Consider the following 144,179-nt stretch of genomic DNA (forward strand, 5'->3'; position numbering starts at 1 on the left):
TGTGTTGAGCGCTCAGTGGATCTGCGTTCGACTACTCCGCCTAGGCTCGACAGTGCAGCCTAGGCGGAGTAGTCCAACGCAGATTCACTGAGCGCTCAACACAGACAGCATCAGAAGGAAGAGCGCAGGGCAAGCTAGCAAGACAGAAGTTAAGCTCTCCTTGCAACATGGACCTCCCCCACCCTCATTCAGATCTGGCGTTTGGAATTATTTTGGTTTTCATGTGACGTATGACCCTGAAGGTAAGCGAGTCATGGACTAAAGTAAAACAGTATGTTGGATGTGCCATACAATGCTCAATTACATGGGTGGGAGCTAGTGTGTTAGCGCAGTTAGCTCGTTAACGTGTTGGCTGTCTAGCCCCATGCACGGGGCGATCGGCGGTAGCTCGTTAACGGAGATTTGCCATGTTGTGGCGTTAAGGTCATTTCAACGAGATTAACCTGAAAGCACTAGTGGGAACACAACGAATATGACTGCACATTTACTCCGACATCATCCTAGTGCAAAGACAAAAACAACAAGCATGCTACTAACTTTAGCCGAGTCATTTAGACAGCTGTTAGCACATGATTCTCCTTATGCTGCTGAGAATATAGCCCAGAAGAAGCGGATAGTATAGCTTTTATTTTGGAAAGAGACATTTCTCTGTAATAAACTCTCTTTTCCAAAGATGAGTGATTCCTCAATCAGATACAGGGCTTGCAATATCGCTAGCCCGACGTCCTGGAGCTAGCGATTTTTTCAGTCGAGCTACCAAAATCTATCTCTGCCCTGCCCGTCGGGCTATTGTAGGAAGGAAAAATATATGTCAATGCTTTTGCATTCTTTCGGAAATGTAGCTGGGTAATTATGTCATTGGCATCGGTGAGCCACTGTCAATATGTGACATATTGAAATCGAGTTTGAATTTGCGCTTGTTTTTTTGCTTTCACTTTGCAATCGTGCGAACTGTGTATAGAGAGCAACAGCACTGATCTGTGAGTGATGATAATTTGTGCACCAATTCCTCTGACATCGTCTTATTAATCGTTAGCTTACTATGCAAACATGACAAGTGAAATCTTCCGCAGCTTAAACATGTGAGAGGTTGATCGCGCAGAGAATCGCTGAGCTTATGTGAGTGCGCGCGTGTAAAAGCAGCAGGATTTATATTTGACTATGATGACCTGGATGACTGAGAACCTTCACAGACAGATATATATTTTAGTTCTGCTGAGCCAAATAAGACAGGTCAGGGTGAAGAAGTGACAGCCAAAGAAAAGCTTACCACAAAACGGAGAAGTTATGACAAATCAGACTATAAGGCAAAAAGAAAGTGCAGCTTTATGGTTTTATGGACAAAATAATTTCTGTGGCTGCAATATGACGAGCTAAATAACCAGGGCTGCACATAAGTGGTCCGCAGGTGCGCATTCGCTGTCAAAATAAAAAACACGCACAAGGGTTAGGGTTAAATTTAAAAACTGTACTTTTGTGTTAAAATATATATTTATAATTTTAATAAATGACAAATTAAAAAGGCATGAACATTTTTTTTGTATCGAAAAAATATCGAACCGTGACACCAAAGTATCGAACCGAACCGAACCGTGAATTTTGTGTATCGTTGCACCCCTAGTATGTATGTATGTATGTATGTATATGTATGTATGTATGTATGTATGTATGTATATATATGTATATAGTCATCAAAAAACTAAATATAATGCAGTTATGCTCTGGATGAAGAGGTTTAGAAAGGATTGAATATTTAAATATTCTTTCATACAGACAATTTAAAAACATCACAACAAGCCTTAATAATGTTTATTTAACAAAAAGATTTTTAGTGTCATTGCAGCTCGAACACCAACATAAGTTGCTCTTTATGTTTAATAATTTCATTTAAACTACAGCAGAAGCCCCCTTTTATGCACCGTCAACAAATAAAAGTGCAATAATGTGCAAATGCAAAATAACTATTACAAAAAAACCTTCATTTGGTTTCCTTCAATCAGTACTATAAGCACTACTTCAGCTATACAAACATGTCTACTAATAACTAAAATATGGCTTTAAATTTCTACATAAATTCATACACAGAACTGTACCAGTACCTTCAGACTTAGACAGATGAACATAAAGCACAATCAAATGAATTAGTGGGTCAATATGTAAGGATAATAAAAATATATAAAAGCAAACAAAAAGTTATGTCAAAAAAGATCCCTTAGACTGCCAGTAGTCGGTGTGCGAGAACGTCAAATGACACCAAACCTAAAGCTTTTCCTAAAATATGTGTTGTGAGCAGCTGACCGATGGTGATGATACACGGAGTCATGAGCGGGGGAGAATCCAGCAGTTTTTTCCCATCCACAGAACACTTGTCCACGCACTTGTGATCGTTTGCTAACGTTGCGCTGAATGTTTCAGGCACAACACATTTTTCCTTTTGTTTCCTTACGAACTGCGTCAGTAGGATTAATCTGTCAAATACGCAGCATTAGCTTCCTGTGAAACTTATTTCTTTGTGTTTCTGGCAGCAAAGAAATTAAGAGGTGACTGTTTTGTTAATAATTGGTTTGCCACTGGGCGCAGACAGGTGGTAAAATATTTGATATTTAAAAAATCAATAATATCCTCTGAGCAGCAAAAATTGGTTCAATCTAAAGAAAACTGGGCAATGTTTTGCTATGGTTTACAGATTGAACGTCGTGTTTCAGTCTTATAATGTGCAACAGTGCGCATCAGACTTATGGAGTATGTTTTTCTTTCAACTTTTTTGGGCTTGTTGCCCAATCTGTAGTGGCGTCTATGCAAGCCCTGCTGATTTAAAAAGCAGTGCATGCAATTAGTCCGTTGCCACTGATGTAATGCTTAGCTATTATATCAGGGAGCTTAATACAACACTGTTTAAAAAAAAAAGAGAGAGAGAAAAAGTTTGGTATGTTTGGTATTGGGGCTGAAAGCTCGTTTCCGCCACTGAAAAAAAAAACCCTGATTGGCAGAGCTCATTCGATGTTTCGTTATCTCAAAATTAACTGTATTTTTTATTTTGTAGACCAAAATTTTGGAGATAGTAACTCTAATTTTCCATTTGTGGATGCCAGAAACTGTTTTTGACAGAGACGAGCTTCCGTAAAACGCAGCGTAGGCTTGCAGCAGGTTTAAGTCACACCTCAGAAACAGTGGCCTCTAGAGGAGTTAAGGTGATGTGAACAGGACACAGATGTAAACAGTACAAAAAGATGGGCGTGCCTTCTGCGTCTGATGAAATCTGTATTGTCGTTTCGTGGCCAGCAGGGGGCTGGCCATTAAACTCATGTCTGAGAAAAAATATAGATGGCATTGCAGGGTTAGGGCTTGTACAGATGATGTAAGAAAATGTCGCTAGTTTCAGATTTCATAAATGATCCTCTTTATTAGACTCAGTCAGAAGCTGTTAGCCAATGACTGTGCGGTTTCTCGAGCCTCGAGGCTTCACCTTGAGACATCACAGTGGCCATGTCCACCGTTTACACCGTCTGTGACTCAAACTGGATTCACTTCATGTAGCTTTGACCTAAACCCAAACTGCAGCTAAGCTGGCATCAGAGCAGCACTCTCATTAAGTTTGTGCACATTACTGTGCAAGTACAGTAACAACTGCAAAGTCTTTAAATATGGAAACAGTAACAGCCAAAAAACCACCCCTGATTTTATAACCACACTTCCACTTCTAGCTTCTAGTTTACGAATCTACAAAAACAGTAGGCAGTTAAGTAAAAACAGGTGAATTCATAACAGAGATCAACTTGTGTCAAACTTTCTGTTCCTGTAACAGCCTGAGAGGACTCCAGGATACAAAACTCCTAACGAAGTTGTTTAAAACATGACCCATGGCTGAAAACTGCGTGTGAGTAACAGTTTGCTGACAGAAGTAGCCAACGCAGTCCGTGACAAATCCTAAACTATGTGGAAATCACCGTGGCAGCTTCTGTCTTTGTGAGGCAGTTGTCTATTTGAGATGTAGATGTAAAAATACTGTTTGCCCTCTTTTATAACTGAGGAACACCACAGGAAGTAGTTTCAAGTCTCAGTTCCCTTCTGCCTTGCACCAATGCTCACTCGCTGCTGCTGGTGATGATGTTACTGGTTCGGCCGCTCTAAATCTTCTCATACTGCCACCTCTGAGGTGATCTGCAGCCGATGATACTGGAGGGAGTAGACAGAGGAGATGAGACAATGAGACTCTGAAAGGCGGGCACGTTAGTCTGAAGTGATGGGCACACATACCTGATGGGTGTCATTCCCAGTACTGTGAAAATACTGGCTAGTGTGAACACAAAGCCTGGGAACCAGTCCAGGGTTCCCTGATAGATCTTGGTGAAAGCGGGAATGTACGCCAGGCTGGCAAACTTCAGAGCGAGTTGCAGGAAGGTGAGGGTCATGCCTGAGGAGAAGGGGATGGAAGACAAAGGGAATGAAGAGAGAAGAGCTTGCTGTTTGTTTAATCTATACAAGATATTGCTGCTGTGTGTGTGTGTGTGTGTTTGCATTTCTGACGTTTCAAGCAGATGACGGGAGAAAAAGCCCTGGCAGTAAATTGATCTGATCCTGTAATCACCTGGAAACTGTGTGTTCATGTGTGACAGAGAGGGAGGAAGCCTTCTCTGGCTAGTTGCAGAGCAGGCTCTTATAATATGCAGGTCATTGTTTATCGTGAAGCAGCCTTAAAGGGATCACATGGAGGACTTGCTTATGCACAGATCCTCTCACATGCATCCAAAACTCCCTCAAACTCAGTGCACGCACACTGAAACACAAGACTTAAAATGGTGGCAGCTTTATTAAGGCTTAAATATCACAAGACTCCAAGGCAACCACATTTCAAAATAAAATTAAAATGTCTTCAGTTTTACAGGGAAGATTATGTTTAACCTAAAAACTCCAACTGCTTTCGGCACACGGGTCTTCATCAGGGAGTAAAACAGAGTCAATGAATCGTTTCTAGTGGCATTCCAACAATCGGGCCCTTTCACCTGAGGTCTTCCTTTATTAAGATGTTTAAAAAATATAATAAAACCTCACAGTATAATACTATTGAAGGAGAGCACTTCGCAATCAAGCTGCACTTGTGGTTCCAAGATTTACTAAAAGTAAAATGGGAGGCAGAGCCCTCAGCTATCAGGCCCCTCTCCTGTGGAAACAGCTCCCAGTTTGGCTTCAGGGGAGTATAGTTTTAAAATTAGGCTTTAAACCTTCTTTTGTTTATGTTTTGAAAAAGCTTATAGTTAGAGCTGGATCCGCTTTAGTGATGCTGCTATAAGCTCAGACTGCTGCGAGGCTTCACAAAACAATCCTTCTATTCTCCACTAATAGCTAGGTTTCATTTGACGTAGACGTGACGTCGACGTAAAGCGCGAAATTTGACTGGCGGTTGGAAGTGAAAAAGATAAGCGCAAAATCACAGACAGACAGTACGCAAAATGCCTATGTCCTGTTGTGTTTACGAATGCTCCAGTAGGTCGACCAGAGAAACTGATAAACGGTATTTTAGGGTACCAAAAATAGCCCAACGAAGAGGAGAAAAATGGAAAATTCTAACCAAAAAACGTAGGAAAAAATGGATTTTAAATTTACGTTTACAGTCGGGAGGAGCAGAGTCTGCCAATGCCCGTGTCTGCAGCGACCACTTCGTCAGAGGTAATGTTATGTTTGCAAACGAACTTATTAGCATTAGGTTGTCGTTAAATTCTCGTTTACTTAGTGCTTTTAAGTTAGTAGTCTAATATTGACTTGATTGGGACTATAGGCTGCCCAAGTGCTTTGGATGACGAAGAGTCGGAGGACTGGGCTCCGACGGTCAATCTCGGCTACGAACGAAAACCCAGATCGGAATCAGTTCTCAAACGAGAGAAAAGAATGAAGCTTAAGGCAGAACAGCATCGATGTGCAGAGGCGATTTTGGATATGCAACAGACGGCTGAGAGCCCGGATTTGAGCCTAGTGACAGTGGAGAACAGGCTACTAACCCTGCCATACAATTGCAATGAGCTGCAATCACTTCTCCATCATCCTTTGCAATTACCCAAGTCTTCAGAGGTGTCTCGTTAGACCGCTGAGAATGGTTTACCTTGAAACAAACAACTGTCACTCTAACGAAGTCCTAAGGATGTGGCATGTTTGTTGACGTTAAAGCCGCTACCGCTAACTGTTAGCGTGTTTAAGATAAAGCAATATAAGAACAAACACTCACCCTTGCAAACACCAAACTGTATCCATCACGGAGACGTTTTGTTCCAAGGTTGTGGACCCACCCGCTGACAAAAAAATTGTACGCCTCCAGACTCTTGAAAGCTTTCATTTGCTGCCTAGTGTAGTAAGAAGTCTGGAGGACCAAGTAGTTGGTGATATCCACAGCCTCGATAGTAGGCAAATCCTTTACTTCTGTGGTGTATTCGGACATTTTCAAAGAATACGGATCACGTCCGATATATTTTTTAACTATCTGTTTATATCTCTCCCGAGAAACGGGGTCTAAAGTTGCACAATAGCTGCTCTCCTGACTCTCCACAGTGTCCTCCATGTTTACTTCCGCCCTCCACTCAAAAATCGCGCTGCCTCCGCACGTCATCAGAACCACGTGACCGCAACCCAACTATTGAGGAATAATGCTCCCATCCCTCAACCGGTCATGGCAGATGGCTGCCCCTCCCCGAGTCTCTTCCTGTTAAAAGGCAGTTCTTCCTTACCACTCTCACCAAGTGCTTCCTTGTGGAGGATCATGTGACTATGTGCTAAATTTTAAAAAAGAAAGAAAAGAAACCGTGTCTGACAGCTATACGGGAAATTCTGCGATTACATAATGACTGAATAATAAATGAAGTCCTCAGCGTTGTGCCACCTGCGTGCACATCTGAATCCTATAAAGCAGTAAAAAAAACCAAACAGCTGGAACAAGAAACAGCTCCTGCTAACGTCTGGCTTATAAAATCTTCTTGCTTATGCTGAAAAGTGTAAAAATGTGACAGCTAATACTAAACAAGCTTAAATCATACATGGTCTTTTCATTAATTAGTAAGTTGTTTGGGCCTCGCTCTTTCATGGGGCAGTGTAATCCATGTGACATGAACTTTAATGCGTCAGAGTTGACAAACCTGTTTAAGAGTCATGAAACTGGTGGCACAGCAGCCTATAACGACAATGCTTTGCTGACACAGTATTTTCTCACGAGCATTAAAAATAAACAGGACTGGTGAGTCTTTTTCCCCCTCTAACGTATCAATGACCTTCAGACAGCAAACACAACTCGCAGGAAAAGTCATGTTGTCGTTGCTTTAATGCAACCACAGATCACTCCAGCCTACTCTCAACCCGCTCTGCTCCTCGAACTCTGAAGCCATCGTTGATTTTTATGCTGCAGTCAGTAAATATGTGTCGAGTTTATTATGAATGACCAGACTGGGTTTTCATCCATTGTGTTCAGGCACCAATATTATACATTCATTCACGTGCTCAAATGACAGCCTCCAATATTCTCACTTTTTTAAGATGAAATACAAAGTGTGTGTTAAGTGCTCAAAAATCTTTCCTGCGTACTCACCACATGAAGAAGCTGGGACCTGTTGTGAGAGCAGAGATCTGATTGTGGTCATCGGGATGAGAGCAAACAGGGTGAGTGCACGAGCTGCAGAAAAAGTTCATGATTAACATTTTGTTCCATAATGAATTCTTCAAATCCGCCAAACCCGACCACAGCTATGCAGCTACTGCTGCCCATTCTGGGTAAGAATGGTCGCACCTGGTGTTTAAACAAGTATAATTTTTAATCCGGCAGTGCTTGCTTTAAAACAATGTCCCAATTCAGAGGCTAAATCCTTTGAGGGAAACAGGTCAGGCCTTCACAGGTAGCATTGACCCACCAAATATCTCCCTGCTGAATAACTGCCAGCTGGTGGTCTGGTCACTGAGATATAGTTATTGAGATATGAACATACAAAGCATATGTCAGAGGTAAGATTTAGAAAAATCAGCACATGTATCAGAATAAAAACACAAAGCGGTCAACTCCCTGTTTCGTAAACATCCCAAGTTTCAATGACCATGTCCATCAATGCCTCATCAGGGAGTTTGTAGTACAGGTTTTTACCTGACTAAGAAATACTGAGACTAAGGATTTTTAGTCTATTTTTAGTCTTTGCACACACACACACACACACACACACACACACACATATAAAAACTAACACCCAGCACGCCCCTGCGGGCGGTTTATCCTTCAAGCTCGGGTCCTCTACCAGAGGCCTGGGAGCTTGAGGGTCCTGCGCAGTATCTTAGCTGTTCCCAGGACTGCGCTCTTCTGGACAGAGATCTCCGATGTTGTTCCTGGGATCTGCTGGAGCCACTCACCTAGCTTGGGAGTCACCGCACCTAGTGCTCCGATTACCACGGGGACCACCACTAACTATATATATATATATATATATACATATGTATATACATATGTATATGTATATATGTGTGTGTAGTAGCATTCCAACAACGCCCTGTTTTCGTCTCTTGCCCACCGATGCCTTCCAGTTCCGTAGCCCACTTTTCGTCAGGGTGCCCTGGTTCCTCAACACCTGACGCGGCCCTTGTTGATCCGGGCGACGTCCGAGCCGGCATGCCTTCATATTTATCTGTCTCGCTCATGTCTGCGGTAGGCTTGCTTAGCATAGGGGGTCTAGCCTTAGGACCCTTACTGGATACAGACGCCCCAGGCAGGAATCGAACTTGCGATCCTCTGTTCCAAAGGCGTGTAATCTAACCACTACGCTATCCAGCTGCTGTTATATATACATATATACATAACATTTTTTGAAAATATTGCATATTATGGTTTTTTACCCCCCAAAGAAAATAAACAGAGGTCTTTATGACAATAAAGCCATAAAAACCTAAAAAAATATTAAGAAAATTATGAAAAACTTTACATCAGTGGATAGGTCTGAAGTTGTTTAAAAGATCTGATGTGAAAAAAACTGAAAAAAAAATTCATAAAATTCATTCCTATATCACCTTTTGGATGGGGACCATTTTGGGTCCCGAGGACCATAAAAGGGTGTAAATTTGAAAAACTCTTATTGCTCCAAAAATAATAAAGTATCCAAATCAATTCTGTTCTGAATTTTTTACCTATCCAAGGCTCTAATAACCTCATGCCAAGTAGTTCCATTTGCAACTCATTTTTTAAAAATATTGCATATTATGATTTTTACCCCCAAAAAACAGGGTTTTTTATGACAATAAGGCCATAGAAACATAAAAAATATTTAAAAAAATTATGAAAAACTTTATATCAGTGGATAGGTCTGAAGTTGTTTAAAAGATCTGATGTGAAAAAAAAAGAAAAAAAAATTCATAAAATCCATTGCTATATCACCTTTTGGATGGGGACCATTTTGGGTCCCGAGGACCATAAAAGGGTGTAAATTTTGACGGCTATCCAAGGGTTAAACCTACACCATCCTCCCTATTCTGGTATTTTAAAGAGTACTTAGCAGAAATATTAAGCAATCTAACTAATAGGGTTCCAACTCCCAGCAAAAAAAAAAAAAAAAAAATAGGGAACCACCCCCCACCTCATGATGCTTAATCGACATAATTAACTTTAATTTGATGCAGTTTGAAAAAATGCACAGAAATCAATTATTTTTCAAGAGTAATTAAATAGATTCAACATCTTTCTTCAACAGAATTGCAGACTGCACAGATGGTACCTTCCCAACGGAAAAAGTAGTATAGCTTACTAGGGTATATTAGACTTAACAGTTACTATATACAGTAATGGGCTTCTATACATTTTACATCAGATTAAAACTTTGAGTGTAAGATTCAAATAATTATTTATTAAAAGCTAGACATTTTAAATGAGAATAAGAAAGAAAAGTATGTCTTTGTGCCCCCTTTTCCCTGTTCATGCCCTATCGGCCCCCCTGGCTAAACTTTGCTAGATCCGCCCCTGCACAGTTACCAGCGTCAGCTACGTAGAAAAAGATCCTCGAGTAGAATGTAATATTAAATAAATTCTAACAACAGCTTAACAAGCTTAAACATGCTGCTGTTGTTCATCCGCTGGTGTCCTCTTTCTGGCGCGAAGTGGGCAATAAACAAACAAGAGAGACGAACTCACGACAGAAAAGCTGATCAGCTGATCATTGATCAGTTTCACGACTGAAGTAGCAGCAGGAGAGGGAGGGAGAGAAGAGGCAGTCGCTCCATATATCGTTTGTTAAGCTTAATGCTGGAATGCTTTACAAACATTCAGAGATGAACTTACACACTTGCTTCATTTCTCTCTGGGATAACTTCCTCGGAGATGAAATGCCGGATTGGTAGCGAGGCTCCAAATACTGAACCAGACCGCAGACAGGTCTCCCACGCCACAGCCGCTCTATCACGTGATGCATACTACTCCGACTGCTAAGGTTATGGGCCGAGTTACGCCATGTTGCAAGTTTTGTGAGGTGTTCTTTTGATATTTAATGGATCGGATTATATATATATATATATATATATATATATATATATATGTATATATATATATATATATATATATGTATATATATATGTATATATATATTTGTCCAAGTTCAGAAGTGAAGTATGATAAATAGCAAATAAAAAACATCCTAGTGGTGCCAATCCCGCCCAAACAATAATTAAGACAAAGTATCTCATTTGTTTATAACCAGAAAATAGACCAGACCACAACTGCTGAGAAATGTCCCTTTTTACATTTCCACATGTTTATCCGTGAGCTTCAGCTGAGTAGCTGTTTGCTGGGTGTACATATTGAGTATTGAATGTCTTAGCCTTCAGTAAGAATGCAGATCTCTTATAGTGGTCACTACAGTGGACAGCTATTCAAAGGCTGTTTTCTTGTATTTGTGTCAGTGTTGATAGCATATTTGCACATAAACCACCACATTGGACACTGATGTGTGACTCCATACCCTGCCACCCACTGGCCAGCCAGTGGACTAAGTGGACTAAGTGGATGTAAAAAACTCTTTGCAAAGTACATGTTTAAAAAAATGAAGTTCAAAAATCTTTTTTTCATGCCTAAAGATGAATAAAAATACTTAAGAAAAAAATCCTGATTGAGGTCATAATTCATGCATGAAAGGGTTAAATAAACCTTATCAAACTTAATTGGTTGAAACTAACTCCTGGCTGATTTGGTAATTAAATGTAATGTTCTTGTTGACTGCCTGTGTGCATATAACATGCTTCCTGCAGCACAGCACTCTTAGACTAAGGGGGAAAAAGTGTTTATGGCTTATAATCACTCCTAGTTCCTTATTTTGGTTCCTACTTTTTTATGATTCATGGTGGTGTTTTAGGTCTGACGTAAACTCAAATAAACAGCTTGAATTTTAGCACACAAACTTATTTTGCTTGCTGAGTCAAACTTTCTAATCCATCAAAGCATAAACACACATTTTTTTCCCATTTGCTGTTTGCTGTGCGAACCACTTGGCAAAGTAAAAATAAAAGCAACGATTGGAATCTGAACACGCAGCTCTTCTGGGAACTAAACCTGATCTGTTTTTTAGACAATACCAAGTGTCACATGAAGAACAGGTTAGGAGCAGTCACACAACTGGGCCTTTGTTGCTTTCAGTGTCTAATTTTTTTTATTTTCTCACTTAAAAACACATTATTTTAGGACAGCTTTTCATCTTTATTTGACATGACTGAGAAGAATACTGGAAAGTGGGGGAAAACACACAGCAAAGGGTCCTAGGTTAGGCATGCATTGAGCCTGATCAACCAGGGGCGCTAAACTGGGGGCCTATTTACTCTGTTTAAAGGTCATAGGAGAAAATGAAGGATGTGGCCTGTGCGTGTGGCATGAGCTCTAAACCCGCCTCAAATCTTCTGGATGAAGTGTCTCTATTAGCTGCTAATCCACCACAAATTTACTATAAAATCTGTGTAACATGTTTGTTCTTACCGAGGTAGAAAGTGAGGGTCGTCGTTACAAAGGACATGAAGTAAATCCCGACAGCGAAGGACACCATGCCGATCAGAATGAGCGAGGTGTCGCTGCAGCAGCGTCGAAACCCGATGACACCTATGTAACTGGTGAGGAAGATCACACAGCCTGCTGCATTTCCGTACCCCACCTGAAGAAAGAGGAAAAGAAATGAGAAAAAAAGAAGGGAGAGATGTTCAGCGATAGAGAGGCAATAATAAACAGACTATGCAACTAGAACAGATGGCATTAATGCTTAAGTGCCTTAAATCTGCATTATTTTTAATGACCATCAGGGGGCGACTCCTCTGGTTGCAGAAACACTCCTGGCTGTATAGACATTTGTGGGAAAACACGCCTCAGTTCCCTCAGTCTGTTCAGAAGACTACAGTCATACAGTCAGAAAGGAGGATGAACAAGGGTGTGCTCATTAGCTAACAACATACCAATCACCAACCAACCGATGGCTAAGCTTAGACACTAATATTTAGAATTGTCCCGTCTGCTTAAAATAGAGTTAAAACTAGCAGTGTTACTTTTATCCCATCTTTTTTGCATCAAATCACAAAAATGGGGTAAAAAAACTTACTAGAGTGGCGTTCCAGCTGAGTGGTGCTCTCAGCACAAAGGCGCCCAGTACTTCAATGGCTCCGCCCACTGCAAAGTCGTACAGGATGGCAGCCACAAACAACAGAGCCACATTCACTCTGTTTATCTCAACAGGAGCCTCGACAACTGAAGAGTTAGTGGAGGCGCGTAACAGTAGGTGGCGGTTCTCCTCCGGCTCTCCATCGCTTACACCTTTCACCTTTAATAAAGACGGACATGCGTGGTATATGAGCTCGGCGAGGTGGTAGAGCGAGCACGTGTGGCTAAAACTGAAGGCAGAACATGAATAAAGATGGTTCTAGTTATAAGACACATAATTACAGATTAATGTAATTATTCACATTATTATTACAGCAGCATGTTTAATGATCGACAATTTAGCTTGCTGTTCTTTATTTTATGTCATAGATGTACTTTTAGGTCATTAGGTCATGGTGAGGTCACCAAAAAGAAAGAAGTTTTTTTTTTTCTACTTTTGGCTCTGTATGATGTCAGTAGGATCAGATCCTCTGAATGTGGTTATCTCTACCTGGTGTTCAGAGCCCTTTTGTTTTGAAGGGGCAGCTAATCAGAAAAAACTTACCTTTAAGGGGGGAGGAGCTAGAAGCAAAGTGGATGAAGGGCCATTATAAAATATACTGTGAATCATGCAAAGCTGATTCACAGTATATTTTTTGATTCCAAGAATAAAAATAAAAATAAACAATTAGAAATACACAAAAAACACATGGCTACACTGGACCCCCGCCCCCTCTGAACCCTCTCACATGCACACACTGACCTGCAGCAGGAAAATGGAGTGTAAGAGGCAGAGCAGATGCAGCAGTGTGCTGATGATAAGCAGGATGGTCCCATGTCCCAAACTGGAGCTGTACAGGTGGAACAGATGGCCAGAAGCGAGGCTGCCCACCACGCCTGCTAACCCATACATGAACTCCACCCTCATCAACACCTGCAAGGGGGCACAGGGTTATTTCTTTTAATATAAATCAGTTAAGTCTGTGAAGGTTCTCAGTCAGGAGAGACCAAACAGCCACTTCACAAGAGCATGGCACAACACAGAAGAGCCACCTCCACAGGACAAGACTCAGCAGTCCATCTGCATCTTAAGGATAAAGGACACTCTTTCGAGGATGCCAATGTTCACATTTTGGACAGAGAGGACAGATGGTTTGAAAGAGGAGTGAAAGAAGCCATCTATGTCCACTGTGAGCGACCATCTTTGAACAGAGGCGGAGGTTTACGACACCAACTCTCTGCCATCTATAATCCAGTTTTGAGATCCCTTCCCAGACGCCTTAACGCCCACTCACATCCTGGGCCATCTGACCTCAGGAATTCGCATGATAAGGTGGGGCCAGGTTTCACAATGAACACACCCGAAACTCTGGCTGATTGGGACCCACACCCAGTTTCACACCTTGGCTCAGGCGATTAGAGGATCATCAGGGGGTCCTTTTGTCCCTCTGTGGGGGGATACTCCCACTAGGTTTATATCTGGGACTCTCCACCATTTGACCTTAGAACTGAAGAAGCTTCTCGGATGAGAGGTGAAACGTCTTCAAGCAACTTAAAGAAGTCCAGACGCTTTTCTCTGCAAGCTCCTTTTAATAAATCAGTTAAAGGAAACTGTTTTGCTTTTGTTTGGGGTTTTTTTTTTCCAGTTCAATTCAGCTGAATCATGGAGTAAAAGCCATCTGTCACAACGGGTTTGGGGGTGAAGGGAGGCAAACAGGACAAAGAAACACTGTGGAAGAGGGCAAGAGTAGTAATAATAACTTAATAATAACTAATGACTACATGCAGATTGGTGTATTAACACAGGGAGTGAAGATGAAACGGTGCATCATGGGAAGCTCCCAGCTTTCTAGGCCTATTGCAGCACAACTAAGGAAGGATTCAGGGTCACTTGATCTAGAACTATCATCATGCTTTATCAAAAAGGAAAGTCTTACGTTTAATCTTAAAAGTAGAGAGGGAATCCAGACTGGGAGCTGGCTCCACAGCAGAGGGGGCTAACCCCTGGGTGATTTGGTAATTAAATGTAATTTTCTTTTTGACCGCCTGTGTGCATATAACATGCTTCCTGAAGCACAGTACTCTCAGACTAAGAGGGGGAAAGTGTTTATGGCTTTATGTTAAAAGTTTAAGCTTACTTTTTTTTTTAAGTTCACTGAATATATATTTGAGTTGTATTGTGTTTCTTTTAGGTACAACATCTGTATTGCATAGATTTTAGTTAAAAGAGGTGACGCAGACTCGTATATCGACCAATTGTGCTCACATGAGCAATAAAACCTAAAGGCCATTTTTAAATAAGGGAAATCCCTGAAAACAATAATAGCGAAAGACTGAAAAATCTGGAAAAAAAAAAAGAGAGAGAGAGAGAAAGAAAGAAAGAAACGGTCTTCTTTAATGGCCCAACTTATTCGTTTATATCCTTGTAATTCTTAGTTTTTGCACATTATCATCAGTTTTACAGTCAAACACAAAGTTTTGTGATTGAAAGTAAGTTATTTTGAGGCTCCTCTCGGCGCTCCTTCCACGGCTTTGCAGCTGCAGCACGCCTGTAACTCACCTTGGAGCGGTCGGCCGCCGTGGAGCCGAGTGAAGCTAGAGTCATTACACCGGGCCAATATGCGGTGAACCCGCCGGAGAGCCCGAGGACAGTCCCCGCCGCGAACATCACCTGCAGCGGCAGTTTTAGAACGACTACCAGGAGCAGGATGACCCTAGACAACAGGTAGCCGGTGAGGGGGGACACGATGGGGGCTTTCCTCCGGCCGCGGTCGCTCAGTCTTGCCAGGAACAGCGCAGGAAAGATGGGAGTCAGCTGGATAATGAGGTTGTTGATCATGTAGAAGTCGGTCATGGCTTTCTGCTGGGCATCCTCACTGGAGTGGCCCGGGTCGGTAGCGTTGGCACAGCGGTCCCAGACCACCATCTGCAGCGCGGTATCAAAGAGAGTGCTGCCCAGCTGCTCGAGCACGATGATCGGCTCGATCTGCCGAAGCATCGCGAAGGCTGCTTGACACAAGTTCGGTACCACCATGATCTGGATTGTTGTAGCTTTGTAAAAAAAATAAAGATGACCGTCTTCTAGGACTGCTTCCGTCAGTAGTAAGTGAAGGGTGTGTGCGCGTGTGCTTCAAACTAAGCAGCCTCACCGAGGAAACACGCCCACTTCCTCATCCCCTGCTGCTGATCTGCTGGCTTCAGTGCACTCTGTCAGATTTTAGGAAACCACCTTCTTTCATCAGGCTCTGGGCCACTATTTACATTTTCATCATTACCATTTCTCTGTGCTCCCTATTATATCTCCACACAAATCATCTCTCGTTGCATTTATCTAGGTTTGAGATATAAAACTGAAACACAACTGAGCTGCAGTCCAAAACATGGCATTAGATATGAGCCCATTGAAGGCAGTTAATCCATCTCAGCTGGTATACTTTCATTTTCATTTACACTTTTAAATAAATTATCAGTGTGTGACTTTAAAATGTGAAAAATGCTGATAAAAGACCCAGCACGCACCACCCATGTAATTACACAGGTATTGCAAAGCCAAATCAAATATGCAGTTCCTGTAAATTTCTATGAAGAGCTGTAGGCGAAGTAGATATCGCATGCATACAACAGCACATATACAGGCATTACCGCCAGCTCATTTCAAGGTAAACCAGAAAGCAGGTAATCCTCTAACAGGAGAAGCCTGAAACAGGAAACATTTAATTTCCTTCCAATAAACAGCAGTGACTGCAGTCTTTGTGGATAGGCTTCTGCTAGAGTGGTCTCTGTTGTATGTTGATAGAAATAATTTGAACTGAAAAAAAGCACATTCACAATGGGTTCCCACAAGCTCAACAATGCACTAACCACAAGGTACTTTCAAAAGCTGCTGCTTACAGCTTACAAATAGAACTCAAGGAAGTGTCTGTGAAGGTTCTCAGTCATCCAGGTCATCGTAGTCAAAGGAGCTTACAAAGAAAAGCGTCTGGACTTCTTTAAGTTGCTTGAAGACGTTTCACCTCTCATCCGAGAAGCTTCTTCAGTTCTAAGGTCAAATGGTGGAGAGTCCCAGATATAAACCTAGTGGGAGTAACCCCCCCCCCCCAGAGGGACAAAAGGACCCCCTGATGATCCTCTAATCGCCTGAGCCAAGGTGTGAAACTGGGTGTGGGTCCCAATCAGCCAGAGTTTCGGGTGTGTTCATTGTGAAACCTGGCCCCACCTTATCATGCGAATTCCTGAGGTCAGATGGCCCAGGATGTGAGTGGGCGTTAAGGCGTCTGGGAAGGGATCTCAAAACTGGATTATAGATGGCAGAGAGTTGGTGTCGTAAACCCCCGCCTCTGTTCAAAGATGGTCGCTCACAGTGGACATAGATGGCTTCTTTCACTCCTCTTTCAAACCATCTGTCCTCTCTGTCCAAAATGTGAACATTGGCATCCTCAAAAGAGTGTCCTTTATCCTTAAGATGCAGATGGACTGCTGAGTCTTGTCCTGTGGAGGTGGCTCTCAGGCGATTAGAGGATCATCAGGGGGTCCTTTTGTCCCTCTGGGGGGGGGATACTCCCACTAGGTTTATATCTGGGACTCTCCACCATTTGACCTTAGAACTGAAGAAGCTTCTCGGATGAGAGGTGAAACGTCTTCAAGCAACTTAAAGAAGTCCAGACGCTTTTCTTTGCAAGCTCCTTTGACAACTCAAGGAAGTGTTTGCTTGTTCAGTTCTGGTCCGATAATGAGACATACCTCCTTCAAAATGTTTGTAATGTAAAGTGTACTCTATGTATACTCCCTGGCCAAGTCAGTGGGTAGCTGTTCAACTGCTCCTTCATCATTCAATCATATGGAGACACAAGTTTTTAGGCAGGTAGACACAGTCAAAAAGACATAAATTCAAACTGTGCATCACAGTTAGGAAGATATGATCTAAGTGACTTTAAACACAGCATGGTTGTTGATGTCAGATAGACTTGTCTTAATATTTCACAAACTGCTCGTCTGTTTACAGAGAAGGATCCAAAAAGAGAGAAAACATCCAGTAAGTGGCAGTTCTCTGGATGAAAATGCCCTGTTGATGTCAGAGAATGCGCAGAATGCTTTGAGCTGATAGGATGGCAACAGTAATTCAGTTAACCACAGAAGCAGATGGGCTACAGGAGCAGATCACACCAGGTGCCACTCCTGTCAGCTTAGAACAGGAAACGGAGACTGAAATTCTATTGTACACCAAAACGGGACAATATCCATCCATTCGTCCATTTTCAACTGCTTATCCAGATCACGGGTGCAGCAGTCTCTAACGTGAAGCCTAAATGTCCCTCTAACCAACTGCCTCATTCAGCTCTTCAGTAGGGGACACCGAGGCGTTTCCTGGGTATTCCTCTGGGCCTTATCCTGGTGGGACATCAGTCAGAACGCCTGGACAATAGAAGATTAGAAAAACTCAATCTCTGCTGCCACATTCAGAGGATAGGGTCACAGCAAAGTGTGAATGAAGTGTCCCTTTGGTTAGTGTATGTATATGGACAATGAAATGATCCCCCCACCTCCGCTTCCAGTATTAACACTGAAAACACATGCAAATGAACCACTCAGGAAACCCACATGTACAGGTTTTTGGCTTTAATGAGAAAATATTCATAATATGTATAGTGGGTGTGTAACTGTGAGCCTTACATGTGCTATAAAATAACAAAGCAGAGTATGAGCATACAAGTGGTTAACATAGGAACAGGGGTTATACTGTGTTTATATTGTAGTAATAAGATTGCTTTATCACACACACAGACAGTGAGTTCCACACTGGAGAAGCTCTGTAGGCCGAAAACAAGCTACCAGCATTTAAAATGATAAATAAAATCATCTCTGCACCATAAATTCAAACATCAAAATCATAATAATAATAATTATAATAATAATAATAGATCACACCATTCAATAATTCCTCTGTGTGTACGTTTCATAAGCGACTCTAATGAGAACTTTGATTGGTTCCCACAAGGATGAAAACCTTTTCCGTCCTGTTGTCTTTTAGCCTTTAAGTCAAAAATAATCTCATACCAGCGTTAAAGACACTTCACCTCTGCTGCACCACAGAAGACCCTGAAAGGAGAACTTGGATGATTCTCTGGAACATATGTGTGGGTTTTAATATTATTTGTTCTGGGTTTGGTGGAAGTGGACACCGCAGAGGAATGAGTCCTTGATTTTCACTTTTGGTTTATGGCGTTTGTGCCACGCTTTCTTGACAAAGCATATCACAAGACAGTCGAGTGGAATAAGTTGCAAAGGGTGGCTTGACTTGATAGGTTAGTAGATGTCCAGCAATTACATCTGTGGTTTAGCTCAGCGTACATTCAGTGTGTTTGGAAGCAAAGAGAGAAGTTGCTGCCTTGCTGAAGGGCACTTGGACAGGTCAAAACTGTGACTTTTGGTTTACAAAAACGATGTTGTTTCTCCTCACATCTGGACGCAGAAACGAATCTCAAAGGCTACGACAGAGGAATACAATCAAAAGTTGTCCAGAAATACCGTTTCCACAGCCAGTTTGACACATTTCTACTTTTCATTTTAAATTAAAGACAGTCTGTTATACTCCAGGGAGAAGTGTGGTTGTGTTAAAGTGTATTTACTGTTTTACTCTTGAAGCTGAATCCTGTTTTTCCTCGTCACTTTGTATGATTTCAACACTTCAAAACACAAAATCAATGTCATTCTGCAAAATTCAGTCACAATACAGTTAGTAAAAAAACAAAAAAACCCTTACAAGCCCAACTTACAGCACAGCTCAGCGTCTCGAAAGACCTTTATTGCCTTCTTTTTGCCACTGCACTTTTTTTTCAGCTGTGCTTGTTTCAGGTTAGGAAAGGAGTGTGAATCCATTCGCACACTTGTACGCCTTAAAAAGGACGTGGAGAGCTCAGGCTGGTGGGTTTTCTCTAAATAACATTCTGTTTTGGTATAACGACTTCTTATAAAAACCTTTTTTGATTATTTTTTTCATCAAACTTTATCCTCGGCTAGCAAGTAGATACAGACGTTCATAGGTCAAATACACAGTCCTACCTCAGTATAATACATGAAACAACTGCTTACATCATCAGAAAGCACAGGTCAACAAAGCAACGTAGCCAACAAAAGTAAAATAAGTGATTTTTTTATATAAAACCCCTGACCCAGCCCTTTAATTAACACACAAATTCACTCAAATGGTGTAAGCACTACCAGCAGGTAGCCCCCCCCCCCCCCCCTTTCTGTTTGCACTGGAAAAGAAGCGATTACAGGCAAATTTTCTATCTAAGGTGGTTGCTTATTTTCCCTAAGGTCTACCGACAGTGTAGTAATGCAGGATAGGAGAGGATACAATACATACCGTTCACCGACAAGCACTGGCGGTCTAAGGCAAGTTTAGTTTTGCTAGTTTTGCTAATTTCTTGACTAGCATTTAACACAAAAAGGATGCTGACTGCTCAAAATTCAGTAAAGATGCTTGACAAGAAGGCAAAAGCTCCTGGCAAGCGTGTCAAACTTGTGTCATATCTGCACTGTGCCATTATGGGCTCTGAAAGTGACGCTTTGGGGAACCTTTCGGTTCGGTTCTTGGAAAACACAGCAGCTTTCCAGTAGTAAATCCAGGTAAAAGTATTTCTGAAATTACAAAAACTAAGAGGGTGATCTGGCCTCTCCTTGTCTACTTCCTCTCAGAACTTTCTTTTTTTGAATAGCTGCATCTGCCTATCTTTTATATCGTCCTCTTGATTAAAAGCGTTCCACACTTTCAGAAGATGACTGTGGTTATTATATAGCACGCGCAGATGAAACCACCATCAGAGAGTCTCAGGCAACCAGTCAAAATAAAAGCTTTAGATCTTATTTGAATAATAGCATAAAGGTGAAAAATCCTAAGAATATTTCAGTCATTTAGCATCTACCAGCTATTAAAAACACTAAACGTTGCTCTAAAACCACCATCAAACACCTTTGAAGTGTCTCTTTTATTGCTGACCACCTTCACATATTTCCCACATCCTCAGCCCCTTAACATGCTAATATACCTTCAGTTTTCAGGTCCAAAAAGCCCCACTGGTTCACACTGCTGGGGTCATGTGATCTTCAGATACTCTTAATAAAATAAATAGTTTTCCTTCCTGCTTTCTCACTTTTCCTTCAGTCTTTCTCTTCCTTCATTCTCTCCAATTGGCTTGTTAGTTGTCTCTGAAGGGAGTTTTTTACTCCTCCTCCTCCTCCTCCTCTTCTTCCTCCTCTTCCTCTTCTTCCTTGCCTTCCTCATTGGCATAGATGCCGGCTTCCCACTTCAGCGCCATGTCGCTTTTCCTCCTGGTCACACGAGTGGCCTCCAGAACCTGATGATTACAAAGCAACCAATCAGATGCAAGTGCGACCAGGAGCAATGTAATTGTTACAAACATAAAAAACAACAACAACAAAAACCCCAAAACACGCACGCCACAGTGACTTTAACATGACATGCAGTGTATGTCAAACACTGAGGGCGCGCACATCTAATCACTTTAATTAAATGACAAAAATAAAGAGCACCTGCAGTGTTTGACAGCAACAACAAAAGTAACTTTACTCCATTTCAGGGAAAATTCATGCTTGAACACCACATTAAACGTGTCCAGTCATTATTCCTCTCCCACACCCATGCTGATACTCACAATCACCTTCAAGCAGACAGACAAGGACAAGGGGAAAAGATTTCTTTGTCAACTGGAATCCAGGGTAGATCAGGACAGGGTGTAGGTGAAGTGGATTGTGGGTAGTGGCAGAGGGCTGACAGCAGTCATGATGATAGAAAAGTATGGACATGAGCTTCTCAAAGCTTAGGCCAATTACGTAGTGTCAGATTGAAGCACACCCAAGTACCGTATCTTTTAACGACTACACACTTTTGAATATCATTTACAAACATATTTATCATATATAGCTATATGGCACCATTAAAATGGCTCCTTCTGTTTTAAATATTGAAAGAAACTTTTTAAATCAACACTCTATACAGCATGTACATAAATTGGAATGTGTGGATTAAAGGTTCACACCAAATCCACGGACAAGCACATGCAGCACCAACACCACAGAGCAGAACAAGGAAATGAGAGTACAACCAGACCTGGGAGCAGACATAAAAACACATGTGGGTTTTGTTCAGAAAGTGCCCTGTCTATGGTTTCCAATCTACCATCTACATTTTCAGCACTGGTTTCATTTCTAAAAGACTGACTGAAGGACAATTAGAAGATGAAAACAACAAAGTGGAAGTGGAACTCTTCTCATTCTGACTCTGTAACTGGACTCGGGAAGTCAAAATCACTGTGAATAGGCAGTTTCTTCAGGTAATACTGATACATGCTACACTTCTGTGCAAAGGTTTTAGGTAATAAACACATTTAGATTCTTATTATTAATAACTGAATGTAATGAGGGACCCAAAGTCCAATTAATAAATTATGATCCCAACGATCCAATGAGACACACACAAGTAATGCAAATTTAAACTCACTCTGATTATTTTAATAGAGCTCTTTTTTTATAAAAAGGTTTTTATTACAGGAGCTTCATGTTTATTGCTCAGCTGGGAGTTTGATGATGTTCAAAACATAACAGCAGGTTATGGTATTAAAGGAAACCACATTCATAACTGTAACTTCTTTTCTTTCATAGAGGATAATCCAGTATATTCTCAGCTAACGGGGTGGAAGCACTGAAGCACTTTTCCTGAGTCTTTAGAGAATCCAGCCAACTCTTAGTATGGCTCCCATGGGCCACTTAGTCCAAATACTCTTCCTAAACAAAACTGACTATTCAAGCTCACCCTAGTATCAACACTGACTCAGAAATAGCTTATTTTGAATCCAGAGAGGCCATGATGCTGTAAAGGGAAAGGGTCCTCACACTAAATATTAACCAGATTTCTTTTTATTGTACCCTGAAGAAAGCTTTATGGAAGTGGATCTAAATCCATCCTTAGTTCACGTTTAGTACCTGAAACTTTTGCACAGCACTGCATAAAGCTGATTTTTGCCATCTACTTGGACTCTGTTGTATATGAATCTAATGTGTATGGTCTGACCCAGGTCTGTCAGTAAAGGCAGTTACAGGAGGGAAGAGATTCCTCAGGTACCTCAGTGGTTACCTCGTTAGCCAGCAACAAACGGGCATACTGATCAAGAAGCAGGAGAGAAGCAACAGTACACGAAGTCAACACATGTGATGCCATCATGGATAAACAAAAGCACAATTAGCAACAACATCAGCATCTAACAACTGCGCAGCAGAGATGTTTGTGTGGAATAAATTCAGTGAAGTAACTTGAAGTATGTGATCTTACAGCAGCTGGAATGAAATGTTCCCTCCCAGTGGATCTGCTGTGTGTGAATATGAATTTGAGCGTGCGGTGCTCATGAACTGAAAAGTGAAACTTCTGTCTGTCATTTCTGATTACGCAACATTTCCAACAATTTCTTTGTGTTTGCGTGCCAAACCTTTCACCTTTTCGTGAGACCCCATTTTGAATACATAAGCGTTCTGGTGTCGAATTACATTTATTACAAAACATTAAAAAAAAGACAAAAACATGGGGCCAGGACAGAAAGCCCCTCTTACTTTCACTCTGACTGTTTGACTCTCTTCTCTTCCAGGCTGGGAATTACCCTTTGGTGATGTACAGTATGTGCTCATACCAGGTCACGGGCGTTGACATTTAGGGGAGGTGATTTAACCAAAGCCCGGCTGAACAAATACGTATTATGTGACAAACTGGGTCATCTCTTGGCACTTTCACAGAGATCAGGGGATTTATAATAACTGATGCTCACAACTACTACATTAGTTTGTGGTGCTTTGTATTACGCGTTTTCTGCAACAGAAAGCTTTTGATTTTGCAGTGAAAAGCACCTCAGTCTCTTTCTCTTATTCTGTGTCTAGTCATTTATCTTTCCCTGGGTTGAAATACTTACACTGTTGTCCTCAATTTTCTCTCTCCTCTTCACTTTGTGTGTTTCGTAGTCTTCCATAAGAGTCTGCATGAAGTTTTTGGGTCGTGATCCTCCAGAGTCCTCGCTGCCAGCATCAGACAGGGCTCCTTCAGAGGTCGAGGGGGAGACAGGTGGCGCAGGTCGAACTTTCTCAATCTTTCCTGCAAACCCCAAAAATAAAAAAAATCAAAAAAATCCATACTATGGGTTATTTAAACATTTTTTTAGTTCTTTTCTTTTTAAAAATTGTTACATTTACATCGTTTGGAGCCAAAGCTATTGTTCTTAGATATACATAAGACACAGAAAACCTGTGCTCTGCCTGCTATGACTGAGGAAAGAGCATGCAAGCAGTCATTTTGTGGGTGGTTGGACTGACTGATTCTTATACAGCACTTTTTTACTTGAGCACTCAAAATCTAGCTTTATACAACATGCCTCATTCACACCCATTCACACAAGCACTTTTTCTATACCGTACTTAAGTGCTTTCTATCTAACATTCACACACATAGATACTCGGATGGATGCATTAAAGAGCATTTTAATCTTCAGTATCTTGCCTAAGAATACTTTGACACACAGACTGGAGCAGTCGGGGATCTGACCAACTTCCAATTAGTAGATGACCTTTTCTACCTCATGAGCTACTTTTAGACCATTTCTAACATAGGGCTTTTCCTCCTTTACCACTCTAGAATAATACAGCATGAACTTTTCCTTGTGCTGCTGGCTGCATGGCTCTCTTCTGTTAAAAAAAGAAGCTAAAAAAACCTCTTTCTTTTAGTCACAGGAATTCATAAACAGCAAATTTACATGCTAATATTTACCCATTAGCTTTCCAACTGAGTAATGTTGAAGTTGATGGGTTGATTCTGGCATTTAAAATAAACTAATAAGCTTGTTAACTGTATGACTGTATGACCCTTGTGAGGACCTGCAGTACTAACTGACCTGGCGCTGTCCGTGCTGTCAATGTGAGTCTAGTTGGCAAACTGTTGCTCTTCATCTTATCTGTGGGGGAAATAGTGGCGTGCCGCATCCCCGTCCTCACAGGTCCATGACTACTGCTGGAAGTGCCGCTGGGCCGGACAACAACGGTAGGCTGCACCTCCCTCTGCTTCTTCAGTTCTTCCTCTCTCTGCTGAGCTGCTCGGATCTCCTCTTCAATCATGGACAGAGTTCGCTGCTTCTTGGAGCGCAGGCGGAACGGGCCGCTAGCCGCCTCCACCTCTGGCCCTCGCGCTGCTGTCGCCGTGCTACGCAGTTCAGCCGCCTCTGAGTATTTACTGAAGTAGCTGAACTCTGGTTTCTCTGGGCTTGGAGGAGACGGGGGACGGTATACAGGGGTTGGCCTAGAGACAGGAGCTGTTGTGGCAGGAGCAGGCACAGGAGCTGGCGCAGGAGCTGATGAAGCAAGCGCTCTGGTGTAGGAGGACTGGATTTTAATCCTGGGACCTCCGTCTCTGGGCCTCTGTGGTGGTGAGACAGGCTGAGACGGTGGAGGAGAAGGCGTCTGGAGCTGTGATTGTGCTGGTCTTGGGGACTGCTGTTGCTTCTGAGCCTCTTGTGATTCTGATGGCTTCTCTTGGGAAACAACTCTCACCACTGGCTGCCTGTCTGGCTGTGGGGATGAGTTGGATGGCGCAGGACTGGAGGACACAAGTGACTGGAAACTGGGGGCTCCACCAGAAGACACAGGGGAGGAAGAAACTGGCACTGGGCTGCTTGTGGATACAGAGCATGGAGATGCAGGGGTACTCAGCTGTGAAGAATTCAAGTCAGCTTGCTGCCAGTCTTCTACGTTTTCAGCTGCTAGGGCATTTTGGATGGCATTTTGAACAAGAACCCCAGCGTGGTACTCCAGCTCATCTTCTGTTGGACTGCCACTCATCTGCCCGTTGACTGGAGTAGTTGGCTGAGGGGTAGGTGGTGACACAGGGGTAAGTGGCAATGGGGTAGGGGGTAGCGAAGCCCCGCTGTCAGAAACGTTATCCAAGCTAAATATAGTAGTGTCCTGAGAGCGGACTGATAACTCGTCCAGTCCTGAGTCAGACTCCTCTGGGTGAAAAGCTGGATGAAAATGACCTTTTGCTTCCTCTTCCTCAGGTAGGATTGTCATCACAGCTAGCGCACATGTGAATTCATCTTTAGTTCTTTCATCAGACCAGGTCACGTGCGTCTCCCCAGTTTCTGCAACAATGTCACTGCTCCCGTGGCTGCCCCTGGCTGTGGATTTCGAGAAGGGTTTGGCAGAGTATATTTGAGGAGCTACATCCTTCTTGGTAGCCTCCCCTTGCAAAAACTGCTTCCTAGCAGAGGAGAAGTTGATCTGCTCCTCCACGATGTCCTCCTTCCTGGTTAGCTCCGAATCAAGGGTTACCACTGTGGGAGGGCCTGACACCTGAGGCTGCAAAACAGATGAGAGTACAGAATACAAAAGAGTCAATTAGAAAACTGCACAGCAATGAGGCTTAAGACATCTTTATTTAATCTATTACAGTCCAAATTTATCATGCTTCCTCAAAGTCAAAGAACATGTTTGAGTGTGTGAGCTTGAGCTCCTTTGTTTTGTGCATGTGTTTGTGTGTCTTACCTGTGTGTATGCATAAGTGTGATTATGTCGCTGCTGTTTCCTCTCCTGGTACTTCCTGAGAGACTCGAGCTTATCTGCCTCTAGCTGTTCTTCCAAAGGGATCTTGAATGATTTGAAACAACAAAATGGCAAATCAATCAATTTGTCATTAGGACAACACAGTTTAAATGAAAAACGAAAACTACCAGAGATTAAATGGTGATCTACCTCCTGAGGAGGGTTCCACCAGCGCTGAGCAATCGAAGGGTTTTTCTTCACTGCCTGGTCTCTGATCAGCTCCTGACGCTCACGCTCCAATTCCTGAACCTGACATGGAAAAACAAACCAGGAGAAGAAGAGTGTGAAAATGTACAAAGAGAATTTCCAATAAACTAGTGCACCAACAAGGAAACAAAGAAAGTTTTTATTGTGTATTGTGTACTGGTTAATGCCATCTTACAAGTAATGCTAACAGCTTTTCAAGCAACGTCAGTGTCACACAATCGTGTTGCGGTAAAATCACAGCAGTTGTGTCTCGATCATTCAGTGTAAGGTGCTCATAAATCTCAGTCAGAGCTGTCTTTTTTTCAGAACAAACCACTAAAGCTCTTTCTGTGTCTGTTCCATTACTCAGCAGTTTTTCTTCCTTGGAAATCTGCAGCATGACGGGAACAATTTCTCAAGGAATTAAGTTGTACTCCTTGCAAATAGTAACCTTGCAAAATCCCGAGTCTTTGCCAAATCTTTTAGTGTATGAGTAAGTGTAACTATTGTGGGAAAGTGTCGCAGTTTCAGGCTTCTCCTGAGGCCTGTGGGAGGTTACATTTTGGACTGTGGTCTTAGTATGACGCTTTAATATTACTTAGGATCAAAAACAGTGTTTTGAGCCCCTTCTGTTGATAGAATTTCAGGGGATTGCCATTGTTTCTATTTATGTTACCACATATGTCTTTTTGAGCTTTGATGTCATATCATGAGTCACTGACAGTTGCCACACACTTTCAATTTCAAAATTCCTTCCTTCAAGCCTGTATTTCACAATTCAATATGAAGTCTTATGTGGCAGTAAGATTACAGTGATCTCAGTCATGACCTTTCTACTTACGTAGTTTGTACATTAAAAAATGTTTCCAGGTGTTTTATATTTTGTATAGTAATAATGATGGAACACTGGTCTTTAAGAGTAGGCCTCTGGTATTAAAATAGAGCAACTGAAAGCAAGTACATTTTTTGCATTAAGTACTAATCATTTCATTTTATTTTGTTGTTTTTCGTGTTAGAATGGTTATTTATCATTATAAACAAAAGCATGCTAGTGAATGGGGTAAACCTACCCCAAGTAACTCATCTTTGCTTGTTTTACATCATTTTTGTTTTCATAAGACATGATTTGATAAAACAAACCGTGGTCTCCTGTGGCTGTGTTTCTGAATAGCGTATTTGTTACAGTCTGATACATTATCCAGCAGCCTTTTACCTCCTCTGAGGGACGTCTCCTCGTCACCCTGACCTGCTGCTCCTCTCCAGGGGTGAACAGCTTGGCCGGGCGTTTCTCCTCCTGAAATGCTCGCAGCTCAAACTTTGCCCTGCTGCCCCCAGACTCGTCTCCCTGCGCGTGCCCGTTGGTTTTAACGGCAGACTCGTCCTGGTGGAGAAACGTGGTTTGTTTTTGTCCCTCCACAACGATCGAGTGGTGATTGACAGGGGAGGAGGGTGACACACACACAGAAGGAGAAGTTCCATCTATGCTGATGGGTTTGGTGTGACGTGACAGAGAGGAGTTCCCATTTGTGGGTGTGTCTGAGGCTGCATCTAACACCTGGTCCAGGTAGCAGATCTCCTGTGGAAACAACAGTCATATTTCAAAATACTGTGACAGAATGTGCCGCCAATTTCAAATAATAAAACAAGAAGTTAAAACCTTTTAGTTAACTTGTTTTGATCTGCATACCTGCACTACCTCACAGTCAGGAGTCTCTACTTTCATTCCAACTGGACTGTGGGCTCTGTTACTGGGACTGCTGAGACAGTCGTGCTGGATCTGCTGGCTCTCCAGTTCCATGGCTGCAGGCCTGTCAGTGATAACGCTGACTGACTCCTGGAAACTGACAGTTTTCAGGGCTCGCTCTCTCGGGACTGAGTCACTGACATCCTCTGCTTGCCATGATTTCTGTCAACAAAGAAACATTGGTGTTTCAGAAGCTCTGCCGGCTGAAGCTGACTGATAGTTGGTTTAATAAAGACAATGTGGACATTTAATAACTTTAGATATTATTTTGAAAGGTCAGCCGCTTCTAACCACTATCATTTAGACACATCAATTCACACATGAATGTTCTTTGGTCTGCATTGCAGCAGAACACTGTGTTCTGACTGGTTCCCACCACTAAGGGGCGACAAAATACACACAGTTGCTCTGTATGACAGAAGACTGCTACAACAGTCAAAGCACTCAGGCGTTCTGTTTGCTATGTCAGCTTTGAAGACATTTCAGGTTGAAGATACACCTTTACACACATTCACTCGTCTTTTCTAGGAGGAGCTGCACTTAAGTGTTTCAGATTAAGCACCAGGCTCAGGGCCATGTTGTCAGTAGCTATTTTGAGAAGAATGAATGCCGTCTAAACACAAAAGATTTTCCTAATGTGGTGCACGTTGGGCCAGTTCCAACTAATTGTCTGACTGATAGACAACTGCTACATATCATGGAATTTAATATGTACAGCACACTATTATAAAAATACACAGGTGACCTCAGGTCAGCTAACACGGCTACATCATACTTATTATACCATGGTTTGAAAGTATGTCACATTATGAAGCACATATCACCAGATAAGGCAAAATGGTGATGTTCTATCATAAGACCTTTTTTTTTTTTTTTTTTTTTAATATATTATGTTTCATTCTATAAATACACTTTTTAAACTTACATATCACTTGTAGTCATTCAAGGAAGAATGATACAGGCAGTAGCTGAGTCTTGTAAGGTCCATATTGATTGAAGCATTAGTATGGACAGATCAGATCCTCAACCTGGTTTAATGAATCATCCTTCACATTCCAGATAAACCATTAATAAGAAGCTAAATTTACACAGTTCAGCCTCTCTTTTCCTGGACATTACTCTCTAAAAATGTTGGTTTCCTTCTTTACTGCCTTGTAGCCATTATAATTCATCCTTAAGCATGTGCGTATCTCTAACAGGAGCTTAATGAGGAGTTGTTGACCCCTCTTTTTTAATATTTCAGTCTGTGTGAGGGGATTTAATGAGAATAACTTTAGTAAACTAGTCTGCTGATAAATTAACCATTAACCAACAGGTTATTAGAGAGAAAAGTAGCTTTCAACTTCACATACGAGTAGAAGTACTAGTAGTACTAGTAGAAAATATGTCACCAGGATTACAAATCTGAAAATGTGGGTGTTTTCAACATTTTGTCAGACATATCAAACACTTCATGAGGTCATCCTGAGCACTGGGATTTTATGAGGATATTTTTCTTTTCTTTTTTTTTAAAATCATAAACAACAAATAAAGAAAATAGTAATCATTTGACACAGCTCTGCAAAAGTGAGCGGCTTTTTCTTCTCTTCCACCTCAGGCCTCAGACAAACTACCAGACTGTCATATTGTACCATTTGGGAACATTCCTTCTTCTTACTATCCACAGGACGGGGTTTTGGACAATCAGTGGCATAATTCAGCTGGATTTATTGTCAACATGAAAATTAAGCCTGGATCACTTTCTTTTCCTCACGTACCACTCCCTCTTTTTGCTCCCTTTCAGTTTCTTGATCTACACTTCCTCTTCACCGCCCCTTTTGAGCTTTTTCCTTCCTCTCTGCTCTCTGAGATTGCTCAAATGCTGAAACAGTGGCCAGTGAAGTCTCTTGGAGGATTTGACCAGCTCTATTTAAAAAGCTTTGTGAAGGGACAGTTTCCTCTACATTCCCTTCACCTCCCTAGTCATCTTTTCTTTATTGCTCTCTTCCACCTCCCTTTTAATAAAAATGTTGTCTGAGGGCATCTTGGTCATCTCTTTGCTTCCATACTCTCTCTCTTTATCGATCTATTAACACATTCTCTAATGTGCCTCTGTAAAATCTAGTGTAAAATAACAATAGACCTCAAAAAACCAAAACACTGTCTAATGGATTTGTGAGTCTTCAGGGACAGTGTTTTTTTGTCCTAATTACTAACATCAGCATGCTTAAAATGCCAGTTCAATCAGGATTTCAGTGGAAACCCCCCCCCCCCCCCCCATATGGGTTTAACATACAAATGTTGGCTAATTACGACACAAGACACCTAAAATTAATGGAGATTTACTTTGTTTTGTAGGTTTTAAGGCATCAACATGAATAATATTTTTACTGGAAGATGGGGCTCAAAAAGCAGCTTACAGAATTTATAACAAGCCACCCAATAGTTGGGGGATTTTACCAGAAACCACAAATGTCAGTCTCATACTGGTGCTAAAGGAAAAGGGAGGAGAGCATGGAGTTTATTGACATTTATCCTCTGGGAAATTACTGTCTTTACAAATGTTAACAGAAATCTGCTAATAACTTGTTGTGAGAACAGGTTTGGCAATATATTAACATCCTCCAACCAAAGTTTTAAGCTTTTACATTTAATTAAAACTAAACTAAAAATTAAAACTGTATATGAAAAAAACTTGACTTTTGATAAAATATAAGACAAAACAAAAAAAACCCTTTGAAAATTAAAGAAAAATATATAGGAAATCTGCTTAGCTTTAGTGTTTGTTAGTTTGGAAAAAATCTATTATCACAGTGTCCCTGATGAAGCTTTGATGGATATGTTTATTGAGACTGTGGATGTCCACAAGACAGTAAGTCAGCTGCTTTGAAAAGGTTGTGTTTTTATAGCAATTCTTGTAATGGTTTCCCTAAATCCTGCCCATCTGTTACACCTTTCATACAATAATAATTTAAAAGGCATAAACCAAAATGAAACCAACAACAACAAAACTGAAACTAAACTTTTCAAACACAAACTAAACTGAAACAAACAAACCAACTAACTTGGGAATGAAAATGAAACTGAACTAAATTAAAAACAAAAAGTAAAAATGACATAAAAAAGAATTCAAAAATACAATTCACAACAAGAGTCACCTCACAGTGCTTTATATTGTAAGAACCTACAGTATTCTGGGAAAAACCCCAACACTCAAGTGACCCCCTGTGAGCAAGCAAGCTGTGGGAAGGAAAAACTCCCTTTTAAGAGGAAGAAACCTCCAGCCGAACCAGGTCCAGACAGGGGCAGCTATCCACTGTGACCGATGGTATGGTTAGAGGAAACAGAAAAGAAAAAGAGAGCATATGGGGACAGGAAATTACACAGGCTAAGGGAGAGAGGAGACCAACATTAATGACATGTTGCAGTGGTGCAGAAACATGTGAGGAGTGAAACGAGGTGAGTGAAGAAGAAATGCTCAGTGCAGCATAACTAGGGGATGGTTCAGAGTCACGTGATCCAGGAGAGCAAGTTCTTAAAAGCAGAGAGTGCCTATTTCTCAAATCCAAACTGGGAGCTGATTCCACAGAAGAGGGGCCTGACACTTGAAGGCTCTGCTTCCAATTCTACTTTTAAAAACTCTAGGAACCCCAAATAAGCCAAGGAAGAATAGCTAATATGTAACTCTTTCTCGTCTCTAGTGCTCTCACTGCAGTTTTGGATTAACTGGGGCCTTTTTAGACAACTTTTAGAACAGCCTGATATTAATGAGTCCAGCCTAGAAGACTTTATTGCATGAACTATGTTTTTCAGCATAACTCTGAGACATGTTTAGAATTTTAGAGATATTTATTTAAGGTTTGCAATGAAGGCTATATCATGATAAAAAAGGACTTCTTCACATGTCACTGAGGTCAAGGTCATGCCATCCCAAGTAAGTATCTGATTTCCAAGATTTGTAGAGTCAAATATAAGGAATAATTATCCAAGCGTATAATAACTCTTCTTCCCAATCCAGCTTCCCGCTGCCTGCCAGAAAAAAAGCATTTCCTCGTGTATTTGTGAAGGTGTATGTATGCAACCCACACAGCACAGTACATAACAACAACCTCACAATACCCAATATCTTAAGCACTATGTCTGCTAATGACAAATGAAAACAATATGTGTGCAACTCTTAACTCTTGCTCAAATCAACGATAAGGAATGAGCCTCCACCTTGTGTTGCAATTCAGCAGCTGGCCTTTAAAGTGAATTCTTTACAGAATCAAATTCTCAAAGAGGGAGATCAGGGAAATAAAAAGTTATGCCAAAGAAACGCATTCATGGACTCAAAAATATTTACTCAATCCTGCAGACAAAAGAAATGTACTGATACAGTGAGCGAGACTGATACAGTCTCTAGAGACATTTGGACAGCTAACAAAAACACCACTTCCAAGAAGCGCTTTAGTTTTGACTAAGACCAATTTTATAATTACTTTCTCTGTACAGTGATTGGTTAAACTATCATAAAACTAATCGCAGGCTGTCTTATTACTTTTACTACAGGCAAGTCTCTAAATTTCACAGACATGATGAAATGACTCAGGGCATGTATTTGGGCAACTATTTTGAAGCTTTACCTGGTTTAATTTAAATTTCATAAAAACTGAACAAATCATAACTCAAATCTAATAAAAACTGCACAAGAAGTTGTTTGACTTTCCCCCATATTAGTTAAAGACCTTTTTTATAATCCTGGAAGTTATTTTTCTACCACCATTTTTGCTGTTGTGGAATAGATTTCAATTAGTGATTCCCGGAGTGCCGAGTCTTCGACTTATAATGCCTCTGCTACTACTTTATCATTTCAGCAAAAGGAATTCGAGGTTCTTTTTTCCCTTTCTCCATCTCTCATACATTCACACTCTACCTTCAACAAGTCAAAAGATTTTTCACCCAGTTAATTATATTCGGGATCATGTGAGGACCAGATGTCCCTGCTTTTTACACACACTCATGCCCAGATAAGCTCCTCTGTCTACTTATTTGACCTGCTGCAAATATTACACACATTTATATGTGTGTGTGTGTGTGTGTGTGTGTTTTTATGTGCAGGAATGTGTGTGTAGGAGTCCATGTCCAGCAGGCAGGACAGTACAGAGGGGGAGGATATCCTGTTACTGGCCCAGGAAAACAGTACTACAGTACAGGAATGTTTCATATGCAGTGCTATTCTGCTGCACACACACAAAAGGAGTGTGTATGTGACTGTAGCTGTGCATCGGTGCATGCATGCAAGAGTGCGTTCTTTCAAGGGTGTGTATTTGTATAGCAGGTGTGCATGCGTGTATGCGTTTGTGTGTTTCTGACTCCAATAGAGGTGAACTGACATTCCAGGCATAGCTGCCTGTCCTCAAGGCTCAGGCTCTAATACCTGTGATGAAGGACACTGTACACCTTCCCTGTCTGGCTAAAGGAGCAAGCTGTCTGCATGCATCTGTTTGTGAGTGTGAAAAGAAACCATCTGTCTATGGAAAAGAGACACAGCTCATAATGTGCTTGAATGTTTGAAAACTTCAGACATGTGCCCAATAGCTGTTACATTTCCAAAAGCAGTCAAATATACATGAAGGATAAATAGCATTGTTTTGGCTGTAAGAGTAACATGAGTGTAAAACATGATATTAGGAGTCTAAATAGCCCTGCACCCATCTTACTATAACTTATTCAATTACATTGGGTGTATTATGATTTCATATTGGGTGGGAATTCAGTGGAATACAATCTTGACTCTATATGAGTCAGCTAGAGTCGCATGTTCTGCCTCCGTCTCTGCCTGTCTCCAGCTATCACATCTGGAAATGCTTAGGCTCTGGCTGTGATACCCAAAAATCACAAATAGACACACATACTCTGTATCTGAGCACACATACTAAGCTGCATGCTGGAGATGTTGGATGGTGGTAGTGGGGAACACACTCAATAAGATGAGAATTTACCCAAATACATGGACACACACTTCATGACTCACAGGCTGTACACACACACACGCGCACATACACACATTTTCCATAACTTTAATATCACGTCATGGTCTTTCGCTAGAGCACGCAAATCCACCAAAACACATGGCAAACATGAAGTGAAAGTATGATGACGCAGTCACACAACACTCACACTACACTTCTGTGTAACCCAGTACAGCTGGTGTTGTCGTATCTGCTTCCTGACTGAATATGATCCTGAGTGGTAACCAGAGCCTGGTGCTGGTTTAGCCCTGTGTTCTCATACCCAAACACCCTGGATTGGGGACCCAGGCCAAACAGTGCTATTCACCACATCTTCTTTGTTTAATCACTATTCACGCTAGACAATTTGAAATTCCATGGCATAAATCAGTGTTTTAACTAATCCACGATGAGTAATAGGTTGGGAATGACAGCAGCCAGACAGGTGGACTGAGTAAGGGGGATACACAGCTGGGGTTAAACAGCCCAAAGTGCGCAGTTTAACATGACATTCAAACATCTGGACAAGCAAATCAACAGTATTTCAACTTTGGCATACATAACTTACAAAAATCTGTTAGGGTGTGTGCCTTGGATTGGATTTCTCTCCCTCCTCTATCACTTTCCCTTCTTCTCTGTTACAATATTCAAGTTCACAGTTACCTGCTCTAGATGACAATTCACAGGATTTTTCTTTCTTACAAATATATTTGAACATTTTTGAGGAAAACTAAGAAAACGTGAACAGAATATTTTACCATGTCTCTCCCAAATAAAAGTACAATCTAATGAACTAAATAACTAGATGTAAAGAAATGTCATAAAATGAATTTGTCAAACAAAAATTACTAGTTACTACTCACCTAATGGTGTCTTCAAGTACAACTGGATTAATCTATTTTTGAGATATCTGTACTTCCATGGTGTAATGTTTAAAAGCTGCACTGTATAACATCCGTAGATCTTCTTTCCTTAAGCTTTATCCGCTTTCCTATTTAGCTCTGTCCAGCCCTGGCCCGTCTCGTTCCCAATAGTGGGAGTGCCGGACTTTTCCCTAGCCAAGCCTTTTCCTCCTCTTCTTCTCCTCCTTTTCCTCCCCTCCCATCTCTTTTCCTCTCCTCCACAAAGCTTCTCCTTTCTCAATCACATTCCTGCCGGGCTGCAACGGTAAGCTGTGATGTCATGGGCAAACTGTGTGCATGTGTATGTCTTTCCCCGCATGCACGTGCTCATGCACAAAGACCCCTTCTGTGCAAGCCCTCATATAAGCACAGGCAACAAAACATCCATCCTGTGCCTCCTCCCTTCCTGCACAAACTCTCTCTTTCCCCAGTGCATGCTGCTTGCTTACTTTCCCTTTAACCTATAACTCTTGTCGGAATGGAGCTGACAGCGAGAAGCAGGCGATGATGAAGAGATGATGACTGAAGAAAATAGGAGGGGCTGATAAGAGAGTAATGATATTTTCTTCTGTCATCATAGCATAGGACTGTTGACTCAGGCTCATATTAAGGTTAGACTGATTCACTGTCTGTATTCACCTTTTAATAAAATGAATTTAACCATGTCACCTCAAAGTATTTTACTATTAGTGCTTTCAGTAGAGAAATCTAAACCTGCAAGTTAGTGTTCATGTTGTTTGATGGGCTTGTCCCCCTTGTTAAAGATAAAGCACAGGCACAAATGGCAAATACCAGCATTAACTATCTAATTATACGAATCAGTCTTTGTATTCAAGCGTTACTCTAACGCTGTTTGCATGTCTCATTCTGTGTGTTTGCTGGGTCATAGGATCAGGCTCCTAGAAATTAGAGCTGATCTTGGTCACGGTTCACTTTCTCTGCTCACAAACACTACATAAGGACACAGCTGAAGTGGAAAGACTTTTGTCCAGTTTACAAGAGCAATTAGTCCGATTGTGTTAGTGGCTCCTAAAACAAAGGAGGATGGTGCTACAAACAGCTAAATACCAGTAAATGAAGATAAGAAGATTCCCTTTTTTGGCTCCACTGCCACATGGATAGACACAGGAAATCTTTCCTACGTCATACAATGATAGTTTTTTATTTTTCTTAGAAATGTCTTAATTACATGACATTTATATGAATATTTGTGGAAATTGTAGACTTTTTTTTTAAAAATCGAATTATACTCTAATTAGAATTATGTAATTGTACAATTATCTAATTGTATATTTTGGTTAATTTTTACTTCAATAAGCAGTTTTATCCTTATATATTGTATTTATTTTAATCAGCTATTTCACCCTATGTAAACTATATTCCTCCTTTTTACTGGTAACTTGCGATACTGTACTGAAAAGAAGCGCAGCCAGATGCGATACACCCGAAGAGGCATAAAGTGCACTCACTAATCTTGTTTTCTTTGACTATCAGGAGTGAAATGTCATCTTTCACACCTTTTAATTTTAGTATTAACAAGTATGTTTTTTCAGATCTTATTAAAACTGAAAGAAATCAGTATGAATATGTGGAAAACAGAGGTAAGAGAGGTTATTCTAATCTAAGGGAAAGAAAGCCCAGAAAAAGTTGTACTTGAGCGTGACAGGAGATAGCCTCACTGTGAATTCAGTCCTGACCACAATGAAAAACGACTTAAATCTTAAATTAAATGTGAGCTGTGCCACTCCTGCCCCTTTTAAGTGCCCCTGTTTGAACTGACAAATCAGAAGCCATCAGTGAGTTCCCAGGCTCGAAATAACTCTGGGCCATATGATGAAGGGAAACTGGTCACAGAAAAGTGGGACACTAACCCAATTATCGCATATGCACCGGGGAGATTAATTTCAGGGAGGGGTGTAATGAACAAAGAAACTTGTGATGGTCATTTGTGTATGCCAGTGCTAGTAATTTAGTGATAAGCTAATTTCTGCAAACTTAGTACTGGATGTATTAGAGGAACCGTGAAAGATGAGAAAACAAAGAGAGTCACAGACTGAGGAACACAGCAGCAGTGTGAGTGATTGTGTAGTCATGTGTGTATTTCTATGTGTGAATCCATGCAACTGGGTCAACACTATTGATGCCCGGAGCAATCTTATGTCATGGAAGTAGATCATGATTGATTAAAAACACAGCAAATGACACATTTACTTATTACAGCATGGCAGAAAGACACAGCTCTACCCCCACCACAATACTTATCCATAAAGTTACAAGTAACTTTTTCACATATTGTACCGCCAAAACAACAAACCCCCAAAAAACACAGTGTGAGGTTCCTAATATGCGAAGGGTTAATTTGACAAAGTTCAACATGGGAGCCCAACTGCTGCGAAATCTGGATTCCTTGAGGCAAGTTCTCAATGAGTGACATATTTTTTTACAGGTCACGGGAGACCACAAAGCCTGCAGGCAAGCAGCAACCTCTGGGACTGTAAAATGAAGTCAAGCTTCAAATTGCAGTTATGCCAATGGCTACTTGAAACTGGCTCCAAAACTGAATCAGTCCCCACAGACTGCCATGTTAAAATGCCCAACTAAAGCATATTTGCAGCCAGGAGCAAAATATGTTTTGTTTCTCTATGGATAGTTTAACTCTCAATAACAACAAATTTGCATGCTAACAAAACCTTTGAATCCTAGCTGAATGTTACATTCAATGTATAGTCATAATTCATTTAGATCTGCAAACAGTAAGTTTGTATTTTCTGCATTATCCCAGCTAAAATGAACATCAGATTAAAACTCCTTAGTATTGTTAACAATTCTATTTTATATAACAAATAAGGACAGAGCTAGTTTCATAAGTGGTCACCACAGCGATTAGCACTGCATGTTTGAATTGCCAGATTGCCAGATGCCCTTCTTGATGCAACCCTAAAAAGATTTGTGTCTCCTCCCGAGACAAATAAAGGCATAGCTGGAAATTAAAATGCTTCATTCTCCTTTGGAATTTGTAAAAGTATTGCTTTTACACATTTATAGGAAGTTTGAAGAGGGTTAAACCATGAAAATGAACCAATCTATTTTCTAAATGACCTAAAAACAATTTTAATGAAGATTTAGGAAATATTATCTATTTCCAAAAAAAGGCTGGCTTCATAACATCTGGTTGAGGTGAAATGTGTCAGTCATCTATTGTGCAGTCTAACTGATACAATGTCTGTCAAAGCAAATTCTCCAGGCTACAACATCCTATCAAAAGTAGCCCCTTTCAGAGGGGTCCTGGCTAATACTGAGTAAAGTTAGAGTCTGCAATGAAATGTTGCCATCCTTCAATCTCAGAACAGTCCTGCTAAATGAAGACATAAACAACATAAAAGATGGGCGGTGAACACATCAGTCTTCCAAAAGTCAAACAAAACGATCCGGCAAACTAAAGGAAACAACTGATTGGATATAAGCCTATCACTGCTCACAGGGTCATCTCAACAGGAAACCAGGAAGCTGTGGTAAATTGTGTCCATGGAAATGGCACTCAACACAGGAAATACATCCAAAAATACATGCCACCTGCACAAAAACAGACACACAAATGCAGACTACTATCGATGATGTGGTCAGTTGGGTCAACTTAAATAACTCGAAAGACAACAAGCTGATTATCCAATTGTTTTTGTCCAGTTGCTGATTGTTAATGAAATAAATAAATGATTAAAACATGATAATATGTCCAAGTAACACATTTTTGTTGGACAAGTGGACTGTTCAGTTGCTGTTTCACCTGTGAAATAAACTGGCTGAAGCAAACCCTCTTAAATAACTACTTTGGTTTTTTCTTTCTTTTCTTGCATAAGCTACTGGTCTTTGTGGCACTAAAAACACAAATGAAGATTAAGCTCAAGAAGCCTCTGTTTTTTCTCAAAAAGGTTGACAGCATTAAAGATGGGGCTGTCATCTAGCTACTGCCTCTGCTCTCTAACAAACAGAGCAAGCAGCACTGTGACAGCCACCTGCTCAGGAAGCTTAAATGTGAAGAAAAGTGTTGGTTTGTTTTAGCACAGTGCCAAAGCTACAGAATAAATAACAAGTTAAAATAAAAGCAGTCAGAATGCAAATAAGCTGCGATAAATTCCATCTATACATCCACCCATTTTCCTCCACTTATCCAATTCAGGTTGCGGTGGGGCTGGAGCCTATCCCAGCTGTCACAGATATAACACGTAAAGACACACTGACGCACACATTTACAACTACAAATTATTTAGAATCACCAATTAACCCAACTGGTGGGAACCTAACCAGAGTACCTGGAGAGAACAGAGGCAGGCACATGGAGAATATGCACACCGACAGGCACCAGCTGGCTGAAACATCATGTCAGTCAACTGCAGGCTGACTGCCTGACAGCATCCAGGTTGCCAGTCATTCATTTGTTCCCGAAAACCTCAGGATGAGCGATTTCGCTGTTGCCAACTTGATGTTTTGAAACAAATTGTGATGAGAGAGACTCAGGTCTGACTGTGAAAATTCTCAACTTGTCAGTCACAAACCAGTGAGCAAAGCCTGGATAATCCTGTACTATGAAACACAGCATGACCAAAATTTATGATATGTTTTATTCAATCTGGCCTAAATAGAGTGACACAAATGTGTTTACAGAGGTTATGTCAGAAAGCTGTTTTCCCAAAGACTCCTGCAGGACTGGAAGGTTTTTGGAGTTACTTTCAATTTCTGGTGGTCAGCAAAAAAAAAAGATGTCTTTCTTAAAACTCATCATTTATTTATTTACGCTATTAATAGAAAATATAAGTCTACCAATATATATTATAAATAAAAGGCTTAGTAAAACTTTGATCTACTCGCCTGTGGGGCCAGTGGGTGGGGGTTACTGTGGATACAGATTGATGGATGTAACAGCTTTCATTTGCAGTCCATGCAACCCCCACATTAAACAATTCACAGCCAAGCAGCACAGCAGAAATAAAGCAGAGCCCATCCTGTTCTATTAGGACTAAAATAACAAGTCTGTCTATTATTTATCTCTACTAAGCTACAGACATAAGCCACAGACATACACACAGAATGACAGCTTATTGCAGCACTGCAAAATAATATTCACCTACCCACTGCCAGAGAGCCTGAAACAACAATCAGACAGAAATCATGTTAAGGTCCCTTTTCAAAGCTTGAGTGGTACACAGAAATGCAATGCATGTCTGGAGTCATATCACTCGTATTCCTTTAAATACCTCTCTTGACACAACTCACACTCAAACCCAGAACCCCCAAGACCCCTTCATGGAGCAACAACAAAGGGCCTGACAGCAGATTCAGTGAGATTTTCCAGGCTGAATACTAATGCTACACACGCACATACAAACACACACACACACTTTCATGCTCACCGATGAGGGCTCTTAAGCAGAAAGGTCTGTAGTCAGAGAGTGTGACCAGTCGTTTACACAGGCTCTCCAAGCATAGAACAGACAGCCAGATTAACACTCACAGCACAAGCACAGAGCTAACTGGAAGAAAAAGCAGTCTGAACACAGTAACACTAGACAGCTGTCCCAATATTACTAACAGTATGTCTTTAAAGACCATGACTCCATTGCTTTAATATAGATCTCTGTGTGTTTAATAATATTTCATACTGTGAAAGCAAAACAAACAGTATTGGGCTACTTGCCCAGTGAACTGGTGCAATATGCACAGTATGTATTATGTGGCAGTAGAGGCACAGTGAGTCAGTTGCTGGTGTAGAATATTTTCAAAACCCCTTTTTTAAAGTCAGGTCATGTTGATTACCCTAAACAGCAACAGTGTCAACAAAACCTATCACAGGATTCCCAGGAGAGATTTAAAAGAAACAATTAGGAATAATGGGCTGGTGCCCAGCCATGCAGATTTGGGGTTCCACCAAAATGAAAAACCTGTGACAAAAGTATTTTAACCACAGCTTTATTATTATTATTTTTGAAATTTACCCTGTCAAATGACCTAACCAAGACAACAAAAACTATCTGCTTAATTTTATATATATAGTCAACCCCAAAGGCCCATTTTGAGCCAGGAAAACCATGAATACCCTACAAAACTTTTTTTTTAACAAAACAGTCAAGGACCAACTTTAAAAACAGAATATGTGCATAAAAGTTAAATCAAGCATTACCACAGCATCACCCGAAAAAGTCATTAATCATATGACACAAATTGCAGATTAAATTAATGTAGGCACTAATTTCTGCCAGCAGGAACCGAGACACAGACATGAAATTAGGTGTAATAGGTTAATTTGATTAGTAACCAATCAGTAAAATGGACCAGACATCTTAAACTAGAGTTAATATATATATATATGACATTAGGAAGATATACCCAGTGTGTGATCGTATGTATTTATCTGTTTTTAATAGTGAGACCCATGTAATATATATTTTCATAGTTTACTGTGGAACAGTTTACTGCTGAGCTCCACTACTGTGTATTGTTCACGGATAGCCTCCTCCTCCACTGGTTATGTAACAGTCCAGCTCTCCCCTGCTGTTAATCCAGCAGGCCGCAGTGTGTGCAGTCAATTATCATTCCCTTTGTTTCATCACATTGCACACATCCATAAAGTGAACACAAAATTTGTTGGACAATGACAAACCGTTTGTTATAGAATAAGTAACCTCCAAGATACACTGGGCAGACAAATATAGACTGTATAGTATCAGATCATGAGAATGAAAACCTACAGGTTAGATGAGAAATATAAAGTAAGAACAGACACGAAGGAGCAAACCTTCACTTGAGCCGGAGACACATGGATGGCTGAGATTGATTGTTTCGAGGATGTGGTTTTGCACATGTGTGTGTGAAGAAAAAGCCACCAAGCATATAATTCTAATCCTTTCCCAGCGTGATTTAGCCCACCTTACCATTTTGTCCCAAAGTACCCTTGGTGCAGAGACCACACAGCGAAGCTAACAGGCAAATGGGCAAAGGTTTGCAATAAAATTAAGATATGTGGTCAGAGAAGCTAGCGTGCCAATTTTTTTGTGGATTTTATGCAGAGTCAAAAGAAGCCATTAGGAAGTGGTGTACAATAAAAGCAACGTGGCTTTTAGCAGTTCAACCACAAATTGCTGGATCGGTTGCTGAATTAAAATTTGTTTCCCATCAAGATATAAATCACAGATGCGTGCCGTTGCTTTTGTTGCCAGTTTTTAATGCAAGACTACAGTCAATCAGTCAGCAACTAATCAAATTAGCACAGCTATGAGTGTCACATGTTTGACATCAATGGAGGCTAAAGATTAGATCAACACCTCAGTTCAAATTTAGCATTGTTTGGGTCAAAGAGTAAAGAAAGACTTACAGCACCACACACACAAAAAGACTGTTTGATAAACAAAGCTAGGTTTTTAGTTGGCTTCATGACGGCATCACTAAAACTGTCCTAAAAACAGACAAAATGAACGTTTGATGATTAAGTGACCATCCAGTAAATAGTAAGAGTCTCCAAACAAAGCTGGTGTCAATACTAAAACTATAAAGCTACAATAAATTATGTAACGACACTAGATCAATAGAAATTTATCTAGATTTGAGTCTAACCTCATCATCCATCATCAGTGCACGCTTCCTCTGTGTGAGTTGATCAATTTAGATAAAGCATTCCCATCTCTATACTTATATGTCACATACCCATAGCCGCCCAGCGAAAGTAGCACATGCAGGTTTGTTCCTAACCATGAGACAGAGCATAATAACACTGCTGTCCTAAGAGAGTGAACGGTTTCCTGCTGTTAGCTTATAGCATTAACTACTTCTGCTCTGCCTCACACTGGGAAGGAGCAGTGTGTTAATCACCAGTCTATTTCCGGAAGCTACCTCATTAGCCTCAAGTATTTAGAAGGAAGGAGGATTCGCAAAGGACGAAAACAGCAAGTGACAGCAAACATGTCTGAGCCTGACAGTCACTGCGTTATCCATTTAGATTCAGATATTCCATTTATCTGAATACTGTTTTTTCCATCCATGTTGATTTTTGTTTTTTTTTTAAGGAAGAATGCAAACTAAAAGCACTGGGAAGAGAATACGTCAAAATGTAGCAGCACTCATTTAGTTTTTAACATGATTCAAATAATGATATTTATATTAGAGATTATGCACCAGTATGAACTTTTAGGTCCTCAAGAAAAGTTTTTTTTAAAACATTCCAGCACCACACCTGAAAACTAGAGGAGGGAGAGCGTTTACAGTCAGTGCCCTGAGTCCCTAAAATGGTCTGGCCAAGGAAATCAGATGGGTGGAGTCATCTACATCTCAAAACAGACTTTTATAGATAAGCGTTTCCATTTTTGCTAAAGTTTTATTAAATTAAATTAATTTTATTACATTTATTAAATTAAATTTAAACTTTTCAATTCCTGTGAACTTCCTGTAGTTGGTCTCAATGGTTTGTTTTATTTTGTTGTTCCTCTGAAGCACTTTATAAACACAGATTTTAAAATTTGCGATATATCTACAGTGAATTATTATTAATATTATTATGCAGCAAACACAATATAAATTATTCCTGTTTGGTACATGTGTACCACATGTGTGTGTGGAGAAGACCTGGTGGTTTGACAAATGGCAGCTTTGTTTTAGAGCTGTTATGAATTATAGAAAGAAACTGAGCGATGAGTGATAGGAGAGAACAGAAAATTAATGATGTGCAAAACATAAAAATGCACGAGGGGTGAAAGAAACAGCTGACCTCCAAACTCCCTATGTCCCAGTCTAATCAAGCATCTGCAGGAAGTCAAGAACAAGGACATAGAGGGTCCAGGTGTCAGACACCACGGAACATCACCAGAGATCGAGTGTCCATTTCCTGACAAGTCCGATCTAGAGTGGACGGCTGGTGCTAATATTGTGGCTGTTTGCTGTAACACTGCAAAAATGTCTCAGCTGGCTCACTACCAGTACATTCCTGAAATGCGCATCAATGAAATGTTAACCGTAAGTGTCCCGAGTTTTGCTTCCAAATACCATAACCTTGGGTAACCTTTACAGGAAACTCCCTCCAGGACTGTACAACAGAATCAGTCATTACGCACAAACACACACACTCACACATCTCAGAGAGAAATTGTAAAAATTACAGCATCAGCAACTGCGAATCCTGCCCAACTGATTGCAACTCTGCCTGGCTGAACCCAAAGGAAAAATAAGGCGTTCTTGTTGTTAGTAACCAGATGGCTGGACATCAGCTTCTACCTTTCTGGCTCAACTTCACAACACACAGCCTGTAAAATTTAAAGCCTACATGATACCCCAGTCTAAAGCTGAAGTACGATAAGCTTGTAGCCCTGGCAATAGAGGTCAACATCCCTCCTGACTTCCATGCAACACTGATTATTCTTCTGCTTCAGTTTTGGGCCAAACTATCCCATCTACTGGCAATTCAGCTCTCTGTTTCCTGACCATGTCAGTATAAAAGTGTTATGTCTAAGAGCAGTTCTCTTGTGCTGCGTCCTCTGCATTTTTGTAATGCACTTTCATTGTCTATGTTTGTGTGTTGTTGTAAACAGCATTTGTGATAGCAGGTGGCTTGATCTTGCTTTGTGTTAAATGAATGGCTTCTATTGCTCAGTACAACAATACTTGGTGGATGTTGCAGACAATAGCGGGTAGTGGAGTTTGTGTACTGGCAGCCATTACATAGCTGGATTGTATTGTTGTATTTCCTGCATCCCACTAGCTCTCTTCCTCCCTCGAGCACAAATAGCAATACACTGGATGACATTTTTTCTAAGCTGGAATGTGGCAATTCTGGCTTGTTTTAGAAGCTGGATTCAAACTTTCTTTTATTCACTACTGGATATATTAGTGTATTACCTGGCTCCAGACAATTAAAATAATGCAAACAACATTTAATATTTAAATTAAACTGTTTATAACAGCAGTTTAATTTAGTGTTTATCCAACTAAAGAAACACTATTCCCACATTTTAAAAAGTCCAAATCAGAATTTTTTTGTCCTTCATAAAGATATTTTTCAAAATCCCCTTAATCCTTCCAATGAAATTCACATTAATTGCTTTCACTTAAAGTGAAGCAGTTGCTCCAGTGTGGCGATTTGACTGCAAAATAACACTCAGCAGCCTGGCTTTTATATAGTAATATAACCAGTAGACAACCAGCTAGCAAAAAACTGAGTCAAGTTCCCTACTTAAAAGAGACTTGTCGCAGACAAGTAGCACTCTTCAATACACATTCTGACTGAGATTGATTGCAATGTGTTGCCAACCTGTCTATGCTTATATATTAGACTGCAATTATTTACAACCCCATGTTAATATGTCTGACAGGGAGTGCTGTCTCTCCAAAGATCCTCAGGATTTTCTATACAGGCGCTGTGGAGAGCATCCTCACACAGAACATGACATTGTGGTTCGGGAACAGCTGTGTGAAGGACCAAAAAGCTCTCCAGAGAGTGATCCGTACAGCAGAACGCTGCTGCAGGATTGCTCTCCCCCCGCTTCAGGACACCTACACCAGGAGATGCCGGACTAGAGCAGCGCAGATACTGAAGGACCCGTCCCATCCTGGCAACAAACTGTTCCAACTTCTGCAATCTGGTAGAAGGTTCCGCATCTTCCGGGCAAGGACAGAGAGACTCAAGAGGAGCTTCTATCCCCAAGCCATCCGTGCCCTAAACACACACACCCGCCCTCTCACATCATCTATAATTGACTGAGTCAGGACTCTTCCAGACACTAAACCAAGGCACAATGTACATTTCAATTCCTTTAATTTTAAATATGTTTATATTGTCTATCCTGTAAAATAGTCAGATGTCTATTCATATTAATGTACAGAATTCACCTGCTTGCTGCTACTACTGCACATTCACCCAATGTGTGTATGTATGTATATATATATATATATACATATATACATATATACATATATACATATATATATATATTAGGGGTGCAACGATATTCGTATCGATATTGAACCGTTCGATACAGTGCTTTCGGTTCGGTACGCATATGTATCGAGCAATACAACATTTGTAATTTATTTTATCAACTTTCCTTCTGACGATGCTGTCTGTGTTGAGCGCTCAGTGAATCTGTGTTCGACTACTCCGCCTAGGCTGCACTGTCGAGCGCAGATCCACTGAGCGCTCCACACAGACAGCATAGTCAGGAGGAAGAGCACAGGGCAAGCTAGCGAGACAGAAGTTAAGCTCTCCTTACAACATGGACCTCCCCCACTCTCATTCAGATCTGGCGTTTGGAATTATTTTGGTTTTCATGTGACGTATGACCCTGAAGGTAAGCGAGTCATGGACTAAAGTAAAACAGTATGTTGAATGTGCCATGCAATGCTCAATTACATTGGTGTGAACTAGTGTGTTAGCGCAGTTAGCTCGTTAACGTGTTGGCCGTCTAGCCCCATGCACGGAGCGATCGGCGGTAGCTCGTTAACGGAGATTTGCCATGTTGTGGCGTTAAGGTCATTTCAACGAGATTAACCTGAAAGCACTAGTGGGAACACAACGAATATGACTGCACATTTACGCCGACATCATCCTAGTGCAAAGACAAATAAAACAAGCATGCTACTAACTTTAGCCGAGTCATTTAGACAGCTGTTAGCACGTGATTCTCCTTATGCTGCTGAGAATATAGCCCAGAAGAAGCGGATAGTATAGCTTTTATTTTGGAAAGAGCCATTTCTCTGTAATAAACTCTCTTTTCCAAAGATGAGTGATTCCTCAATCAGATACAGGGCTTGCAATATCGCTAGCCCGACGTCCCGGAGCTAGCGATTTTTTCAGTCGGGCTACCAAAATCTATCTCTTCCCTGCCCGTCGGGCTATTGTAGGAAAAATATATGTCAATGCTTTTGCATTCTTTCAGAAATGTAGCTGGGTAATTATGTCATTGGCATCGGTGAGCCACTGTCAATATGTGACATATTGAAGTCGCGTTTGAATTTGTGCTTGTTTTTTTGCTTTCACTTTGCAATCGTGCGAACTGTGTATAGAGAGTGACAGTACTGATCTGTGAGTGATGATAATTTGTGCACCAATTCCTCTGACATCGTCTTATTAATCGTTAGCTTACTATGCAAACATGACAAGTGAAATCTCCTGCAGCAAGCTTAAACATGTGAGAGGTTGATCGCGCAGAGAATCGCTGAGCTTATGTGAGTGCGCGTGTAAAAGCAGCAGGAGAAGTTATGACAAATCAGACTATAAGGCAAAAAGAAAGTGCAGCTTTATGGTTTCATGGACAAAAGAATTTCTGTGGCTGCGATATGACGAGCTAAATAACCAGGCTGCACATAAGTGGTCCGCAGGTGCGCATTCGCTGTCAAAATAAAAAACGCGCACAAGGGTTAGGGTTAAATTTTAAAAACTGTACTTTTGAGTTAAAATATATATTTATAATTTTAATAAATGACAAATTAAAAAGGCATGAACATACTGCGCAGACCCTCAAGCTTCCCAGGGCCTCTTGTAGACGACCCGAGCTTGAAGGAAAACCCCCATATATATATATATATATATATATATATACATATATATATATATATACATATATATATATATATATATATATATATATATATATATATAATGTTCTTCCTCTACACCCCCTTCCCCCCCCCCAATTGTTTTGCACATGTCGAGGAGCGTGTCAGGCTACATTTCACTGTGTGTTATACTTGTATAACTATGCATGTGACAAATAAAGAACCTTGAACCTTGAACCTTGTCAGAGGTGTTGTATGTTCAACGTCTGGGGGACCACTACTTCCACAAGACAACTACTTCCAGCTACTTGCAAATGCTCACTAAATTCAATATCATCCCAGGGCAACAACTGATTTTTTTCTAGTTGCCATCCTATTTTTACTCTCATGTGACTGAGGCATAATTTGGGTTGCAGTCACTGATGCTTAATCAAGTATTGTTTGTGAAATGGTATGAAATAACAGAAAAATGCATAGATTTCTTTTAAATAAGCTACCAGACTCTTTAGAGTAGGTGGAAGGACCATTCTCAATCACCTCCCCCAAGGGGCAGTTCTTTTGGGGGGGGGGTTTCCAAATAGTTCTTTAGAGATTTGGTGAATCCAAATATTTTCGGGACCTATGCCCACAGTTTTAGAAAAAATGGGTGGGTTTATAAGGGTAGGTATCACCCGTATGCTCTGTTGCATTACTTTGCTGTGTGTTGCTAAATTTCACTGTACATATAATCAAAGCTGTGGAAACTCTTGACAGCCCCTGTAATTGATTTCATTTGCATACACTTTAAATAAAAAAAAGACCATTATATTTTGAAAACCTACATCAAAACTGACAAAAGCACCTTGGCCTTTCAGCTCTTCAACTCTGCTCTCTTCATACAGTGTCATGGTGACTTATTTTGCATTATTTGCTGAAAATAAAATTTTTTTTAAATAAAACAGAATCATAAAGACACCAATGTGACCCTTAGTCACTTTTAGCTGTCATCAAGTCCTATGAGCTAAACAAAAATAGCAACAGAATGTTATTCACACCCCAAAGAACTACTTAAAATTCCAAGTACTTGAGACATGCACAGAAATGAAGAGGCTTTGTTTATATGCTGGGAAAAAAATAATTTTCAAGGCTTAGTCCATTAACTGGCCTGAGGAGCTTTCACATGACATGCTTTCCATCACAAACACCCAAGCCACATGTTGCCTTTCCTATTCATGTCATCCAGTCATTGTCAGCTGATAATACACTCAATATTTGTGTACAAAGAGGTCACAGTCGACTGTATTGCCACAATGTGTTGTATCCGTTGAGCACTACTCACTGTATTATTTGGACTTTGTCTTCGGAAACAGCTACTGAAGACCCATCAAAAAAATCAGACGGTAAAAGGCGATTGGCCAGTTAATGTCAACAACACTTCAAGAACTTTGAAGTTAGCCAGGCTTCTTAACAGCATCCTCCACCTCCTTTCTCATGTTTTCTTCATTCTTTTTCCATCCAGTGTTCCAACTAACACCATCACTAACCTCTCCATCCTTTATCCCTCTCCATATCTATTATCCTTTGTCAACCTGTCGGCCTCTCTCATCCCATCCCTCCTGCAGGACCCTATTTCTATTTCCACCTCCTGTGTACTCTTGGCTCAGCAAGCCTCAGCATTATCAAACACACAGCTGTTACATAACCTGTGATTGTGCGTGTGTGTGTGTGTGTTTCCTGGAAGTAGGAGAGATTTGAGGTAGACATCACTGATAACTTTGTTGTTCCTGTCAATGTCCTTGCACTATCCATAGTGCTGAGAGGGGTGTGGATTGAAAATGTGCTTTTCTAATAGCCACTGACTGTCTCAATGTCAGTCTATGTCTCAATGTATGTGGTAGATACATCCTGTCATCAACTATAGAATCGAATTGGAGAGCTTGCTGTGATTTTTTCTGTCACTGGGCCTAACAGAGGTATTGGCAAACAGTCTGCCTGAATTGGCAGTTTGCTGTGTGGCTTCGTTATTTCCAGAACCAGCTAGCGATTTCAAATGATGACCTAACAAAATAGTCAACACGCATGAACAGCTATTCTAAATGGAGTCTGGGTGATAAAACAGACTTGAATCTCTACCATAACCCTGTTTACCTCTAAACTTTGAACTTTACTCAATAGACAAGGGCCAAAATCTCACAATGGGCTTGATTGAGATATTTGTCTGTGTTTTACAAAGATGCAGTTCTGCAGCAAAAGGGATGGTTTGTCACTCTATGTGAGAGTTATAGGCCATCAGGAGACCCAGCTTTTTGGAAAGTAAAGTGACCTTGTGACATCATATTTGACCCCATTATATTTTACACAGGTGTGCTGGGATGGTGGGTACAATTTTATGCTTCACAAAGAGAATATTTTGATACGCACAGTGGTCATTTTTTAAATCAGTTATGGTTTTTGATTATTACTTTTTTTTTTAGGACTATACTACTATAAAACAATGGTTCTCCGGCTACGGGATGGGCCTGACTCATAGACCAGAGAGCAACTGCAGGAGGTGTGAGGGTGTGCATTTCTTTTAGATTTTGAAGTGGGACATGCCAGGTAAACTTTGAAAAAATATATCATCATCAAAAATCCCCCCCCCCCCCCCAAAAAAAAATAAGCCTCTAAATACTATAATAAAAGTGACTCTGGATGCAAAAAGTTTTACTTTAAGTTTGGCAATACTAGCGTACAAATAGGGTGGCAACATCCTTGCTACTAGGAATAATTACTGGTTGCCTGGTGATTTCATTACATTTTTTGTCAGAGAGTGATTATATGTAGCTGAATTAACCAACTGGTTGCTTAAGTTTGAGTGTGCAACATCCTTAACCTCTGGGCAACAATTCTTAATGGAAGGCACTTGCACAGGTCGCCTGGTGGGAGGCAACCTGTATCCAAACAATCGAGATCTGACTCAGACTGACTGCAATCACTCTCAGACAGTTTGGCGAAGGTTTGCAAATATTTGCTGCAAATACTGCACTCAACCTGGGTCAGTCTGTACTGACAGACTAAACCCAACTCCTCCGCAACTCATTTCTTTGCATCAGTGGACTGGACTCAACTCAACTGTTTGCCATTGGTCATATTCTGGTTATAGTCCTAAATAAAAACAATGTTACAGTTCATCTCTGTCCTTCTGGAGTTAAATCATCAACCTGCACCAACTACATCTCTATTTGTGGAGGAATTTTGTAATTTCAGTTTCAAATCTATAAGGTCCTGGCTTGATAGACCTGGTCCTTATCTTTGAAGCAACCATTTCAAAGGCAGCAAGATCGCAAGTTGATTGCATACAGTTGCAAAGGTTTTGCACACACCACAATTTTTGCCAGTTTTTCCTAATGTGATAGTTCCTGGTGACTTTATGTGCTCATCTCTTGCTACTTTCAGGCCATACTGTACACAACATTTAAAAAAGTAAATTTTATAAATTATAGCCATTAAAGTCAGAAAGAAGTATTATCCAAGGTGACAACAGCTTCATAACAGGACTTAAAAAACCAATGTGTCTATGCATCAGCCCCAAAGATTTCACTCCTGGTTGGGTTAAAATTCCATGATTATACTGCTTTGGTGATGTCTTGGCCTCTTTACTTCCTCTTCCCAGTTGGCTGTTTGCGCCTGTATTCCTGAAACTGCTTTGTAAACCAAGTGAAAAGTAAATACATGCTGTTAAATGGGGGGAGGAGGGGGGGGGGGGGGGGAGAATCTCTTTACAAGATGACTGGAAGAATGTTCAAAGCCTCCATCGTGCCTTTGGCATTGTACCAGCAAGCTGTACTCAAGGAAAATCTACCATGAAGTAAAATCAATCAATGAGATCAAAACCAATCAGCAAAACTGGAAGTGATGAGAAAACAGGGTCAAGTTAAGTTGTTTATTTACTTTCAGCTGCAACATCAGTAATATATGCTTCTATTGAAAACTGAAAACGGCATGGCGATAATTGAACATTTCCAGAATCAAGTCAAGTCATTCATTGATTAGATTACAAAAAAAAAGAGAAAAGAAATCCACCTTAGCAATGTCCACTCACCAGTGAGCAAGAAGATTTTCAAAGTAAAGAATTTCAAGTTGCTTGGCAACAGCTATGAGCAAAGAAAAGAATGAAAAAAAAATCTCCAGCAAACAAATGAAGTCTGGCTTCATTTGGCAGCTCTTTCTCTAGCTTCCCTTATTACTATAATCCCCTATTACTCTGTAACTACCTTTAAAATAAAATGTTAACGTAACATACTTAGTCTTCAAAAATGTTTTTGTTTGGGCAGGGGCGTGGCAGAAACTGTGTATACGGCAACTTGACCAAGATGTTTTTCACAATAGCAGGACCTTTATTTAACTGCACATCCATCAATTTTCTTAGCTGCTCCTCCAGCTCAGGGTCAAGGTGACCTAACCGAAGAAACCCTTGAAAAATGAGCCATTAAGATACAAGAAAAGAGAAGCTACAATAATGGAACACAGAAAAAAAAACCCAAATACTGATAGCAGCATTAATAAAACGTCCCTCTGGTTCTGCCCAGTCATTCAGTATGCTGGATGGGGGATGGAAACCAGGTTAAGGTCATTCCTATATCTAGGTTAAAGTGATGCAGAGGAGGCGGAGGAGGTGCACAAAGAGAAAGAGAGATAGACATGTAGAGACTACTGCAGCAAGCAGTCTGGTCCACTGACCTCCTTTGCTTGTCCCTCTCTTTTTCTCTCAGTAGAGGAGAGTGCAGTATCCTGTGTCCTCCCACTCTAAAGATAATCAGTGTAATTACAGGCTCTGTTTCTATTAACCAGAAGCACATACATGCACACACACATGCACAGCTGACAACATTTTCAGCATGCTAACAAACCCCAGAGGACACCCCCCAGTCCAGCTGACACACACGCCATTCACCCAAAGCAACCGTTTTACTTTCACTGAATGAGTTCCCATCATAAACTTATGCTCAGACACATTTCCGCTATGTTTTAGAAACTACTTATGTTATAATTTAATCTACCTGAGTGGAGATTGATGTGCAGCAAATCGCTGATTTCCGGAGCTCCTTAAGACCGGCCAATTAGCGGATAATAACCGGGATTAGTTTTTGGTTTTTACCGGCGGAGGAAACGGACTAACCGCTACTTCTTCTTTTTCTCCCTACGTTTTCTTCTTCTTCAGCGTTCACCTCAGTTCAAACTGCGGCACCAACCGCCGGTGGGACGTTAAATAAAACAAACGAACAAGAGAAGTAGCCTAACGGTTGTTCACGTGCTCCCAGGGGCGGTAATAACGGTAACAGTGGCTTCTGACTGAGATGGTACTGAGCTCCTTTTACGCGCCAGCTTTTCCAACTAGCGGTCTCCTCCTCTTTTTTTCTCTCCCCCTTCACCGCTTGCCCCTTTTCTCTCTCTCACTCTCCCTAGCTCTACCTTTTTTTTAGGCACGCGCGCTGAATAATGTAGGGCTCGCGAGGTCCTGGGAGTGTTTTCTGTCCCGTTCCAGAGACAATCGGAGAGCGACCAGCCAGCGCGAGCTCCAGCCAAGCACAATGAGGCCGACCCGCGCGGATCAGGTTACCACCATGCTGCCTTTCATTCATTCATTTATTCCGCCGCAAAACAATCTGACTGCAGCCCGGCCAGGCCCCACTCTCTCCCCTGCCTCTCTACCCCACCTCTCAGCCCCTACACCTTCTGCTCTGATAACCCCCCAAACACCTCCCTCTCAAATGTGCTCGTGTGGCATTTTCTGAGGAACAACAACTTGGAACAGTCTAGAACAGTGGTTCTCAAACTTTTCACAATGAGTACCACCTCATAAAATATATGGCTCTTGAAGTACCACCCTTATGACCAACATTAAAGTACAGTAGTATAGGCATATTTAAAACCACATACAGTTTACAGAGACAATTTTATTTCTTATGTGAGTGTTATTTATTGTAACTGTCATAAACAGGATGTGACATAATGATAAAAATAACACCTGTACTGCATTAAAACATTTACAGCAGGTGGGATATCCAATCTTTAAGTCAGAGCTTCCCAAAGTGTGTGTTCCGCCCCCTAGGTGGGGGGGGGGGACACTGCTAGCACGGGGGCTCCCACACAAACGCAAAGCGGGAGATGAAGCATAGCTGAATATGTTTCCAAACCAACTTCATTCTAAGCCAAAGACTAGAAAATATGGTGAAACATATCTTTGTTCCCCCTGTCTAAATGATGGACAAACAGTATCCCACAGTTGTTTATGTTTTTGGACCCATTTTGCACAGATCAATACAATACATATTGATCTGTGCAATGCTATCAATACATTTTTTGAAAAATGTATTGATAGCAATGTTGAATATTATTACAAAGGAAAAAAAACAACTACACGTAAAATAATTACACCGTGATGCCTCTGACTTTGTAAATGGAAGGACAGTAACTGCGTGTGTATATGTAAGCATGTAAAACCTGAAGATAGTAAGATTGACAGTAACAGTATTTTGTCTGTATCTGCCATTCTGCAATTCATCTCATGTAAACAATAACGTGGCGCAAAGCGTGAAGTGTTTTTATAATGTGCTAACCATAGCTGTGTAGCTAGCCACCACACAGCACATCATTATATACCGCTAGCCCAACTTCAGTAACCCTACAAACGCCACTGCTGTTTTGTTTTCTGTCTTCATTTATGTCAGAAGTGATAGCAGAGCTGTATGTTTTCATTTTTGCTTCGGTGGTTAAGCTGCCGGATTTTTGGCTTCACAACCCTCCTTCTTGATTCATGCACGTTGAAGCTCAGTTTGCTCTTCGTAGCGTTTCAGCCAACGACACGAAATACCATCGTGTGGTGGCTTTGCTGGTTCCGCTGTCCACCTGTCGTGTGATGACCCTTCTCCGGGATGCCCCCACCCAAGGGAAATACACCGCTCTCAAGGCGCTGCTGCTGTTGCAGTGCTACTCCCTCTCAGATGCAGAGCGGGTCAAGAAACTCCTCTCTCTCTTGGGCCGTGTGATGGTACCGCTCTCGAGCTCATGGAGAGCATGCTGTCCTTGCTAGGAATGGATGACAGTGGATTCCTCTTCACTCACGTCTTCTTCCGACAGATGCTGGCCTCGCCAACTCCCCGCTGCTGGCCATGAAGGATTACCGCTCACTCACAGAAGAAGTGGATCGCATTCTCCTGGCTACCAGGAGCTTCGGCATCCGGGCGATAGTTCCCGATTCACTGATGGCATCTCCTGCGCCCCCATTCTCCTGGGGGCCTCCGACTCATCGATGGTGGCTGGGATGGCAGCAGTTTTGGCCAGCTTGAAGCTGGCCAAATCTCCTTCATCTCAATGATGCATTTGCAGTTTTAAGGCTCAGGGAAACGAGGTCGCCAGCACTCTGTAGCGGCTGCAACTGCTGCAGATAAGCAAAGGCTGCTCTTCATAGAGGACTCACGCTCAGGGAGACGTTTTCTGGTTGACTCCAGCTCCCAGAAGAGCCTCGGGAACTCTCGTGTCATCTTTGCATACCTCCACAATGGTATATTATTTAATCTTAAAAAAAATTGGAAATTTCCTGCGTACCACCAGAGAGAGCGCAAGTACCACTAGTGGTACACGTAACACAGTTTGAGAAACACTGCTCTAGAACTCTAAAGGATTCTGAAGTTAGAATATTTACAGTTACATTCTAGAATAGTCTAGTTATATTTATATCAGTGAATGGTCTAGTCCAGTTTTATGCCATGTCATCTACTGAGCTAAAGTTTTTACTGGTTTTTATTTAATAATTTTAGTTATATTTTATTCATATTTTTTACATTTAATTTACATTTTGACTCATTTTAACCATTGGTGTAATTTAATGCAGAGTGATGTAAATGATTGTAGTCCTGTGAGAAAGTAAGTGCACCCTTAACGCTAGGACTTAAGAGGGTTATCCCGTCTTTAAGTCTGACGTCATTAGCCGTTTCCAGGTCCAAACTCCGCTTCTGGTCCCAAAGTCAAATGAACACTGATCAGTACGGATGCTTTACACAGGTGTAACAATGTAACAATCTGACTGAGGGCTTTCAGAAGAATTGAAACATACAGCTCTGCTATCACTTCCAAATGAAGGCAGAATTTAAAATACAAAATATGAGTAACTGTATTCCGTTACAGTTACCATTTAAAAATGTGGTATTCAGAATACAGTTACTTTGTTGAAATAAATGGATTACACATCGGTCTTTTCCTGTTTCATATGTTAGGCTATGCCCTCTCTATTTTTGGTAAATCCACGCCGGTGGAAACTCAAACAAAACACGCATTAAGAGGCTCTAATACCTGTGTCTCAATCTTGCGGCCCATTGCACCTCTACTTGCGGCCCGCATAATGACGTAAAGAAATATTTTTTAAAAAATTTGTTCAAAAAATTATTTAATATGAAGGCAATAGGCAGAGTGTTACAGGCATAGCCCTAAAGAATGTAGCCTCATGGGCAGCGTAGCCCAGTTGTAAGTGAGCTATTAAGACTCGACTGTACACTGTTTTCCTCCGAAACAATAAGTTCCGTTGGAGCAGCCTTTCAACACCTCTCTCTGTCTCTTGCTAGCAAAGTTGACCCAGACAACAAAGTAAAGCTAGTTTTCGGCTACGAGCCCGACACGGAACCGACGTATTAGCAAGAGGTCCCTTTACTACCATTTGGACCTGTTTTATATATGCACGGAATAGTTTTCTATACGAGATCGCTGCAAAAAGTGCAGCCTTACCTAATGTCCACCCTACTGTTACTAATTTTATATTAAGATTTAAAAATCTTGTTTGTATTGGTATGGCGAGTATCCTTCAGTAATAGTAATAAATCACACAGCAATAGTACATTCATGTAGTTGTAAAACTGCTGATAATATATTAAGTAATCCAAAGTATTCAGAATACGTTACAAAATACATTTTGGGGCATCTATTCTGTAATCTGTAGTGTAATACATTTTAAAAGTAACCTTCCCAACACTGGTAGCTAGCTACACAGCTATGGTTAGTATAATATAAACACAGTGAAGCTGGAGGATAAATGCTAGCTTTTTTGTACTAAATAAAAGTTAATGTGAGGATTCACTATGGTTAGGGACACGTGCAGTTGCATGACAAGTGCAACCCAAACACCTCAGACCAACTGTCAAACATGGTAGTGCATGGGTGATGATTTTGGCTTGTTTTGCAGCCATAGGACGAGGGCACCTTGCAAACCATGAGTTGACTGAAATTGAGAGAGCTATCTGGGGTAGTCCTTTCCTCTTTATATATCAAACCAAGGTTTCTGACTAATGTTTGAACACATTATGTGAATAATACTGTGAGGTAACACTTGCCCTTTTTCTAGATGCAATATGAAGTTTTAAATTAAACTTGCTTGACTTCTGTATACATGTCACTCACCATAGCTGTGTGAAGATTTGTGTTTGCAGTTGGAGATTGACATCCATTTGCCGTTGTCAAAGTAACTCCAAATGTCTGATTGTAGACTGGAAAACAAACAAACAGGAAGTTATTGGTACCAAATTTTAGATTAATTTTCACCTCTGGAAGACCTGCACTGTGGAGCTATAATCAGATCAAAACTAACACAATTATTACATGCTTCAATACTTAGAAATGCTTCAAAACCAAACCTCTGATGACACTTCCAAACACAAAACACAGGACAATGATTAATCCCAGGTTTGACTTCTTGAGAACATATCAGTCAGTATAAACTATGAGCGTTTCACTTACTGAATACCGTCTTTATATTTCTTATGAAGTAAATAAATAACCCTCTTTTAGCCTAATATTCTACATGCAGATCTATACTGATACTCTAAAAGTTTATCAGATGAAGCATCTAATGTATTCCTTTGGGAATATGTATGGGTCGGATTCATATGCCTCTGCATATGCCTTTGTGGTCTGTTGTTAATTTTTAAAAATTCTCTAATCTGCACTAGCATTACGCTGACAGTAAATCTTTATGCTTCATCACACGCTGTGGCTGTAGTTTCTTTTGATCAGGTTCTTTGCCCATTTATTGACCCTCTTCCTTATTGGGACTACATCTGATTTCATATCTTACACCCATGCTCACTGCAAATGAAGAAGCAACACTGCTGTAGGAGTAGAAAATATCAGCATGGATCTGTCAAAATAGATTCATTCTGAAACTACTTCTACTGGGCTTCTACAGGACAATCATTGATAGTACGGGCTAAACTCCTGCTACTACTATGCCTGTCACAACTATGCTAATTTTGCCACTGCTGAAGCTACAGTAGTTAGCAGTTAGCAGCAGCAATTTTACTGTTGTTCTAAAATAAAAGACTTAAATTTAGAGTTCTTTAAGGTTTGATTACAAGTTTGATTGATTAACATTCTATTATTGCTGCTTTTTAGATGGTGTAGCTTTTGCACATATTACTGTTAATATCTGTAAAATATAATGTCATTTCTAAAGCATTATAGATGAAACTATTCAATACTAAACTCTGCTACACCATGAAAATACCCTACACTTCAGTGAGTGCTTTTGCTTATTAATCTGATATCACTTTACACCCCACAACTACATTCTGGCAAGGAGTAACTAAAAAGAACAATAAGAAGGACAGCTGTGAAATTAATGAAAGTGGTGTTAGTAAAGGTGGCATGCAGTGGTAGCAGTAGCAGAATTAGTAGCATCAGCACCAGTAGTGGTAGACCTGTAATAAACCTTGTAGTATAAAAGGAAATAATACTTGACACTCTGTTAAAACTCAGGATGACTGCGTTGTACATTAGTTGCATCTGTCGTATGATTTCTCTTTTGAATTCGTTTCCATTTTTGCTGTTTTTTTTAATGATTTTATGCCATGTGCACTCTTAGTTCCACCTTTTTAATTTCCATCATTACTCTGTTTCTTGTGCTTTAGCGTGACTTAACTTCTGTTCAGGTGATATAAGAGGAACTTCTGTGAATAAGGGGGCTTGAAGCTGGCCAAATCTCCTTCATCTCAATGATGCATGCTCGTATAGTGGAGTAGCTCTTGGCACATGTATTATTATCCTGTCGTGTGTGAGTATGCCTGTGTGTGCAATAATTATAGCAGTCCTGGTTTCTGTTAAAGGCACTAGGCTGCCATTGGCTAAAGATAAGTCAATTACTGTTGATTATCACACAATACACACCCATCCTGTGCACTGAGAGTGTGTATGCAACCTGATTGCTATTTCAAGATACTGGTTGTCACGACTTCCCTAAGAGAATCATTTATCACCCTGAATTATATCTTATGGAAAAGATTTGCAAACCAATATAAACACAAACTATTAGGAAAGATGATACAGCACAACTGCTGTGTAAAATCTCTAGAGTCCTACAGGAGTTTGCTTTATGAGCACTATTTGTCCATGTTTCTGTAGTGCAAAATTCATAGTGTGACAGGTTCTTTTTCTCTACCTCACCCTTTTCTTTTACTGTTGTGAAGTTGTGAGTTGTCAATAAAATCAGATGAGTGGACAAGTGATTCTGTTTATTAGTGTACTGTTTAGTGTACTTGTACTTCCTTGTAACTGCCCGCTACTTTCCTAAAAGTAAATTCGCTTGTCAGTCATTCTGCCCTCCTTCCTACATTCCTTCTTATCTACCTTCTCAAATACTTACCTTCCTGAGGTTGTGCCCAATGGTGGAATGTAGCTGTGCTCAGCTTGCACAGTATCATGCTTTGTTATAGATTGAACTACCCCAAATCGTATACATGTGAAACAGAAATTTTCATTTGTTACAATTTATTGGTTTGAACTTTTGCTTGGAGAAAGTATTGTGCCTGATGATGGATGTTTGTCAGTAGTGTTATTTCTTTCCAGTTAAAAAAAAGATGATTAGTGTGACTTGCAAGCACATATTTAGAGCACCAGTAAATAAAATGATTAATGATTAGCTCCAACCTACACCGACTGTTGTAGAACTGAGATGCTAAATATATACCAGTGTTTTTCTTTCTCTTGTAGCTATAAATACACTGTCCCATTTATAGTTTTACCTGTAATGTAGTACTTTTAGAGTGTAAAATTAGTACTTTTACTCACGGAATCTGAATGCTTTCTTAACACTTGTCTTATCAACCTTTTCTTTTGAATCATATCATTTTATTAGATATCACATACTCCCAGTATCTCTCCCTGTAGGACTGTTGCAGCACTACTAGAGCAGATTTTCATAAACAGTGATAAGTCATACTGTAAAAGAAATCCATAAAAAAAACTTGCACAGCATCTTATATTAATATGCTGATATTTTTTGTAGGAACAGACTCACACCATGTTACAGTGTCTGTGTTAGGCCAGTTACTGTGTCTCAGTTAGGCCACTTCAAAATTCAAACCATTTCACATTAAAAAAAATGTTGTAAATGATGCATTTTGTGCATTCAGTTAATCCATATTTTCAAGATTTTGTTGTATTTTGTAATAGTTGTGTATAGAATATTTGTAACTAATACTATGCAATTATTCTAATGTGCATCTACACAGTGACTCTAATTTCTAACTTATTGAAACTGTTTTTAAAATTCTTTGTATGAATTATAGGCAACCATACACCTTCCTCTCCTTCACACTGACCGACTGCATTTTAAATGTATTTATATTCAGTATAGTTTAAAGGGATGCTATTAAAAACCCATCACAACTGAGATATATATACTGGTCTGTAAAGTGTCTTAGGCGACCACTGAAAACACAATGTGCGTGCTCGTTAGTGGCAGTGGGTATTATAACAGCTGGGTGCAGTAAGGACAGCTTGTACTCTCATTGTCAGCAGCCAATAAAAAAGTGAATGTTAGTTATAGATGGAAAGAACAACAAGCGAGAGACAGCAGGGGGGAACTGGAGAAACTCAGCTTTATTGACCAAAGATAGAGAGAAGATACAGACATCAGAAAAGACAGAGCGAGAGAGTGAGAGTGAAGACTGGAGTACGGTGTGAAGTCATAACCAGAGAGAGAGAGAGAGAGAGAAGTGTGAACAATAGAAAATGGCTCCTTTCTGTTTTAACAGTGCATACAATCATGAGGGCAGGCAGACAGGAAAACAGAGACCCCTACAGAGTCAGAGGAGTACTGCAGGCGTGGCAGTGGGGCTGGTAAACTCAACAGATTTGTTGTCCATACACTGTATACCTCTTTGCACTACATAAAAAACACAGGCACATTCCCAAACAAGCAAACTGGATCAGTCAGGTTCTGATATCAAGATCCGTCTTGCTATTTTGGGGTTTGTATTTTCATTTATAGGTGTTTCTTTCTTTTCTTTGCTCTGCTTTACTCCCTATCACCTTCACACTTTAGTGAAACTAACATTATACTTTCCTTAAAACCCTTCTCTGCATAGTGTCCTCACTATTTAAAAACAAATAGCTATAGGTAATTGTTCATGTTTCAGTAAATCTGAACAGGCAAATGTCTCCAGCCTTCACGCTTGTCCTGTGCAGATAAATAAAATAATTATGTCTAGTACATCTGGCTATTTTATTGTTGGCCAAAAAAAGCTTGTGGTGGTCATAAGATGGGTGCTGTTAATAATACACACAGCAGTGAAGTGAGAGAATGAAATTATACAAAGCTCTCGTGTGTGCACTCATACAGTCATTATATGGTATCACAGGACATTCTAACAATGCCTAGTACCATAATAACTATAATTATCTCTTGATCTCTATATAGATGTGGAAAATAAAATCATCACTAAATAGAATATAGAGCATATTTACATTCTGTATCTACACTGGAAACCAGACGAGCCAATCACACAGCCAGCTGGACTGACTGACACCAGCGGTGGCCAATCACACTGAAGCATGTTTATTAAAAGGATGTATGGCTGTGCACAGAGCCACATAAGAAAATAAGCAATTATTGAAATCTGCTAGTTTTTGTTAAATACTATTTTGTTTCTTATTTGTGATGATCAGAGTTGGTACACAGTGTGGAAAAAAAACCACTATGTTCTTCAGTAGAATCAGGATGAGTAAAGCAAAAAAAAAAGAAAGAAAGAAAAATAGTGCACTCAAAAAAAAAAAGATTGTTTAGCATCCTGTGTCCAATTTATTCCCTTTAGTTAAATAGTTTAGGTTCCGTTCTGTGTTTTAGATTTAGTTATATTCATGATGTTTATAGTTCCTATATCAAGGGGCACACCTGAGCCACAGAATACCCCTAAATCTAATTATCTGGGTCATAAGAACCTTCCAACATGGCCGAAAAAGCGCAGTCATTTCCTTCAATCACGTGCTTCATCTGGTCCCTATAGCTTCAGTGACCTCATTCATTTGTCTCTCTGCAGGGTACAATGGCAAAGTGTAATCATTAACTCTCCAAAAATCTTTTCAAAAGATCTATATTGAGCACCACCATCCTCCCTGTTCTACCCAACATGAAAGACACTTGAAATGAAGTAAAGTCGTTCCAGAGCATCCATTATCATTCAACTGAATGAGCACAATTGCTGCTTTTGAGAGATTTTTCTGAAAACAAGCCTATGCAGTGTAACATATACTATGTTATAATGACAACCAGGCCTTGATAATTTGTAGCACCCTTGTAAACGAGGGCCTGGTTGACGGCTATAGCAACAGCTGGCAGTGTTTTCAGTCTCTTTGCACTTGAAAGAGTATAATGGATCTCTGGTGGAGACAATGAAGTGAATTTAATGGACAAAAAAACGCTGATTGTAATTTGCACATGATCACTGTCTAAAAGCTCATTTGAGCACAGCTATTATAGTTGTAATTTAGTAGTGGTAGTGCTCGTTAATATTCATTATTCACATGTTTGTGCCCAGGCTGTTAGTGGTTGTTTCTATAGGTATAAATGCGTGTTCCCTCACTGCCAGAGTGTTTGTTAAGCTGCCCTTAGCTTCCTGTGCTCTGTAGTGTTTTGAAACACTGGAAAATTGACTGTGCAGATCCTAATGGCTGCCAAAAGGTGTTCCACAGCTTCTCATTGGCTGTTGAGTTAGGAAGTGCCAGAATCAGAGGAAATGACCTCAGCAGTGGAATAGCTGAAGTCGATGGAGGAAACACCAGAGAGAACGAGCGACAGAGAGAGAGGAAGATGGAGACAGATGGATGAGAGAAAGAGAGAGAAATTAACTACAGCATCAAAGACTCGCTTTCCCATTGGAGGAAAACATTGTCTCAACAATTCAGAGTCCTTTAAGTTTCAAAAAACAAAAAAAAATTTAGCTAGCTAATTAAAAAAAGAAATTAATATCTAATTACTTCTAATCTCTGTTAGGACTATCAGTGTGGTAGAATGAAAGAGGCACATAAAGAAACCAAGGCAACGAGTACCCACCTTTCCTTCCTCATCAGTGAGAGACTGCGCAAGGAAAGGAGTTGGTTGTTTGAGTTTGTATGTCGCGTGTGTGGTTGTTTATGTGTCTTATGTGTTAAAACAACAGCAGGAGGGTTGTGAATGAGTAAAGAAGTAAAAAAAATATATATAACTGAGGCTGTGTTTGTCTTTTTTAATATTTTAAGAACTGGCTTAGTAAAGGAGATGAGCTGTTTGATTGTCCTTAGAACCAGACATACTGTTTGGTTAGAGAGCATATCAATGTGAGTTGATTGTCCATAAAGTCTTACTGACCGCTGAGATTGGCTTTGTATGACCCTCTTTAAGCTGTTTGTCAACCGGTATCAATTTTGTCCATCTCTCTGTCTGATTTCACCACAAGTATAGCAGCAATACAGCAGCTTGCTTCCTGCATGAATTTCCAAAATATTCTGTGTTGTCTAAGGAGACGGCAGATGGAAAGAAAGAGCCTCCGTGTTGACAGAGAGGATAATGAAAGAGAAGAGATGTAGAGGTGGTAATGCAACTGAGTAAAAAGTCAACAGTCAGACAAGAGCGTGTATGCGTGTATGAGTGTGCCAGCCGATCAGAGTCCAGAGGTGGAGGAGGAGGAAGGCAGGGCTTCTGTTAGTAATCATCCAAAGACAGAGGAGAAGAGGGTAATAATAAAAGGGTGGAAGAAGGGAGAAGATTCAGTCACATGAGGATGCAGCACTGGCAGCGTTTCCTCTTGTCTGTACCTGTAGCAGGGGTGAGGCCGGGTGGGGGGACCGTGTTGGCTTCTGGATTTGCAGGGGGCGAGGAGGTACTGTCAGGCTCACGGCCATCAGAAGACAGTTCGGTGCTGACAGCTTCAGACGTGACTGGCCGGCCCGACACGAGGTCTGCTGCTGTGCCGTCGATGACGGAGATGTCGGTGACTGTTTTCTCTCTCAGTGATTTCTCATCATCTTCATCGATGAGAACAACCTCAGCCTTCACAGCGCCGTCGAATCCCAACAGTTGTCTGCTCTCGCTCATGTCTTCAACGTCCTGGTAGCCGAGGAACACCATGGTGACTGGGTGCTCCACGCTCGCCTGGGGCGGGGAAGTGAGCTCGGTGCCCGGGTGGCCTGAGGATGTTGGTTGGGTCGTGACGGCAGCAGAGGAGGGGGGCATCATGCCCAGACGGCTTTCCCTCTGGAGTGTAACCTGGGCTGGTGGGCTAGAAGGGATGGATGGCGGGGCACAGGAGGGTGGGGACAGATCATCAACATCTGCTGGAGAAACATATGCCTGTGGGGCAGCTGGAGTCACTGTCACCTGACCCCTCCCGCCGTCCCCGCCTCGTACTACAGGTCTGGCAGCTCTCTGGATCAGCTGGTCAACCTGCTCAGAGCTCCAGCCATTCTCTACGGTGGTGGTGGACACGCCCCCAGAGGAAGTGACCTCATAGACCACTTTTCTGCCATCGTCGTAGACTTTGACCCCACGTGAAGCTGCATCCAACGGGTTCACGCGGTTGGCCGAGAGGATGCGCTGCTCACCAGTCTGCGGGTCGTGCTGCACGTTGATCTCCATGGCAAACATGGCTGTTAAGGAGGGAAGGGAGAAGGGAAGATTTGATGCAGAAAGGGAGTGGGGAACAAGGAAGGAAGAGTGAAGGGGTGGGGGACCAGTGGAGGGGTTTGGGATTGGAGTGAGGAAAGGGAAGGGGGGATGATGGGAGGGAAAAAAGTGGATGAAGTGAGGCGTGAGGACAGGGACATAGTGTTTTCTGTTTACTGCTAAATGTGCAATTAGTAAAAAACACATAACCAGGATTTTATTTTATTCTCAAAAATGAATCAAACTATAAAAGGAAAATATCTCGATCAAAGCCTGAACAAATGGTTTGGCATTCTACAAATATGGATCTTTCCTTACCTCAAAATCTGCAGCATTGTGAAGCATAGTAGTGAAACTTATGTTTCCCCCTACTTTTTTTTTTAAAGGTGATAAGTAAAAAGCTATGTTAATAGTTTCCCCATGCTCTCAGTATCTTCCCTGTGTAAAGAATAATGTGGCTTCCGCAACCGATACAAAGCTGACCTTGTGTTAGAACCTACTAATACATAATCCATTACATTATTATAATTAAATTTCCACGTTTTCTAATACAGACAATCATGAAAAGCACCGAAGCCCATGTGCTTCCATACATGTGGTTAAGTTAACTTAAAAAAGTTTATGAGATTTGATTAGTTTAGAGAAAACGTATCGGTGCCGCTTCAGACTCCGTGTGAGTTTATGCAGGTTATAATCCAACTTGGCTGAGGCCCAGAACTGTCCTGTCCTGTCCTCCCTTCCTCCCTCCCTCACTCTTCTCTTCTCTTCTCCACCCCCTCCCCCTCCCTTACCCTCCTCTCCTCCCTTAGTCTTACCAGGTCTTGGTCTGGCGTTGTCGCCCAGGGCAGGTGGGCCAGTCTGGTGCTGCGTGGCCAGGGCGAGGTGGTTGGGATCGGGGTCCATGCGGTCCGAGAGAGGAGCAGACATGCAGCCAGTGGCATCTAGTGAGCAGGAGCACAGGAGGGGAAATGACAATGAGATGAAGCTGTGAGGCTGTGAGTCACACACACACACTTACATTAGCTACATGCCAATACACACAAACACACACCGGGTATTCACGCATACACACACCTCAATGATGTGGAGTCCACCCTGATACAAAAACACACAAACAGTCCGGCCTCACAACAGGGTAACTAACCACACCCATGTGTGACCCTGCCCGCCTCTATTCAACACATCCACCCGCCCATACACACCATCTAACTCTCCTCAGCTCTGTTTCTCTGTCCGCAGCAACTCTAGTACCCCTGAGGTTCGTTGCTTATGCAGCAGAAGTGTGTGTGTGTGTCCGTATTTGTGTATATGTTACTGCTTTGTGTGTGTTCTTGTGTGTCTATGTGTGTGTGTGACAGCAGGAACAAAGCTTTTGGGGCTTACAGGGCTTGCTGGTGAATGGGATGAGGATAAAGCCAGTGACTGCAGGCTGCAGAGTCATGGCCTTGTGCGCGTGCGCGCGCGCGTGTGTGTGTGTGTGTGTGTGTGTGTGTGTGTGTGTGTGTGTGTGTGTGTGTGTGTGTGTGTGTGTGAGCTTCAATAGTCTCGCTGAGCCGCGCGCTCTTTGAGTGTTTTTTCATGCCGGTGTCTATGTAGTTTCTGCTAGTGTGTGTTTGGGGGTTCAGGAGCGAGCTCTGGCTTGCATCTCTCCTGCCTCAGCGAGACTATTATCCACACACACAAATGCACACATCACACACACCTCACTCTGTGCAGTTTCAGTTAACATGTCTATGTTTGTAGGCTCGCACGGGTGTCATTGAGCATACCTTGATCCTGCGACATCAGACTCTGAAAGAGAGAAAAGACAAAAAAAGACGTTTGAACTTCGTTTTTTGGGGGAAAGTGTGCACCAGCAGTCAATTCTGTATTTTTGTGTTTACTACTTTCGGTGCTACTTGAGTCCAACAAGTTTGGGGATGAGAACAAACTCTAAGGAGCTAAATGTGGTAAATAGAATGGCTACTGAGCAAGGATTGCATTGATGTGGCCTGAAAATGTGCAGGAAATAGAAGTTTCCACTGAGAAACTGACCCTGGGGGATAAATCTACAGTGCACAACCTTATGAGTGTGGGAAAAAAAGGACTCATAACCCAGTGTGCCACTTTCAGTCTCAGAAACTATGCACTCCTCCACTGAAGACTGGTGTTAGGTGCTTGGGTCATAGCTGCAGCTCTAATTATAACTGACTATTGTCAACATGAAACAAAAACAAAAGCTAATGTTTGATTACAGTGCATTTTTGAGAATCAATATGAAACTGAAGATGGGCATGTTCCAGTGGTCAAATAGCAGTAGCGATGCAGAAGTGCAAAAGGGATCACTCACATTTCTTGTTTATCATCGGAGTCAAAAAACATTTTCATCACACATTGCACGACCATCTTTTTTGAGCACTTTTAATGCAGTTTGTTTACTTGTTAGTTTATTCGGAATACCATTTACCGTGACCTAAAGCACAGCTGGTAAATTAAAATGAGCTGTTGAACTACTAAAAGAAGACTTGCACATCCTGAGCAGGGCTGGGGTATAGTAAGTCTGTATTGATTCAACAATGCCTGAATCACTTCATGTTTTTATACCTTCTGCAGCTCTTCTATCGAGCGCTCTGTCTCCTTCAGGCGTTCTCGAAGAACTTGCTCCTTGGCTGAAATCTGAGACTCTTCACTTTCGAGTGCACCGATTTCAGACTCGAGCCTATAAATACACAAAAACACAAGAGACAAATCCAAAGTTAACTGTGGCTCATTGTCAGGTTCACAATTTTCATCAGCATATCATCCAGATGCTTAACATGAGAAACGACCAGGTAGATATGGTAGGTTTTAAAGAACTTGCAAAGAAAAACATGCCATCATCTGGTTAAAAGCTTTGTACAACAGGAAAAACTCCACATCCTCCTTCAGCAGGTTTATGAACCATTTCTCTCTGTTGCTATGATAACAACATGTTTTTGCTTTTGCTATTCAGAGGGCTTAATGCAATGCAAATGCATTCAGTTAATTATAACTTCTTTTAAACAAATGGCCGTTAAGGACTGTTAAGTCATTACTGCCATCCTTTAAATTGCACCTAAAATGTTCACATGGAAGTACACACATAATGCTGACGTGGACATTTAAGAGATGGATGCAACAACAATACTAGGAAGCAGTAAGGGAGGAGGACCAAGCTTCCTTACTTCAGGATACAATCCTCTGGGACATCAGGAATTTGTGAGTCAATGTGTGTGACATCATGTAAAAGACACATTATGGCTCACAACAATGCTAGCAACAATTCTTCCGGAGTAGTCAAGAATTAGTAGAGGTCAGTCGTCCCGTTTGCACCTTCGACCATGAACACTTTATCTTATCTGAAGGAGTTTACAGAAACAAGTGCACTGATTGTTAGAATGAGTAGACCACATATATCTGATTAGATATTTTGGAGGATTTGCTTTGAAAATCTTTCACTGTATTGTCAATAGTCACTTGAAAACCTGAAATAATTTTTATAAAAAAAGGAAAAACACAGTCTATACATCACCGTCTGTCAGCGTTGCTACCCAGGTTCACCTTCAGCAAACTGAAGAGCACTGCAGCAGTACAAAGACTTACTGTGAGGCTCAAAGACACTTCATTCATATGAGCTCATGAACCTTTTTTTATTGATGCGGTAAATATGCAGATTGCAAAAATCAGTTTTTTAGTACTTCTATGTGAAATGTTGCTTTCCTGTGAAAACTAGTTTCTTAGCAAAATAATTAGCTTATGTAACTGTGCTGTTAATTAACTGTGCCGGTGAGTCAGTGTTGCTTGAAATAATACAGTTCAGGGGTCTGGGTACTCCAAAATAACAGGTCTGCCTTTGCTACAGAAAACATGTAACAAATATTGCAAAATACAAGGCAGCTGTTGTAAAACCACTCTCCATTCTGTAAAGCCCCAGCATCTTATCAGTGTGTACCGATGATCATAATACAGCATATCTGACTCATGATGAAGTGGAACATTTGGGGCTTTTTTTTGATTTATTTAGCTTATTAAGTTTTAAGTAACTTGTGAGCATTTTCTCCCATCTTCATATTTGGAAGAAATGACCGCAGTCAGTTATTTATAAATACAGCGATCCTCTATCTTTAACTCTAGCCTTGATGGTAGGAGAAACAATTACTCAACACTGAACTTAGAGGCAAGGACTGCACCACAATGTGTAATCATTATTTTTTCAAGTAGCACACTAATCTTAGCATGAATGTCTAAAAATGATCATATGAATATGTCATACAATCAGTTTTATCTGTTTATGAAAGAACAATGTGCGATATTGCAAAGTCACAACGTGGAAAAAATTGAAAAAGGCCACACGTTATTTTAAGGTACAAAAGCTAATTACTATAAGTGACCTTTGAGCTTTTTCTAACTCCATATTTTTATTCTTAGCGTCCATTTGAGTCGATTAGCATGACTCACAGTTCAAAATAATCAAATTTTTTTCTTCTTTTTTCTTCTTTCTTAAAGCAATTAGCTGGGATTTTTAAAATCTGGTATGTGGGATTATGTTTCCGTAAAAGTCACTGTAAGCCACTTCTTTACACCAACATTTTTCTGAATGACTCCTATTTCCAAACAGAAAACGGCTTTATAAAGAGGTACCAACTTTACAGTCTGTGAGTAGCACCACATTAGTCTTAGTAGCACTAACTAAATATGATCTCTTCTTATGTAACAAAACTAACTACAAATAACTCTAAATGAGGTCTTTCTAATTCAGAATCTGTTCCCCATTCAAAGTAAGATCTTTCTCACGACTAGAGGTATAAGTCAAATTCAAATTCAAATTCAAATTTTATTTGTCACGTACACAGTCATACACAGTACGATATGTAGTGAAATGCTTGGACAACTGCTCGTGACCTAAAGAAAACAAAAAAGGAAAAGGCTATGAATGAGATAGGAAATAAATATGAAAAATTAAAAAGGGTAAATTTAACTAGGAAGGAATAAAATATAAATTAAGGTTAAAAATGAAATAACTGTACAACACAAATTAGAATGAAGGGTAAATTTAACTGGGAAAGAATAAGATAAAATATATAAATCAAAGTTGAAAATAAAATAACTGTACAACAAAATACACAATATAGAACTATATAAGAATGTATGAAGAAATATAAATAAATATATACACAATAACAGCAGCATATACACAATAACAGCAGCGTGATTTAAGTGATGAAGTGAAAACAAAGTCCAGAAAGTCCAGTGTGTGTGTAAGAACCATATGTGTGGGTCAGTACTGTGTGGTGGTGTGATTGAGAGACCGTATCGCCTGCGGGAAGAAGCTCCTCCTCAGTCTCTCTGTGTTGGTCTTCAGGGAGCGGAATCGCTTTCCTGACCTCAACAGAGAGAACAGTCTGTTGTTGGGATGGCTGAGGTCCTTCACGATCTTCCTGGCCTTGGTCCAGCACCGCCTGCTGTAGATTGAGTGCAGGTCAGGGAGCTCGGAGCGGATGGTGCGCTCAGCTGACCGCACAACCCTCTGTAGAGCTCGTCTGTCCTGCATGGTGCTGTTCCCGAACCAGGTTAAGATGTTTCCCGTCAGGATGCTCTCCCTGGTGCACGAGTAAAAGTTCCTGAGCACCTTGGAGGGCAGTTGGAAGTCTCTCAAGCGTCTGAGGTGGTAGAGACGCTGACGGGCCTTTTTCACCACGGTGTTGATGTGACAGGACCATGACAGGTCCTGCGTGATGTGAACTCCGAGGTATTTGAAGCTGTCCACTCTCTCCACTGGGCACTCGTTGATGACGGGGGTCTGGTAGTTCCTTACCTGCTTAGTGCTGAAGTCCACTATCAGCTCCTTTGTCTTACTGACGTTTAGAAGGAGGTTGTTCCTCTGGCACCAGTTCTCCAGATTCCTAATCTCCTTCAGGTAGGCCGTCTCGTTGTTATCAGAGATCAGGCCCACCACGACGGTGTCGTCAGCAAACTTGATGATGGTGGTGGAGCTGGTAGTGGCCACACAGTCATATGTGTACAAAGAGTACAGCAGGGGGCTCAGAACACACCCCTGGGGGGCTCCAGTGCTGAGAGTGGTGGAGGCTGAGACATGTCTGCCCATCCTTACTGCCTGTGGTCTGCCAGTTAGGAAGTTGGAGATCCACTGACACATAGATGAGCTGAGTCCCAGATGCTCCAGCTTGGTGGTGAGTGTGGAGGGAATTATGGTGTTAAATGCAGAGCTGTAGTCTATGAAGAGCATTTTAACATAATTCCCCCTTCTAGTGTCCAAGTGAGTGAGTGATGTGTGGAGGAGATGAGAGATGGCATCGTCTGTGGAACGATTTGGACGGTAAGCAAACTGTAGTCATGATGCAGAATAAGGCATAAATGCTTGCTTAATAAGGAGCGAATATATTACTTATATGAATGCAAAGAAACAACTACCTTAATGTAAACTGTTACAGTGTCCCTGATTATATTCACACGTTTTTTTTTCTGCAATTCTAACCTACTAAAACATTTTTAATTAAACTTTTATATTTTTCAGAATGACTGAATTGAAGTAAAGCAATTTACTTTAACATCTGTCAAACTGTTTTTATATTGCTGACACCTGATGGAACTGAAAATTGTACAAGCTGGAGAAATGTAATTAGTGACACGTCTAATTAGCACTCAAGAGGCCAGAGCTGATTGTATAAATATGGCTACTGAATAAACTGAACTTACTGTGATTTGTGATGAAGTCACACTGTTCATTCTTTGCTCAGATACACTGAATAATTGTGACTCAGTACCATGCACTCCCACATAGGTGTCAGAGTATCAAACTTCCAGATGTTATCCTGTCAAACGTCACAACTAAACTGGCATCTGGAAGTCAAAATACCCAAGAAAAAACACTGTTGCAAATTAAAGATAAAATATTGGTTTAAAAGTCTAAAGAGTCTAAACATACAGAGTACTGTGGCGTTTAGATCACTCACACATAAACTGTACAGTGGTACACAGGAAATTAAAGATTCCCAAATCTTTTGCTTTTACCTACAGTAAGTATTATCTAACCACAGTAGATGTCTCTACAAGCTATTGCCACTCATGTGACTGCTTATTCCAGCTCCCCCAGAGCTCATTTCCTTTCTAGTGGGAAAAGGATTTTACTTCAGCTTCCTCTGAGCTGCAAGAGGTCTTGTCAAAATGGAAGAGAAGCAAGACTTTTGCCAGGACATTGGACACAGTTTTCTCATCCTGCTACATTTTAACAATGTCAGGTAGTGTACGGTATAGTGCAAAAGTCTCATTTCTTTATATTTTATTTCCAAGTAATCAGGCTTTCTAAAGGTCTTTCAAAGTTCTTGCTTTATTCACTTTTAAATTATATCCTTAGGCACTTTGTTTGTAAAAAACAAACAAACAAAACAAAAAAAACAACCATAATTTATTCACTTTTTTTCTGTTGAATCTATGGGAAATAGCAAAGATAACAGTTCGACAGATAGAAAATAGTATTTTCTGTATTAACAACGTGATTCCCAAAAGAGCCAATAGCGGAAAGCATCTATATATATATATATATATATATATATACACATGTTATTTAGGGTGATGTGCAATGTGTGCTTAAAAAAATCTGAGGAAACTGGAAAAGAGGAGGACAGATGAAGAAATGACAGGGCTAAAAATCTACATTAGATGAGTTGCATCTGAAAGTAATTTCCTTAAGAAATAGGAAAGAAATATATCAAAATCTTGATACAGGACCCAAAAGATGCATCCAGACCTTCAGCTAAATCATCTACTGTTCACTGATGCCTCATTAGAAATGGTCTCAATGGAAGGGTGGCTGTCAAGTCGCCATTTTTAAGGCAAGAAAGCAAGGGAGGATGAAGTTTGCCAAATTACAAAAGGACTGGACTGAATGTCAGTGGCAACAAATCTTATGAAGAGGTGACACCAAATGTGAAATCTTTGGTTCAAACCAATGTCAGGACATTTGTGTAAACACCCTTTACACAACTAGTCTATTCTTTGCAAATGCAATGCGGGCAAAAAAGTAAAGACAGAGTGACACTGGTATTAGTGATGTGGGTGTCTGGCACCCTCTAGTGGGGAAACCTTTAACATGCCAACAATAAAACTCCGTAAACTTTAGTTTTGGGTGAGAGGGTTGTTACACTGGTTGGTAGTTTTTCAGTGAGGAAAAACTGCAGCTGTTGTACCTAATCCCAGACTCTATATGAGGTCTGTTACTTGTTAATTATTAGTAAAACACCATAATATTTAACATATTAGTATTAAGAATATCCATCAAATAAATTTAGACTTGTGAAAATCAGAAAAACAAAATAAGAAAAGTAAAATGAAGTGCTTATAGCTGGAAAGCTAGTTGTTTTAGGGTGGGAAAGACAGAGAACCAGGCTCATGACTTTAACTCTCCTGCTACACTTCTACAAAAGAAGTCAGCAGCATTATTATCTCTGTGGCACTCCTTGAATGAGACCAGTGATGTCACTGTCCCCGCCTTGTCAGCCAACCACAGTCCAGTTGCCATGGATACGCCTGGGTGGGCAGCAGCAACTGCTTTCCACATCACACAAGAGGAGGAAGAGCCGACATCTGTTTCAGTGTGTGTGTGTGTGTGTGTGAGAGCATGCATTCATGTGCACGCAGGCTGTCAGAGATACAGGAACACACAAAGCAATGACACACTGAGAGGACGAGAGAGGAAGAAGCTCCAACCACATCGTGTATTTATAAGTGAAGCTGTACTTCAATTTATAGCTTTTCAATATTTGGAACAGCGAGGAGGTTGAAGGTATAAATACATATACAGTAGGGTAGGCTGCACATAGGCAGGGTTAACACAGCATGGTTTTCAGGGGTAGGAGAAACCAGAGAACTTGCAAACTCCACACAGAAAGCTCCTAACTTGGTTTCTTGGTTCAAATGGAGGCCCTTCTTGATGTGATGGTGTTAACCACTGAGCCACTGTGCTGCCTATAATAACTGGTTTATAGTGTGCTCTAAGGTTTTAATGTGATATAATTGTTTGTCAGTGTTCTTTTAATTCTGTGTGCATCCTGAGTGTGCAGGCTGGTAAACTGACTCAGCACCAATTAGTATCACTAGCCTTGAAATTCAAATGCAAACAAACAAAAACATTTAGCACAACACATAAGTTAGCCACATAAATAGGTTAGTAGGATGGAAGACTCTCGTCTTCTTCTCCCTACTCCAAAAGAAACGCCTGCTTCCCATTTCAAATTTGCTAACTCACAAAACCATTACTCCCACACATTATGTAGTCAAAGAGTGAAATCACTCTTTAAGATTGTACACACAGGCCCAGAAATCTATATTCAGACCCTGACTTTGTCTTGTTTCCCTCCTGAGTGTTGTTCTGTCGAGTCAAATCACTTGGCGAAGATGCAAGCTGCACACGATCCATTTCCAGCTCTGTAATCTCTTATTTTTACTCTTTGGTTATGATCATTTTATAGCCTGCATTCACACACCCACACGGGGCAGCTGTAACTCATGCAGCTCTTTGATCCTTTCTGCTTGAATGATTAACTGTCCTGTGCTAAAGCTCGCACACAAAGTTAAAGATGCATTATGCTGCATAAGTCTTAATCTGCTCAGTTGTTTACAGTCACAGATTGTGCTACAGAGAGCAAGAAAAGACAAGACGTATGGACACAAATGCAAAGCATATACGCCACAATAATGAGGGGAAATAATCAAAATCTTTAATTTGGGCAGGGGTCATACATGCAGGAAGCATGAACACATGATGAGATCTACTGTACTGTGAACAATGGAGACACTAGAAGCTGGTGGAAAACAGATGATCTGGCAACTGACAGACTGAAATATCAGGGAGTATAAACTGGGGAGGCTGACTGGATAAATGATTATAGATGAATTTAACTAATGAGAGTGCAAAGGAAGGAAAACTGATGGCTGACAGGAAGTGAAACAGACAGGAGTGCAAGTTGATGTGTAAAGTGCAGGCTTTTTACAGTGGATTTATACTTATGTGTTGTAAATGCAGACCTGGCAATGGCAATGGTTACTTAAACGGGCTACACCGCAAACTCAGATTCACAGCAGAAGCATAATTTAGGCATAAATTACAATGTACCTATGATGTAGATTTAACACAAAATACATTGTCTCTCCCAGCTTGCCGCAAATTGAAAAGGGTTTGTCTATGACCTTAAAAACACTATATTTTAGATGTATATGTATTAAATAACAGTAAAAAGGTTGATGATTTTAAGGAATTTATGCGATTGTCATGGTCCTGAGTCTGAGGACTCGGTGTATTGTGTTTCTTTATATTATTCTTTGTTCTCGGTTATTCTGTTTTGTCTTTTGTTTAGGTTTGCTATGTGTTAGTGTTTTTGTTTCATGCCTGCCTGTGTTCCCTCTGTCTGTCCATGGTGTTATTGTGTCTGCTCATGAGTCTGCCTGTCAAGTTCAGTGTCCTGTCTGGTTCTCTGTGTCTGTTAGTTTCCTGTTTTATTCTGAAAGTTCATGTCTCATGTCAGTGTGTTCAGTTTTACCGCTCCCCTGTCTCGTTAGCCTAATTGCTCCCAGCTGTGTCTCCCTCCTGTGGCCCATTCCCTGATTACTCCCCGTGTATTTAAGCCCTGTGTTTTCCTGAGCTCTCTGTCGTGTTGTCTGTTTAACGCCATGTCTGTCTGCATCGTTCTGTGTAACCCGGTGTTCATTCTGCGTCTTGCCGCCATCTTTCATTGTGCATTTCGTTCCTCCTCCCGTGCGTGCTTGGTTTAAGTTGAGTTCTTTAATTTTCCCCAGTTTAGGTTGGTTTACTCCCCGCTCTGCTCCTCCTGTTTTTGTCACCTTATCACCTCTGCAAATAAACATTCACTCGCACCCCAGTCAGTGCCTGCATCTTGGATCATTTTCTCAATTCACCACACGACTGCTGTGCAGCCGTGACAGCGATGTTTTTAGTGAGTTAAATGTGGGCCTTTAATGAATTGTTTTATAGATGCTGATAGTCCAGCTACAAAAAAAAATCACTACACCTGAGAAGTAGAAGTATTGTTGCTATCAAACTAAACAAATTTATCCCTTACCAAATTACTTTTGACTACTTTCTGTCAAGTTAACTGTTTTAGCTCAAATTTAACTTATAAAGTATTTATGTTGAAACCTGCAATGTAACATCCGTGGAAGAGAAAATCAACGTAGCACACAATAAACACAATTCAGTCTTTCCTTTTTGGTGTCCCACCCACAAAATGTAAGGAATTTACTAACTATTCTATTCTAGCTGATTCTAGCTTGGTGTTCTTGTCTCAAATATGTCACACCGAGGGACTAATTTTGGCCTTTAATTTAGTTTTGGTGAGGAAAGACTTTGTTTTCACAGCAGTCACATTTGGCTCAAGCTAAAATGGTTTCTGTCCCATCTGGTTTTACAGCTGAGGCAAATGTGTGATTGTGAAATGCAGATATGGTGAACTCTGCAAGCTGAAACTGCCGTGGAATGATCTGAACTGAAGCACAGATAGAAACTGCTCTCATACTGTCACTGCGAGGCAAAAGACAAATACTCTTGGAGCGTTATGTAACACAACACAGGGCATTTCACTGGGCTTGTTGCAATAAGTATATTTTGCTATAGTCAGACTGCCAGCTGGACCTCATGTGTCCCCATTTGGCTCTTTTGCACTTGCAGATTTTCTGGTCTGGTAATCTATTGATAGTTAGTCAAGGTGATGGAAAGATGGAACATTATTGATCTGCTGAGCAATGGAGGTCACTGCAGATTTACTGGGAAAATTAGGGAAAATGGTCCTAGCGAGTGCACAAATAGAAATGTGAGATTGTGCACACGTACGCGCGCTACATGTTTAAATAAAGACTGCGCTGGCCTACCTTTGAATTCAAAACCTGTATTCTTTTAGTGAAGCTATTTTCTGATTTCTAAAAAAGATTAAACCATATTTCTCCAGGTCTTGAATATGTAGGAGGACATGCTGTACATAAAAAACAAAACCACACATTTCCCCAACAGTGACAGCGACATCCGCACAATGCTGTCTGTGCAACATGAAACAAGCAATGATCCAAAAGCAGCACAGTGTGGGTACAGCTCGGGTCACAGTGCTGTATTCCTCTCTGTGTTTACTTAGGCTGTCCATGTAATGATAGGGATATCTGTAAAACTACCACTGCTGCCTCCACTCTCTCATTCTGTCTCCTTGTGTCTGTGTGTCCTCCAGGCTCTGCAAAGTTAACGTCTTCTCCTTCCTCCTGTCTGTGCTGTCCAAGTACTGTATGTGGATGAAATGGCCTACACAAAGATACCACTGCACCCCCCCTTTTACTTTACGTGATCACCAGTTGAAGGTCAAAACTAGTCAGTGCTGATACTTTCCTAATGTTTACCAAATTCTTATTCAGTGGTTTGTCTGTTCCTTTGGACTATCCAATAACACTTATTGTGTTGCATTTAATGCTCAGCAAGCAGCACAGCTGTTCCTCTTCTTTCGTTCTCCGGTGCATGAAATGAGACAAGCATCTCTAAAAGAGCAACTGCTGTGTCTTTGTCTCGTTCGGTCTTTAAAGTGTCCACTGAAGTTTGTGTTAAAAGCAGGAAGTCCTCCAATATCTCCCACCTTCACACCACGACATCACACTTTTTTCCTACTGTTGATGTTTAATTTTATACGCCGTCTCCTTTACTGCTAAAGTGTTTATTGAATCACTGAGTCATCTGCTTTTCTGATTGGATAATGTGATAATTGATTAGCTCCTGCGTGTGTGTGTCTGTGTGTGTGTATAAAAGAGAATGCTAATATGGTATCAATCTACCTACAATCTAGGACGGGCAGACTGAAACGTTATAATTTAATAAATATTTCAGCAGTAAGCACCACTGTGTGGGAGTTCCATTTGATTATACTTATGAAGTAATTTCCTCTGATGCATCATCTGCCTCTCATTCAGGTGGCCATACACTTATTTTTTCATGTTTATTTGTGTACAGTGTTTTCATTACTGGGTTTCAGGTTTAGGATTTGTGTGACTATAAAGACACTCCTCAAACACCCACACACAAGCACTGTGGCTTTATTTTACCCACTGGAAAAGCTTGTTTTCTGAAAGCCTTGAGACTTTAATGCCAAACAGCTGAGCTCCTCTTAAAGCACTTTTCAGCAGCCATCTGAGACCCTGATTCACATCTATCTATCTATCTATCTATCTATCTATCTATCTATCTATCTATCTATCTATCTATCTATCTGTCTGTCTGTCTGTCTGTCTGTCTGTCTGTCTCTGTCTGTCTGTCTGTCTCCGTCTACCTTGTGAAACAAAGGATTAGTATGCAAGACAACAAGGCATTGACCAACTTCTACATTTACTCCAAAACTTTCTGGGAATCAAGAAAAGTATGGCCTTCAGGACTTTCTGGCCCACTGTTGCTGTTATTGGAGCTAACTGCGGTTGTTCTAACTCAGTGTGTATTTATAGGATTTGAGAATGCAGAATTCAAAAAATCTCCAATGCCACACAGTTGTCTAGAGAGTTTGACTGTCACTTGTGATTGCTGTGCAACACTTTGTTTTCCTGTTGCAGAGATAAATAAAGCTGGAGTTGATTTAGCTCAAAAGGCTGGACTGTAGGAGAGTGAAACCAGACTGCAGACAATAATCCTTACAGTTTAATTGCTTTTGTAACTAATTAAAACCACAACTGCAATATTAAAAAAAAAATAAAAATCAGACAGCAACTCTATTCAGCTGCAGCTGAATGAAGTGATTCACGTGAGGCAGCTTCACCATCACAACTGTACTCTGGCCTACAAAGCTGTCTCTGTGACCATTCACGGCTGTTCTGTTTATAGAAGAGCAAATGTTATCCTGGAGTTCGTGACAACGCTTCATGTTGATGTTATTTCGGCAGCAGTGATAACCTACGGTAGCTAACAGAGTCTCTTTCATACAGAGATTTGATAAATGAGGTGGTGGAGTGAGCCTCACTCATTGATGCCAAATTCACCCAGAGCGTGCTCTGATCTCACCCATATACACGAGCTACGAGACAACGACTCTCCACTGCATTTTAACTGATTTGTTTTTACAGGCCATTATCCTGCTATGCTGCTAAGCTTTACTCTTTATGAATCCATGCTAGTTTTTGTTGGCAGAATAGTTTGTGAAGATTTTTTCCTCTTCTTTTTCTTTTTTCCCAAATACAACATTAACAGTTTCCACTGCTTCATGCTTCTTCCTGTTTCTCTTCCCTAATAAAAGAGGAGAACCCCCTATTTTCTTCTCACTACGAATTCTGTACCATTGAGCATGCATACATTATTATAACTAGGCTAATCTTTTCAGGTCCTGCCAAATATGGGGATATCAACATTATATTAAGGCCATCTCATGTGGACATATTTTTTACATTTTTAATTTGTATCCAGAATGAAAAGACCTCACTCGTTTATTTTGTGCAGTTTCATTTTATTGCACACCAGCGTCTACATCATTTGTATTAAGCAGTACTAGAAATCAGACAAAGCCTCTGCTTTCTACTGCTTTCTGTCTGTCTCAGGAAAGAAAAGCTGCAGCCCAACCCCAATCTCACACCCAGAATCACAATAGCAAGAACTGGCTGGCACTTTATTCATGATCTCATGCCCCCAACTTCACTGGGGAATAAGTGACTATCTCACAGCAACACTTGATGGGAATCAGGAAGCTCCTCCCGGAGGCACAGAGACAGGAAGCACAAAAAGAGTCACATCACTCTATTTTGATTCTTTAAATGTATCTCACTCTCTTCCTCCTATGTCCCCTTTTTTGCATGTCCAGTGTGTTCTTTGTGAATTAGATGTAAAAAAAAAAAAAAGCCCTTATTTGATGACTACATATAAGACTAGAACTATAAGGGATAATAAAACTGATATTCTTGGAAATATGTCAAATTGGCTGCAGAGTGCCACCAAGAAAAACAGAAGCTCAGTATTAAAAAAACGGATGTGACAACTTTTGTTAATATTAATCTAATCGGCTGCTTACATCTGTTTAATATCAGCTCTGCCTTTTGTTTAATCCCACTTCAAATGTATTATGTCCTGCACTGTACTCTAACCACAACAGAAGATAATCAGCAGCACTGCCAGAATGTCCATGAAGAGCAAACTAAACCCAAGCCTCGTTACTGCATGTGTTGTACCTGTGTATCATGTCTTCCAGCCTCTTCCCTTGCTCTTCATCTTGTTCCAGCTGTTTCCGCCGTGCCTCCTCTTCTTCCACTCCCATGCCCTGGAGCAGCCACCGCTCACGCATAGCTTTGGACTGAGGACACAAAGAAATGCTGGTTTCAGTCGGCTCAGTCACTCTAGAGTACAAATAGAATGGGAACCTTCTTGTGACTAGAAACGAATCCATGGTTGACTGGTAATTGTATTGAATTTTGTTTTGCTGTCTGCAACTAATTGCAAGTGGCTGTCCACAAGGCTGAGCATATGATACTCTCAACCTCTGGATGACCACTGGTGGAAGGAGACCCAGCAATGACCCACCAGGGTGCAATCACTCTCAGACAAATCCCCATCTAATTTACAAGAACAGACAGGCTGCCAATACGTAACAATCAATCTGAGTTGATAAGTTCACACAAGTTTAACCACTGCTTTTGGAATAGATTATCCTATTTTCCTGTTTGATCAGAAGATCACGATGCCATGACTCCACAGCTGGTTGGCTTAGCATTTAAACTGAGGTTGGTGGGAAATAGAGATGCAAAGGTTTAAAAACTAGAAGCACAGATGCATTTTTTTCACTAGACTCTAGAACTGACAAGAAAGAAATGTAATAAATAAAATGTAATAAAGCATGCCAGAGTGCTTTATTTGACCAGGCAATGATCAATTAATAATTGACAAAAAGGTTGTGATTATTTGTCTGTCAAATCAATCCAGTGAGTAACTGTTAGCTCTAATAAATGGCAGCCACATTGGAAGCCTGTTAACTGATAAGGCCTTTATGGTACACTCCTGCTTTACTATTTGGATACAGTTGGTCTAATGGTGCATAGAGTCTTCTCAAATGACCAAATGAGAATGTTTAGAGCAGAAAAGGTTGTCGACCTGTTCAGATTGTGGAGATCGGCAGACTACATCAAACACTACATCAGCATCTTTGTGATAGTGTGTTTTTGTTAAACATGCTGTTAACTGCCACCGGAGCACCGTTACGGGGGCTAGATTCCTCTAATCACTGCCGAGCACAGCTAGAACAAATAACCAAACATGTAGGAGTTTTTATGTAACACAGGAACTCTGAACTCAGCTGCTACTCGTAGGAAACTACTCTTTGTTAAAGGCGAATCCCACAAGCCCGAGAGAGCTACAGCAACCATTCTCCGTGATGTAAACAACGTTATTTTGTTAGGAACGTTATAAAAAGCGCTTTGTCGGCTAAATATCATCATGTACAGTCAAGGTTGTTTTCTTCAACTAAGGGTGTTTTTTTCTGTGAACTATAACAAATTTATTTTTTCCAAAAAGGGAAAGAAATTTAAGTACATTCACTGTGAGCATGGTGCTTTTCTATTAAGTTTTACTAAACAAGCAGTTTAGTGAAAAATTTTCCTTTGATCATTTTACTGCTGTGTGAAGAGACAGATGGTATTTTGGTGCACAAACATTTCTCAAATTAGACTAAACAGGGATAAAATATGAAGCAGATTTTCTACTGTCTCTCTCTTTCTGTTTAAATGATTTGTAAGATACTAATAAGCTAAAGAAACAATTCTTGTTTCGCTATGCCTTATAATAACAAAACCAACAACGTTGTTCTGTGTTTTATGGTATTTTATTGCGTCTCGATTTCTGTCTCCAGATTTGTCCCAGAGACATATCTGGGCACACAAAAATTCCATATGCTGCATGTGGTCCCTGTAGCCCCCTGTTTACATTTCATGGATAAACAATATAGATTAAGCCCCACATTAAACCCCAGGTTTGTTTGTCTGGTTCTTGCAGTATTAAACACAGAAAATCAACCAGGGTGCCAATCTTCTCATCACACAGGCTCTGGATTTCTTTAATGTTTTATAGATAATGCCAGAGCTCTGTTTACGCCATTAATGTCTCCGTTTCTGTCTGGAGCTTTGCTTTGTTACCACAACAGAGCGGAGCTGGAACACTGATTCACCTTTTAGCTGTTTACTGTCAAACTGTTGCTTGGCTGGAGGTCATAGAGCTGAAAATTACCCGTGTGACTCCCCCCACCGTGCACACACGCACACACACACACACACACACACACACACACACACACACACACACACACACACACACCTAATTAAATATTTAGAAACTCACATGGTGGCAAGTCAGTGCATGTAAGCATGTATAATCATGGTCACAATGACCTGCAGCATTTCAAACTGAGCATCAGTATGGGGAAAAGGTGATTTAAGTGACTTTGAAAGTGACATGTTTGTTGGAGCCATACAGGCTGGCCTGAGTATTTCAGAAAGTGCTGATCTGTTGGAATTTTCCCACACAAAGATCTCTGGGTTTATAGAACATGGTCCAATAAAGAAAAAAAGCCTCGTCGATGGCAAATGTCAAATGATAACGGCCAAATTGTATATGCAGGCAACGGGTTGATGCAGAGCATCTCTGAAAGCACAACATGCAGAATTTTGAAGGGGATGGACAGCAGAAGGCTGCACCGTGTGCACCGTCTTTCAGCTCAGAACAGGCTACAATTTCATGGGCTCACTAAAATTGAACAACAGACGATTGGAAAAATGTTGCCTGGTCTCATGATCTTGGCTGCATCATGCAGGTGGTGAGGTCATGAAATAATGGATCCATCCTGCCTTGTATCAACAATTCAGGCTGCTGTGTGGAGGTGTTTTTATTAGCACACTTTTGGCTCTAAGCACCTTGAATCAGCCTTTGTTGTTATTTTGCGCCATATAAAACAATTCAATTGAACTAAATGTAACTTTAGTACCAACTGAGCATCTTTTAAACACCATAGCATACCTGAGTGTTGCTGCTGACTTCATCCATCCCTTTATGACAACAGTGTATAGCATGCTGCAAAGCTCAAATCATCTAAAACAGGTTTCTTGAACATGACAATGAGTTCACTGTACTCAAATAGCCTCCACAGTCACCAGATCTCAATCTCAGTGTTTCCAGCACCTTGTTAAATGTGTGCAATAAAGAGTTCTGAAGGGGGAAAAGTGGTTCATGAGGTGCTAGCAAGTTGCACTGTGTCTGGTGAGTGTATGACAGAAATATTTTGAAAGGCAGTTGCACAACCTGCTTATCAGTTAAACTGAACAATTTAAAAACTATGTTCTGCAAAATTTTCCCATCCATGTTTGATTTTCTTGCACTGCAGTTTTCCATCACAAACATTAGTGAACTTCTAAAGTAAACAGCTAGTTTCAAGTTCATTAAGCAAATTCCACATTCCACATCGAGATCACAGCGGTATTCTCTATATGATTTAGAAGCCATCACTTATTCAGAGATGCATTGTTGGCTATATTTGTGCCTGACCTCTTACCAACACTGTGGAGTTTTATCAATACCATAATATATATATAACAGCTTTCCGTAGCATTTCAGCTATCAAAAAGCATTGGTGAATAACTTGTTTCCCCTGAGAACCAGACGGCTCTTTGCTTCTCTCTCATGCTGTTTAACAGACTTTCCATTTCCTGTTGAGCTGTGACACACAACCACTCTGAACTCGGCTATTAAAGGGAGGGTTTCAGGCTGTTATGAATGTCTGTGCTTGTCATCAGAAAGTGAAATAACCAATTTATCAAAATATGTAACGCCCAGATGGAGACACTGCTTCAAAAAGAGAATTCATGGCCAAGGTTAAACTTTGCTCTGAAGTCATGCCGATGTTTACAAAGTTCCAGACTCACATCATCGCCTCCATTGAGAAGCTTGAATCATGCAGCCCAGAGGTCCTTATCAAATCTCTGGGCTCTAGTTCCCGTTTCCTCTCCCAAGCCACTGGGTCTCCAGAGAGCGCTCAACAAAGCCTGCTTCATGCTGCCTGGCAGCGTGGCACTTAGAGGTAATGGCCATTTAAATGGAACTGTGTGACCAGATGCTGATTACATCTGGAGTTCAGGCCTACTGGTGTTGTATGAAAGAAAAGTACACAGATCATTAAAGATCAGTGGGGGCTGGATTCTGCAGATAGAGCAAACATATTCAGATTAAGATCCATTCTGACCTCTCTTGGTTTTTCATGTATCTTTAGGGAGCATGAGAAGGATAGTAGAGTTGTGATGACTTTTGAATGAATCCAAACTTATCACAACCCTTTAAGGCTGGCTCCAAATGTGAGTTCATCCATAAGACTTGTAAGGTAAAATGCACAATCAAGCCATTCACTTGAAGTTATGCTTATTGTTTTAGTGTCTTTTGGAGCATTTACAATGACACGAATTAACCGATTTATGCACCACATCTGTTCTTGTTAAACAAATAATATAGCATTATACATAACATGGCAATGGCCATCCATCCATGCATTATCAATTGCTTATTAGGGGCAGCAGAGGAGGCCAAGGTGTTTCCAAGCCAGACGAGACACTTCACCTAGGTGGCACTGAAGGGACAGATGCCTGAATCACCTCAGATGAAGGAGCTTCTCCCCTAATCTCTAAGGTAGAGCCCAGGTGTCCTTTGGAGGAAGCTCATTTCTGCTGCCTGTAACCAAAATTTCTATAGTCAATACCCACAGGTCATGAAGATTGGGAATGGTGGAAAAATAGATTGACCAAGGAATTTACAACTTCACTTTCCTGCTCAGCTCTCTCTTCACCTTAACAAACTTGTGAACACGTTTAAGACACTTAAATGCCGCCACTTTGGATGGAAACTTGAGTGGCCACTTTACCTTTTCTTGGCTGAGAACTTCAGACTTGGTACCAACTTTAATCCAAGTAGCTCGACTCTTGGCTGCAAACTACCGTACTCCAATATAAGCTGGAGGTCATTGCTCGATAACGCCAACAAAATCACATCATCAGCAAAAAGCAGAGTCGAGCTCCCGAGACCATCTGAGAACACCCTTCAACACTTAGCTCTGCCTAGAAATTCTGTCCATACAAATTATAAGCAGAATTAGGGACAAAAGACCCTTTGGTGGAGTCCAACTCCATCCGTGATTAAGTTTGACTGTTAGAAATGTAAACCAAGCTTTCATCGCAGCTGAACAGGGATTTCTTTCCTTAATTTTCAGAATTCACAAAACAAGGATGGATGCCAGAATCTGAGGCTTCAAAGCAGAAGTGCAGAAACCAGTAGGTGGCATCAACATGGATGTTTTCAAAGTTTTGTCATTTGCAAGAAGCCTAATTCAAACTTAGCTGAAGTGCCACTGAAAAGTTGGTAAGTGTAGCACTGTAGCACATCAGTGCAGCACTGATAAAACAACAGTGGCTATTAGTCTAAATAGCAGTCATCGCAGTAGTCTGCAATGTCAGCACTTTGTGTCATGTGTAATTTGTTATGATTATTACTTTCAGTGAAGAATAACCCAGATCGGGTCAAATAAGAAAACAGACATTAGAAAGAAGCACTGATTCATCAGCACTTTCAAAGCAAACACACACACACTCAAAAATGTTACGTTTAAAATATGCATATGCTTAGAATGATAAACACCCTTTTGCAGATGAGCCCTAACTGGAAAACTCGACTCTTCAGAGGGCTCAAAACCAAATATACGAGTTACTGTAAACCCCAATTAGTGGCTGAACTGCACTGCATGCTTTAATGAAAGTGCACATGTCTTGAATCAATGTTTTTGTTTTGCCCATGTTCCCATAACTGGGTGTTAAATGGTGGAAAACACTAGTATGTGGAATCAGACTTATTTGATAAAGGATTCATTCATGCCAAGTGTGTTTAATGGCTCTAGTTAGCAAATGGAATGCATTTTTATTGCAAATATTAAAACTGGTTCCCATAGATATTTATGTAGTTTAATGAGTACCCGCAGCTATTCTCTTAACCACCCTGCAACTCTGCAGCAGCTACGGCTGTGGGATTTTCCTAATATTGTCTTTTGAAGTTAAACCAATTATACATCACCAGAGCAGCACCATATTTGACTTGTGTTGCTCATGCACACATTTTATAAACACAGTGACGACACTTAAATAAAAGTCCAGTGACATATAGTTTAAACAGCGTCACATCGTGTGTCAAAGCTCGAAAATTATGGGATGCCTCAGTCTGTTGTGTCTCCACCTGACAGTGGTTTGGTTGGGTGAGTTTTGTGTACAAGGTCAAATAATTCTTTAGTAGCTGAAAGAAGAAGTCCGCATAAATTACAGATGCCTGGAAGCTGCTCATTTTATAAACTCATAATGTGTCAGGAGCTTGTGTCTTCTGTCCTTCATTTGGACATCAAATCTGTGTTTACTTGAAACAAAAATCTTGGCTTACCGGTAGTGGCTGGCATTAACTATGAGGGGATATATTTGTGTGTTTGGATTTGAGTGTTTTTCTGTAAAGAAGAAAACAGCCATGCCAGGGCCTGCTTAGCCAAGGGAAACTCTTGTTCTAATAGGCCTGCACACCAGGAGATACTGAGGTGGAATCACTAACATCTCAGCCAAAAACTGACAAACACACTCGCACATGCTCATGAGTAATTAAACACACTTGCATGCAGAAAAGCAGCATGCTGAAATGAGACAAAACAGTTAAGGAAGCTGTCAAATCAATCTATCTCTCAAGGGTTGAGGTTATATCTAGATGAAGAAAGAGGATAGAGCAATAACTCATAAGAGCATCATGACTCACGTCTTTCCCCTGTGAACTACTAACCCTAATCTGCACTCTTCACCTTCCCTTCACCTTTACGCTGACCTAATTTTAATCAACCAGTACCTTAGTCAAAAATGTATCTCTCACATGCTCACACTGTTTTAGCTCAGCTGTACGCAGTGCATTCAAGTAATGAATAGCTCTGTGTAACACGAGTAAGCAGAAAAGTCTGTAAGTACATCACAATCCAGGACTGAGTGAATGTTGGTATTTCTCTGTCTGTTGTCTTTAAAAATGTTAATAAATATATAATTTTCAAACTTAGCCCTTACAGTGGTACCATAAGTGTTATAACTGAATTATGCAAAGATGGATAAACAGCTACTGAGCATGTTCAGGGTGATATTTCTTTGCACATGTGCACCTAGACAGGCGATGACGTTTTATTGCTCTAATATAAAAACAACAGGGCATAATCATTACTTGAACTGTAAATAATACTTATACATATGTATCATATGTACCCAACATATGTATCATAAATACACAACATACCTTGACATGTTGGAGCTGCAGCAGCAGGTCATCAAGCTGGCTTCTTTTATCATCAATTTCAGTTTGCCGCTTCCGTTTCTCCTGTGAGACAAAGAAATGTAAGAGTTAAAAATCAAAGTGTTACTGTTGTAAAGTTGAGTCTTGAGTTTGTAGCATTTAATATTGCCTGAAAAGAATAAAAGTAATGATGTCACAGTAGAGCTGATGCTTGACTTCCTCTTTTAGCTGCTTTTCCACAGTAGATCATCTTCCTCCATCTCCTATCTCTAACCTCTTCCTATGCCACACCAACCCTCTGCTTGTCCTCATTCACTACAACTTCTTTTGTGGTCTTCCTCTTTTACTCCTGCCCGGCAACTCCATATTCAAAATCCTTTGTCCAGTATATCCATTCTCTCTCCTTGCCACATGTCCAAACCATCTCTGCCTTACCTCTCTAACTTTGCCTCCAAACTCAACCTGAGCTGTCCCTCTGATATACTCATTTCTGATACTGTCCTTTTATACATTTTACAGAAATCTATACATTTAATTGTCTGCCTCTATGTGTTAGTCCTGTGATAGACTGGCAACCTGTCCTTAAACCCTATAACGGCTGAGATAGACTCCATCCCCCTCATGACCCTGAATTGGATAACTGATCAAGAAGATGGATGGATTGTGTCTGAATTTTTGACTTATGTCCTAAAACATCTATTGTGAAATTTTGACCTTTTGGCCACAAAATTCAAAATTCATCTTGGACTTTGAGGCAATGTTCGTGCCAAGTTTCCAAAATTCCCATAAGTAGGTCTTGTGAGATGTGAGATCTGAGGGATAAATGGATGAACAACTGGAAAACATAATGCCTTCAGAGACAGCTTTCAGCAGCGCCTAGGCATAAGAATACAATTGTTTTATTGATTGAATGTGTTTACATTTTAATGGTGCATTTCAATCTGCAAGACAAAGATCCCTTTGGGACAAGTTTAATGGAGAGATTAAGGTTTAAACAAATTCAGTTTAGAAGTGTGCAGAGACTGAAATGCGATACACTGTCGATCTCAGTTTAATAATGATAAGGTGTGGTAGAGTTTACTGGTCGAGTTCTGTCACGGATGCTCCAGTAAAGCCAGATTTTATTCATAGTAATTGTTTTTTCTGAAAAAAAAAATTCCACTACACTGTACGCTGTCCGCATACTGTACATATGTGCAATTAAATGTCTCCTTATGAAGACATGGGTAGAAATATGGTCCAAGGGGCATACACAGGAAGGAAGGAAAGTATTAGAGAGGTTGAAGGTGAAAGCTTATTGAGGTTTGAGAAGGGTTAGTGCTCACAAGCCATATAAAGAGCAGAGATTTGGCCTTGATTACTCCACGTGGCACTGTCATTGAACTTGGGGTGGGAAGAACATTCCTTTATGTGGAGATAAAGGATAAATAATGGGTGGGAGAGGAGGTGGGTGCATGGTGAGTGGAAGGTTTTAAGCTGAAAACAAAGAAAATACACACAAAAAACTAGAACGATTAAAGCATGCACATAAATGCATGGAAATGTACAAACAAAGCAGGTCCCAGTATAAGCCTGCTTGGGGATGACGAGCATGAGACAATGTGGATGTGTATGTGGCTTCATCTCTCCCACTCACTACTCTGTGGGAGTAGACTGAGGATTTCTGGGACGTTTCCTGTTGACTAAATATAGCCATAAGGGGAAACCCCCCAAATATGAATGAACCTTGGACCATTTCTCAGACAAAGTAAGTGAAGACTGATGCAGAATAGAAAAAAGAGGAGAAGGGAATACGGAGCTGAATACAATGGAATAAAAATAGAGCAGAGGAGAATTCAATAGATGTTATCAGGAAACAGGTGAAAACAGAAATAAAAGAGTCAATATAGAAACAAGATAGGTAAATGAAAAGGTTGGGGGACTTGTTGCTGTTGCTTGTGATGTTTCAGCATGTAAAAAAATACAATTCTGTTACTTTAAAGACCCTTTGACTGCTCTGCATCAAAATCAGCACCTCTCCAGCATTTTCTCTGCCTAAGAGTTTCTAATGTGGGTGGAAATGAGATCCCGGGCTTTATTTTTCCTGTACAGGGCACACAAACACTTTGGGCACAAGCACAAATTTTCCAAACAGAAATACTCAAATAAAATTGTCCTGGTAAATCATGCCAGGGAGTAATATAAAACTGTTACTGGCAGATTCTACATGCACCTCTTTGTTTGAGCACAACGTGTTACTGAGGGCTGCCTAAACATAAAGTTTAAGCGCAGAGGCCTCCCTGCCACCTGATCCGACTCACCAACAGGTATTGACCAGCTGACAGCTGACTGGCCTTTTTGCAGATCTGATAAAGTTTCTAATCATCGATCATGGATCTCCAGCATGCTGCCAGGTGTACTTATGAACACCTTTACACTTGAACATGGTGTTTGTTACTGTAATCAGCACAGAAATCTAGTAACAAAACTCCACTGCGACCAGGCATGCTGTTCCCGAGAGGGCCACCGTAAAGCACACCACCAGAGACTCAAAGAAGATTCAGTCTTCTGGACTCTGTCAGTGCAAATGACAGCCAGAAAACATTCCCCAACAGCAAGATTACCTTCCAGGCCTTATAAGCACTTTAACAAACACCAAAGTCCCTTTAGTGGCCTATCCAATCCAATCCAATCATATGTGTCTCATTTGGGCTGAGCCCCGTGAATGAAGACCTGGCGTCCTGAGTCAGCTAAGAGATTTGACCCTTGTATCCATTTTTCCCTAGAAGTCCCTTGCCTTGTGAGACCCTACCAGGTGCCAGTTGCCTCTGACAACAAAGCTACACTCATGGGTAGACTAAAGCGCACAAACCACCTTGATCCTTGAAGGGGTATCACCAAGTCTTCTACATAATTTATCAGACATCTGTTTTTGAGATGTTATCAAGGAATGTTTTCAGAGTGTGCCCAAAAAAAAGAAAAAAAGAAAGAAGAAGAAGGCTGCTCTAGTTATAAGCACACAAACCTTTGACTTTTTATTTTCATTTGCTTTTTGGTGTAGTCAACCACACTGGTTAGAATTAGGAAAAGTTCATACTTTGTGCAACAATATGTAATTTTGCAAAATGAGAGTTAGCTCAATTACTTGGTTGCTCATACTGGTGCAAATTTTAAATGCAATTATTCACGGGTTAATTTATGCTATAAAACATAATTAGAGGCTATAATAACAGCTTGAACTAATGACATGTGGGATTGTTTTTGAGAGGAGAGCGCATCTGAAGGATGCTCACTTATCACAACATTTATAGCAACATTCAACTGAACTCAAGTGGTATTATATAACAAATTTTCCTTGGTAATATTTAGCAGATGAAAATAATGTCTAAGAAATGGAAAGTAGACCACACTTGAGTGAGTCTGGATGTCTCTGTGTATGTGCCTGCCAACTAAAGCTATTAAAACCCGGCGTCTGTGTTTGTGATAGGATAAGAAGTAGTTTGAGCAGGAGCAAATGCAATTTTGTGCCAAAGTGCGCACCAAAATTACCCTGCACTGACTATTCAGCAAACCCACAACCTCAGGTGTGCCTCTTTTCCAACTGTGGTGCGAACATGTTCATTTGGTGCCAGGAAATTACCAAATGGACCCAAGATGGAGCACATAAAAGCTACATTTGGACCTGCTCTTTTCAGAAACAAAGAAAAACAAGAAACCCCTGAAAAGAAAGGTGCAAAACTGCTATATGACTATAGCAGACTATCAGAACATATTATTAAACTGCACACAGGCTGTGAAAAGATATACACCAAGTCTGAAGTCATTTCTCTCCCTCTGTCGCACACACAGACACACACATACAGGAGCAGCCTACACAGCGGCATGGTTCCCATAGTTGGCGAAGTACAGTCAGAGAGCGTAAGCAGAGGTATGGTCACCAGATGTCAGGGACTGTCGAGGACATGTGGTCAGGGAATGGGCAAAACACGCATGCCGGCAAATACACGCCCACATGAAAGACACAAAAGCAAATAGACTCACAGGCTTGAATACGTAGACAGAGAAAAGCCCACACTAATATACTCTCTAAATAAACAGCACTCAGTCAGTGTGTGTGCTTTGTACGTCTGACAATCATTTACTATATAGGAATGCATAAGCACAGATGATGGTTGACATCGCCAGATCAAAGATGGTTTGGGTGCCATTTGGTTTTCATCATCATATCCCAGAAATAAAATGTATAGAGCATCCCTGTCCACAGAAAAGCTCTGCTGTCATGTAAACTGTAGAACTGGCTACTGAATATAATACTTTAAAATAGTGGTTGGTTGCTAAATAGAGAACATTTTTGAGAGACCTGCAGAGTTTTCTTGACAATGAAGTAATTGCTTTTGTGTAATGTTAAAAATGGCACTCGAATTACCAAATTTGGTGGAATAACTTTTACTAATTTTGAATAGATAAGTCTGTATGAGTCTGAACTGTAACAGTAAAAGAATGTCTTCAATAGAATATGAGGGCTTAATAAAAAGTGAAATAAGTTTTTTCCCTTGTGGAGTTGAACAGGCAGGAATAATGACCCCGAGCCCCGCTCTGTTCACTGTACTCTCTCCGAGTGGTCACATCCTCCTCTTCAGAAAAATATGTTGACATTCTTGGTGACACACTCATGACTTCCCACACTCTGACTCACAGTGTTTGGCCCTATTTGGCTTACAGGGCAGCTTGTATGCAGAGCGTATATCTTTTTTGTCACAGTCTAAAGGGTGAAGACATTTGTGTTCAATAACTTAAATGATTAATCTCCAGTGTACAGTTTACTTTAATTTGTCACAGTTTTGCTGGTGTGTTTAACCTCACAAGACAACCAAGTGCTCTTGATCGAATTTTCATCCTAAAGAGCTAAAATTTCGGCAGTGAAGATGAAGTCAAATGTCAGTTGTCTGGTTACATTTCCTGTAAATTTAAGCTCAGCTCAGTGAACTCTTACTCTTTTTTCCTGTTCAGTTGATAGGAGAAAAAAAAAAAGAACTTAATAGGCATAGTAGTCGACATCCTACCAAACTTAATGTTTGATAGGAGTTTCCTGTGAGGGACAGGAAGTAATTGACAAATTACACGATCCTTACACACAGATGAACAGCAATCACACCCATCACAGTCACAATCTGCGATCACACCAGAATTTAACTTACTAGAATTTAAGTGAATATTCATCTACTCATACACTTTACTACCCAAGTAGAGTCTGTGTGTGCGCAATAGTAGTCAGCACTGGGAGCATGAATAACACATTTTATACCACTATTTAAAATGCACACATTTTGTCTTAAATGATTCAGGGGTGGGGCTGGAGCCAATCTGATTGTTCAGTCTGACGTCACTAGCCGTGTCTGGGTCTAAACTCCGCTGCAGCTCCATATATCAAACGATCACTGTGGCATTACTGAGAGTTGAAAAACTGTCTAAAGTCTTTCATCTTTAATAAAATGATCAGCGTTCTGCTCTACCAGGTGTAACAATTGAGTTTAACATCCAGGCATCCATGAAAACGGAATTTATGACATTTAACGGAGTTAGAAGTTAGCAGGGAGTTAGCTCGCTAGCTTCTATCTAAATACAATATAGCATGTCCTGACTGCGGGGTTTTGGAAACAAATTAAAACGTACAGCTCTGCTATCACTTCCAGCATAAATGAAGACAGAAAACTAAACAGCAGTGACGTTTGTAGGGTTACTGAAGTTGGGCTAGCTGGTATATAATGATGTGCTACGTGACCGCTAGCGACACAGCTATGTTAGCATAATATAAACAAGCTAACTTTTTTTCCACTCGATAAAAGTTAATGTGAGTGTTCTCAGTGGTCAGGAACAAATGTAATCGCATGGCAGGATGCTGTAAAAGGACCAAACTTCAGCCAGGAGAACAACTGAGATAATCCATCCACAATACGAGGTTAGTCATTCATATACTGCTGCATGGGCTGGGCTGTAGTTACATCCTAAGGTTTTAAAAACTGAGCTTAAATAAATGATTAGCGGTAATAAAAGCCGAGGGAGGTCAACAGTGATCACTGACTGTTTTAGGAGCTTTCTGAGATAAAATAGAAGAAAATACATAACATTAAACATGTTAACAACACAAAAGCCATATTAAACGCAGACTACTTTAGACCCGGAAGTAGGATTCGTCGCGTCATCACTGAACAACCGGATAGCAGCGGTCCCCAACCCCCGGGCCACGGACTGATACCGGTCCGTGAGTTGTTTGGTACTGAGCCGCGAGAGTTGAGGCTCGGGTGTGAAATGTATTGTTTTCAGAGTTTTTAATCATTAACTCAGTTTCCTGTGTTGTAGTTGTGTGTTTTATTTTGAAAGAAATGTTTATGCGTTACCATAGCGACCAGAGAGCATTAAGGGTCAGAGAGGAGGATGTTACTCTCAATGTTGTTGGCTCGTTTCAGGAGGATGCGGGTAACAAAGTTACACAATTACACAGTGAATTCACATTTATTATATTTACAAAATTTTTGTCTTGGTCATATCATTTTATTTTGTTGTATTTATCCGCAACACCTTAAAGGCCTGTTCGTGAAAATATTTTCTGACATTAAACCGGTCCGTGGCGCAAAAAAGGTTGGAGACCGCTAGCCTATAACTAGAAGTGATATGGGGCAGACTCATTTCCAGGCTACTTCATTAAGGGGAATAACCTTCAGTACTAACATGTGACTATAGGTGTGCCTACATCTTCTGTCTTTTCTCCACAAAGCCCAAATTTTTCAATTACTATATGCAGCACACTGTTTTCACTCTGAGTCCAACGTTTAAATAAAAGGTGGAATACATTAAATTAATTAAAAGGTTTTGTGTGTCATCAATAACAGACAGAAGTCTGGATTTCAGTGGGGAGAAGTACAAAATCAATATAAAATTAAATATGACATGATAACTTAACAAAAAATGAATGTGATTGATTGCTGATTGAAAGACTAGGTACACTGGCCAGGTTAAAATTCTTTATAACAGTTTAATACATCTATGCTGGTAAAATAGGAGCTTCAGTGACCTCTCTAAATTCCTCATGGAGGGTATTTCAGTGTTGTGAAGGTCAACCACTGTTCAGCTGCTAGTGAGGGGAGGGGCTGTGTGCCTCCCTGTAGCTGCTGTGTGAAACTGTGTGTCAACTGGAAAAGTTGGTATGAGACTTTTGAGAATCATCAATCACAACTCTGCCATGTACCATAACAAACTATAATGCAAAACAAAAAAAGCTGTGCTGTATGTTGACCCAATTTACTTATCTGTTCTGTTGGACAGTTTGATTAACAATTCCCAAGACAGACGTGGGCTTGAAAGCAAATTGCTTGGTTTATAAACAACATTCCACACTAGTGGTGCACATCTCACACATCGATGATTAGCTCAGGAGGGTATAATTATAATGTGATTAAACAGTGATGTAACTCCAAGTATTAAAGTTCTGCTGATGTTGACTTAGTGAACTGAAGTGGGCTACAGATCAGATAGGTCACATTCTGTACATGCCAACACACCCAGCACAGAAATCTCACTGTGAAGATCATCTTCCATTCTGCACGCAGGCATACCTGACAGCTTAGAGAACAGAGACTGAAATGGACCTGTGGTTCAAATGTCATGGGTTTGATTCTGCACCGATACCAGCTAAAAAGATCTCTGCACAATTCTATAAGCCATCAGCTAAAACCTAAAGTGTGCATGCATAAATTTAGCATTGAAACAATTTATAGATTAGTTAAGAAACAAAATCAGCTACAGTTAATCAAAGACTATTTTGGTAAGAGCTGTCGTGGGTCAGGGTTAGCAAGTGTTGCAGAAAATAGTTGAAAGTCTATAGTTTGAAAGTATACCTTTCACTAATTAAGGTGGTGGCTATATGAACTGAATAACTACAATTCAGACATTTCTAATTTGTTATTATGCCTAGAGTTAACATAATGCTCACTTGGCAAGGTCTTAGCTAGTGCTTGTGCACAAAAAATGCTAAATTAGCACATTGCTTAAACATCCTGCATGCCGTTGTCATGCGATGGCAGCAGGTGTTGACGTCATTCATCATGTCCTCCTCTGAGGTGATCCAAGTATCCCTACCTTTAAAATCACATGATGTAAATATACATAAACACAGCAGAGTTTCAGTTTTTTAAATTTCTCCAGACAGCTTTTACATGAGTATCAAGCAATGCTGCTGCTTATAGTAAACCACAATGCATTTATTTTGAGACCTATGAAACTGTCATTAGGTATAGTTGCTAAAATGACAGGCTGACTGTTCTTTATATGGAGGACCGAAAGTGGCACATTAACTGATGAACGAACGAAATAAATCCATAAAATATTATTAAAAGTGAAAGTTATTTTTTTTATTTATTTTTTTACATATATTTACATTTGTGTTTTAATTAACTGAGAAATGCAAAAAGGAAATGCTGAAATAAATGAATCTGTGGAAATTAACAGGGAAATATTCACAGTAGCATATAATACACTACAAAGCACAAAGGTACAAAGTAAAAAAACAAAAGAAAAACATAAAAAATGAATACATTTATAAAAACTGAATCGCAAAGTGAGCTCCCTTCTATAGAGCTCACTAAATTGGAGCATGTTGCTCTAATAGGATGCCACAATTACGAGAAGTTTGTGACATTTCTTCCCTCCGTCATCGACTGTGAAATGCTGAGGTTGCTATGCGCTGAGGTGCATAGAAGTCACCCATACTCCGCTACCACACATAAAGAGTTCTTTTCCTCCTTCGGTATTAATATCAATACAAAAACTGTGTCGGGGACTTCATGGCATGGATTTCCATGGTCGAGGAGCTCCTGTAGGTGCGACACATCTGTAATACAGTTATGATTTTGATATCTTTGGTCCTCCATACTTCTGCGGTATTTCTCTGCCCGGTCACTCTAGATTGTTTACTATTCAACTAAGCCCAAATGCAATGTGGATTATTTCAAACCCGGCAGAGCTCACTGCAGCTGAATCCCATCCTCTCATGTCTCAAGTCTCTGTGAACTCCAACCCCGCTCATTGAAACAGACACACGCACACACACACACACGCACGCACACACACACACACACACACAGATAGAGGCATACCAAAATGTCCTGTTGGCCCAAGGCAGCTGCTGCTAATTTTAGACGGCATGTAACGCCTGCCGTGCCCCAGACCTCCTGCCGCTCAACAAACCACGCCTCCTCTTCCTTTCCAATATGAATTTCCCCCAGGAACACCCCCCACCCCCATAAGTTACCAAAGCTCACAATCCAGACCTACTCTAACCACCTATCAGTTCTCCAGGATCCAGTTGGCTCATTGGAGACCTTTGGCATAAATTCAGGGAAAATATTGGGCAATTTTCTGTGGGAAAACAGACTTAACATATATGATATATTATTAATTAGTTTGACCATTTCTGTCTCTTCCATGTCAGCAAAACTAAAGATATGCCTCTAAAATGGTACTTAAGCCTGTGAAAACCACTGAAGGGACATGTGTGGTTTAGTAAGAAATGTCTTTTGGTGTTAGCCAATGATTGACCCAGGAACAAACAGTTTCCACTGAGGTAATAATAGTTTTCATAAATATTGTGAAAAAAGAAGACAAAAGAAAGTCACAAATGAAAGCTAAGCCTAAAGTTAAATAGAAAAACAACATGTTTCAGTGAGAATTTGCCAGTTTGGAGGTAAGTGAAATGCACAAACTGAAACAACAAATGCCTGCAGGCGGCCCAGCCCCCCACTTAACTCAACCCATTACCCCAGCCCTCCACTGCAAGCCGTAGTCACAAATCTTAATGCCAAGCTCTAGCTATAGCATCCCCTTCAACTTCACCCTACCCCAGGCATACTTTTCTCTTTTAGAGATAACTAAGAGAAAATCAGCCACTTTACAGATCTTGGACAAGATCAATTTCTGGTTGAACCCACGAAGTATTATAGATCATAATGGAACATCAGGCTTGCAGTGCTGTGAACCATACTAAAGAGGCAGCAAAAGATCCAAAGGTTATCTTTTTAAATGAAAAATCCAAAATGCTTGTCCTGTAACTATCTCTGTGTTGCTTCTGGTTCAAGCTGATGTCAATGCTTTGCTTGCTGTCTTTCCCGAAAATGCACATTCCCATCATCTCAATCCTCCTGTACCACTTCTTAATTTCCCTCTGACTTGGCCCCGAAAAATTTGTGGGCTTGTGTGCATTTGAGTTTGTGTGTGTGCGTTGGAAGGGGGGGGGCAGCTAAGAGTCCAAAGGGCTGAGGTCATCTATGTAAACATATCACAGACACTACAGAGAGGTCCATGAATGAGCGCAGGCAAAGACTCATAGACTTTTACATATGCTTTGCTGTTCCATGCTTGTGGCTTGTACGCCACATGGGCAACAGTTAATTAGAATGATGAAGCACCCGGTATTCACTGGCTGATCTGGAAACCACATGCAAGCCCTGGTAAAAGCACATGAGTTTACCAAGACACACAAACACACATGCACACACACTCATATCAGCTTTTAGGGGAACCCTGGCCAGGCTGAGCTCCATCTGACTACTATAATTACATAGTAATAATACACCGAGGCCTGGATTTAACAACATGACATCACAACTGTTTCCTAATCTAACCAATTAGTAGCCATGGAAACCACTTGCCACTGGCAGCTGACAGACCCTAATCACTATCAGACTGTGGGAATCTTTGTTTGCATGTGGGATGGACAAATGAGCCACTTAGCTAATTAACTGTTAGATTAAATGCTGGTAATTTTGCTGTTTCTTTGTTTTACTGATCAATTAATGCTCAAAGCAATATTATTATCTGAAGAACAAACCAATCAGTGTTTATTTTCTCTTTAGAAGTCACTAATTTGGATGTCAGCACATAATAGACAACAGTTGCTGGTGTTAAGTGTCATTAATTCTTTGTCTAAACAGGAAATAAACTGACTGTTTACATGCCAAGAAGACCAAAGTGCTCCTAGAATACCTAAAGGAAGATGTGAATCATCTAATGAATTCAGACATCTTTCACATCCATTAGCGCCATGCGTTATTAATGAATCTCTACAGTAAATTAATTCTTTAATAACAGATGTCTGCTACCTGATTGTGACTTTTTATGCACTTTAAATGGATGGTAGTGGCCTCAAACTTGAAGTCAGTACCATGTGATAAAGCAATGAAAATGACACTGTGCACGGCTCATACACAGAAAAGACTGTTCCGATTTTCTGAGGAAGCCTTCCATTTGTCTTAAGATCTGCTAAAGTATTGATGAGGATGGACGCTGATGGTGATGACAATGAGTATCAATTATTGATGAAATCATTAGCATGTCAGCTGCAGACCGCAGACGACGAGTGCGTATATATGTGTGCACGACATACTGCTCTGCAAGGGTTTATTCATGCTTATCCAGAGAGCCAGTCAGACAGAAATCACCTCTCTATATCTTTGCGGAAGACAAACAATGCTTGCTAAAATTCCTACCACATGACTAAACACTTGCACTCGAATGAGTCAGAAGAGGTTTTTATAACTTTGTCCAGCTCCTGTATTTACTCTTAACCTCCGCTGCTTGGCTAAGTCTTCGGCTTACAGAGTGCTCAGTACTATTAGTGTAATAGTAGCCCTTCTCTATTTAAGTGGCTGGTTGGGGCTGAAAGCTATTAGCACTATTATTGTCTTTGATATAGTGTATACACACTTAGCTGAAACAAGACAAATGTTCATTTAGATGAGACAAAGAGGCCCAAGTGGTTTAATTGTATTCAGCGGCTGCCCATTACTATATGTCAAAGCTCTTGGCTTTACAGTGGGATCTCCAGTGCTACCTGTTAAACTACAGTATCAGTAAGAGTCAGAATATTCTGCAGTTTTTCATGGCCTCATTCAAGAAACCAAAACTCATTTGTGCTATTTATTAACTGATTTTTCAGCACTTTAGTTTTAAATGTTCAAGGATTATGCAAGAAACAGAGTCTTTTGCTTCTGCTTGTTTGAGAACTTTCCACTCTCTTTCTAAAAGTCCTGCATTGGTGTAAGTGCATGTTGCCTGGTATGGCTGCCATGTTTAAACATGGCCAAAATAGTTTCTCCATCTGCTGCTGCTGTGCCCCCACCCCAACCACCGCACATACACTTGTGTATAAATGCGTGTGTGTGTTCCTGTGCCTCTGAGCGTCTTAAGTGTGCGTGGTATGCTGTGGTTCCTAGCTGGCGCCAAATTTAGTCCCAGGCAGTGAGCCTCGGTATAACTGTTGCTCTAAAGTCCCATCATCCCCGAGCCAAACGCTTCCACAGATGCCTTTCTGATGGTAAAACACAACGGCAACTATCAAAACTTATTCTAGACTACCGAACAACTGGGAAGCTAGTATACCTCAAAACCTGACTAAAAAGCTGATTCTCCTCCAAGTTGTGGAGATGTGGATGTCAATGACAGCTGACAGGAACCACAAGACAAACAAAGCAGTGTTGTAAGACAGACAGCTAGTAGGGGAATACTGCACATTACAACTAGTGCAACAAAAATCGCTTTGTTTTATTTGATTAAAATGGGTGTAGGAGGCTGTGATGTCATGCAGCAGGGCTTCCAACATGTTAAGCATATTCATATGTATCTCCTTGTTGCAAGATTTCTGTCAGAAAAGATCACTAGCAGTGCCCAATTTATTTTTTCTTCATTAAAACTTCACTATAAGGAAACAGTAATGACTACATATCAGAATATGTAGGCAAACGATTATCTGCGCAGACATGTACAGATTCAGTTTGATCATGAAAGCCAACTTCTTTTAAGTTTGATTCTTATGACATTAATTTTCCTAAACATTAGATAAGATAACCTCTAGTCCATGTTTGGGTTTCATCCTTGGATCACTGTGACTTTCTGTCTTTGGTTTTATGTCATTTAACTTTATAAGTCAAAGTTCAGTACACTTTGGCTGGAAGCAATGACAGACAGAAAAGTGGATACCAGTTCTTGCCCCGAGTATGTGTTTCAGTGACACTAAAAAGTAAATGGCAATAATACACTTAGGGGGAATGGCAGGCTATAAGAGCAGAAAGGACTGGAAAACTTTTCTGGAAGCCAGAGGTGTGAGACAGCCATGTGAAATTTTATACTGTGAATGAAAGAAAGCGATAACGCTGAGGTGAAACATTATTTCTGACGGACACCGCAGACCTCACAGACAGAAGGTCAAAGACACGTAGAGAGAGAGAGAGAGAGAGAGAGAGAGAGAGAGAGAGAGAGAGAGAGAGAGAGAGAGAGAGAAAAGAGCCGAGCAAAGAAAAAAAACCTGTTTAAACAGAGTGACTTACCGCCAAGGCCTGCAGCCTCTCTTTGTGGAGTTGAGCCTCCTCACACGACATCCTGAGGGGGAAGCAGGGGAAAGGGGGGTGAGAGGAGAACAAGAGGTGAGATCGGGGAAGAAGGAGAGCTGCAGTCCCTCAGTGAGAGGTAGGAAGAGAGGTGGAAAGTAGAGGAGAGAGAGGGAGACAGGGAGAGGAGGAGGAGTATCCAGATGAAGTCTTTCCTCGGCAATAATCCAACCAGAGAGAGGAGACAACGGGAGAAGAGGCTTGCGCTGAGAGGAAGCAAAGATCTCTCACTCACTGGCCATGTGCCCTCACACTCAGCCCACTGCTTGCATTTGCTGTCTCTCGCTCTCTGTCTATCACCCACTCTTTCTTTTGCGCTCTCTGTCTCTCCTCCCATTTGTCCCCTCCCTCCCTCCCTCCCTCTCTTCTTTAGGCATGAGCCATGTGTGATTAAACAGCTGGGAGGAGCAGCTGAGAGAAGGATGGTGAAGGAAAGGGAGAGAGAACTAGCAGTATGGAGGTCGAGCTGTGTGAGAAAAAAGGAGGGAGAAAAAGGAATGAGGTAGAGAAAAAAAAACAGTGAAATCAAAATTGCAGAAGTAAGGAAAACAGAAGGAAAAGAGTAATTTGTCAAATTTGAAAGATGAACTCCCCGAAGGCGCTCAAGAATAGACAAGACAAGAAAAAAAAAGGAAAACTATAGGACTGTTTTTCCCCCTTTTTTCAGCAGTTTTCCTTTCTCCTTATCCTAAAGGTGACTTGGATGTAAGCCGTCTTATTATTGAGATCAGTCAACAAAGTGATACCTCCTGCCATAATCACTGATCACTTCTTAGGAGCAGGAGATAAACATACAGATAAGGAAATCACTGTTTAGGGGGATTAAAGCATTAAAACCTAGCCTTTTATTTCAGATTACCTGTAAATAATTTTACTTATTACTTTTGACTTTTTGACCAATCTAATTTTATCAAAAACATCTGCACAATGGTGCCATAGAAGCTAATCAGTTTAGTTATTGTGGTTTTTCATTTCCTTTGACTCACGACTTGAGTCAAAGCTTCCTTGGAACACTTGCAGGATGCTCTGGTTACGTCTAAACTCTGAGCTCAGAAAACTGTGTGTTAATCCACTGACAAGTAACAATCCTTACTCATATCCTCAGTCCTTTTCTTTGTCCACTTCTAAGCTCAGGTTCTCTTCCACTTCTCTTAACATATGGTGTACCACAAGGTTCTTTATTAGGGCCTATATTGATTCGGATATTTCTGTTATATATGTTTAAAACCTCAGTTTTTTTTTCTTGCTTTTATCATTTAAGAAATATGGTCGAGTTGAGTTCCATAGTGTCAAGATCTGAATTAAAATGATTGTAATTCCTTGGAACATTTGCTGAGGAACACTGACTAAGCTTTGTATGTACTCACTCACTGTTACTAATTCAGTTGCAGTGAAGAGTGCCCATGAACTTCAGAGTCCATTTAAAGATTCTGGTTTTGACTTTTATACCTCTGCGTGGATAAACTAATGTATACATGAGTGAATTTATACGTCCATACATTGCCAACATTTCCCTGGTGTCATGTGATCAGAACCTGTTCAGCATACAAGGCTGGAAACTAAAGGAGACATCTATGGATGTGTTATTACTTGAAGTAGTCTTATCTTGTAATAGTGGAGTAGGAGATAAAAGTGATCTTGTTGTCACCCTTTATGGACAGCACCCAGGGATATTTGATCCCCAGGGTGCACAGTTCAACAGCAAAAACTGTCCACCGATGACCAAAGCAGACATTGTTTCCATTTGCTATGGAAATATTGATCTTATTATTTAACTGAACTTGTATTTGTGTCTTTCAGAGTAAGCAATTTAACCTCCTGACACTCAAGCTATGGTTTGGGATCCAGTTTTACTTTGTACTATCTATTTGTGATTAGTTTGACCTGGTTAGTAAATGATCTAAACTTCCTCTTTGAACAGGAAATTGTTACTGCTTTAGAAATTAGTTTAATGTGTCTCTTTAAAAAAGTATGCTCTCATCAAGGTCAAGGTAACTTTATTTATACCCAAAGGCAAGGTAAATTTGCTTTACAGAAAAATGACAGCTTTCTCATATGGAGAAAGGTGGTTTATTTTATACCACAACAAAATAAGGTCAGTGTTGCTTCACAAAATATTACACTGCAAAATCTCCAGTGTTAAATTGACACTAGAAAGTGTCTATATGTGTCCACTCTTTTGAGTGTTAAATTAACACTTCTGACAGTGTTATATTTCTAACAGTAAGATAGTCAGTGTTAAAGATTAACAATGACTAACATTAGCAGTGGGGTTTTTTCTAACACTGAAATATTACTAGCATTTTTAGTTATTTTCCAGTGATAGAAAATCAGCACAGCTCAGTGTTAGTCATTATTAATCTTTAACACTGACTATCTTACTGTTAGAAATATAACACTGTCAGAAGTGTTAATTTAACACTCAAAAGAGTGGACACATATAGACACTTTCTAGTGTCAATTTAACACTGGAGATTTTGCAGTGTATAGTCTGCCTGACATACCGATGACGACTGATATTTTCAGTTGATATTTTCCATTTGCATCTATCAGTACTGGTATTTATAATGTCTGATAAATGAAAATGAAAATAGTGAAGAAGAGATGGGAGAAGCATCATTCAACAGTGTTATGAATGTTAAAATCTCAAAGTTTGTCTACAAGAGCGCACAACTTCCCCGCTGGCAACATATGTGTTTGGAAAATCACAAAAGGAACAGTCATCTCTCTGAGTAGAGTCAAGTAGAGCCTAAAGGAGTCAATGAATAACTACACATAAGAATTGTTAAGTAATCTTGCCTTTCATGGGTCTTTTGGTCACATATTCTTTTGGGCCAAATATTGGCAATATTTATATATAAAAATCCACCAAATCACCAAATATCCGTATTAGTCATAAAGATAACATATCATTCAGGCTCTATAAAGTATAAAACACTATTGAGAAGACTGAGGCAAAATGTGCTGAGAAGACAACATGTAATGTCTCCATATGAGGACACAGAGTCTCAGGAGGTCAAACCTTCAACCTAAATGTTGCTAATGCAGCAGCTTTTTAGCTCAGCAGATTAAAATGTTTTCTTTTGTTCTAAGCGACATATTGATAATAAATAAGTTCTGGCAGAGAAGCTCAACTTTGCTAGAGGTCCAGGTGATTGCATCTTTCATTTCAAAACAATTTTTCCACCATGTTGCGATGTCTTAAATAGATGTTTAAACAGTGGTGATTCAGTGTCAAACTGTTCACAGGGAATGGCAAATTGATGCAATTCCTTTGAAATAACAGGTCACCCATGTTCAAAAAAGCCCAAACCTGCACAGTTCTAAATTTTAGACTACACATGGTTATCACGCTATCATCGAAGAAGCTGACTTGGCAGGTTCCATTTTCTGGCCTCTCTGGTGATCCATTTATTTTAGTGCAAATCAAAGCAACATCAACAGAAGCTGCCTACATTAGAGGATCAGACGCAGGGTGAAAAAAAAGGATCAAAAAAAGGAAGATAACTGTGTCGCTCCATGAGCTGGGTGTGGAGATGAACATCAGTGGAGCATCTTTGTTAAGATAAACTGCAAAAACACATCATTGAAAGACACACACACACAGATAAGGCAGTGGTTTTTTTAAATGGGTCACTGTTACCTGTGACCCATTTTAAAAACTCACTAGGTTCACCTGAGTTTCACATATTCTTCTTTTCACACCTCTAAGACCTTTTTAATCTTCCTGTCTTACCTTTTCTGCTCATTCTTTCTTTCCTTTGCTGCATTCCTGCTCTCTTTCTCTTTTTTGTTCTTACTCATTTTTTCTTACAGTTTTTCAACTTCTTTTCTTCCTTCCGATTCCTTTAATACCCTCTCTTCATCTTATCCTCCCTACCTTTATCACCCCCCCTCCCCCAGTGCTCTCATTCCTACTCGTATCCCACCTGTCCTTCCTTCCATCTGTTCACTTTCTCTTTCTTTTCCCTCAAATGTGCCCTTCTTCTTCATTTTCCTTTTTTCTTCATCCCTCCTTCCACAAGCAGACATCCTTATAAGGAGAAACAGCAGCAGCAGTCCGGGATAACTCTTTAGGGAATACAGAAGCATGTAACACACACACACGCACACACACAAGCTTGCATTCAGACACACAAGGACACAACAGCCACTGCATTACTCAAAGACAAGAATGTGGATGAAAAAAAAAACTGCAGCTGTCCCTTGAGTGAGTGTGTGTAGTTTTAATATTTACACACTGAAGATACTCTGGGAAAATCAACCAGAAATGATAAATGTGTTATTATAGTGTTATTGCATAAAAAAAGCACACAGTCGCAGATACTGTAGCCTGGTGGGATTCAGGACCGCTGACGCATTCATTTAGCTTTGCATGTCTTTTGTCACAGCGATAAAATGTTTTAGTATTTAGTTATGCTTCAGGTTTTACTTATTCAGTCTTACTGAAATATTCATAGTAACTAATGTTAAGTCATCTTTATGTACATCATCTGGTAAGAATTAACAAAAAAAGACAAAAATCACCTCACTGAATGTCTCAGAGGACAACTGTGAAGCAAATACATTGCTGGAAAGTGTCTCTTTTACGCAGTAAAATTATTTTTAAATCAGATTTGTCCTGTACCTGATGCTACCTAATGATTAACTTTTGGTCACATATTCTTTTGGGCCAAATCCTTAATATATCATTCTGCTACACCTTGAAAGTCATCTTCATTAGAACGCATTGCCACATCCTTAACATAAATCATATCCCATATAACCTTGAACTATTTGGGATCTTGAAAATAAACAATTTATAACTGTAATCAGAGCTCAAGTCTGGCATGTCTGAGTGCTTTAGTTTAACCTGGATTCATACCAGTTACCTCATATTGGCTGCTCGCACTGTCATTACAAATCATTCTTCCTTACTAATAATACATCGTACTTTTCTTTCTTTTCTTGTTTTGGGCCTACTGTACTTTTAACTCTCTCCTTGTCCACCTCCCCTCCTCCTCCAGCCCCTTCATTCTGGCGTCAGACACGCTGGTTTGTCGTTGACGGAGACAACAGCATCATTGTTCTTCTGCATCGCAACGAGGACGCGATGACCTCACTGCACAGCTAGCCCAGCTCCGCCTACTCCCCCAAATCCAGCCCAGACGTAATGGCCTCCAGATGTGGAACCAGAAGCAGTGAGACCCACACACACACAGACACACACACACGCGCACAAATGTAACAACATGCAAAGTAAGAGTAGGTGGAAAAGGGAATGAGCAAATATGGACAAGGAAAGTAAGACAGAAAATTGCATCTGTGTGCAATGTTAATGGGACTTTTGCCTGCCTCTCCTGAGCTCAGTACTCCCACACTTCAGTTTTCCCCCAAATAACTAAAAAAACACATCAGCTACAGACTACAAACTATTACTTATTGTATGTGAGTTTGAGAGACTGGAAGAGAAAGAGGATGTGGAGGGAGTAAAAGCAACCCAAACAGACATATTTCTAGCTATGGTACTGCCAGACCTTGATCTCATTCATATTTTATACATCACTTAGAGAAGCCAAGCTGGGTTTGTGTGTCACACAGTCTGTCTGCCTGTCTGCATTTAAAATGCACAAATTTATGGGGTTTTCTTTCAAACTCATTTTCACCTTTTCCCCATTCATTTTGTAGTTTCAGTTATAAAGTCCTTTTTAGATGTAATGATCAGCATTTATGAAGGGCAGTTTAGGGTAGAAAAGCCTCTGAAGCATGCACTTTCGTAAGACACTGGCTTTCAGTATTTCATCACACATATTTACTTTACTACTTGCTCATCTCAACAACCAGCTGTCTGTATTTAGTCTGCCACAGTCTCATGTGAATCAGCTTCTTCAGGTTTTCTTTACCGTTGCCGTTAATTGTTAACAGCTACTTTCCACACAAAAAACCACACAAAACATAAAACCAGATCAGGGTACCTATACACCGTTTAAGGAAGCATAACCTTGTGTATTACCCACAAGCATATTAGAATAACTCACCTAGATCACACTGAATTCAAAGCTGAATACTGTATATGACATATAATCTAAAACGTTTCTAGTCAACTGCAAAGTGAGATTATAATGAAGCAAACTTCTCATTTCTATCTGAATTTACTGACAATTTACATTGAGAGAGGGGAGTGCACATGGATGTCGGTGCATGCTATTTTAGGCACTGCATGCATCCATAAAAGCTGCTATATAGCTGAGATGCAGATGGGAAGCCAGAGGTCTTGGCCTTGAAAAACTCACAACCTCAGCATGTTCTTTCGGCTCCTTCTTTTTCCGAATGTCTAGCTGTAATTTCTCATCCTCGGGCACTTTTTATTTGTAAGAGCAAATCTGTGAGTAAAACGAAAGCGTGTTAATTGTAAAAACAACTGTTTTGTGTTCAGGCTTTAGGTGATTTTTGATGCACTGGAAGGAAAAAGGCTGGATCTTTTACTATCTTTTAATCTTTTAATGATCTTTTAATATATTACTGTTTATATATAAGTTAGGAGGTAAATTTATTTATATAGTGCCTCTACAGACAAGGTACTGAAACCACCTGAGACCAGACATAAACAAAGTAAAATGCAACACAAATGATAATTTAAAAGATGAGTCTTTGGTGGCTCACAGATCATGGACTCGAGGGCAAATTATAGATTGAAGGGGCACAACTGAGGTTTTAGTCTGGATTTTGGGATGGATAACAGGCCCTGATCAGAAAACCTGAGAGTCCTGCTGAGGGCATATGGCTGTAAAAGGTCACTAATATACTGTAGGTAGGTGATTCACCATGCAGAACCCTGAAGGGACGAAAACCAGAACTTTAAATTCAATTCTGAATTGAATAGTGAGCCAGCACAGAGAGATCAACAGGAGTGTAACGTGGGAGCGCTTGGAGGATCTAGTCAAGAGCCTTGCAGCAGAGTTTTATACAATCTGCAGATGATCCATGGAGGTTTTATTGATTCGGGTGAAGATTCAGTTACAACAATCGTGCCGAGGAGAAATAAAAGCGTGAATAAAAATCTCAGATTTTGATGTAATAGGAGCAATTTACTGATGTCTCTCAACTGATAAAAACAGGATCCAACCAGAGTTCTGACCTGCAAATCCAAGTGACAGTTTATCTAACTGCTGATTTAATGTGGGGAGAGCCGACATCCAGGACTATACGCAGAACAGACGATATTTTTAGAATTAAGAACTTTAGTTTAGGTTTAGTTCTAGGTTTAAAAGTGATGTAAAGGACAGTGTCATAAAATGAACCATTAAATAAAAGCATTTAACAAATCTGATGTAAAGAAGCAATTACAAGAGAAATAAAACAGGTCACAGAAAGCAGCTCTCCAGAGCTACAGTGTGAGAGGGGGACTAATGATGACTGCAACAGATATACCCACCCAGTGCCTCAGTCTCATGATTAACACATGCTGATTAATAGTGTCAAAGGAGTCAGACCACTAGATTTGCTTGTATCCCTGCACATCAACAAGACATTTGAGACTCTGAGGAGAGCAGATTCAGTAGAGTGGGCTCAACTGAATGAATGGGCTCGAAAATGTTTTCCTTTCACCTTTTATTTCACTTGTGAAACTATTATTTTCAATTTCTTATATAACTCATTATCTTTAAATCATTCACACAGACCTTTTGGCAGAAACTCATTAGTATCTCATCTGCTGATTATTTCTAATGATCTGATTGTTTCATTTCATTGTACAGTCTGCATCAATAAACTGTCCTAATATAAACATGCTTCCAATGCATTTTAAGTGGCAATCAAAACACTGAACAGTAGGACAAATGACTGTTTAAATATTAGTGTTTCTTTATCTTGATGTGCTTCCAGTAAATATAAATCAGTTTATACCATCCATATTTATACGCCTTCCCTTTAAGACTTGCTTGTATATGCAATAAAAAGCAGCAGAGAGTGGGCCATCTGCCACTGTGGCGTCTGCAATGTACATGACCACAACTACTACCTCGTCTTTCTGCTGAATCAGTGGACAACCCAGGGAGAGCACAGGGTACACGGTGATTAAACTGAGCCCACAGCGCAGAGGAAAGCACAGATAGGGTGTGATAAACTGGCTGAATCACAACAGCACTGCCTCATTTTTCCAATTATAACATTAACTATTGATGCAGCAGCAAAGCATGTCTGCTTAATGCCTCGCTGCACCTTCTTGGCCTTTCCTGATCATGGGTGTGGCTATGAAGGAGGAAAGGGAAAAAAAAGACAGTGGAAACTGTCAGTCAAAGTGTCTGATGATTGCAGATTGAGGCTCTAAGCCTGTAGTTAGCTGCAGTAAGTCAAGTTGGATGCCACTCAAACCAAATCACTGATCACTCATTTGCTTTTCTGATAGTTCTGGAGGGTTTTTTTTTCCAACATAGAAAACAAACCCTGCACAAGGACACATCATAGCCAGAATAAACGGATATTGAAAAGGCAATCTGATGAACTGATGAACTCACATCTTCTAACATCTATCATTACTAACAGAAACAAAACCACATTTGAGATCACATTACATGTGAGACCACAGACTGACCGCTAACCACGCCGATATATTGTAATTTAATCTCAACTGACCATCCATTATCTCTTTTGTTTTTTTACATTTTTAGTATGATGAGCATCTTAAGCTTCTCATAGTTCAAGGTGAAGGTTCAGCAGTGTTGTAAGGAAGAAAAAGATGCAAGTTAATATGTTTTAATGCCATGATTCATACAATACTGAGACATCTGCGCCACACACCAAGCAAAATTAACAGTGAGGCAGTCAAAGCAGCACAGAGTGAATGAATTATAAAAAAAATATACCATCTTTAGAGTTGTTAAATTGCTGTTTAAATGATGGTACTGACGTATCAATCACAGAGCAGGCCCCCCTAAAGCACCTGCCTTATCCTCCTTTCTGACCTTAATGGGGACCATGACTTACAAAATATTACATTTAATAGGAAAGTATTTGAGGTCACAGAGTAAGGGAACTGAGGGCCATTCTCCCATGGACTTCTACACAATTACACATCAGTTTTCCTTTAGAAGCTATGCCCATCTATGCCAAGGATTTGAGAACTCTATGCTCGGGGAAATTTGGCCACAGCTACAGCAGAAGTATATTACAATGGGAGCTATAGTGTGAGCTAGTTTAGGTATATAATCACCTGTTCTCCTTTATTGGCAGGGAGTTTAATTTTAAATAAACAAGTGTCTGCTTTCTGGATATGGATACCAAATATTAGTCATGTTTTAACAACTTCAGACTGTCTGTGTTTGTCTGATGTTCCAGTCAAGAATCTGGACAGTTTGCTGACTATATTCATGATTTCATGATTGCAAACTACTTTCTTTCCTCCTAATTGTTATTCCCTGAACTGTAATATAAACATCCACCAACACCAAATCTGCAAACACACTGCAAACCACCCATGATATTATTTTCTCTTAAAGCAACAGGCTCGCTTTACAAAGAACATTACAAAACTGTAGCTGTCTTCTCAACTCATATACAGTAAGATAATTTCCTGATATAAAGGGTTTTGTTTGGAACAGCATTCCTCGTTACAAAAGACTCTTTTATCTTTAAATATGTAAGAATAATCGAAATGTTCTTTCTTAGAACGAGCAAGGCATTGTACAACAGAGATCGTTTTTAATCCCAAACACAATTCTCAACACATATTTCCTCATTTTTCTTGGCTGTGTGGTTTCATGACTACTTGCTTCATTTTAGGCTGACTTTCATGCTGTGTCTAGAAAATAACTGGCAGTTAAATTTCACCAAGTGGCTTTTTAAAATTTCACTCTCTTTCTGCTTTTGCACTGGTTTATTTCTCATGAGTTAAAAAAAAAAAAAGCTATACAAATGAACACACGCACACACAGACGCACAAAAATTACACACAGGAAGCAGGGGTCTGCAGCATGGCGGACTCTGCTGACACAGAAAAGCTGGACCAAGCCTGCAGCCTCCACATTGACAATGCTACAACTTAACACACTGCACACACTGCACACACTGCACACACACATACTCTCTCTCTCTCTCTCTCTCTCTCTCTCTCTACGTGTCTTTGACCTTCTGTCTGTGAGGTCTGCGGTGTCTCTCTCTCTCTCTATATATATATATATATATATATATATATATATATATATATATATATATATACATATATATATATATCTCATGCATCCCAGACCAGGAAGCGGATGGAGGAAAATGAGCAAAAAGGAGTGCAAAGCTGATTTTCTACAGAGACAGGCTGAAGACACAAAGCAAAGACAGCAACACAGAGAGGAAAACAGAGCGTAGCATTAAATGGCTGATGTGCTTTAAGGTGAGATATCTGTGGTGGGAGTGCGAGGGCAAGTGAAGAAAAGAGAGGCAGAGTGAGATGAAGAGAGGGAGGAGTGTACACGGTGTGCCGCGTGTCTCCTCTCCAGTCATGACTGAGCAGCAGCCTCACCATGACGGAGCTCCCGTTCCCATGACAACCCTGGCTGTCAGATGGAGGGAAGAGCAGAGGAGGGATGCGGGCGAGGAAGGGAGCGATGGACGGAGATAGAAACATAAAGATGAACGTGGTTTACTTACGGGGCGTTTGCCGTGCCGTTCCGCTGCAAAGGTGTGTCTGACATGGCTGCAACACCTGCTTCTTGCGCTCCCTTTTCCTCTCTCTCCTTCCTCGTCCTCTTCTCCCACTCCTGTCCTCTAGTGTCCTTTTGACAGAGTTATGTCCTCCTCCTCCTCACCTCCTCGTCCTCCTCCCTCTTTGCCTCTGTATCTTCTCCACCTCCTCCTCTCCTCTCCTCCTCCTCTTCCTCCTCCTCCTTCTTTCCTTCTGCCTTTTCGGTGTGTGTTCTCTATACGCCAGGATGTGTCAGAGCAGCTGCTGCCGCCGCTCCTGCATCACCCCGCTCTGCTAGCAGGAGGCAACGGGTGCAAGCATGTGTGTGTATGTGTGTGAGTGAGAGAGCGAGAAGGACATATAGACAGAAAGAGCGAGAAAGAGAATTTAGTCAAAAGATATGGTTGAGGAGGGAGTGATGAAAGAAAGCATTGACTGTTGCATAGAGATATAGCCAGGGATAGGGAGGAGAGGGTGGCAAAGAGGCAGCAGAGAGAAAGAGAGAGAAACAATGGCTTTAGGGAGTTGAAGGATGATGAAAGGAGTGGCCAGCTTGTTTTCACTAACTACCTCTTGCAAACAACCTTTCCCCTCTGAGGATGACGAGGGGTTTCTTTAAAGAGACAGGTGGGATAGTAAAAGACACTGTTTGGTCAATTTAAAAAAAGATTTCAGAAATGGAAGATTTCTGAAGGGATAAGAGTGACAGGACTGCGCTGTGTTATAACACTGATTTGAACATGACAGAACACACTGTCTTACACTGACTGGCCATTTCATTAGTTACACTTAGCTAGTACCTTCAGAGCTGCTTTAATTCTTCATGGCGCTGATTTAACAAGGTGATGGAATCATTCGTCAGAGATTTTGGTCCATATTAATGTGACAGCATCACACAGTTGCTGCAGATTTGTACATCCATGATGTGAATCTCCCGTTCCATCACATTCACGGTGCTCTGTTTGATGGAGGTTTGGTGACTGTGGACAGTGAACACATTGTGATGTTCAAGAAAAGAATTTGAGATAGTTTGAGCTTTTTGACATGAAATGGAGATGGTCAGAAGCAATACTCAACTAGGCTGTGGCATTTAAAGGATGCTCAGTTGGTACTAAGGGCCTCAAAGTGTGGCAAGAAAATATCCCCCACACCATCTCACCTATATGAGCCAGGATGGGTCCAGGGCGTCATGTTGTTTACACCAAATTCTGATCCTGCCATTAGAGTGTTCATCAGACCACACAACGTTTTTCCAATCTTCTATCGCATACTTTTTGTGAGTCTGTGCAAACGGTACCCTCAGTTTCCTGTTCTGAGCTGACTAGGGATGGGTATCGTTTAGGTTTTATCCGATACCGGTGCCAAATCGGTACTTTTGAAACGGTGCCGGTGCTTAAACGGTGCTCAAACCGGTGCTTAAAGAATGGAGAACACAAACTTTGTCCAAAAACCTCTCATGTTCAGCTGGTTTTTTTTGTAAAAAGATAACAATGTTAGCCTTTTCTGCAGCTATGTGGCATATATGGCATCACTCTTGGCTGGAAGCAGTGCTTAAACAATGGAAAAAACACAAACTTAAACCCTCTCATGTTTAACTGTTTCCCACTTTTTCTTTGGTCATTTTAGCCTTTTTGGCCAGGGTGAAGGGAGTATCTGCCATCAAACAAGAGGACAGCTGCATGTAGCTATGATGATGTTTGCTAGTTCACCTTACATGCATTAATGTAATAACGTGGTTAGCCTACTCAACGTAAATTACACACGAACAACATGAAGCTACTCACGCAGAGAAGAACGGCTGCTGCTGCCATCATCATCCGTCATCATTTCTGCTACACTGGCAGGGCTAGGGGCCAGGACTCTATTCTTCGGGTTTTTGGGGGATGTTGCTCCGGGTCCGATAACTGGCAACCCACCCGACGTGCACGGTGTGAGGTCTCGCAGCAAGCTATCAAATACGGCGCATTTCTCGGCTTTTAAAAAAACGCTATGCGTCGCCAGCTGTTTAATCGGATTCTTGGTGTTACCTCCTTTGACAGTATCACAGTATCAGCTTAAAGCACTTGTTGCTGCTGAGTTTGCATATTTTGCTGTGAAGTACAGCCAGACTTTTGACCGCTTCGCCTTGGACATTTTTAATCTGTAGCTCTGCTCTAACAGAACGTACGTACCTGGCCCCGCCTACTATCCTCGGAAACGTAAAATGATTGGCTAGAAGTGTATCACAGCTCAGGAAAAAAAAGCACCGAAATAAAGCACCGAAATGTGCGCTGCTTTTCGGTCTGGTTACTACCGTTTATGTCAGAACCGGTGCCATCATCACACCGGTACCCATCCCTAGAGCTGACAGGGATAGTCCCAGATGTCACACAGGCACTTTTATTAACATAGAGCAGATGTACATAAAATTTACTCAAAAATAAATTATGAGCATTTATTAAATAATAATGCTCCATAAATAAAAGAAAACAATGTTGTTTTTGTGCATAACAAAAAGCTCACAAATGTGCAGTCAAAATGTAAACTAAAAGACGCTGAGCACAATAACAAAGACAGATTTCACAGCTGCTCTGTTCCCAACTTGTACTGCTTGACTTGACAGCCTGGAGTTTGTAATCCGCTTCGCAACCACGTCTCTTAACAGATGACATTTACGGTCCTTATACACAGTAGGGTAATATTACGTTGAAGCACAGTACGTATCACTCCGCGAGGCTCAGCCGTAATGCTCCGACAATCCATCAAGCGGTGCAGCTCCGTAGCTTACCAAAGTCGTACTAAAACATTTTTTGACAGATTGCTGAGCGCTGTGTACCACATAAAATCGGTTCGCGGCCATCAAGCACAACCAGAATTGTCACCCATTATGGTCTTCTGCTGCTGTAACCCATCTGCTTCAAGGGTTGACATGCTCTTCTGCAATACTTTGGTTGCTGTCAGCCCAAGCAGTCTGACCACACTCCTCTGAAATCTAACGTTAATAAGGGATTTTCTTCCAGAGAACTGCTGCTCACTGAATATTTTCTCTTTTTCGGAGTATTTTCCTGAACCTTAGCTAGGATTGAAAATCCCAGTAGATCATCAGTTTCTGAAATATTCAGACTAGTCTGGCAGCAGCAAACATGCCATGTTCAGAGTCAATTTAAATCACCTTTCCTCAATATTCTGATGCTCATTTTGAACTTCAGCAGGCCGTCATAAACATCTCTAAAATCCTAAATGTACAGAGGTGCTGTTATCAGAGTGGTTCATTCAATATTTACGTTAACAAGCAGCTGAACAGGTGTACCCAGTATGGTGGTGGTTGACTATCCAACATGCCTGAGTTTTACAGCGAGAATGCATCCAAAACTAAAACACAACAGAAACTGAAAATGCATCCTTACCCCAGCAGCTCTCGTATCTCTAACAAGAGCCCCTCTCACCAGACAATTACGTGTTAAATTATTTGTGTCATATGTGTTGAAAAATTAAACCAAAGGTCCACAGAGATGTTTGGTTTTAGATTGGATATGAAGCCTGTTTTTCTGGGTGAAAGTCCTCTAAGCTCTTCAGCCATGTACGTCTATCTATGTAGACTATTTTGCTCTTACCCAGCAAGACCGGGGCCCTATTTCAGGAAGCCGGTTTAGAAAACTCAGAGTGAAAAACGATACTCAGGGTTGAGTAACCCCGAACTGTCCAACTCGGAATATTTGGTTTCAGAAAGGCTGATAACAATTAGTTCAGTCAACGCGGAGTTGCTTTAACCCCAAGTTAAACGCGCGCACGAGGATACATAAAGCCCTGATTAGTGGAGCACAGATTAAGCGAGTCACCATGGAGACGGAGGGAAAGAAGGCGCGGTCAATGCATTTTACAGCGCTTGAGGCCGAAATTCTGATGGCAGCATATGCCGATAACATGCAAATTTTGCGGAAAAAAAATAACACAGCCTCAGCTGCAAAAGAAAGGGAGCATGCATGGCAAAACATAGCCGACAGAGTCAATGCGTGAGTGTTAATTTAAACATTGATCTAGGGATTTCCACCCATTTAACACATTATCTTATTATATTTCATTATATTTTATTTTATTTTTTATTTCATACATTTTATTTTGTGATGTGATGTGAGCGCAGGTGCAACCCAACAGGCCCCAAACGTTCCTGGCAGCAAGTAAAAATGAAATATAAAAATATAGTCCAAACAGGTAAGGTGTAATTGTATTATGAGCCATAGTGCTTGGTCTGTTTGTCCGATGTAAATCAATTGCAGTTAGAGGCTACATTAATTTCCCCTCTGTAAGCACTTATTGAAATTATCTGAGCACATTACAAGTACATATTTGCTTACTCTGTATGATCAAATGTGACCCGTTATAGCCACTAGAAAAAAAGCGGAGGCCCGAAAAACAGGTGGGGGTCCTCCACCACCACCACTCACAGAGCCTGGCCACTTGGCTTCCACATTTGTGATAATGTTGGCAGCATCACATATGATCTTCACAGTGCAGAGAACACAAATTAGCATCCATTACTATAATAAAATAATTTGTTAGTTTGAAATGCTACAGGGAACTATGTACCTGTACATTAATGCTGTGGAAAGACTTCCTGTTCACATAGTCTCCTTCATTTACTGAAGGAGCAATGATTGGAATGTGAGTGCCATCTATACAGCCAATCACGCCTGGGAACCGTGGGAATAAATGTAAAATTTAAGTAGTAGTTCAAGTATCACCACATCATGAATTAAGTTTTGTTCATCCTGCTACCTGCAATTTTGTGGAATCCCTCTTTGATAAATCTTGTGGGTCTATGACCGGGGAACACCACAAACGAGTACAGGAGACGTTTCAGTGCAACTGTAACATTCCTGGCTGCCCGACAGACGGTAGCCTTGGAAACGTGCTCAGCGTCACCAATATTATACAGAAAGCTCCCGTTTGCAAAAAACCGAAGTGCAATACAAATAATATGTACAGAACTGAGAGAATGTCCGCGATGTGTCACATGAGCAATATTAGGCCTGAGGATGTTATCCAAATAAATTATAGATTGTGCTGAAAAACGGTAACGTTCACACAGGAAATCATCAGGAAATGATAAAATGTCCGAACGCGCTCTAATCACTCTCTCCCGGCGGAGAGCTCTGCGGAGAATTTGGGCTTCAACATCTACTGGCTCTTCAAGGAAGGGACACGCCATGTCTGACACTTCCTACAGTCAGGTTTCTGACAAAGAGGCGGAGAAGGTCAGGGTTAGTTGAAGTAAACCTGCTAGGGGGCAGGTTAGCTTCACGGAGTGTGTCGTCATAGTAACTCACTCAGAATTAATCTAAACTCGCTTTGTGAAACCGAAAACCCAGAGTTTTCGTTAACCCAGGGTATACTTACTCAGAGTTTGCACTAAACCGGCTTCCTGAAACAGGGCCCGGATGATCTGATATCCTCGTGTTGGTGTTGTTCCCAGACCATCATGAAAATGTTGTTCCAGGTTCAACATTGCAAGTGACCAATCACATTGTTGTGACGTTATTCCTTTGCGCGCCAAGCCATTCATGCATTTATGAAATTCCAATGTTGCAAGGACAATATCAATTCTGCTTACTGTTTATTATAGGGTTACGGTTAGGGTTAGGGTCAGGGTCCGTTGATCGGCGGACAGAGGCGGTTTCACGCAGCTTAAGTACAGTTTTTTGTTTTACGCCGGTTTTTCCCGAAGTCGCAAAAGTATGACGTCACAACATTCTGATTGGTCACTTGCAATGTTGATCCTGGAACAACATTTAGTATGATGATCTGGGAACAACACCAACACGAGGATATCAGATCAACCAGCAAGACCTGTGATTGGCTGAAATCTCCCGCCACAGGCTATATTTTATTAAGAAAAAAACCTAGTTTAGAATTTTTGCTTGGACATGTAATGACTACATTTGGGAGATTGCAGTTAGTTCCTTCAGATTTCAGCTTGAGAAATGAGAAATATCTAATACGTCAAGGAGAAGTGCAGCACACTGAAAGATAAATGTCCATTTTTCTCTCTATAACTCCAAAAATATCTAACAAAACTGTAACGTGTTCTTTAATTTGTCTTTCACTGTAACAGTTTATAAATATCCACAGCTGGCAGCAGTTTCCCGTGTCTAACTACAGATCTCTCAGATAAGTACCACAAACAAACTGAAAACACAAAGAGGATTGTGTATCAGCTATTGAATTAACACAACATATTACAGATATTCCCAATGTAAAAGTGGTTTGTGGCTTTTTGGATGTCATCAGATATTTTAAACTGACTACTGGTTGCTACAGTAAGTGCAGGGTAGTGATTGCTGTTTAGTCTATGGGAACTTTTCTCAGAAAGCTGAACAAGGAGCTCAGATGTCTTTTTATGGGCTCTATAACCTGCTGGATGCACACTTAGCAGCAATGAAAGGGGGCCAGGGAAAAGCAGAATCTAATCTTTCTGGTTTCTCTTATTTCCTTCTTTTAATATTTGACCAAGTCCATGAGAACGTGCCTCACTCTGACATCTTTCCTTTTTTCCTGCTGTTATTAACCAATATTTTTCCCCCACTGACAGGAAGAAGGACATGAAAACATTTACAATGCAATACAAAAGATTACAGCTGAAGTAAAACAAAAACTCAAATCCCTTAGGGTTAAGGTGCTACTCATCTACCACCGTCACCCATCTGTCTGTCATCTATCCCAGAATCTCACTAGCTAAATGGAGCACACTTTTAAACCAATCAATATTCCCCCACTGGCCACTTTATTAGTACACCTCTTCAACTGCCTGCTGATGCAAATATATAATCAACCAATCACTTGGCAGCAACTCAACACATTTAGACTCAGGATGTAAACATCATCAAGACAACCTGCTGAAGTTCAACCTGAGCATCATAATGGGGAAGACAGGTAATTTTGCACAACGTATGGTCTGTAGTTGTGTGTGCCAGATATTCACAGACAAATTATAAGACTTAGGAGGTTAAATACACTCTACAAAAATATAAACGCAACACCTTTGTTACTGCTCCCATTCCCCATGGGATGGACGTAGAGACCTAAAATTCATTCCAGATACACAATATAACCATCCCTCCCAAACAGTGGTCACAAATCAGTCCAAATGTGTGGTAGTGGGCACATCTGCTATATTGAGATAATCCATCCCACCTCACAGGTGTGCCACATCAGGATGCTGATCTGACATCATGAGTAGTGCACAGGTGTACCTCAGACTGCCCACAACAAAAGGCCACCCTGGAATGTGCAGTTTTGTCTCACAGCAAAATGCCACAGATGCCACAAGCAATGAGGGAGCGTGCAATTGGCATGCTGACAGCAGGAATGTCAACCAGATCTGTCGCCCGTGCATTGAATGTTCATTTCTCAACCATAAGCCGTCTCCACAGGCGTTTCAGAGAATATGGCAGCACATCCAACCGGCCTCACAACCGCAGACCTCGTGTAACCACACCAGCCCAGGACCTCCACATCCAGCAGGTTCACCTCCAAGATCGTCTGAGACCAGCCACCCAGACAGCTGCTGGAACAATTGGTTTGCACAACCAAACAATTTCTGCACAAACTGTCAGAAACCGTCTCAGGGACGCTCAACTGCATGCCCGTCGTCCTCATCGGGGTCTTGACCTGATTCCAGCTCGTCGCCGTAACAGACTTGTGTGGGCAAATGCTCACATTCGATGGCGTCTGGCACGTTGGAGAGGTGTGCGCTTCACGGATGAATCATGGTTCACATTGTTCAGGGCAGATGGCAGCTGAGAATGTCCCAGTTCTTGCATGGCCAGCATACTCACCGGACATGTCACCCATTGAGCATGTTCGGGATGTGCTTGACCGGCGTATACGACAGCGTGTACCAGTTCCCACGAATATCCAACAACCTCGCACAGCCATTGAAGTGGAGTGGACCAACATTCCACAGGCCACAATTGACAATCTGATAGACTCCATGCGACGATGTGTTGCACTGCACGAGGCAAATGGTGGTCACACCAGATACTGACCGGTTCTGGGTCCCCAGACCCCCAATAGTGCAAAAAACTGCACATTCCAGGGTGGCCTTTTGTTGTGGGCAGTCTGAGGTACACCTGTGCACTACTCATGATGTCAGATCAGCATCCTGATGTGGCACACCTGTGAGGTGGGATGGATTATCTCAATATAGCAGATGTGCCCACTACCACACATTTGGACTGATTTGTGACCACTGTTTGGGAGGGATGGTTATATTGTGTATCTGGAATGAATTTTAGGTCTCTACGTCCATCCCATGGGGAATGGGAGCAGTAACAAAGGTGTTGCGTTTATATTTTTGTTGAGTGTAAGTTGTAAAGCTATTTTGTATTATAGCTCAATACTGCCATAAATGTTCTTGGTCTTGAGTTTTTCGCTGTGCAGGTCATTTACCCGGCTCAAGGACAAAGTGAATATCACATTTCTTAAAGCACTGACATGTTTCACATTCCTGGTTGTCACACTTTTGTCATCACTTGTATGGTTTCTTCTCAGCTCATCTGCTTCCTCACTGCTGAGCCCTCTTTCTCCCTCTGTGTCCCTTCCCATCAGTTTGTGTTGAGTCCATGGTTATCGTGTTGCTTGGTATGTCAGCTATTTAGAGGCAGCTCTTGAGGTTTAGGTAGCGACCTTAAATGGGCATCACTCTTGCACCCTCCACCCTCTTTTACACACACCAACACTCAATCCCACCCTGGAGGCTGTGTTTTACTAGCGTGTGTTTGGTTATTCATGTTGCTGAGCATAGGCAATATATTATAATGGTAATATATAGATTTTAACATATACAGTTAATGCATTATCCCCATGGGCTTGGTTCTTCTTAAGTCTTTTTCTAATATAGAAGAAATAGTGATGCTCAGAAGTGACTCATTTATAAACTCATAACTTTGAGAAATTAAAAGTTTTAATATTATAGGTTATTTACTGAACTCAATTTGTTTATGAGCACATTTAAGAAAAAGTTGAGACATATGAGACACAGAAAATTGGATCAGTTAAATTCAAAGCACAGAAAACATAAATGGATGTGCACTAACACAACAGCATTGTGCAGAGGATTTCACAGAAGAGAGACATATTTTCATGACAAGGCATGAAAAGGCAACAGAAAATAAAATGGTTGTTAGATATTTTACTGATAAAACCTTTGAGCTCTTTATTTCAGCCAGTAGTTGTGGAGTTTGCTGAAGGGCTATGATCACCAGCTTCAGTTAAAACACGGTTTTGTGTGCAGGAGAAGTTATATATATATGTATATAACTCAGGGAACTCACTAAAGGACATATTACTGAATTCCAGGAGCATGTGTCAGACTTTGATGTCTTAAAAATAAGTCATTGTCACCCTTAGATGGGCAGGGTGAGGTGAAACCTAAAACTTGACTGAAATTTGTGCAGGATGCAGAAGAACTGATCCATTAGAGAGCAGACTAATTTAGCTTAATTCAAATGTTAAATAACTTGTATTAACAAAAAACAGAATTAATTTCAATGTAATATTTAAAGAAGACTGGGGGGCATGAGTTTATCTGTGAAATTTAACTGTTAAGGATGTTGAGTTCTGAGATTATGTGGCGCTAATTGTTTAATATTAGGAAACATTCATATGGAATATTATTTGCTTCAGGATGACTTTTAAATACAGTCTGAAACTGTGGTTATTATACCAATTACAACTCTATGGATGTGTTTGAAAATGACATTTAAAAAATAATATATATATATTTTTCTCTCCATGTTTTGGCTCATTGTTGACATTTAGCAAGAGTATTAGAATCTGCCACATGTGGCTTTTTTCCATTTTCACTCTGCTCCCCTGCAGTTCTGATATTATGAGTTGTGGCCTTAGATTAGTGCTGGGACATTTTCTGCCTTTCAAAGACTGAGTGAAGAATATTGATGCAGGGGAAACTGAATATTATGAGGCGTTGTTTTGTGCCCAGGCCACCAGTTAGTCACATTTGGGTTTAGTAGCATTCAATAATCAAGTGACTCATAATGTGAACTACCCTGTAATATCTTACAGTCGTACTGCATATGTAACCCAAGATGATGAACATTGCAGAATATCTTTAAAATCATGAAGTCTACTGCCATCTTATGGATTTATAAAGCTATTAAAGCTACTTCCTTGTTCAGTAGGGATTTGTGTTTGTCCCAGGAACAAACCAGGGATCACTATGGAGCCATTCTAAAATTTTAAAAGGTGATTGATGATTTATAAGTCATGTAAAAAAAGGACATATATTGGTGTAAGTACAAATGGAACAATGACTGTGTTTTTAAGAGATCCTTAAAACAGGGTTTATGTATTTTAAAGAAACTAATGTTTGAAATATAATAAGATTTATCTACAGTCTACTCTGCAAAAGAAAGCTAATTATTGTCATTATTTTGTGGCCAATTATATATTTACTGTAAAACAGATGCAATGAGGCATTATTTATATTGTAACAAAGGATATAATAACCTGAATATGCAGGATTTAAAGTGTTATGAGTTTATGAGTTCATATAGAAAAGTTTGTTAGACTAATGTTATAATTCAAAGGTTATTTTTGATTATGTTGAATTTTCACATTTTTATGTGTGCAATAATGAAGATGTGCCGCAAGTTATGAAATTTATGTTCTTTCCAATTAAAAAAGAATGATTAAAAACCTGACGGTCGCTGGACTTGCGCGTCCTTGAAGCATCCAGTAGAGGGCGCTGGCTGTCAGACTTTAAAGTGGAAGTATGCCAGTAATTTCCTACCTTAGAGATTACATTGCGATTATATTCTTTTAGAGATTTACTGCAACTTATAGCCACATTATCTCTCCCTATATGTGTTGTTTTTCTCATTACAATTCTCAATTCTCAAAAAATGTCTATGACAAAAAACAAATCTCTGTAAAAGAGACTCACAATTCAGCCTCGCCTCAAAAGCTGATGTTGTATGCAGAGAGTGCTCTGCTGTTTAGCAAATCTTTTTCAAGGTAAGTTCTACACTGTGTCAGACATTTAGCTTGTTAGTGTGTGTAGTTTGTATAACAAAAATGTCAGGCCTGGTTCCTGCACTCTCAGACAGATGCACAGACAGAGACAAGTGGTTTCTGCTTTCTGCTCCACTGGGTTTTGGTTGTTGAAGAAAGTCTTTGAGCTAAAATAGCCCAGGTATACCACAGGAACCACAACTGGGATTTGCTCTGACCCACTTAGTACCTCAAACAGATTTTACTCCAACACAAATGACTTCACTAATACTGGGGACAAAAACACTTTAAACACGAACAACTTGCTTTCATTGTAATGAAATGAAATCTCAGAACATTAGGCATCAAAACATACCTGAAGGACTTAAAATAATTAGTGGCCTTTCAGTGTGGAGTGTGCAGGTTGTTCTTGTGCTTGTATCAGTTCCCTCTGGACATTCTGGCTTCTACCCAAAGTGGTTGTTACATGTAATTGTTACAATTACACTTTGTTGCACACGTGGACTATGGACATCAACAGCAGTATTCATTCTTGTTCCTTGAATTCCACCTTAAGGGTGAATGCATATTTGGTGCAATGTTATATCTCCATGGACAAATCTGCATGGTAGATAGAAGCTAAGCGGCTTGTCGTCTGATTGCAAACTTTCCATAAGACCCAAGTTGATCCAAATGTGCTCATGGACATGGAAACTTAAACAAGCCTCTAAGTTTAACTGGTGATTCAAAATCATCTTTAATAGTGTGTCATTGTCCAACTCTCTATTGGCCTTGAATTAAAGATAATACTTTAGTTTTAAGGACTTACAAAGCAAACAAACAAGAACTGGATGCACAAGTTTGAATTTATTTTGGATTTATTCTAATCCACACAGGGTCAAAATGATATATTGAGTCAAATATACACATACACAAATATACACATACACTTCTTATTGGTAAGCTTGATTGACTATAACTGGTAGTTTCTTTTTGCCAGCATAAAAACAATTTGTTTGATCGCATTGGATTAACCAATATTCAGAACAAAAGTCCAAAGAAAAGTCCAAGGAACTCAGTGAAGAACTGTAGATTTACACAAACTGGGAAGATCTCTCGTAGCCATTTCTAAACAACTACAAATTCCAAACTCATCTGTTAGTAAGCTTTTCAGATGTGCGACTACTTTGTCAGGATCTGCAAGATGATCAAAACTATCATTCTCAGATGAGAGGAAATTAGGAAATTGCAGCAAAAGGTGGTTCTACAAAGTATTGACTCAGGGGGCTGAATATTTCTGTAATTACGCACACCCCACTTTTCAGTTAATTATTTGTAAAAAATGTTTGGAATCATGTATGATTTTCGTTCCACTTCTCACGTGTACACCACTTTGTGTTGGTCTTTCACGTGGAATTCCAATAAAATTGATTCATGTTTGTGGCTTTAATGTGACAAAATGTGGAAAAGTTCAAGGGGGCCAAATACTTTTGCAAGCCACTGTAGGTCTGTAGGAGCTACATTCAGTTTTGTCTTTTCCAGACTTTGATATTACAGAGATAAGAGCTTGGTTCCATGATACTGGTATTTTGCCACCCCCCAGGATATAATTAAAACAGGATTTCAGTAACGGTGTAATAATATGTTTAAAGATTTTATACCCTTCTGAGGGAAAACCATCTGAGGTTTACATTAACATGGACTGAGAGGGCACAGACCAAGATAGAAGGCCCTGCTCCAAAATGATCACCTTCAAGCTTGAATGAGAAAAGAGGTTTGTTTGGAAAAGTAAAGCCAAGGCTTTCAAACCTGAACACACTGTAGTAGCTGTCCAGCATGGTGGCTCAACTTCATCTCAAATAAACAGCTAAAACTCGGATACAGTCGGGTGTTCCAAGAGGATGATGATCCTAAACACACATCAATAATGGTTTTTAAATGGATAAAGCAGACTAACATTAAGCTCCTGGATTGGCCTTCCTAAAGCCCTGAACTCAGCCCTCTTACAAATGTGTGGACAACGCTTAAAAGCTGTGTCTATGACAGAAAACCAACCAGTTTAAATGAACACTACCGAGCATTTTATTTATCGAATGAAGCCAGCTGAATCAGATTTTCATTACTTAAGGCAGTTATACAAGAAATATAATTAATAAGAACAATATGCGCAAACTTTTAACATAAAAGTTGTATAAGACATTTTTAATGCAATCAAAACAAGTAAATGACAATGCAAATTTTCACTCACTGCTAGTGCTTTAAAGCGGTACAAAAACATTTGCAGATACTTAACTTTGATACAGACAGTTTGAGTGGTTGACCCACTTCAGTTGTGCAAATACGTGTGGTGATAAACAATTCATAAACATCCGAGGCAGGATTTGGAGGAACATGCAGGATGGCAACATCCTTCCAGTCAGGAAAAAGTTATTAAAAGAAATAAAATATTAAACAAAAGAGACCCATTCTCTAATCTGAAGCGCAACTACTGGAACAGGTGAGGCTCACTGCTATTTTTAGCACCTGTTTTTTAAGGTCAGTCTGCCATCAAAATGTAAAATAAATGGACAGTGACAAACCAAATATGGGATACAAAGGACACTTACCTTATTTTTTTGGTATTTAATATCATAGCTATCAGCTGAGTAAGAAGGTAAGTAAGAAAGGTGCAGACATGATGGACGAGTAGTCAGTCTGCTTGAAAACTGCATGTATAGTGTTTCTGTAGACAAGTCTGTGCAGTCACAAAATTGGCATGGGGTGATGATATGTGCACGGAGTGGCTCACCATCTGATCACAGTTTGTGTTACTCGGGCTCTTGGATACTGTGTAATGGTGTGCTCAGAGCAAACTGCCCAAATGGTCTTGCATCACTGTTGCAAGGCAAGACGGAGTGCAAATACTAATTAGAAAGCCATATTATTCACTTATATCTGCAAGAGATGTAAAAATGATTTCTGCAATGAAGTTCATTTTTCAGATTGCACAGTAATAACAGCACTTTTTAATTTTCCTGAAATTATCAGGAAAAATGCTTTCCAAAATGTCTTATGTCGAAAAAAATACCCAAACATTTACAGAATCTCAAGTCTGAATACTGTTTTCATGGTTCAACACTTTCAACAGTTGAGAAGATAAAATAAAACCATGCTAATTAAATTTTTCTGCCAGTTCCTTAGTGATGTTTTTCAGACTAAAAGCTTGAAGCTTAAACTAAACTTCTGAGTTCTGGTCTGATGGCAATGTGGAGTCTATCTGCCGTCAACATTTATCCATCTATGAGCAGTGTGAATAAAACATCAGAGAGGAGATTGTTAATTGTGTCCTGTTTGCTGACTAGTCATATTCATAACGTACACACAGACACAGGGCTAACACTTCGGTTCAGACTGTTGGGGTGGTGGAGTATATGTGAAGTATATATAGAGCTATAAAGCAGTTGGTAAAGGGAGGAACATTACTGTTAGCATTTTACTGGGAAATCCCAAGTACTGGTTTGGAGGAGGGGAAACTGTGTGGGAATAACTGTGAGGATAACCCTGTGCTTGGAGGGTGGGTGCTGTGTGTACATACAGTACTGTAACAATGTGTGTATGTGCATGTGTGTGTGTGTGTGTGCGCGTGCACTGGCAAGTAAATGTTTGTTTTGTGGGTTGAATGTACTTCTACTTATGATTTCTGCAGGTTTGTTTTGGTGTCTATGCATTCACGTGTGTGTGTGTCTGTATATGTGCATGTGAGCGCGCAGCTGTGACACGCAAAAGAAGGCCAGGGCCCCCGAGACAAACGTGGCCGCTTACCCGCTTGGTTGCCATGACAACGGCAAGATGGGAAAGGCTCTGTCGGAATTGCCATTAAAATGGAGAGCGGCGCACCACTGCATGCCTACACACACACACACACACACACAATTCATTCACATGAAGACAAAGCAGGCATAAAATCACACACAAACACGAGCTTACACACAGTGTGGATCCTCTGTGTTGGCTGCATTGCTGTGGCGTTTGTGGCATAAGAGATATGGTAAAATATACAAACCCGCCATAACTACAACATCGATATCACAATTAATGGCTCATAATTCCCTAAGGGCAAGTGGTGTGAATGTGAGTGTGTCTGTGGGTGTGCATGTACAATAATGGGACATTGTTAAAATAGTGCTGCGTAGGAGAAAACAGGAGGACCCAGCAGTATACTTAAAGACAGACAAGGCTTAAGGAAGTCTTGTGTTTTCCTGTGTTTATGTGGATGTGTGTGTGTGTTTGTGAGTTTTATTTATTCTTACATCTTTAATAAGGTCCAAGGTGAGCACGTTTTTGAAAGGTGAAAGGTGAGTGTAAAAATGCACAAACAGTGAAGGACAATGGCATTGTCTCACACTTAATTCTCAGTGTACCCTTGCGGGTCTATAAAACTCTACCCTCTATTTCTCTCAAACACATACACACACACAAACATCACACACACACTGAATCTTTGTTAGCTGGATATGTCGACACAGTCTCAGACTTTTCCTGCTTGTACAACAAACTGACTCGCTGACTTGCAGAGAACTGGTGAAACCCAGACCTCTGAGAAAACTGCTGTCCTGTAGCGAAGATCAACTGGCAGGTCTTTACTACCATGAGGTTCGTAGTGGATCATGTTGGCAGGGAAAAGAGAGCCAACTCCAACTATTGGGATAATGTGTTGGGATAATGTGTTACAAAGTAGCACACTGAAATACTCGGATAACTTTTTTTTTCTGATAATAAGTGTAATTTAATAGTTCATTTCTCAAAAGCCTGAATATGCATCCATTCAGGCATTCATAATGTTTCTGTCTCCTTCTGACTCCTCGCATATTCAGTCCTATGTTTGTGGCAGATGGCGGAGACAACGGCCTTTACAAGTATTCACATTAATCTCTCTTTTTATTATGTATTCTGATAAAGTGTCTCTCAGCTGATGAGGAACTAACAAACATAAACTCCACTCTTGGTGAGGCCTGTTGGGGAAAATAACGACGATGATCGTGCTACAGTTAAAAACAGCGAGAGGTAGCTAAAGCTGTCGCTCAGTGGAAACTCAACAAGCATGTTTCATGTTATCAGCTGTTTGCACGGCAAAGTGAACACATCAGAGGTAACTGTGCAGCAGGTTATATAGATACAGATTTATCTCTAAAGATAAAATTGGTCGAAAAATGGCAAATATGGTGCTTATGTAGCGTTTTTCTACTCTGTTTCTTTGTGAGTCTTATTCATCAGTTCACGCAAACACATTTTTCATGGCCAAAGCACTTTAACCAAACATTCACACTCTCACATGGGTAACTTCTGGTGCAGGAGGGGGGAATTAAACCACCAACCTTCGAAACTAGTCGCCGATCAACTTTACCTCCTGAGCCACAAGGAAAAAACACAGAGAAGCTATTTCAACTAATAAAAAGATTGTCTAGCAAGCATTAAAAAGCTCTTAGATGATGAGTAGGAGACCACTGTGAGAATGCTATCTGTATGGGAAGAGCAGCCTTTGCTACTCTAGCAAAGTTAGAGTTACACTAATTAAACATCGCATTATTTATTTACCTTGGAGCACAAGTAAACATCCTACCGGGCATAATAAAGATATTTACAGAGCACACGATTGGACTGGAAAGTCTCTCAAAAAACATTTATTTCCTTAAGTGAGAATATTTTTTTACGGCAGGGCAGCATCATAATCACTGTGTTAATTTGCACTTGTCTCATACTTACACTTGAAAAAATTAGATTTATATTGTAGTAGGAGGTGGAGATAGAAGCTGAAATGTAACCTACTTGTGAAATGTTGACTGTATACACACAAAGAAGTTTCTGTTATTTAAGTCATACTGAATTTGCTGCTCATTGAATTCAGACATTCTGCCATTAGACAACAAGTGACACAGTTTTGTAATATTTTGCTGCAGCTAAACCCCAATTAAAAATTTATTTACCTCCAGCTGCAAAGCAAATACAGCTTCATCCCCTTTTTAGCAGCAATACCTTTTAGCTATAAATGCAAAATTAAGTGGTTACTAATGTTTCTGCTTCTCTTATATATATCTGTGATCACTTGCAACCTCTCCTCCTCTCCCATTTCACTAAAATTGCTGTTTATATCTTCTTCCCATTAATAGTTTTGCAAAAACATGTAGAATTTCTAAACAAGACAGTTTTACTATTCCACTATGCTGCAAATAGTGTAGTTAATTTTTTACCACTTCTACTGCTTTCAGTAAATGTACACATATTTGTTTGTTCGTAAGTTGTAACTCATGTTTATCAATTTGGAGATTTAATTGGAGCTTGCCAACCACTTCATTAATGCCCTGGTCCCTCTTTTGCCTTTAGAAATGCCTTGGCATAGATTTAACAAGATGCTGGAAACAGAGATAAGAGATTTTGGTCCATAATGATGTGACAGCATCAAGCAGCTGCTGTAGCTTGCGATGACTGAGCTTTGTGACATGGTGCATTATCCTGCGTGAAACAGCCACCAGTTGGTCACTGTGTTCAACAAGGGAAAGACGTGGTCAGAAATAATACTCAGGCAAGCTGTGCAAAACAATGTTTTAAGGAGCCTAACAAGTGCCAAGAAAATATCCCTTCATACAAGGCAGGATGCATCCATGAGCTGCCTAAGTTAAAATTATCAGTGTTGTTACTAGTACTAGCAGTACTGGGCCTATGTTTATTTGTATCAGATCAATACTAAAATTTGCAGTATTGCACACCACTACCATTCAGAGATGCTCTTTTGCATATCTGCATATCTCATTTATAATGACAGGCTTTTATTCAGTTACCTTCTAACTATTTTAGTTGCCTTCTTTGAAGGGGTTTAGTCATTTTCCTCTATCCTGTGGCATAAACAAGGCATTTTCACCCAGATAAATGCCGCTCAGTGGATACTTTTTCTTTTTCAGACCATTCTCTGTAAACCCTGGAGATGATTGTGTGGGAACATCCCAGCAGATCAGCAGTTTCTGAAATACTCAGAACAGCCTGACTGGTGCAAATAACCATGCCATGTTCAAAGTCCTTTAAATTCCCTTTCTTCCCCATTCTGATGCTCAGATTGAACTTCAGCAGGTCGTCTTGATGATGTCTACATGACTAGATGCACTGAGTTGCTGTCATGTTACTGGCTGGTTAGACATTTGGATAGGTGTATCTAGTGGCTAGTGAGATTAAACAGGTCATACATTTTCCAACATCAAGGGAAGTACAGCCAGCAACAATAACACAGCTGCAGTCGATAAAATCGACTGGAAAAAATAATCAGTTCCCCATATCAACTTGCTGTTGATTTAATTTCAAGTTCTGAGAATGGCTGACCAACTCTCAAATATATAGATTTTAATATACACATTTTTTTCTGTACTAATCCACCAGAAAATGAAATCAGTTGCTAAGATGTTTCACAGCTGAAACAGATCTTCCCTCAGTGGTTTTGTGTGTCTGGACATTCTGCGTGATTGAATCCTCTCAGGCGTGATACACTTGCTTGTGTTTTTATAGTCCGAGCAGGGGCAAGCGGTCTACACACCCACTGTAACGAAAGGTTAACCTAAATGTTAAAGAAAACCTCAGGGGTACTTTTTCTGAATCTCAACTGGCTTTCAAGTGTGTTCACTCATTCATTCATTCAAAGAAAGTGATTTGCATGTTGGAAAATAATGTTGAACTGGGAAGTGGATGACTTCAAGATTGATTAGAAGGTAATGTGTCTTACACACGTTGGTTATAATGTATAATTATTTTTATAAAGTCAGTTTCTCTCTCTCTCTCTCTTTGTCTCTGTTCTTCACTTCGTTGACCAGATTTCTATGTAGATTCACATTGTTGCCTAAGGCCATGGCTTCAAAAATATGGTTTCGTAATACTGCTCCTTTGCTGCCTACATAATCCCTTTTCTCAGGCTCTGGATCCCCCTGCCTTTATTTTTCCTCTTAGATGCTGTCTCCCTAATTTAGGCTGCAACTCCTACTCTCTCTCTCTCTCTCTCTCTCTCATTGTCATAAATTCTCAAAGAAAAGAAAATGTCTTTGTTTCTCTGCCTCCTTTTACTCCTAGTGTCTTTTCAACAACATAATTTAGCTCCAGCATAAATATTTAACATCCATTCCACTACTGTTCCACTGGTATTTATTTTATTTATTACATAAACAGCAATGGTGTGTGTCTATAAGATTGATTTGCTATAGCAAAAACAGTCAAAGGCATTCAAGCTATCAGATACTAACATCAAGTCAGTGCATGTTGAACACTTAGACACCTCTATACACTGTTTTTATCCAGATCTGTTGAGTACACGTGTGCATATGCCCAGAGTTGATCTTATGCTTAATCAGACATTGCTTTGTGTAAAACAATCTATATAACCATGTCTCAAAATCATAACAGGTAAAGGAAATATTGGAAAACAATGTCCTGGCTGAGAACGCTGTGTCATCCTGAAAGGATTACAAAAACAAAGAGTTTTCTAAGGTCTGACGTGACATCATCCTGGCTACAGGTTTGCCAGTTTCATCTTTGATTGCATTTTATGCTGTCTAGCTTTTGATCTTTATATAAGGTGAAATAATTTTTGATGTTCAAAATTGATCAGTTTCACAGTGTGTGTGCTTCGAGCAAACACCAAACGGAAAACTAAATGTGAAATATGGTGATCTCACATGTGCCAACACACATATACTTCTAGTAGCTGCTGTGCACATGGCAGTCAATGTTGCTGTAAACATGCTTAAAGGATGCAGATGAATAAGAGTGGCAAGTGTAATTTCACATTTCTTTAATGACATCTTCGTCATAAAAAATGATATTTTGCTGTTTCTTTATGTATTTAGTTTGTTTCTGTTTATGAATAACCTGTAACCTTTTCATCTAACCTTTATAAATTTTGTAACGTGTACAGTACTGTGCAACAGCCTTGAGTCACCCTTTTGTTTCTTTATAATCTGCTAGGAACAGGAAATAAGTACAGCAAATCACTGAAAAGATATATAGAAATACACTGAATAAGGAGTCTGTAAAATTCCAAAATAAAATTCCCAGTCAATAATTGGTATGATAACCTTTATTTTCAACACAGCTTAACCTCCTAAGACCCGAACCATTATTACATGGCATGCATTTTTAATTTCTTTTGATATTTGGGCATATTGGGCCCCAATGAATGTAAAAACAAAACAGTTGAAAACAAATTGAACTGTATTCTTCCACCATTTTTGATCAGGCTTTGATGAACACTACATGGATCAAGTGAAGGTCCAGATGCATCTCTCAGGTTCTGTGTCAGCCTGACACACAAAGACATGACTTTCAGGTACTGTTCATCTGGCTGTCAGTTCTTTTTTTACTACATGTGTCTAATTTTCTCAACTTTTCAAATACACATGATGAGATATGCCAAGTTTTCAGCTAATAGGTCTTTTGAAGTCACCTTGTTATCAACACAAGCCTGTCAAACTATGCTATTTTTGCATTTTCCTTATATTCATCTAAAGAAATGTGACCAAATGATGTGTTTTTGCAATGGCCTGTTAGTAAAAAAGTGTCTAAAGATACAATTTAAAACAGAGTTTATGCTAAATTGTCTGTTATATGTAGACACAAGACTGCTTTGTCTTGAGTTAGGTGCCTTATCCTTGAATGATTTATAGGTCAGTGTTAAGACGCTTAATAACCAAATATAAAATTTTTTAAGTTAAAACATTTCTCTGAAAATACCAGGTACAAGGACTGGACTGAAAATAAGTGAAAAAGCAGCCAAAGTCAAAAGAAACACTTCAGAAATCCTGAAGAGTTATTTCGCAAGACTGCAGTAAAAGCTCACATGAAAGTCTCACTCCTTGGAATCAAAATATACAGAAATGAACGGTGGCTCTATGTAAGTGCACCATATTCATAGTGCAATGAATAGAGATATACTTGTCTATGTGAACACAACAGGGTAAATTATCTCCAGTTAGAATTGCTGCAGCAGATAGTGTAATTCCAGTGGCACAGTGATTTTAAACCATAGATATAATGTCAGACTACCCTAATATTTAGGTAGTGTTATTACCGTAGTCCTGACATTTATAACAGCTGCTGCATTGTGTCCTACAGTGTAAATTACCTAACACAAAAAAATTTACTGCTGCAATCAAGCATTATGCTCACATACAGTCAGTAAGTTTATGAGGACAAAGCCATTGCTGAAAAAGAGTGACCTTTGAGTGACGCTAATGGAAATACAGGCTAAACAGACTTTGCTTTTCCTTATTTTGAAAGAAGAATCTTACAGCATTAAATATATTAGTGCACAGACGGGTGGCTGGTAGATTTGCATCACATTGCAGCTTGTGCTATCTTCACTGACCTGTGTGAGAGGTGGGGAGGTGACAAAACATAAGAGGGAAGAAAGGAAGTGGTTGAACAAAAGATTGCATGCTGTATTATTTATCTCCTGCAGATGTAAGTCTACAGTATTTATCCCCATGGGCAGCACATTTCTGCTCTGACCGGTAATAAATTACTTTTCTCCTGTGATGGATAGTTTTTTATTTTATCATAGGTTTGATCATCTGCGTGTCTGCTGTGTGCACTTATAATGTGGAATTGAATCAAACTCTCAAAATATAAAGTATTTGAGTACAATAGATATATTTTTTATATGTTCCACTGTTGGACACTTTGGTGCCCTGAGCCAAATCCATTACTACTGTGTTTGCTCCACTTTGTTGTCCTGGTGTGCATTTGTTTGTGTGCATGTGTGTGTGTGTGTGTTGACTCATATTGCTTCCATAAGCTTTTAACCATCTGAGTTTATAATGGAGATGAATGCTGGCTGCTCTGTCTTACAACAGTGATTTAATCACACAAACAGGCAGCTAGATTTTATGTGCACATACAGTATATACGTGTTTGTGTATGAATGATCTCTCAGTCTTTAGCTCAGACCACACAGATCTGTGTTTCTGACAGAGAACCCCAGGGCATAAGTATGAAATTGCAGCAAAGTGGATGAAAATGTTTGTCTATGCAAGCCTTCTTGAAAGTATTCATGAGTTTGGGAGCAAGATGTTTTGGTCATTCTCATTTAAAAATGAGATGAGAATTATGGGTTGTTTTTTTTCCCTGAGGCTAATTTAGACGTAAGATGTGAGTTATTGTGGATTTTCAGTCTGAGGTTTACAAGTATATACTCAAAACTATGATCAAATTGGAGCCTGAATTATTATATATTGTGAAAATGAATTCAGTCAAAGTCCTTTAATAGTGTGCCAGCCTGTTTCTTTATAATTCTTTATAACTCATAGTGTATAGCTTAATTGGTGTAGCTATGGCAGCCATTTAAACCCTTCCTCTGCTGACATCATAACCCTATTTATGCTTCTTAGAGCACATCTGGTTTCATTCAGCTAAAACCATCCACCTGAAGAAGTGACTTCTCAGCGTCTAAACTGCAGAATCACTGTGATTTCAATGTGTAGCGCATAAACAGAACAAACAAACTATTTCCAAAAGGGCAGAAGTCAGCTTTAGTCTGTTCTTTTCCACCCTAGTGACTTGCTAGTAAAGGTCATAGAACATTTTATGGTAGCACATTATAATACAGCCAGTGACTAAGGGTGTAATTCCCTTGTAATTAAATGGATTTTCAATGTTTTTTTAAATTTAAAATTCAATGTTATTATATTTGCATACAAACACTTAAAGTTAGGTAACCTAGAATAAGGGCGTAAACAGACAGGTTATTACAGGAAACAAATAGGAAATAATTATACTGTATATGAAAGATTAAGTATAAATTTAAGTAGTGAGTAAGTCATTTTAAGTACTCTGTAATTTCCTTAACTTTGTCTAACATCTGGGTTAGAGAAAAAGAGTCTAACTTAACATCAACGGTACTAAGAGTAGCTGTAGATAATATTACATCTGTTGGATGATTATTGGTATTTTTTTCTCTAATGATAAAAATTTTATTCGTGAAGAAGTTCATGAAGTCATTACTAGTTAACGTTAAAGGGATGGTTGGCTCAAAAGAGCTCTGACTGTTTGTCAGCCTGGCTACAGTGCTGAAGAGAAACGTGGGGTTGTTCTTATTTTCTTCAATCAGTGACATACTCTATGAGCATTGAAGATGATAACAGTGGGTGGATTATATTCTTAAACTTTCAGAGCTTTCAGAAAGACATTACTGGGATAAAGTCTACTCTCCACTGCTGTGTAATCAATTATTGTAAAAGTAAATGTTATCAGGAAATGATCAGACAGGAGAGGGTTTTCAGGAAACACTGTTAAATGTTCAGTTTCTATGCCATATGTTAAAACAAGATCTAGAGTGTGATTAAAGTGGTGGGTGGGTTCTTTTACATTTTGAGAGACACATTTTGAGTCTAATAACAGATTAAATGCCATGTTGAGGCTGTCATTTTTAGCATCTACATGGATGTTAAAATCACCCACAATAATTATTTTATCTGAGCTCAGAACTAAATTCGATATAAAGTCTGAGAAATCAGAGAGAAACTCTGTGTAAGGCCCAGGTGGACGATAGATGATAACAAGTAAGACTGGTTTCTGAGTTTCACAGCTGGGGTGGACAATGTTAAGCATCAGGCTTTCAAATGAATTAAAAGTCTGTCTTGGTCTTTCATTAATTAACAGGCTGGTGTGAAAAATTGCTGCCACACCGCCCCCTCGGCCTGTGCTTCGAGGTTTCTGGTAGTTAGAATGACTCGGGGGTGTTGATTCATTTAAACTAACATAATCATCTTGCTGCAACCAGGTTTCTGTAAGGCAGAGTAAATCAATTTGTTGATCAATTATTAAGTCATGTACTAACAGAGACTTGGAGGAGAGAGACCTAATATTTAATAATCCACATTTCACTGTTTTACTCTTTGGTTCAGATGTGGATACTTTATTGTTCTTTCTTTGTAATTGTTTGTGTTTAAGTTGTTTGTTGCTGGTTTTTAGTTTGTTTTTTGTCTGTTTGGGAGCTGACACAGTCTCTATGGAGATGGGTTTTTTGGGGGGGTAGCAGGAGGAGAGAAGCTGCAGAGAGGCGTGTAAGACTGCAACTCTGCTTCCTGGTCCCAACTCTGGATAGTCATATTTTGGGGGGTTTAATAAATTTGTCCATATTTCTAGAAATGAGAGCTGCTCCATTCAAAGTGGGATGGATGCCGTCTCTCCTAACAAGACCAGGTTTCGTCCAGAAGGTTTGCCAATTATCTATGAAGCCCACATCGTTTCTGGGACACCACTCTCTAGCTTCACATGTCTGAGAACAGAATCACCAATTACCAGAGTTTGACCCCCGGCGGGTGTGTCGCTGAGTGGGGAAAAACGGTTAGACACATGAACAGGTTGGTGGTGTACCTGGGGCTTCTGTTTAAGACTATGCTTCCTCCTCACCGTCACCCAGCTGCTTGGGGTCTGCCGGGGAACAGCTAGCGGGGCCTACGCTATCTTCGGCTGCACCAGCTACAGGGGCCTGGCTTGCTACGGATGAATGAAGGGTGCGAAGCCGAGTCTCCAATTAAGTAATCCTGGCCTCCAGAGCTGCAAATATGCTACATTTGTTACAAGCAGTGTTGCCAACTTAGCGACTTTGTCGCTATATTTAGCGAGTTTTCAGACCCCCTTAGCGACTTTTTTTCTAAAAAGCGACTAGCAACAAATCTGGCGACTTTTTCTGGTACTACTGGAGACTTATTTATGATGACTTTTTGACGTGAAAACGCGTATCGCTCTTACTCTCAACAGGCAGCGATGCTGCCTTGGGCACTTCACCCATGCCAAAGCACTCCCAGGCGGAAGATAGTCCTCCCCCAGCTGCTATCAGGGCAGGAGATGTTCACACCTGTGCGTCCAAACGGCAAATGAATCGTGTATGAGTGAAGCCGCTGCTCCCGCACTGACTGTAACTCAGTCAGTTTTTCTTTTACTGTTATGCTGTTTTGTGGATCACAAGGTTTAAAACTACTTATAAACACACACTCACACACAAAGTAACTCCACCAGAGTGCCAATTTCGGGTCACTTTTGCAGGTCCAAGCCCGGATAAAGGAGCAGGGTTGGAATTGTGACATTAAAAAACAATAATTGCTAAAAGAAATTTAATTTGTAGTTCTAAATAAATTCTAACTGCATTTAGGACGTTTTTTACTCACTTTATGTGTCTTCCACGATGTTATTTCTCTCTCCAACAACGTAGGTTACAATTACATTAGCATGACCAATTATGCAAATTAGGCGATGACGTCATTTGGCGACTTCTAGCGACTTTTAGGACCGCCAATAGCGATTTTCCTTACTGAGGAGTTGGCAACACTGGTTACAAGTATCATCACAGCTAAAGGAGGCCGAGGAGTAACTAAACATCTGACTCAGTGAGCAAGAAAGTGCAGGAGGGACAGATGAAGAGGCCATGCTGCTAGCGAGTTGGCTACGAGCTAAGCTAAGGTAGCGCAGTGGTTCCCAAACTTTTTTTGCTGGGCCCCCCTTTGTTTTACAAGAAAAATGTTGCCCCCCCCCCCCGCACGCACAAACACATCCTCCAACCACACACACTCATATTTTGCTCCATTGCGGTTTATTTCACACCTCAAACATTTAGTAAACAATTAAGTAAATACAAGTAATCTGCAATAAGTTACAGGTAGTAAGAAAATAAACTCCTAACTCTTTTACGCTACGTCCACACCTACATGGGTATTTTTGAAAACGCATCTGTTTGGTTCACACGTAAACAGCGAGATTTTTTAAACCTCCTCTTTTGCATTTACGTGTGGACGAGGAATACAGAGTTCGTCAGGCAACGTCAAAGGTATGTGCTTTTTTCACGTCACGCTGTGCGCACGTTATTGTTTATATGAGATGAATTGCAGAATGGCAGATATTCAGATTAACAGTATTTTGTCTCTATCTTCAGGTTTTACACGCTTACATATACACACGCAGTTACTGTTCCTCCATTTACAAAGTCAGAGGCGTCACGGTGTGATTATTTTAGTTGTAGTTGTTTGTTTTCCTGTGTAATAATATTCAACATTGCTATCAATACATTTTTCAAAAAATGCCTCTCTGTGCAAAATGGGTTTAAAAACATAAAAAAACTGTGGGATACTGTTTGTCCATGATTTGAACCGAGGGAACAAATCGTGGCAGGATCAGCCTGATATTATTTGTATCCCACTGTAACTTTACTGTATAAAGAGCTAACATCTCCAAAATGTCAGGAGTAGTTAGTCATTACAACAAGTGTTTGTGAACTAAAAATCAAGAATGTGGGATACTGTTTGTCTGTGATTTGAACAGCCCAGCGCTGCTCCTGACAAGGGAAAACCAATTCTGCAGTGGAGACCTACCTCGGCACTTGTGCAGGTGAAACCAAAGGGAAGATATGCTTCACACTTTGGGAAGGCTTGAGCTAGCGAAACAGTAAAGACACAGTGAGTGAATACTTTGGCAAAACAAAAACATTATTTGGCAGAAAATAGTGTTAAAAATACGTCCTCAGGCTTTAAATTCGCTTCACAAACACAACTGGATGGTCTGGTTCAGTTACTCAGATTAGAACACCTAATAGCACAGCTCTCATATTACAAAGGGAAACAATTTTTAAAAAAGCCATTTATGAAAATTTTGGTTTTAAATTTGCTGTATGTACGGTTTGAAAAATGTGAAACCAGGCCACTCTGTTGACACACAGACATGAGTAAGAGCACTGATACCTGGTATTCAATGAACAAAATGTTCTGTTATTTAAATTTTTAAGTGCTCCACTGTGAGCACTGAACACCTTTCAGAATTATAGAAAAGGACACTTTAAGCTAGACTGCATATTCTCCTGAAACAGATTATCCCGTTTGTTCAAAGTAATTCAAGTGCAGCGACCAGAGGACAGTTTATGGAAGACATTCGAAATGTCAAATTTAATAACGCTTAGTAGGCGTACACACATCCTGTAGGAACCGTTTGAGAGGTTGCTCAGAAGCAAAACTTTAAGTTTGATTTTATTTGTATTTTGTGCTGGAAGAAAAGACAAACACTCCAGAGAGCTTTGCTCTTGTAGGATTTCTCTGGGGAAATATTCCTTAGCTCTTCTTCAAACGGAGAACGAGATGAAAACGGAGAACGAGAGACAACCAGGGAAAAGCAAAGAAATGGCAAGACATAAAAAAAAAAACAGGAGAGAAGGAACAGAAGGAAAGTGCCTATAAGAAGAGGAATGTAGACACAGCATTAGAGAGGATTCTCCACTGACTGTGTTTATGATCAAACAGATGAAGATAGAATGAAACATGTCAGAAAAATACCACAGAAAGGGTGTGATGATTTGTGGCTGATGCAAATGAAAAGCTCCAGCTCTGAGGGCTTTTGTCTCGCCTCATAATCCTCCCTGTACCCCGATCTCCCTCTTCGTTAAGCCCACATCCCCCTTGAATATCCCCACCCCTATTATCCCTCTCACTTTCACACATCTCTCTTCCTTTTCCCTCAAACCAACTTCAACTGTGCCATACTTTGCTGCTCACTCCCCTGCGACCCTCCCCCTCTGATTTTTCCCACTCATTTTACAGCTCCCACTCCCCTATCGCCCCCTCTCTTTTACATCAATCCTCCCCTCCAAACATTTTGGCTTCCCAGCTGGGACCCACCCCCCACTTTTCTCCCTGTGATCCCGTTAAAGCTTCATGTCAGCATTAGTCTCTGTTCGCACATATTAAGGCAGACAGCTGTTGTATGGGTCTTGTTAGAGGCATGAAGAGTCTAGGTCAGCACCATCATCTGTCTGTCCTGCATGGTCAATGGAGGGAAGTAGACTACCTCTTTATAGCATAAGCAGTTTATAGTTTTATATCAATGAACAGTACATGGGTAGTTGTGGTCATGGCTAGCTGTATAGCTGCTGCTTTCTTAACTGAAATGAGGAGAAAACAACCTCATTTATTTATTATTTTAAATTCTTTTAGTGTTTTTCTTCTAATTTTAAACACAGAAGTCTAATTGTTTGGAACTCATGACCTCCACATCAGTGGTGACCTTGGCCCCAGACATCTACACAAAACCCTTTCCAAAAAGATGAACAAAAAAATGCTGTTGAGAAACAAACTTTCTTTCAATTTAGGGCACTTAATCACACTGACGCCACTTTTCTCCTTCAGTGACTTTCTAAAGGTCATTTATGCCTTCATCTCATCTTAGTCTGACTATTTCAATACCCTTCATTTAGATGCTACAGCCAGCAGTGTTGGGGTCATTACTCGTTACAGTTTTTTTTGTATCTTTAGTAATGCCTTATGTTGCTTAAATGCACTCCAGATAAACGAATTCATTTCACTACTAGTACTTTTACTTCTACATTACTCTGTAACATGACCTGAAATACATTATCACATAATTACCAGTTAACAATACATCTTTATACTATGCCCACATATTGACATAATTCCTTAATAAGTCCTTAATAACATGCAATGATGCAATGATCAAAAGGCAAAGTTTAATATTAGAACTACCAAGAGGTTAATTTTGACACCCTTGGTATTTTAAAAATCGTGTAACTCTGTTAAATTAAAACCAGCCCAAAAAGACTTAGGCTATTACCCCTGCGATTCTACTGTACATGTACAAATGGAGTGAAAAACCCACTTTTCGGCAGTACACCCAGACCTAGAAGGTAAGCAGGGACTCCCATTCAATACAAGTTCTACTATTTGTTTAGGTCATGATTGCACCTTGTGACTGATATCCTAATTGTATTTGTGCAGTATACACTTTATTTTTACACTCCATTGATAAAAATAGGTTTCTTTTCCTAAAAGTCTGATCAGAAATGGGCTGGGAGATATATTACTTATCATTTCAAATTAGTTCTCTGACATTTGACAGACCTCTTGTTATGTTTAGCAAACAAAGAAATAATGCATCATGGGAAGCTCCCAGCAGCATAACTAAAGGAGGTTTCAGGTTCAGCGATTCTAGAGCTGGTCCATTGAAAATGATTATAGAATAACCAGTTCCCATTAATCACAAGTCCACTGTATGAGAACCTGTATGAGGTGTGGATCAAGAATTTTGCACAGCAGTATATAAATGCACAAGAGTGAAACTGGTCTTCAAATTGAAACCTGATAGTATGTGACAAAGCATATCAATGAAAAGCTCAAATTATACTTTTAACAAGAATGCTGAGACAGGACCTAAACTATGAAAAACAGATGTGATTTTATCCATTTCATCACTGAATACTGCTGTTTGGTCACAGAGATAAGCACACAGTGTCTTTTGGCTTCAGTGGCCTCGCACACTGGGTTTATGGCAATAGTAAGATAGTAAGATGTGTTGCCTCCAGCTCATCATTGTAAAGGCCACTTACTGTTACATTAAATGTACTGGGTAAGCAACATTTTTCAACATGCAGAGTTAATGTGAATATTTTACCCAAAGCATGCTATTTTTATAACCTAAGTAAAAAGGAAATTAAGGTGAGTGGAACAAAGTGAAACCAAGTGCAAGACACAGGCTCAAATGAATATGAGACAAGCACAAGAGTGTAAGAATTGCATTATTTGCTGGACTGGACTGAGAATATGTTGATTGCTTAAAGTGTGCATGGCAGAGTGAATGACAGAGTGCCCATTTTAAAATTTTTCTGCCTTTGAAAACTCTTGACCACATGAATGCTTTAGGTTCTATAGTATGTTATGTGTCACGGTTAAATACACTCACATAAGACGCAGACCTTCACAATAAAACAGGAAACACATACACGCAATGACATAACACACCAACTAAACACAGACTGGGGGACACAGAACATAGGAACATGAACAGAAGAATACAAACACCCAAGGTAACCAAAACCACAGAATACTAATAGACTAAACATAAACACGGAGTCGCAGACTCCGGACCATGACATTATGTCCCTTCATCTTTAATCTTTTCATTATTACGCCTCTATATATGTGTTTACATTCTTTGCTGGTCTTCCTCCAGTCCTTAGCCTCATCAAATTTCTGTCTTTTTTCAGTCACCTCTGCTTTCTTCATTGTATATGCATCACTTATCAACATTCATTATGTTTGCTTCCCTATCCTCATCGATATCCACACTAATACTTTCCCATTCTATTTTTTCCTTTTCCACTTGTCTCATCTCTTATCTTCCTGTATTTTTCTCCTCTTATGCGAACGTTTGTCCTTTCCTGTCGTCGTATCAGCCCCATCGCCTTTACAGATTTCCATTTTGGTCAGCGGTCCCCAACCCCCGGGCCTCGGAACGGTACATGAGTCGTTTGGTACCGGGCCGCGAGAGTTGAGGCTCAGGTGTGAAATGTATGGTTTTCAGGGTTTTTATCGGTTTTCAGCGTTATTTTGTTATCGTTTTTATTGTTTACTCGGTTTTCCTTGGTCTTTTCACATGTGTTATGAATACATTTTTTTTCGGTACCGGTACTAGTTTTATTTTGTTGTATTTATCCGCGACATCTTAAAGGCCGGTCCATGAAAATATTGTCGGGCATAAACCGGTCCGTGGCGCAAAAAAGGTTGGAGACCGCTGATTTTGGTTACTCATCCCTCCGCTGAGTCTGCTTTTCTCTGAGCTGAGCATTCCCACCCTGGCATCAGTTTGTTGGTTACCACGACAACCTCCTGAGCCAAGTTATTTATAGCAACAGATCACCATTAGTCCTTCCCAATACAGGCTGTATGTGGACACATTCTTTTTTTGTTTTTTTTATTATTTGTGCCTCAGTGTGTGAACTTTTGTTTCAGAAATATAGGTCATATATGTAAAAGACAAGTTATTCTAATATTTTATGCAACATTGAAACATCAAAATATGCATTTCCATTCAGTAATGTTATTTTCTGCCAGCAATGCTGGTTTTTTTGTGGTCCTGCTGGCTGTAGTGATCCAAGTGTGCAGTTTCCCCTGGCTCAGGGGAAAATTTGGCAAAGGTCAGCTCATTGCTCCGTTTTTACAGTAACAACTCTTCTGTTTTAGTTTAGTCTCACCGCTCCCACTACTGGTGCAAAATAATCCCACTGTGCATGACACCTATCAAGTGCCACTGGGAAATAAGGTAATTGACTGGCTGGTGAAAGTAATAGTTCACAGTGTAGCCATGTGGCACACAGAATATAGTCAATCAATCAATTACAAAGAACCTCCTTTCCTCAGGATGGATCTTCCAGCATGACAATGACCCAAAACATACCCCCAAGGCAACTAAGGCATGGCTAAAGAAGGAGCACATTATGGTCTAGCTAGGTGATCAACTACAAGAAGTGTCTTTATGTATATATATATATATATATATATATATATATATATATATATATATATATATATATATATATAAGAACGTGTCCTTCGAGGCAAGTGTCTGCATTTGTAGCATCAAAGTATTTGTCTGTTTTCTCACTGTAAATTACTCTGTGGCTTTGACAGTAGTACATTTAAAACCTCTTCATTGTCTGCTCTTTATATTGCGTGCCTCTCCAACATCGATTGCAGCCAAGGCCACTGCTTCATGGCTGGCCTGTGTGGTTACCATGGAAACGAGCCCACAGCTTAGGAGTCGCCGAGAAACTAAACACCCTCCGATCAATAAGCTTCCCGAATAATGGGGTCGTAGACACACACACAAAACACAGACACACTAACCCGTCAGTCTCAGACCGACTCTGAGGCTCCATCAGTAAGTACAGTTGCACAAATTCAGCTTCTTATTAGTGTAGGAGAAAAGAGCGAGAGTCTTTTGAAACCCACTGAGAGACTTAACTGAGAGCATGGAGAGAGGAGTCATGGCAGTTGGCAAACTGCTGAAGAGGGAGATCTGGAGTGTGACTATCATTAGTCTCATACAATCCTGTGAAAAGAGCAGAGACGCTAAAATACAGAATACACATTGCACACATTAAAAAGGTAAAAATCATGCCTTTCTGCCATTAATACAATTGTGTGACAACAATATGAAGAGGACATACCACTATTACTGATTTGTTACATGGGGGAAACATGGGACTTCTGGAGAATGTTACACATGTGAAGTAATATTGTAGTAATCAATAAATGACTACTAAAATCCCACAGTTGCTTCACATTTGGTCTAAAATCTACAGTGTACAGATACTAACGTGATGTTAATAGGTGCATGCACATACATGGATGGATACATATACATATGCATGTGTGAAACTTTCCAGTTAAAGTGCATGTCACCATAATGAAGTGTAAAAGCAAATGTTAAAAAATTTGAACGAAAACTAAGGTATTAAAATGTGTTTTAGCATATATTTAATTTTAGGTAGAACCTGAAATGCATGGTTGCTTGAACAGAAGTAAAAGGCCTTGATCGGTTAGACTTTGGCAGACTCTTGCCTTACATTAGGATGTTGCATAAATCTGTGTCATTTCATTTCATTTTTCCCGTGGTCCCTTTCTTCCCTGAAGGCCAAACACTCATTTTTTGGTTAGTCACACTTTCCTTATGCATGCATGACTACCATGTTGCAGTACACCACAAGGACACACATATATAATAAGCCTTGTTATCTTTTTAGCTTACACTTTATGTGTATAAAAATGTTCTTGTTCATAAGAAGATTATTATTTAAATTGACTGTACTGTGAAAAGGTGCCCACGTGGAAAAGACAGCTGTAGTGAAATGATTCTGCAAAAATGTTGCGCCAGAAAAAATAGTTCCTGCTCTATAAGTGTAGTTCTCTTTACTACTGATTGTTTGGTGAGGCCAGACTTCAGTCTGCAGTGACCATCCTTTGCTACCTCTTGGTTCATACAAATGTGCAGGGCCTTGAAAGTGATTAATAAAAACTAACTCAAAGGAAGGCTGATATATTTGGGTATCAGTGCTGCCACTGGATTACAGATTACTAATAGATCATTATTATTAAAATACATTACCATATGGTTTTCACTGCCCTATGCATAGCCAAGAAAACAGTCCTCATGAACTGGAAAAATAAAAATAATCTTAATTCTAACCAATATAGAAATTATCTATTAGATTACATTAGTCTTGATACAGCCTCTGCCACCACATCAGATCAATTGCTCTGGGCTCCTTTGATCAGCTCCATCACCTAGTGGGGGTGGGGGGGTCATAGTTTGGTCCCGCCTTCACTGTTGTGATTGGTGTGGGGGTAGGGACAGGCTTAGGGCGTCGGGGGGTTCCCCGGAGGCATCTTCCTTGGGGGGCTCAACCCGGGGTAG

The 144,179-nt window shown here is 40.3% G+C and overlaps 2 protein-coding genes across 4 annotated transcripts; both read right to left on the minus strand.

Moving 5' to 3' along the window:
- Nucleotides 1-3,376: 3,376 nt before the first annotated feature.
- On the minus strand, nt 3,377-16,553 carry slc46a2 (solute carrier family 46 member 2). The gene is made up of 7 exons (XM_026174195.1): nt 15,174-16,553; nt 13,377-13,547; nt 12,576-12,794; nt 11,966-12,137; nt 7,568-7,651; nt 4,258-4,414; nt 3,377-4,176 (listed from the first exon to the last, which is right to left on the minus strand). Exons 1-7 carry the CDS (start codon nt 15,645-15,647, stop codon nt 4,128-4,130), a joined length of 1,326 nt encoding a protein of 441 aa, XP_026029980.1. The 5' UTR covers nt 15,648-16,553; the 3' UTR covers nt 3,377-4,127.
- A 3,295-nt stretch (nt 16,554-19,848) lies between these two features.
- Nucleotides 19,849-111,090, minus strand: palm2akap2 (PALM2 and AKAP2 fusion). Of its 3 annotated transcripts, XM_026174196.1 has the most exons (17): nt 110,903-111,090; nt 100,223-100,274; nt 86,871-86,951; nt 79,718-79,839; nt 67,100-67,214; nt 66,286-66,307; nt 65,332-65,457; nt 63,670-64,500; nt 57,004-57,089; nt 28,134-28,352; nt 27,660-28,022; nt 26,411-26,509; nt 26,204-26,305; nt 24,562-26,017; nt 23,590-23,768; nt 22,767-22,793; nt 19,849-20,970 (listed from the first exon to the last, which is right to left on the minus strand). In XM_026174196.1, exons 1-17 carry the CDS (start codon nt 110,944-110,946, stop codon nt 20,836-20,838), a joined length of 4,059 nt encoding a protein of 1,352 aa, XP_026029981.1. In that variant the 5' UTR covers nt 110,947-111,090; the 3' UTR covers nt 19,849-20,835. The 3 variants fall into 3 exon arrangements, with proteins under 3 accessions (XP_026029981.1, XP_026029983.1, XP_026029984.1); XM_026174198.1 differs by lacking the exon at nt 22,767-22,793; XM_026174199.1 differs by lacking the exons at nt 66,286-66,307; nt 67,100-67,214; nt 79,718-79,839; ... (1 more) ...; nt 100,223-100,274; nt 110,903-111,090 and adding an exon at nt 65,591-65,980.
- Nucleotides 111,091-144,179: the final 33,089 nt, after the last annotated feature.

Source organism: Astatotilapia calliptera, chromosome 7 (assembly GCF_900246225.1).
Source record: "Astatotilapia calliptera chromosome 7, fAstCal1.2, whole genome shotgun sequence".
NCBI lineage: Eukaryota > Metazoa > Chordata > Actinopteri > Cichliformes > Cichlidae > Astatotilapia > Astatotilapia calliptera.

What these genes read in the sequence shown, in the direction of transcription:
- palm2akap2 (XM_026174196.1), bottom strand. Translation starts at nt 110,946, where the DNA reads ATGTCAGACACACCTTTGCAGCGGAACGGCACGGCAAACGCCCC. An exon ending in GACAGCACGGACAGCGCCAG is followed by an intron (nt 23,769 to 24,561) that starts GTCAGTTAGTAC and finishes TGGGGTTTGCAG; the next exon opens with GAAAGATTGAGAAAGTTCGA. An exon ending in GTTTGTTGCTGGCTAACGAG is followed by an intron (nt 20,971 to 22,766) that starts GTAACCACTGAG and finishes TGTAATCATCAG; the next exon opens with GTTCTGGAGGCCACTCGTGT.
- slc46a2 (XM_026174195.1), bottom strand. Translation starts at nt 15,647, where the DNA reads ATGGTGGTACCGAACTTGTGTCAAGCAGCCTTCGCGATGCTTCGGCAG. An exon ending in CGGCGGCCGACCGCTCCAAG is followed by an intron (nt 13,548 to 15,173) that starts GTGAGTTACAGG and finishes GCCCCCTTGCAG; the next exon opens with GTGTTGATGAGGGTGGAGTT. An exon ending in CTGGGAATGACACCCATCAG is followed by an intron (nt 4,177 to 4,257) that starts GTATGTGTGCCC and finishes TACTCCCTCCAG; the next exon opens with TATCATCGGCTGCAGATCAC.